Source organism: Podarcis vaucheri, assembly GCF_965113315.1.
Source record: "Podarcis vaucheri genome assembly, chromosome: 2".
Classification (NCBI taxonomy): Eukaryota; Metazoa; Chordata; class Lepidosauria; order Squamata; family Lacertidae; genus Podarcis; species Podarcis vaucheri.
In genome coordinates this window covers 130,345,494-130,462,947 of record NC_138760.1, presented here as the reverse complement: position 1 = coordinate 130,462,947, position 117,454 = coordinate 130,345,494, and the positions used below count along the sequence as shown (strand labels likewise).

Genomic DNA, 117,454 nt, shown 5'->3' with positions numbered 1-117,454 from the left:
GATAGCCATGTTCAAATATATAAAAGGATATCATATAGAGGAGGGAGAAAGGTTGTTTTCTGCTGCTCCAGAGAAGTGGACACGGAGCAATGGATCCAAACTACAAGAAAGAAGATTCCACCTAAACATTAGGAAGAACTTCCTGACAGTAAGAGCTGTTTGACAGTGGAATTTGCTACCAAGGAGTGTGGTGGAGTCTCCTACTTTGGAGGTCTTTAAGCAGAGGCTTGACAACCATATGTCAGGAGTGCTCTGATGGTGTTTCCTGCTTGGCAGGGGGTTGGACTCGATGGCCCTTGTGGTCTCTTCCAACTCTATGATTCTATGATTCAAAGTCATAAGCCAGGGCAGTGTTAATCCAATTCAGCCACCAGGCTCTGTTGGTAATTTACGCTGATGTGACCCCAATGAGGCAGAAATCTCAGATCAGAGACTTGTGGATTGAAAGGGAAATTTATACCACTGACCTTATTTTGCTTAACCAAAGGCATCTGTAGTTTTAGGAGGGGATCTCAATGCCAGATTGGGCCCTAATCATCATGCCCTTTATACACAGCACAAATGCTCTCCTCCCAACCGTGAAGCCAGTGGATTCCTCCTCACCCGTTGTTCCAAAGATCAGAAATCAAACTTTGCAGGCATCTGCTTGGCTCAAACAGCATTCAGGCTAAACCTCTACATCTTAAATGGTGCCCTTGAAAGTGACTATCCTCTCTGGCTCCAGAAGGAGAGCTATAGACCAGGGGTCAGCAACCTTTTTCAGCCGTGCGTCGGTCCACCGTCCCTCAGACCATGTGGTGAGCCGGACTATATTTTGAAGAGAGAGAAAAAGGAACAAATCCCTATGCCCCACAAATAACCCAGAGATGCATTTTAAATAAAAGGACATACAGTGGTACCTCGGGTTACATACGCTTGAAATAGTACCTCAGGTTAAGAACTTTGCTTCAGGATGAGAACAGAAATTGTGCTCTGGCGGCACGGCACCAGAGGGAGGCCACATTATTATTATTAGCTAAGGTGGTACCTCAGGTTAAGAACAGTTTCAGGTTAAGAATGGACCTCCGGAACGAATTTAGTACTTCACCCGAAGTACCACTGTATTCTACTCATGGAAAAACCACGCTGATTCCTGGACCGTCCGCGGTCCGGATTTAGAAGGCGATTGGGCCGCATCCGACCCCCGGGCCTCAGTTTGCCTAGCCCTGCTCCTGACAATGTACTCCAAACCTGCCTGGTGTTTTTACATGAGCAGAATGTGTGCTTTTATTGAAAATGCATCTCTGGGTTATTTGTGGGGCACAGTTCCCTAGACCAGATATAGTCTGCTATATAGTTTGGTATACAAAGTACGTCCTGGAGGCTGACATCCGTATAAATGACCAAACTGATTAAGGAACGAAAACAGCTGAGCTACGTTAGAAAAGCGATCCAGTCCTAAGAGATCTCGCTCCCCTCGCCCTGCTACAAATGTAGCGGTTTCTGCTTGGAGAAAAGACACAGTAGCGATGCTGGCCAAGAGGAAGAAGACCCTTCCTCCTCCTCCTCCTCCTCCTCCTCCTCCTCCTCCTCCTCCCCTCTTGATCGAGACTCCAGGGCTCTCTCTGCAGGCTCCCCCCTCCAAGACCCCCTCCCCCACGGGGCAGAGCCCTGGCCCCCTCGCCCCCTCCCTGCCTTGGCTTTGGGGAATGTCTGCCCCCCCCGGTTTGGCGCCCCCCAGGCACGATCTGGCCAGCCCCCCCCCGGCATCTTCCCCCGCAGCCCCTTCTCCCCATTGCACCCGACTCACCCCCAGGCAGCTCTTGCAAGAGAGAGAGGGAGACGGAAGCAGCCCCCCCTCCGCTTGCAGGCAGGCGGGAAGGGCGAGGGAGGGGCTTTTGCTCGGGAGGACCTTGCCCCCCCCCACGCCTCCACTTCCTGTCCTCTCTAGAAACCCAGCTCTGTGCCTTTTAACCCTTGGCAAGCCGAGCACAAGCGGAGCCCCGCTCTCTCCTCCTCCAAGGCAGGAGCCCCCCCCCCCATGCCTCATATGGGAGACCCCCTTGAGCTGCGACCCCCCCCAGGCCAGAAGCAGGAGGAGCAGCTGGCAGGGGCGAAGAAGACCCCAAGGAGCAGGAGACCCCTCACTAGAAGCATGGGAGCATCTGGAAGGGACCCCGGGGGTCATGAAGCAAGAAGAACTCCCAATCAAAGAAGAATGGTGGATTGAAATTGATGGACTGTGCAGAATTGGATAAATTAACTGGAAGGATCCGAAACCTGTAAATGGAAACATCTCTTTTGCTACACATAATGGGCGTTTGATGGGGGGCATGGGGAACCATGGGGCAGGGTCCAGGATGCTCAGATTACTGCCACCAGACCTCCCCTTTTATGATGTAACCGTGATGTATGAGTGATGTAGTTTGGGGGCGGGTGTAACATAGGGATTAGCAGCTAATAAAAGTTTGGGTTCTCTTTTGTTCGGGGCTTCCATCTTGTTCCACCTGGTGGCAGGTGGGAGTCCTGTGGCGACAGTCTTCAATAAAGACCAAGCCTCCTGGCTGCTGTTTTGCTCTGGTATTCCGCACTGGTGTCCTTGTTTTTTGTCCAAGGGAGCCCTCAGATTTCTCCGTTAACAAACAGGACACTGTACCTTAAACCGTACCTCAACGTTGCACCACTGACACCCCTTTTGCTATACTGTCCCTTTTCATCTCCTTATCCGAAGCGCACCCGTAGATAAGGGTAGATCACTTCCACCGACCTTTCCATTCATAAAACAGCTGGCCAATCACCAGGCACCATTCAAATCACTGTCAAACTAGAAGCCTATTTATTTAGTTAGTTAAATCAAATAAAAAAGAAATTAAAAACATCAAACTGATAGGTTGGCAGGAGCTGGGACAGAGCAATGGGAGCTTGCCACTGTCACATGCATTCAGACCGCCAGCCTTCCAACCAGCAAGCCCAAGAAGCTCAGTATGTTTCATCCTCATATCTTTAGCCACTATGCCTCTGGGTACCAGTAACTGAGAATCTCAAGTAGGGGAAGAGGTCTTGTGCTTCTCAGTTTTGCATGTGCATCTGGTTGGCCGCCTTGAGGATGCTGGAACAACAGATGAGCCCCTGGGCTGATTCTGCAGAATTTTTCTGGAAAATGAGGGTAGGAGAAGGGTGTCTTTCTGCCTTAGGTTTAATATACAAGGGGGAAATATCTACTTTCTCAAAGCGGAATTATGGTAGTGCTTTCTGGACCTTTGAATCACCGTCTTAGATCCCTTTTAATAATAATAATAATAATAATAATAATAATAATAATAATAATAATAATAATAATAAAAATTTATACCCCACCCATCTGGCTGGGTTTCCCCAGCCACTCTGGGCAGCTTCCAACAAAATATTAAAATACAGTGATCTGTAAAACATTAAAAGCTCAGTAGATCACAGTGCCCCCCATGTCCCTAGAGCAGGGGTCTGCAACCTTTAAGACAAAAAGAGCCACTTGGACCCGTTTCCGAAGTGGGAGCCGCAAAACAAGCCAAATGTAAATAACCACACATTCTTCCCCTTCCCCCATTCTCTCTTTTCCCTGAGTCTATTTCAGATAGCAAAGAGAGGTATGGTACCTCTCATATCCATTTTTTGCAAAGCACCATGTGCATAGAGGGCATTATACAAATTAATACATAGAAAAGTGTCTGTCCCTCCCTGCAGTTCAACTCCCTCTCTTTTTACTAACAGCACATATCCATTCCTTCTGCTGGTGCAACTTTCTCATCATTTCTACATAGCAGCATTTATAAACCAGTGCCAGAGAAACTGGGTGAAAGGAAGGTGAGAGGGAAGAGATATGAATATTTATGTGTGTATATGTATACATACATACACCTACACAATTACAGGTTTGAAGCCACCTTAAAAAGAGCTGGTAAGCAAAGGAATCTGTGGTGCTTTCCATGGGATCCGGGGACATGTCAGCTAATACTCTTCCCTTTCTTCTTCATTTGCTTGTCTCTGCAGCAAATCTCGAGGGGGAAGGGCAGGAATTGCATAGGCACGAGAGAACGGGGGAATCCCTCATGCAGGATTTTGGTGCCTAACAGCCCCCCCCCCTCTCTGCAATTGCTCTCGTGCTCCCCCACCTCTCTCTGAGGCCGAGATGCTGCATCACGACACCTGCTGGCTACCTCTGGATCCCCTCCTTGTCACTGACGTAATTCACCCCTTCCTCCTTGACAGGGAGGGCAGGTCCATTTTGTGGTTCACCTCAGGTGCTCTCCCTCAACTCGGCGGCCACGCGGCCACTCAGAAGCAAGGCACGGAAAAGGATCCCAAAGCACCACCGCCACCACACACACACACACACACACACACACACACACACACCGCCCTGCCATGACGGCGAAAGGGAGCGTGCCCTGGCACGCCTTCCTGCCACCGCCCTCCTCCTCTTCTTCCTCGTTTCCTGCACCATGAGGGAGGAGCCGCCGCCGTGAGCTGCTGGGCCGCTTCCTCACCGTCCTCCAGATGAGGCGTCCCCCTCGCCGCTGCCGCCGCCCGTCCTACCCCGGGGGAAGCTATGAGCCATGAAGCCACCTGGCAGAACTTCCCTCCGGCGGCAGAAGCAGCAGCAGCAGCAGCAGCCCTTCTCCGGCCGCCGCCGCTTCCTCCTCCATCCCAGCAGCCGCCACCTCTCGAGCTCCGCCGCCGCCACCGCCGCCTTGCTTTGCCCGGCTCGGCTGCCCAGCACCATCCCCCTCCTCTTTCTGGCGCTTCGGCTTTTCTGCTCAGGGTCCCCGAGGATCTGCGGAGCCGCGGCAAAGGTGCAAAAGAGCCGCATGCAGCTCCGGAGCCGCGGGTTGCCGACCCCTGCCCTAGAGCTGTGTGTAATGGGCATACTGGTGGGCCCTTCCTCCAAAACTCCTCAGGACCGCACCCCATGACTTCATATAGATTTTAAATAGCATATAAATCCTATATAGCGCTGGGGAGAGAATAGTACCTTGCAGCACCCCATAGCACAAATGCCGGGGTGGGGGGTGAGAAGCAGTCAGCGAGCGCTACTTTCTGGACATGACATTGAAGATATGGACAGAACCACTGTAATATGGTGCCTCTGACAGCCATCTCAGAGCCACCCAGAGTGGCTGGGGAAGCCCAGCCAGATGGGCGGGGCATAAATAACAAATTCTTATTCTTCTTATCATTATCATCATCTCACTACGTCAGTTCAGGAGGATACCATGACTGATGGCATCAAAATTTAAAAAAAGGGCAACCCAAACGATCACATGTCAGGGAATAATCTAAGGACGAGGACTGGGGAATGCATTCTATGGCAGACCAGTTTCCTCTCCGATGGAGAGAGGGAGGGGGAAAGTCAGCCCCCCACCTTGTTCAGAAGCAGAGAGAGAGAGACAGAAGCTGAACAGCTGAGGGAGGAGTTGCCCAGGTACGAGACAGTGACAAGGGAACCTGAAAGGAGGGGGCAGCTAGTTGAGATGTCACTTGAGAGTGTGGGGAACCCCCCTCACCACAGACTCGGAGGTCTGAACATATCAGAGAGCAAAGAAGCCAGAGGGAGGGAGGAACTTCCCATTGGCACCTAAAATGCTACGGAAGTCGGAAGGAGGATTTAGAGCAGCCAACTGCCCTCCTTGCAGAGAGCTGTGTATTTTTGCTTGCAACATGATCCTGTAATAAAAGGACTATAAATAGATCAACTGCTTGTTAATTCTAATCTGTGATGTTGCCAAAGGGAGAGGAGAACTCTCCACTCCTGACACAACATCCCCTTTCCCCTACTTCTCATGAAAACTCAAGGGATTTGTCCAAAGTTCTCCTTTGGGTCCATTAAAATGGACCCCATTTATGAGAGGAACGTGAGGCGACATCCTGCTTCTGATTCAGTCAATGAATCAGTCAACGAAAAAATAATGCTCTCCACCTGATTCAAGGCTTCTCCAGAGACCCTGCTGATTCAGCATTCATCCTGATTTACTTGATTATGTGGTGCGCTATGATGATGATAACAACAACAACAACAACAACAATATTTATTTATACCCTGCCCTCCCCAGCCAAGGCCGGGCTCAGGGCAGCTAAGAAGCAATAATAAAAACCAGTTGAATGAATACAACTTAAAAACAAGATTAAAATACAACATTAAAACATTAAAATGCAGCCTCATCACAGCAGGAGAAAGGAAAAAGAAAGAGGGGGAGGGAATCAAATTGACTCCAAGCCAAAAGCCAGGCGGAGCAACTCTGTCTTACAGGCCCTGAGGAAAGAAATCAGATCCTGCAGGGCCCTGGTCTCATGAGACAGAGCGTTCCACCAGGCAGGAGCCAGTGTTGAAAAAGCCCTGGCTCTGGTTGAGCCTAATCTAACTTCCTTAGGGCCCAGGACCTCTAGGGTGTTGCTATTTATGCACCTTAAGGTCCTCTGTGGGGCATACTGGGAGAGGCGGTCCCGTAGGTACGAGGGTCCTAGGCCGTGAAGGGCTTTAAAGGTCAAAACCAGCACCTTAAATCCTACCCTGTACTCCACCAGGAGCCAGTGCAGCTGGAAAAGCACTGGGTGAATATGCTTCCATGTCAAAGACCCCATGAGGAGCCTCACTGCAGCATTCTGCAGCCGCTGGAGTTTCTGGAACAGCTTCAAGGGCAGCCCCACGTAGAGCGAATTACAGTAGTCTAGCTTGGAGGTGGCCGTCGCATGGATCACTGTGGCCAGGTCGGGGCGGGAAAGGTAAGGGACCAACTGCTTGAATCCCTCCTGCTAAATATTGACTGTCTGGAGGCACACTCTGATTTCATAGGTTCCAGTTGCCCCCATATGCCAGGGCCATGAACTTAGGTGCTTCTCAGTTGAAGGTGCAGAAGCAGCCGATGCTGAAGTCCTGACTGAAAATGAGTCTGCTGCAACTGAGAATGTTATGACTGTGCAAAGTGGCATTTAAAAATCCAAACCTACAAGGGGGTAAATAATGCAGCTGACTGTAAACACAGCTGAAATGCAATCTCATGAAATGTTCATGATGGTGAAAGTTGTGGTCAGTTTCACTATGGTGTCAGTCCACCTTCAGTGAGGCTGACGGGCCTTTTCCTCTTTCCTACAGGCCACTAATGGAAGGTAGTTAAGCATCTCAGGGTGGACTCGTTTTATTTTCTGTGCTGGAAACAGCTGAGAGTTTAGATACAGAAAGAATTAGAAATGTTTTCATTCAATGTAGGGCACTTTTTCATTCCCGTGGCTATCGTGGGAAATTCTGGAATGTCCTGTCCTTCCTGGCTGCCATTCGTGAAATCAATCAGGATCCCAGGCTCTTACCCAATGTCACCCTCGGCTATGTCATCTATGACCATTATTCTGATGCAAGCATGACTTCTGATGCCCTGCTAGACCTGCTCTCTACTGGGCACGCAGACATTCCAAACTATGACTGTGGGAAGAGGGATAACCTGTCGGCTGTTCTTGAAGATGCCGAAGCTGATATTTCTAGACATATGTCACCTGTGTCTACAAGCATCTACAAAATCCCACAGGTATGGCTGGTTTGGTGTTAAGACGGACTTGTGCCTCTGCCATGGGCTTTTCATTCTTTCCTTTTTGGACTCTCCCAAAGGTGAGGGTGGGATGGAACCTGGAAGCAGGAACACTCAACACTGGTGTCACATGCCCTATGACACCCCACCACTGCTTAAAAAAAACCATGTTGCTTGTTTACAATGCATTCAAAACACAGTTTTTTGAGTAACGTAGCTGAGTCCCTAGGCTAATATTCTGGGATGTGAATCAGTCCCAGAAAATATTGAGAGACTGGAGGCATTCCTGGAAGACCTCCTCCCGTTCTACACGGTCAGCATTTTGTCTTGTTCTTTGTGTGTATGTGTGGGGGACTGTAGTTGGTCAACTGTCTGAGATTTGTCCTGGAACCACAGCAAAGCACTCACCTCTCCCTTTGCGTCCTGGGCAAGTTATGGATACACTTTTCCGACTATTCATGATAAAACCCAGTTCCCCTTTTTCTACCAGATGGCCACAAAAGTAGATCCCCAGAATCTGGGGATTGTCCAACTGCTCCTGAATTTCAGATGGATGTGGATTCCCATATTGCATGGGAAAGTCCTTAAAACAATAACAATAGCAATAGTTTATTTATACCCCATCCATCTGGCTGGGTTTCTCCAATAGTTCATCATATATTAAAAACTTCCCTAAACAGGGCTCCCTTGAGATTGTCTTCTCAAAGTCAGACAGTTGTTTATTTCTTTGACATCTGGTAGGAGGGCATTCCACAGGGCGGGTGCCACTACCGAGAAGGCCCTGTAACTTCATTCTCGCACTGAGGGAGCCAGCAGAAGACCCTGGGAGTTGGACCTCAGTGTACAGACATAGGGATGGGGGTGGAGACACTCCTTCAGGTATACTGGGCCAAGGCGGTTAAGGGCTTTAAAGATGAGCACCAACACTTTGAATTGTGTCCAGAAACGTACTGGGAGCCAACGTAGGTCTTTCAAGACCGGTGTTATGTGCTCTCTTCAAAGATAACCCCTTTCTGGATTAGTTGTAGTTTCCAGGTCACCTTCAAAGGTAGCCCCACATAGAATGTGTTGCAGTAGCCCAAGCAAGTTCTCAACACCAGCTCGCCCCCTGTCTTGTCAGGATTCAACCACAATCAGTTACCTGCCATCCGTCCTCCAACCGCCTCCAGACACTCACACAGGAACTTCACCGCTTTCACTGGTTCTGATTTAAAAGAGAGTTAGAACAGGGTATCATCCGCATACTGATGAACACCCAGCCCAAACCCCCTGATGATCTCTCCCAGGAGCTTCATGTAGATGCAAAAAGCATGGGGGAGAGGATGGAACCCTGAGGCACCCCACAAGTGAGAGCCCAGGGGTCTGAACACTCATCCCCCACCACCACTTTCTGAACACGGCCCAGGAGGAAGGAGCGGAACCACTGTATAACCCTCAGCTCCCAGCTCCTCTTGACGGTCCAGAAGGATGTCGTGGTCGATGGTGTCAAAGGCCACTGAGAGCTCGAGCAGAAGCAGGAAACACCTTTCACCTTTCTTCCTAGCGCGCCGGAGATCATCGACCAGCACAACCAAGGCAGTTTCAATCCCAATATGAGGCCTGATTCCCGATTGGAAGGGATCCAAATGCTCCCCATCCTCCAGGCATCCCTGGAGCTCTTCAGCAACCACCTGCTCAATCACATGAATTTCTTCATGGGAAGCTAGAAGCATCTTGGAAGAGAAGCTCTTTCCACATTTCTAATATGCTTCATGCCCTGTACAGTGGTACCTCAGGTTACAGACGCTTCAGGTTACAGACTCCGCTAACCCAGAAATAGTACATCGGGTTAAGAACTTTGCTTCAGGGTGAGAACAGAAATTGCGAGGGAGCAGTGTGGCAGCAGTGGGAGGCACCATTAGCTAAAGTGGTGCTTCAGGTTAAGAAGAGTTTCAGGTTGGAATTGACCAAGAAAGATGTTAATCTATTTTTGCATGCCACAACTGCGGCTTGTATTTTGTTAGCTAAAAAGTGGAAAACTCAAGAATTACCAATAGTAGAAGAATGGCAGATGAAGATGATGGATTTTATGGAGCTAGCTGTCCGCGACCAGAAGGAGGAGGAACACCACAAAGAATGGAAGAAATTTAATGATTTAGCTAAATTTGTTAAGCTAAAATAACTGGAAATAGCATCCAGATACTTAATGGGCTTAGGATTCTATTTATGTTAACTGATAAAATAATATGTTTAATACAAGAAGGAGAAGATTTAAAGATGTTAATGTTCAATTTGAAGGGTATTATAATTGGGATTTGGAAAACCGTTATAAGGATATGCAATGAAATTCAACTAAGGGGAAACGAGGAAGTCGTTTTAGAAAGTAAATTACTGTTATTTTCAATAAGGTTATGATTTATGTTTGTTATGCTTTGTTTGTTTTATGTTTTTGTTTGTCGTTGATATTATAAAAACTAATAAAATTTTTGAAAGAAATAAAAAGTTTCAGGTTAAGAATCGACCTCCAGAACTAATTAAGTTCTTAACCTAAGGTACCACTGTATGAGTATTTTGATGGCGGGTGAGACCTGTCCTCTTTCTGAAGCTCTTCCCACATTCCAAGCACTGGTAGGGTTTCTCCCCTGTATGAATTCTTTGATGGGAAGCGAGACTGCTCCTCTGACTGAAGCTCTTCCCACATTCCAAGCAGTGATAGGGTTTCTCCCCTGTATGAATTCTTTGATGGGAAGTGAGATCCCCACTCATACGAAAACTCTTTCCACATTCCAAGCACTGATGGGGTTTCACCCCTGTATGAATTCTTTGATGGGAAGTGAAAATGCTCCTCTGACTGAAGCTATTTCCACATTCCAAGCATTGATAGGGTTTCTCCCCTGTATGAATTCTTTGGTGGGAAGTGAGACTGTCCTTCTGACTGAAGCTCTTTCCACATTCCACGCACTGATAGGGTTTCTCCCCTGTATGAATTTTTTGATGGGAAGTGAGAACCCCACTCAGACGAAATCTCTTTCCACATTCCAAGCACTGATGGGGTTTCTCCCCTGTATGGATTCTTTGATGGGAAGCGAGACTGTGCCTGTGACTGAAGTTCTTTCCACATTCTAAGCACTGATGGGGTTTCACCCCTGTATGAATTATTTCATGGGAAATGAGATTGCTCCTCTGACTGAAGCTATTTCCACATTCCAAGCACTGATAGGGTTTCTCCCCTGTATGAATTCTTTGGTGGGAAGTGAGCCTGTGGCTGTGACTGAAGCTCTTTCCACATTCCAAGCACTGATAGGGTTTCTCTCCAGTATGAATTCTTTTGTGGGAAGTGAGACCCCCACTCTGATGAAACCTCTTTCCACATTCCAAGCACTGATAGGGTTTCTCTCCTGTATGAATTCTGTGATGAGAAGTGAGATGGGTGCTGAGACTAAAGCTCTTTCCACATTCCAAGCACTGATGGGGTTTCACCCCTGTATGAATTCTTTCATGGGAAGTGAGATTGCTCCTCTGACTGAAGTTATTTCCACATTCCAAGCACTGATAGGGTTTCTCCCCTGTATGAATTCTTTGGTGGGATGTGAGACTGTGGCTGTGACTGAAGCTCTTTCCACATTCCAAGCACTGATGGGGTTTCTCCCCTGTATGAATTCTTTGGTGGGAAGTGAGCCTGTGGCTGTGACTGAAGCTCTTTCCACATTCCAAGCACTGAAAAGATTTCTCCCCTGTATGAATTCTTTGATGGGAAGTGAGATGGGTGCTGAGACTAAAGCTCTTTCCACATTCCAAGCACTGATAGGGTTTCTCTCCAGTATGAATTCTTTTGTGGGAAGTGAGAGCCCCACTCTGACAAAACCTCTTTCCACATTCCAAGCACTGATAGGGTTTCTCTCCAGTATGAATTCTTTGATGCAAAGTAAGACTGCCCTTCCGACTGAAGCTCTTCCCACATTCTGAGCACTGATAGCCTTTCTTCCCACTGTGAGTTCTTTGATGGGAACGGGAACTCTGACTGGAGCTCTCTCCATACTTCCAATTTTGATATGGCTTCTCCACTGTGCGGATTTTGTCATGGTCTCCCCCATTCTTCATTTCCAATTCATCACCACCTACAACAAAGACAGAAACTAATTAGATCCTCAGGAAGAAATGGAGCCCCCAATCATGGAACAATGCTTTTTTTATAATCTTTTTATTGAATTTCCTTTGTCATTACACCAACAAAAATAGATACAAAGAAGAGATTTACAAAAAATAAAATAAAAAAGGAAAAAAGAAAATACACGAAACATAGTAAGATAAAGAAAGCGGAAAGCACAAAAAAAAACAAAAAAGCACCAGAAAGTTTACATACAACACTTAACATTCAGCATTCAGCTGCTCAATCATGGAACAATGCTAATGAACTTTTGTGAAAGAGGAAGAACAGAAGGTGTGAGGTCTTTCTACAGAGGTCATGGCCTTTGTCGACCAGCATTCACAGACGTATTTTTGAGAAGCAGAGGTTCAGAAAGTCTGGCTCTTTTCTAGGACGGATTTTTGTTGCCACAATCATGAAATCCACTCCAACTTAACATTGGTCTTCTCTTTAAAAAACGAGCAGAGGCTAAAACAGAAACCCAAACCGGACAGAAATTACCTCAACTTCCCTAACAACTGTGTGTGTGAATGTTGCCTCCAAGTTGCTATGGAAAGGGTGACTGTCACTCCAGAAGGCCGTTTTTTCATTTAGGTCTGTTCTCAACTGTCGAGTGAGAGAGAGGTTTTCTGTGAGAGCACCTGCTGCCTGTTTTATGCTGCTATGGGCCTCAGAAAAAGTCTGTAAAGTCTCATATGTCAGGAAAAAGCAGCAATGCAAAAGCAAGCTGCAGGTGTCTGGAATGCAAAGCACAATGTTGATGTCTGGGACTGTACTCTTGGAAAAAGGGGGCAGTCTATTCAGTGTTCTGAGCACCGGATGTTAGCTCAGAGTGTCATCTGACCTGTACTGGAAGTACATGGGTGGAGTCTGTGTAGTCTTCTGCTTGAGACTGGAGGGTACAGACATATTTCTCTGTACTGCTAGAGTGACAGAAATAAAAGGATGTAAATAGATTTCTGTCTGTCTCTTTTCTCCTCCCTGAGGGAAGCAGGGAGGAGGGAGGAGTGTGTGTGTCCCTCTCACGTTGAGTGGGACCGCCGATTTGTGACCTTGCCTGTATCCTGCCGGGGAAGCAGACGGGAAGGTCATCAAGGATCTCGAGCCGAATGCCTGGTGTGAGGCCAGTTCCCTCTGACTGACGGCTGAGAATCCTAACAAGAAGCACTTGTAATTCACTCTTCATACCTAATGTAGCAGTATTATTTGATGTTGAATTATTTTGGTTTTTTGAGTGTAGCTTATTGTCTTGAATAACGAATAGGATAAATGTAGAAATAATCTAAATCAGTAAAGAATAGATATATAGATCTATTAGATATAAGCACATGTAAACGTGTTTTAGTATATCAAGTAATGTAATGTGTTCTGTATAAACTCTAAACAGAGAATCTGGTGGTGTCTTTTCTAGAAGAAAAAAAAGCTGTCTTTCAAGGGTCAAGCAACCCAGGGCAACCTCCACATATATAAATACCACAGAAAATGGGTTTGGGGCCCACAAAATCCAGAAAACCATGAATAATCCAGAAAAACAGGTGCAGAGTTGTAAAGTGACACGTTTTACCTCAGAAACTGACATTAACATTTTGACCACTTTGCCAGTGTACTCTTAATTATTCTCTCAGAAACAATTTTTAAAGGCAGATTGAAAAGTAGAAAGAAATTTTTAGGATGCATAGAGGAAATTTTACACAGTGGAATAGGAGAATGAGAACAGTGTTATACAGATTTGAAGTGATACAATGTATTAAGGCAGATGTCTTACTGCCAGAGAAATTCTTCACAATTTAGAGAAAGTTTATAAATTTAGAAGATGTCATCGCAATTTAATAAGAAACTTTTTTGGTCTAAAAAATGAAGAAAAGAAAGATTGCCACAGTCATGTGACAGAATTTTAACAATCATTGAAAAGTTAAACCTGGCAGAATATTCCATGTCTGAAGAACAGAAAGGGAGCTATATTCTAGGATCTCTTGGGGGGGATTTGACGTTTTCATATCCACATTTAACACTCTGAATTAACAGAGGAACACATTGAAGTTACTGGGCAGTTCAGAGAAACCTGGTCATTGTTTAAAAAGGCATGACTAGACAAAGAACATTCATAGTTGATCTCCTTCTATTCAGGGTTCATGGTGGGGATGTTAGAATCCCAGATGCTGTTGGTCTCCATCAAAATAGTGGAGGTTCAGCACATAGAGGTGTGTATGGAATTTCAAAACTGATCTTATGATCCAACGGGGAGCTTTACCAAGAGGGTCCATGATCCCACAATTCTCCTCCTTGACTTCTTTATGCAGAGTTCGTTGCTTCTACTGCTGTGTGATGGAGCAGTAAGTTTTTTGACACTGGTAGGGCATTCAGGCCACGACACTGGTATTAGACATTTTGAGTGCTAATACATCGTGGTGGCCGGGGAGCTGTGATGTATTCCTAGCTCAAATTCCCTGCAGATGGCAAAGGCAGGCAGGCAGACAGGTGGTGGAGCACAAAGAGGTGCTCACCTTCTCAATCTCCACCCGCCTGCCTGCCTCCCCCCACCCCCAGGGTGAGCAAGCCCCAATACCTCTCTGGCTCCATCCCTCCATGTCCCCATCTCCCCTCCCCTGGAACTCACCAGATCTCTCTGAGAGCCCTAGAGAGGAACGCTCAGAGGTTGTGATGAGGGATGCAGGAGACAACCTGACCAGGTCAACCGTCCATCTTCCGCCTTCCATCCTCGCTAGCTTTGCAGGATCCATCTCTTTCATCCTTCCTGAGGAGTCAAGGAGCCAAAACAAGCTGCAGGGTCCTGGGAGACAGGAAGAAGCAAAGGGAGCCTCAGAGGCCCTGCAGGAAAGAAGAAGGAGAGAAAAAGAAGAGTTTGGATTTGATATCCCGCTTTATCACTACCCGAAGGAGTCTCAAAGTGGCCAACATTCTCCTTGCCTTCCTCCCCCACAACAAACACTCTGTGAGGTGAGTGGGGCTGAGAGACTTCAGAGAAGTGTGACTAGCCCAAGGTCACCTAGCAGCTGCATGTGGAGGAGCGGAGATGCGAACCCGGTTCACCAGATTACGAGTCTACCGCTTTTAACCACTGCGCCACACTGGCTCTCACTGGATTCTCCTGCCCCTGGAAAAGCACAAATGGGGCAGCCCCTTCCCAACAGAAACCCCATTTATAAACATTTCCAGTGGTTCCAATTTCCTCTGTTTACTCCTCTCCCCACTTCGTAAGACCGGCATGGTCTGCACAGTGGAGACCTGAGAATAGATCCCATTGAACTAAATGGGGCTTATGGACAGAACTTGGGGCAAAAAACAGGCACCATCTTGTCCCCAAGCCTGAAGACTGCAACACCAGGCATGCTTATCTATGGTATCATAAGGCAAAAGTTCATAAAAGTTTTCATAGTCATAAAGAGCTGTTAACAGAAAGTGACAACCAATTAAAATTAAAGGACTTTGAAGAAGTAAGAGAAAATGTAATAGACTGGTTGCAATATTTACAACTAAATGAAACTTTTAAAAATCATGAAAAGAAAGGATTTAGTTATCAAGTGTCAAGATTTCAGAGAGAAATAGTAGAAGGTAATACAAAACAGCTGTCAAAAATGATGGATCTGCTTTTGGAAGGGGACACTAAAGAGGACCAGGTAAATTGCGTTATGATAAAATGGGCGAAGGATGTGGGACATAATAAATTAAGGACGGACTGGGAAAGGCTTTGGAAGTTAGATTTGGAAGTTAGGCCACCGAGACCACATAACACCAGTCTTGAAAGATCTACACTGGCTCCCAGTACGTTTCCAAGCACAATTCAAAGTGTTGGTGCTGACTTTTAAAGCCCTAAACGGCCTCGGCTCAGTATACCTGAAGGAGCGTCTCCACCCCCATCATTCTGCCCAGACACTGAGATCCAGCTCCAAGGGCCTTCTGGCGGTTCCCTCCCTGTGAGAAGCCAAGTTACAGGGAACCAGGCATAGGGCCTTCTCGGTAGTGGCTCCTGCCCTGTGGAATGCTCTCCCACCAGATGTCAAAGAGAGAAACAACTACCAGACTTTTAGAAGACATCTGAAGGCAGCCCTGTTTAGGGAAGCTTTTGATGTTCTGTTGGAAGCCGCCCAGAAAGGATGGGAAAATAATAAATTATAATAAATAATAAAGACGCCCAGAGCGGGGTATAAATAATAAATTCTTCTTCTTCTTCTTCTTCTTCTTCTTCTTCTTCTTCTTCTTCTTCTTCTTGGTTTTAAATTTTCTGGTGTTTTGATGGTATTTGTCCCCGGTTAAATTAGCAAAAATGTACTTCTCACTCGCTGGATCAACACCTTGTTGTGGTGAGTGGGCTTGCACGTTCCTATGACCCTTGTGAGTGAAGTCATCGGGAATCTTGTAATCCCAACAGGATCGCCCTAGTACTTTACTAATAATAGTGGAAGTGATGCAGAGAGTGACTTTTCTGAATATTCCTTGTACTCCCAGTAGTATACAAGGAATCTTTACAACCCCAAGTAGCTGATTCCCCAAGCATCTGCCCTGCAAGGAAAAGAAACCTCTGACAAGCACTTGAAGAAGCCCAACCTGGAAATAGGGCCCCATGTGCTTCCCCATCTCAGAAGTCCCACCTGGCCCTGAGGGAACCGGATTCGCAGGAGAAACAGTTCCCCTCTCCTCTCCTCGGACAAGTGAAAGGAAGTCTCCCCTGCTGAAGAGATGACAGCCCTGCTTGCCTGGAATTCACATTTTACTGACCACGCTGCACTGATTCTCCCAGTCTCCTCGCTAGAACAGAGGAGCAGGAACATGATAGTACAGGACCTTTTCCCTCGTCACAGAAGGAGACACAGTTACAACCATCTCAAACCAATGCAAAGCTCTTGCTCCTGCAAAAATTACCCACAATGCAACTGCGTGACCTATCTTTTATCCTGGAATGTGGCCGGGTTGTCTGCATCAAGCAGAGATACTTGTTTTAAAGACTTTCTTTCCCACCACTGCGTCATAATGATCCTGGAAACATGGACAGCGGATGAGCTGTTACTCAACGGATTTCATTCATTCTCAACTAGGGCAGATCTAGGGGTAAAGCGTGGAAGAGCGAAAGGGGCCCTGGGGGTCTTAGTCTCCACTACCCTACGTGCCATTTCAAGCCCTCTCCCCTCATTCAAGTCATAAGTCAGGGCAGTGTTAATCCAATTCAGCCACCAGGCCCTCTTGGTAATTTACGCTGATGTGACCCCAATGAGGCAGAAATCTCAGATCAGAGACTTGTGGATTGAAAGGGAAATTTATACCACTGACCTTATTTTGCTTAACCCAAAGGCATCTGTAGTTTTAGGAGGGGATCTCAATGCCAGATTGGGCCCTAATCATCATGTCCTTTATGCACAGCACAAATGGTCTCCTCCCAACCGTGAAGCCAGTGGATTCCTCCTCACCCGTTGTTCCAAAGATCAGAAATCAAACTTTGCAGGCATCTGCTTGGCTCAAACAGCATTCAGGCTAAACTTCTACATCTTAAATGGTGCCCTTGAAAGTGACTATTCTCTCTGGCTCCAGAAGGAGAGCTATAGACCAGGGGTCAGCAACCTTTTCCAGCCGTGGGCTGGTCCACTGTCCCTTAGGCCATGTGGTGGGCCGGGCTATATTTTGAAGAGAGAAAAAAATGAACGAATTCCTATGCCCCACAAATAACCCAGAGATTCATTTTAAATAAAAGGACATACAGTGGTACCTCGGGTTGCATACGCTTCAGGTTACAGACTCCGCTACCCCAGAAATAGTACCTCAGGTTAAGAACTTTGCTTCAGGTGGCAGAGAGATATTTCGAAGTTTGTCTGGCAGGGCAAAAAGCCCAGAATTAAGTTTAAGATATTAACTGATGCGAAAGAAAGAGGGGGCTTTGCCCTGCCGGACTTAAAGTTGTATTATGAGGCCGCAGCTTTCTGCTGGCTGAAAGATTGGCTACTTCTTGAAGACACTGACGTGTTGGATTTGGAAGGGTTCAACAATGCTTTTGGATGGCATGCATACCTATGGTATGATAAGGTTAAAATCAATAAGGCCTTTAAGAACCATATTGTCAGAAAACCATTGTTTAATGTCTGGACTAAATATAAAGACTTGCTGGAAAACAAAACTCCAAGGGTGGCTTTCACCTTTGGAAGCAAAGGCCCGAAAAAGACTTAATATGGAGGCTAAGTGGCCAAAATACTGGGAAATATTAGAAAAAGATGGAGACAATTGGAAATTGCAGAGTTTGGAGAAAATGAAGGATAAAGTGCGTGACTGGTTACACTATGCCCAGATTAAAGAAGTTTTTAAAAATGATAAGAAACTAGGGTTCCAGGTGGAGAAATCGAAACTAGAAACAGAACTGTTAGAACCAATGACTAAGGTACTTTCTAGAATGTATAACTTGTTGTTAAAATGGAATACACAAGATGAAATGGTTAAATCGGCTATGATAAGGTGGGCACAACATTATGTTTGAAGACTGGGAAAGGCTGTGGAATAAAGGGATGAACTTTACTGCATGTAATGCTTTGAAAGAAAATGTAATGAAAATGATATATAGATGGTATATGACTCCAGTCAAACTTGCAAAAATATACCACCTGTCTGATAATAAGTGCTGGAAATGTAAAGAGAGTGAAGGAACATTCTTTCACCTCTGGTGGACATGCCCCAAAGTGAAGGCTTTCTGGGAAATGATTTATAATGAATTGAAAAAAGTATTTAAGTATACCTTCACTAAGGCCTTCCTTTTGGGTATTGTCGGCCAAGGGGTAGTAAAGAAGGACCGCACATTTTTTATGTATGCAACAACGGCAGCAAGGATACTCCTTGCGAAGCACTGGAAAACTCAAGATCTACCCACACTGGAAGAATGGCAGATGCAACTGATAGACTATATGGAACTGGCTGAGATGACCGGCAGAATCCGTGACCTGGGAGAAGAGAGGATGGAAGAGGACTGGAAGAAATTTAAGATTTATCTAGAAAAATATTGTAATTTGATTGAACGTTAAGCAGGATGCTAGATCATAAATAACTGAGCACCACTAAATTAGATGATATGGGATGACAAGTGAGATTGAGAGAATATAAATTTTATTAATTATTACATTATAAACAAATAGATGGGTTACAAGAATGCAAATAAGATGATGATTTTCTGGCAATAGCCTATAATGATGAAGGTGGGAGCGGGAGACGTGAGGAAGTCCAAGAAAGATATGAAAATATGTTATGACATATGTTATATTCTGTACTATATTTTATTTGTATTTTAAACTATAATAAACATTTATTTAAAAAAAAAAAGAACTTTGCTTCAGGATGAGAACAGAAATTGTGCTCCGGCGATGTGGCAGCAGCGGGAGGCCCCATTATTATTATTAGCTAATGTGGTACCTCAGGTTAAGAACAGTTTCAGGTTAAGAATGGACCTCCGGAACGAATTTAGTACTTCACCCGAAGTACCACTGTATTCTACTCATGGAAAAACCACGCTGATTCCTGGACCGTCCGCGGTCCGGATTTAGAAGGCGATTGGGCCGCATCCGGCCCCCGGGCCTCAGTTTGCCTAGCCCTGCTCCTGACAATGTACTCCAAACCTGCCTGGTGTTTTTACATGAGCAGAATGCGTGCTTTTATTGAAAATGCATCTCTGGGTTATTTGTGGGGCACAGTTCCCTAGACCAGATATAGTTTGCTATATAGTTTGGTATACAAAGTACATCAGTATAAATGACCAAACTGATTAAAGAAAGAAAAAAGCTGAGCTACGTTAGAAAAGCGATCCAATAATAAGAGATCTGGCTCTCATCGCCCTGCTAACAATGTAGCAGTTTCTGCTTGGAGAAAAGACACAGTAGCGCTGCTGGCCAAGAGGAAGAAGACCCTTCCTCCTCCTCCTCCTCCTCCTCCTCCTCCGCTCTTGATCGAGACTCCAGGGCTCTCTCTGCAGGCTCCCCCCTCCAAGACCCCCTCCCCCACGGGGCAGAGCCCTGGCCCCCTCGCCCCCTCCCTGCCTTGGCTTTGGGGAATGTCTGCCCCCCCCGGTTTGGCGCCCCCCAGGCACGATCTGGCCAGCCCCCCCCCGGCATCCTCCCCCGCAGCCCCTTCTCCCCATTGCACCAGACTCACCCCCAGGCAGCTCTTGCAAGAGAGAGAGGGAGACGGAAGCAGCCCCCCCTCCGCTTGCAGGCGGGAAGGGCGAGGGAGGGGCTTTGCTCGGGAGGACCTTGCCCCCCCACGCCTCCACTTCCTGTCCTCTCTAGAAACCCAGCTCTGTGCCTTTTAACCCTTGGCAAGCCGAGCACAAGCGGAGCACCGCTCTCTCCTCCTCCATGTCAGGAGCCCCCCCCCATGCCCCACTTGGGAGACCCCCTTGAGCTGCGCCCCCCCAGGCCAGAAGCAGGAGGAGCAGCAGCTGGCAGGGGCGAAGAAGGCCCCAAGGAGCAGGAGACCCCTCACTAAAAGCATGGGAGCATCTGGAAGGGACCCCGGGGGTCATGAAGCAAGAAGAACTCCCAATCAAAGAAGAATGGTGGATTGAAATTGATGGACTATGCAGAATTGGATAAATTAACTGGAAGGATCCGAAACCTGTAAATGTAAACATCTCTTTTGCTACACATAATGGGCGTTTGATGGGGGGCATGGGGAACCATGGGGCAGGGTCCAGGATGCTCAGATTACTGCCACCAGACCTCCCCTTTTATGATGTAACCGTGATGTATGAGTGATGTAGTTTGGGGGCGGGTGTAACATAGGGATTAGCAGCTAATAAAAGTTTGGGGGCTCTTTTGTTCGGGGCTTCCATCTTGTTCCACCTGGTGGCAGGTGGGAGTCCTGTGGCGACAGTCTTCAATAAAGACCAAGCCTCCTGGCTGCTGTTTTGCTCTGGTATTCCGCGCTGGTGTCCTTGTTTTTTGTCCAAGGGAGCCCTCAGATTTCTCCGTTAACAAACAGGACACTGTACCTTAAACCGTACCTCAACGTTGCACCACTGACACCCCTTTTGCTATACTGTCCCTTTTCATCTCCTTATCCGAAGCGCACCCGTAGATAAGGGTAGATCACTTCCACCGACCTTTCCATTCATAAAACAGCTGGCCAATCACCAGGCACCATTCAAATCACTGTCAAACTAGAAGCCTATTTATTTAGTTAGTTAAATCAAATAAAAAAGAAATTACAAACATCAAACTGATAGGTTGGCAGGAGCTGGGACAGAGCAATGGGAGCTTGCCACTGTCACATGCATTCAGACCGCCAGCCTTCCAACCAGCAAGCCCAAGAAGCTCAGTATGTTTCATCCTCATATCTTTAGCCACTATGCCTCTGGGTACCAGTAACTGAGAATCTCAAGTAGGGGAAGAGCTCTTGTGCTTCTCAGTTTTGCATGTGCATCTGGTTGGCCGCCTTGAGGATGCTGGAACAACAGATGAGCCCCTGGGCTGATTCTGCAGAATTTTTCTGGGAAATGAGGGTAGGAGAAGGGTGTCTTTTTGCCTTAGGTTTAATATACAAGGGGGAAATATCTACTTTCTCAAAGCGGAATTAGGATACTGCTTTCTGGACCTTTGAATCACTGTCTTAGATCCCTTTTAATAATAATAATAATAATAATAATAATAATAATAATAATAATAATAAAAAATTTATACCCCACCCATCTGGCTGGCTTTCCCCAGCCACTCTGGGCAGCTTCCAACAAAATATTAAAATACAGTGATCTGTTAAACATTAAAAGCTCAGTAGATCACAGTGCCCCCCATGTCCCTAGAGCAGGGGTCTGCAACCTTTAAGACAAAAAGAGCCACTTGGACCCGTTTCCGAAGAGAGAAAAAAACCGGGAGCCGCAAAACAAGCCAAATGTAAATAACCACACATTCTTCCCCTTCCCCCATTCTCTCTCTTTTCCCTGAGTCTATTTCAGATAGCAAAGAGGGGTATGGTACCTCTCATATCCATTTTTTGCAAAGCACCATGTGCATAGAGGGCATTATACAAATTAATACATAGAAAAGTGTCTGTCCCTCCCTGCAGTTCAACTCCCTCTCTTTTTACTAACAGCACATATCCATTCCTTCTGCTGGTGCAACTTTCTCATCATTTCTACATAGCAGCATTTATAAACCAGTGCCAGAGAAACTGGGTGAAAGGAAGGTGAGAGGGAAGAGATATGAATATTTATGTGTGTATATGTATACATACATACACCTACACAATTACAGGTTTGAAGCCACCTTAAAAAGAGCTGGTAAGCAAAGGAATCTGTGGTGCTTTCCATGGGATCCGGGGACATGTCAGCTAATACTCTTCCCTTTCTTCTTCATTTGCTTGTCTCTGCAGCAAATCTCGAGGGAGAAGGGCAGGAATTGCATAGGCACGAGAGAACCGGGGAAATCCCGCATGCAGGATTTTGGTGCCTAACAGCCCCCCCTCCCTCTGCAATTGCTCTCGTGCTCCCCCGCCTCTCTCTGAGGCCGAGATGCTGCATCACGACACCTGCTGGCTACCTCTGGATCCCCTCCTTGTCACTGACGTAATTCACCCCTTCCTCCTTGACAGGGAGGGCGGGTCCATTTTGTGGTTCACCTCAGGTGCTCTCCCTCAACTCGGCGGCCACGCGGCCACTCAGAAGCAAGGCACGGAAAAGGATCCCAAAGCACCACCGCCACCACACACACACACACACACACCGCCCTGCCATGACGGCGAAAGGGAGCGTGCCCTGGCACGCCTTCCTGCCACCGCCCTCCTCCTCTTCTTCCTCGTTTCCTGCACCATGAGGGAGGAGCCGCCGCCGTGAGCTGCTGGGCCGCTTCCTCACCGTCCTCCAGGCGAGGCGTATCCCTCACCGCCGCCGCCGCCCGTCCTACCTCGGGGGAAGCTATGAGCCATGAAGCCGCCTGGCAGAACTTCCCTCCGGCGGCAGAAGCAGCAGCAGCAGCAGCAGCAGCCCTTCTCCGGCCACCGCCGCTTCCTCCTCCATCCCAGCACCGCCGCCTCTCGAGCTCTGCTGCCGCCGCCACCGCCTTGCTTTGCCCGCCTTTGGCTGCCCAGCTCCATCCCCCCCCTCTTTCTGGCGCTTCTCCGAGGATCTGCGGAGCCGCGGCAAAAGTGTAAAAGAGCCGCATGTGGCTCCGGAGCCGCGGGTTGCCGACCCCTGCCCTAGAGCTGTGTGTTATGGGCATACTGGTGGCCCCTTGCTCCAAAACTCCTCAGGACCGCGCCCCATGACTTCAAATAGCATATAAATCCTATATAGCGCTGGGGAGAGAATAGTACCTTGCAGCACCCCATAGCCGGGGTGGGGGTGAGAAGCAGTCAGCGAGCGCTACTTTCTGGACATGACATTGAAGATATGAACAGAACCACTGTAATATGGTGCCTCTGACAGCCATCTCAGAGCCACCCAGAGTGGCTGGGGAAGCCCAGCCAGATGGGCGGGGCATAAATAACAAATTCTTATTCTTATTCTTCTTATTCTTATCATTATCATCATCTCACTACGTCAGTTCAGGAGGATACCATGACCGATGGCATCAAAATTTAAAAAAGGGCAACCCAAATGATCACATGTCAGGGAATAATCTAAGGACGAGGACTGGGGAATGCATTCTATGGCAGACCAGTTTCCTCTCCGATGGAGAGAGGGAGGGGGAAAGTCAGCCCCCCACCTTGTTCAGAAGCAGAGAGAGAGAGACAGAAGCTGAACGGCTGACGGAGGAGTAGCCCAGGTACGAGATAATGACAAGGGAACCCAAAAGGAGGGGGCAGCTAGTTGAGATGTCAATTGAGAGTGTGGGGAACCCCCCTCACCACAGACTCGGAGGTCTGAACATATCAGAGAGCAAAGAAGCCAGAGGGAGGGAGGAACTTCCCATTGGCACCTAAAATGCTACGAAAGTCGGAAGGAGGATTTAGAGCAGCCAACTGCCCTCCTTGCAGAGAGCTGTGTATTTTTGCTTGCAACATGATCCTGTAATAAAAGGACTATAAATAGATCAACTGCTTGTTAATTCTAATCTGTGATGTTGCCAAAGGGAGAGGAGAACTCTCCACTCCTGACACAACATCCCCTTTCCCCTACTTCTCATGAAAACTCAAGGGATTTGTCCAAAGTTCTCCTTTGGGTCCATTAAAATGGACCCCATTTCTGAGTATAACGTGAGGTGACATCCTGCTTCTGATTCAGTCAATGAATCAGTCAACGAAAAAATAATGCTCTCCACCTGATTCAAGGCTTCTCCAGAGAACCTGCTGATTCAGCATTCATCCTGATTTACTTGATTATGTGGTGCACTATGATAATAACAACAACAACAACAACAACAACAACAACAATAATATTTATTTATACCCTGCCCTCCCCAGCCAAGGCCGGGCTCAGGGCAGCTAACAAGCAATAATATAAACAAGTTGAATGAATACAACTTAAAAACAAGATTAAAATACAACATTAAAACATTAAAATGCAGCCTCATCACAGCAGGAGAAAGGAAAAAGAAAGAGGGGGAGGGAATCAAATTGACTCCAAGCCAAAAGCCAGGCGGAGCAACTCTGTCTTACAGGCCCTGAGGAAAGAAATCAGATCCTGCAGGGCCCTGGTCTCATGAGGCAGAGCGTTCCACCAGGCAGGAGCCAGTGTTGAAAAAGCCCTGGCTCTGGTTGAGCCTAATCTAACTTCCTTAGGGACCGGGACCTCTAGGGTGTTGCTATTTATGGACCTTAAGGTCCTCCGTGGGGCATATCTGGAGAGGCGGTCCTGTAGGTACGAGGGTCCTAGGCCGTGAAGGGCTTTAAAGGTCAAAACCAGCACCTTAAATCCGACCCTGTACTCCACCGGGAGCCAGTGCAGCTGGAAAAGCACTGGGTGAATATGCTCCCATGGCAGAGACCCCGTGAGGAGCCTCGCTGCAGCATTCTGCAGCCGCTGGAGTTTCTGAAACAGCTTCAAGGGCAGCCCCGCGTAGAGCGAATTACAGTAGTCAAGCTTGGAGGTGCCCGTCGCATGGATCACTGTGGCCAGGTCGGGGCGGGAAAGGTAAGGGACCAACTGCTTGAATCCTTCCTGCTAAATATTGACTGTCTGGAGGCACACTCTGATTTCATAGGTTTCAGTTGCCCCTATATGCCAGGACCATGAACTTGGGTGTTTCTCAGTTGAAGGTGCAGAAGCAGCCGATGCTGAAGTCCTGACTGAAAATGAGAATGCTGCAACTGAGAATGTTATGACTGTGCAAAGTGGAATTTAAAAATCCAAACCTACAAGGGGGTAAATAATGCAGCTGACTGTAAACACAGCTGAAACGCAATCTCATGAAATGTTCATGATGGTGAAAGTTGTGGTCAGTTTCACTATGGTGTCAGTCCACCTTCAGTGAGGCTGACGGGCCTTTGCTCTCTCATACAGGTCGGTCGCTAATGGAAGGTATTTAAGCATCTCAGGGTGGACTCATTTTATTTTCTGGAAACAGCTGAGAGTTTAGATGCAGAAAGAATTAGAAACGTTTTCATTCAATGTAGGGCACTTTTTCATTCCAGTGGCTATCGTGGGAAATTCTGGAATGTCCTGTCCTTCCTGGCTGCCATTCGTGAAATCAATCAGGACCCCAGGCTCTTACCCAATGTCACCCTCAGCTATGTCATCTATGACCATTATGCTAAAGCAAGGATGACTTCTGATGCCCTGCTAGACCTGCTCTCTACTGGGCACGCAGACATTCCAAACTATGACTGTGGGAAGAGGGATAACCTGTTGGCTGTTCTTGAAGATGCTGAAGCTAATATTTCTAGACATATGTCACCTGTGTCTACAAGCATCTACAAAATCCCACAGGTATGGCTGCTTTGGTGTTAAGACGGAGTTGTGCCTCTGCCATGGGCTTTCCTTTCTTTCCTTTTTGGACTCTCCCAAAGGTGGGGGTGGGATGGAACCTGGAAGCAGGTGCACTCAACATTGGTGTCAAATGCCCTATGCCACCCCACCACTGCTTTAAAAAACCATGTTGCTTGTTTACAATGCATTCAAAACACAGTTTTTTGAGTAATGTAGCCGAGTCCCTAGTCTAATATTCTGGGATGTGATTCAGTCCCACAAAATATTGAGAGTCTGGAGGCATTCCTGGAAGACCTCCTTCCATTCCACACAGTCAGCATTTTGTCTTGTTCTTTGTGTGCGTGTGTGTGGGACTGTAGCTGGTCAACTGTCTGAGATTTGTCCTGGAACCACAGCAAAGCACTCACCTCTTCCTTTGCTTCCTGGGCAAGTTGTGGATACACTGTTCCGACTCTTCATGAAAAAACCCAGTTCCCCTTTTTCTACCAGATGGCCCCAAATGTAGATGCCCAGAATCTGGGGATTGTCCAACTGCTCCTGAACTTCAGATGGATGTGGATTCCCATATTGCATGGGAAAGTCGTTAAAACAATAACAATAATTTATTTATACCCCGTCCGTCTGGCTGGGTTTCTCCAACCACTCTGGGTGACTTCCAGCAAAATATTAAACTACAATAATTCATCAGATATTAAAAGCTTCTCTAAACAGGGCTCCCTTGAGATGTCTTCTCAAAGTCAGACAGTTGTTTATTTCTTTGACATCTGGTGGGAGGGCATTCCACAGGGCGGGTGCCACTACCGAGAAGGCCCTGTATCTTCACTTCTCGCAGTGAGGGAGCCAGCAGAAGACCCTGGGAGTTGGACCTCAGAGTGCAGACAGAAGGATGGGGGTGGAGACACTCCTTCTGGTATACTGGGCCAAGGCTGTTAAGGGCTTTAAAGGTGAACTCCAACACTTTGAATTGTGGCCAGAAACGTACTGGGAGCCAATGTAGGTCTTTCAGGACCGGTGTTATGTGGTCTCGGCAGCTACTCCCAGTCATCAGTCTAGTAACCGCATTCTGGATTAGTTGTACTTTCCAGGTCACCTTCAAAGGTAGCCCCACATAGAATGTGTTGCAGTGGTCTAAGTGAGTCCTCAACACCAGCCCGCCCCGTCACCCAAGAACAGCACTTCTGCCTTGTCATGATTCAACCTCAATCAGTCACCTGCCATCCATCCTCCAACCGCCTCCAGACACTCACACAGGACCTTCACCGCTTTCACTGGTTCCGATTTAAAAGTTAGAGCTGGGTATCATCCGCATACTGATGAACACCCAGCCCAAACCCCCTGATGATCTCTCCCAGCAGCTTCATGTAGATGTTAAAAAGCATGGGGGAGAGGATGGAACCCTGAGGCACCCCACAAGTGAGAGCCCAGGGGTCTGTACACTAATCCCCCACCACCACTTTCTGAACACGGCCCAGGAGGAAGGAGGGGAAACACTTTATAACCCTCAGCTCCCAGCTCCTCTAGACGGTCCAGAATGATGTCGTGGTCAATGGTATCAAACGCCACTGAGAGCTCCGGCAGAAGCAGAAAACAGCTTTCACCTTTGTCCTTAGTGCGCCGGAGATCATGGACCAGCACAACCAAGACAGTTTCAGTCCCAATATGAGGCCTGATTCCCAATTGGAATGGATCCAAATGGTCCCCATCCTCCAGACTGGATTATTGTAACTCGCTCTACGTGGGGCTGCCATTGAGATTGACCCAGAAACTCCAGCGGGTGCAGAATGCCGCGGCGAGACTCCTTATGGGGTCTTTGCTGCAAGATCACATTCATCCGGTACTATACCAGCTGCACTAGCTCCCGGTGGAGTACAGGATCAGGTTTAAGGTGCTGGTTTTAACCTTTAAAGCCCTATACGGCCTAGGACCCTCGTACCTACGGGACCGCCTCTCCTGGTATGCCCCACAGAGAAACCTACGGTCTGCAAATAATAACATCCTCAAGGTCCCAGGCCTCAGAGAGGTTAGGCTGGCCTCAACTAGAGCCAGGGCCTTCTCGGCTGCGGCTCCAATCTGGTGGAATGCTCTGTCACAAGAGACTAGGGCCCTGCGGGACCTGACATCTTTCCGCAGGGCCTGCAAGACAGAGTTATTCCGCCAGGCCTTTGGTCGGGGCGCAGCCTGACTCCCTCCTCTGGCAACCTGCACAGAATTTTGCTTAATTGGTTGCCACCAATTTGATTTAATTAATTTTTATAATGAAATATTTTTTAGATTACATGACTATTTTACTGTTTGATTATTTGATTGTTGTTAGCCGCCCTGAGCCTGGCTTCAGCTGGGGAGGGCGGGATATAAATAAAATTTATTATTATGATTATTATTATTATTATTATTATTATTGATAGGGTTTCTCCCCTGTATGAATTCTTTGATGCAAAGTGAGTTTGTCCTTCCGACTGAAGTTCTTCTCACATTCCGAGCACTCATAGGGTTTCGCCCCTGTATGAATTGTGTGATGGGAAGTGAGATGGGCGCTCTTACTGAAGCTCTTTCCACATTCAAAGCACTGATAGGGTTTCTCCCCTGTATGAATTCTTTGATGCGAAGTGAGACTGTCCTTCCGACTGAAGCTCTTCCCACATTCCAAGCACTGATGGAGTTTCTCTCCAGTATGAATTCTTTGATGCAAAGTGAGTTTGTGCTTCTGACTGAAGCTCTTCCTACATTCCAAGCACTGATAGGGTTTCTCCTCTGTATGAATTCTTTGATGGGAAGTGAGACTGTAACTGTGACTGAAGCTCTTTCCACATTCAAAGCACTGATAGGGTTTCTCTCCTGTATGAATTCTTTGGTGGGAAGTGAGATGGGCGCTCTTACTGAAGCTCTTTCCACATTCCAAGCACTGATAGGGTTTCTCCCCTGTGTGAATTCTTTGATGGGAAGCGAGATGTGAGCTTCGACTGAAGCTCTTTCCACATTCCAAGCACTGATAGGGTTTCTCCTCTGTATGAATTCTTTGATGGGAAGTGAGACAGTCCTTCCAACTGAAGCTCTTTCCACATTCAAAGCACTGATAGGGTTTCTCTCCTGTATGAATTCTTTGGTGGGAAGTGAGACTGTAACTGTGACTGAAGCTCTTTCCACATTCAAAGCACTGATAGGGTTTCTCTCCTGTATGAATTCTTTGGTGGGAAGTGAGATGGGTGCTGTGACTGAAGCTCTTTCCACATTCCAAGCACTGGTAAGGTTTCTCTCCTGTATGTATTCTTTTGTGGGAAGTGAGATGCCCACTATGACGAAACCTCTTTCCACATTCCAGGCACTGATAGGGTTTCTCTCCAGTATGAATTCTTTGATGCAAAGTAAGACTGCCCTTCCGACTGAAGCTCTTCCCACATTCTGAGCACTGATAGCCTTCCTTCCCGCTTTGAGTTCTTTGGTGGGAACGGGAACTCTGACTGGAGCTCTCTCCATACTCCCAATTTTGATTTGGCTTCTCCACTGTGTGGATTTTGTCATGGTCTCCCCCATTCTTCATTTCCAATTCATCACCACCTACAACAAAGACAGAAACTAATTAGATCCTCAGGAAGAAACGGAGCCCCCAATTATTGAACAATGCTAATGAAAATTTGTCAAAGAGGAAGAACAGAAGATGTGAGGTCTTTATACAGAGGCCGTGGCCTTTGTCGACCAGCATTTGTCGACCTCTTTTCTAGGATGGATTTTTGTTGCCACAATCATGAAATCCACTCCAACTCTAACATTGGTCTTCTCTTTAAAAAACGGGCAGAGGCTAAAACAGAAACCCAAACCTGACAGAAATTACCTCAACTTCCCTAACAACTCTGTGTGTGAATGTTGCCTCCAAGTTGCAATGGAAAGGGTGACTGTCACTCCAGAAGGCCATTTTTTCAGTTAGGTCTGGTCTCAACTGTCGAGTGAGAGAGAGGTTTTCTGTGAGAGCACCTGCTGCCTGTTTTATGCTGCTATGTGCCTCAGAAAAAGTCTGTAAAGTCTCATATAGATAGAAGCACTTTTAATTCCCTGAATTTTTAATGCTGAAATTATTTTGGATTTCTGAGCTCATTGTCTTGAATAAAAAATGGAATAAATGTAGAAATAATCAAAATCAATACATAATAGATATAGATATATTAGATATAAGCACATGCAAACGTGTTTTAGTATATCAAGTAATGTAATGTGTTCTGTATAAACTCTAAACAGAGAATCTTGTGGTGTCTTTTCTAGAATTAAAAAAAGCTATGTTTTTCAAGGGTCAAACAACCCAGGGCAACCTCCACACATATAAATACCACAGAAAATAGGTTTGGGGCCCACAAAATCCAGAAAACCATGAACAATCCAGAAAGACAGGTGCAGAGTTGTAAAGTGACATGTTTTACCTCAGAAACTGACATTAACATTTTGACCTCTTTGCCAGTGTACTCTAAATTATCCTCTCAGAAACATTTTTTAAAGGCAGATTGAAAAGTAGAAAGAAATTTTTAGGATGCACATAGGAAGTTTTACACAGTGGAATAGGAGAATGAGAACAGTGTTATACAGATTTGAAATGATACAATGTATTGAGGCAGATGTCTTACTGCCAGAGAAATTCTTCACAATTTAGAGAAAGTTTATAAATTTAGAAGATGTCATCGCAATTTAATAAGAAACTTTTTTGGTCTAAGATATGAAGAAAAGAAAGATTGCCAGAGTCATGTGACAGAATTGTAACTATCATTGGAAAGTTAAAGCTGGCAGAATATTCTATGTCTGAAGAACAGAAAGGGAGCTATATTGTAAGATCTCCTGGGGGGGAATGTATGTATGGAATTTCAAAACTGATCTTATGATCCAACGGGGAGCTTTACCAAGAGCGTCCAGGATCCCACGATTCTCCTCCTTGACTTCCTCATGCAGAGTTCGTTGCTTCTACTGCTGTGTGATGGAGCAGTAACTTTTTTGACATTGGTAGGGCATTCAGGCCACAGCACTGGTATTAGACATTTTGAGCTGCCAATACATCGTGGTGGCCGGGGAGCTGTGATGTATTCCTAGCTCAAATTCCCTGCAGATGACAAAGGCGCAGGCAGGCAGGTGGTGGAGCCCAGAAAGGTGCTCACCTTCTCAATCTCCGCCTGCCTGTCTGCCTCCCCCCACCCCCAGGGTGAGCAAGCCCCAATACTTCTCTGGCTCCATCCCTCCATGTCCCCATCTCCCCTCCCCTGGAACTCACCAGATCTCTCTGAGAGCCCTAGAGAGGAACGCTCAGAGGTTGTGAGGAGGGATGCAGGAGACAACCTGACCAGGTCAACCGTCCATCTTCCCCCTTCCATCCCCGCTAGCTTTGCAGGATCCATCTCTTTCATCCTTCCTGAAGAGTCAAGGAGCCAAAACAAGCTGCAGGGTCCTGGGAGAGAGGAAGAAGCAAAGGGAGCCTCAAAGGCCCTGCAGGGAAGAAGAAGAGAAGAAGATGAAGCATTTGGATTTGATATCCCGCTTTATCACTACCCGAAGGAGTCTTAAAGCGGCTAACATTCTCCTTTCCCTTCCTCCCCCACAACAAACACTCTGTGAGGTGAGTGGGGCTGAGAAACTTCAGAGATGTGTGACTAGCCCAAGGTCACCTAGCAGCTGCATGTGGAGGAGCGGAGATGCGAACCCGGTTCGCCAGATTACGAGTCTACCGCTTTTAACCACTGCGCCACACTGGCTCTCACTGGATTCTCCTGCCCCTGGAAAAGCACAAATGGGGCAGCCCCTTCCCAACAGAAACCCCATTTATAAACATTTCCAGGGGTTCCAATTTCCTCTGTTTACTCCTCTCCCCTCTTCGTAAGACTGGCATGGTCTGCACAGTAGAGACCTGAGAATAGATCCCATTGAACTCAGTGGGGCTTATGGAAAGAATTTGGGGCAAAAACCAGTCACCATCTTGTCCCCAAGCCTGAAGACTGCAACGCCAGGTATGCTTATCTATGGTATCATAAGGCAAAAGTTCATAAAAGTTTTCATAGTCATAAAGAGCTGTTAACTGAAACTGACAACCAATTAAAATTAAAGGACTTTGAAGAAGTAAGAGAAAATGTAATAGACTGGTTACACTATTTACAACTAAATGAAACTTTTAAAAATCATGAAAAGAAAGGATTTAGTTATCAAATGTCAAGATTTCAGAGTGAAATAGTAGAAGGTAGTATAAAACAGCTGTAAAAAATGAACGATCTGCTTTTGGAAGGGGACACCAAAGAGGACCAGGTCAAATGTGTTATGATAAAATGGGCAAAGGATGTGGGACATAATAAATTAATGACGGACTGGCTTTGGAAGTTAGATTTGGAAGTTAGGCCATCAAGACCACATAACACCGGTCTTGAAAGACCTACACTGGCTCACAGTACGTTTCCAAGCACAATTCAAAGTGTCAATGCTGACTTTTAAAGCCCTAAACGGCCTCGGCCCAGTATACCTGAAGGAGCGTCTCCACCCCCATCGTTCTGCCCAGACACTGAGGTCCAGTGTCCTTCTGGTGGTTCCCTCCCTGTGAGAAGCCAAGTTACAGGGAACCAGACATAGGGCCTTCTCGGTAGTGGCTCCTGCCCTGTGGAATGCTCTCCCACCAGATGTCAAAGAGAGAAACAACTACCAGACTTTTAGAAGACACCTGAAGGCAGCCCTGTTTAGGGAAGCTTTTAATGTTTAATAGATTATTGCATTTTAATATTCTGTTGGAAGCCACCCAGAGTGGATGGGGAAACCCAGCCAGATGGGCGGGGTATAAATAATAAAATATGATTATGATTATTATTATTGGTTTTAAATTTTCTGGTGTTTTGATGGTATTTGTCCCCGGTTAAATTAGCAAAAATGTACTTCTCACTCGCTGGATCAACACCTTGTTGTGGTGAGTGGGTAATTATTATTATTGGTTTTAAATTTTCTGGTGTTTTGACGGTATTTGTCCCCGGTTCAATTAGCAAAAATGTACTTCTCACTCGCTGGATCAACACCTTGTTGTGGTGAGTGGGCTTGCACGTTCCTATGACCCTTGTGAGCGAAGCCATCGGGAATCTTGTACTCCCAGCGGGATCACCCTAGCACTTTACTAATAATAGTGGAAGTGATGCAGAGAGTGACTCTTCTGAATATTCCGTGGAATTCACATATTGCTGACCACGCTGCACGGATTCTCCCAGTCTCCTCGCTAGAACAGAGGAGCAGGAACATGATGGCACAGCACCTTCTCCCTCGTCACAGAAGGAGACGCAGTTACAACCATCTCAAACCAATGCGAAGCTCTTGCTCCTGCAAAAATTACCCATAATGCAACTGCATGACAATCAAGTGACCTAGCTTTTATCCTGGAATGCGGCCGGGTGGTCTGCATCCAGCAGAAATCCTTGTTTTAAAGACTTTCATTCCCACCATTGCATCATAATGATCCTGAAAACATGGACAGCGGATGAGCTGTTACTCAATGGATTTCATTCATTCTCAACTGGAGCAGATCTAGGGGTAAAGCGTGGAAGAGCGAAAGGGGGCCTGGGGGTCTTAGTCTCCACTACCCTACGTGCCATTTCAAGCCCTCTAGTGGGGTGCCACAGGGTTCTGTCTTGGGCCTGGTCTTATTCAACATCTTTATCAACGACTTGGATGATGGACTCAAGGGCATCCTGATCAAATTTGCAGATGACACCAAACTGGGAGGGGTGGCTAACACCCCAGAGGACAGGATCACACTTCAAAACAACCTTGACAGATTAGAGAACTGGGCCAAAACAAACAAGATGAATTTTAACAGGGAGAAATGTAAAGTATTGCACTTGGGCAAAAAAAATGAGAGGCACAAATACAAGATGGGTGACACCTGGCTTGAGAGCAGTACATGTGAAAAGGATCTAGGAGTCTTGGTTGACCACAAACTTGACATGAGCCAACAGTGTGACGCGGCAGCTAAAAAAGCCAATGCAATTCTGGGCTGCATCAATAGGAGTATAGCATCTAGATCAAGGGAAGTAATAGTGCCACTGTATTCTGCTCTGGTCAGACCTCACCTGGAGTACTGTGTCCAGTTCTGGGCACCACAGTTCAAGAAGGACACTGACAAACTGGAACGTGTCCAGAGGAGGGCAACCAAAATGGTCAAAGGCCTGGAAACGATGCCTTATGAGGAAGGGCTAAGGGAGCTGGGCATGTTTAGCCTGGAGAAGAGGAGGTTAAGGGGTGATATGATAGCCATGTTCAAATATATAAAAGGATATCATATAGAGGAGGGGGAAAGGTTGTTTTCTGCTGCTCCAGAGAAGCGGACACGGAGCAATGGATCCAAACTACAAGAAAGAAGATTCCACCTAAACATTAGGAAGAACTTCCTGACAGCAAGAGCTGTTTGACAGTGGAATTTTCTGCCAAGGAGTGTGGTGGAGTCTCCTACTTTGGAGGTCTTTAAGCAGAGGCTTGACAACCATATGTCACGAGTGCTCTGATAGTGTTTCCTGCTTGGCAGGGGGTTGGACTCGATGGCCCTTGGGGTCTCTTCCAACTCTATGATTCTATGATTCTAAGTCATAAGCCAGGGCAGTGTTAATCCAATTCAGCCACCAGGCCCTGTTGGTAATTTACGCTGATGTGACCCCAATGAGGCAGAAATCTCAGATCAGAGACTTGTGGATTGAAAGGGAAATTTATACCACTGACCTTATTTTGCTTAACCAACGGCATCTGTAGTTTTAGGAGGGGATCTCAATGACAGATTGGGCCCTAATGATCATGCCCTTTATGCACAGCACAAATGCTCTCCTCCCAACCGTGAAGCCAGTGGATTCCTCCTCACCCGTTGTTCCAAAGATCAGAAATCAAACTTTGCAGGCATCGGCTTGGCTCAAACAGCATTCAGGCTAAACCTCTACATCTTAAATGGTGCCCTTGAAAGTGACTATCCTCTCTGGCTCCAGAAGGAGAGCTATAGACCAGGGGTCAGCAACCTTTTTCAGCCGTGGGTCGGTCCACCGTCCCTCAGGCCATGTGGTGAGCCGGACTATATTTTGAAGAAAGAAAAAAATGAACAAATCCCTATGCCCCACAAATAACCCAGAGATGCATTTTAAATAAAAGGACATACAGTGGTACCTCGGGTTACATACGCTTCAGGTTACAGACTCCGCTAACCCAGAAATAGTACCTCAGGTTAAGAACTTTGCTTCAGGATGAGAACAGAAATTGTGCTCTGGCGGCACGGCACCAGAGGGAGGCCACATTATTATTATTAGCTAATGTGGTACCTCAGGTTAAGAACAGTTTCAGGTTAAGAATGGACCTCCGGAACGAATTTAGTACTTCACCCAAAGTACCACTGTATTCTAATCATGGAAAAACCACGCTGATTCCTGGACCGTCCGCGGATTTAGAAGGCGATTGGGCCGCATCCGGCCCCCGGGCCTCAGTTTGCCTAGCCCTGCTCCTGACAATGTACTCCAAACCTGCCTGGTGTTTTTACATGAGCAGAATGTGTGCTTTTATTGAAAATGCATCTCTGGGTTATGTGTGGGGCATAGTTCCCTAGACCAGATATAGTTTGCTATATAGTTTGGTATACAAAGTACGTCCTGGAGGCTGACATCCGTATAAACGACCAAACTGATTAAAGAAGGAAAACAGCTGAGCTACGTTAGAAAAGCGATCCAGTCCTAAGAGATCTCGCTCCCCTCGCCCTGCTACAAATGTAGCGGTTTCTGCTTGGAGAAAAGACACAGTAGCGATGCTGGCCAAGAGGAAGAAGACCCTTCCTCCTCCTCCTCCTCCTCCTCCTCCTCCTCCTCCTCCTCCCCTCTTGATCGAGACTCCAGGGCTCTCTCTGCAGGCTCCCCCCTCCAAGACCCCCTCCCCCCTCCCCCCCGGGGCCAAGCAAGAAGAGCGGGGCAGAGCCCTGGCCCCCCCCGCGACCCCCCCCCGACTTGGCGCCCCCCAGGCACGATCTGACCAGCCCCCCCCGGCATCCTCCCCCGCAGCCCCTTCTCCCCATTGCACCCGACTCACCCCCAGGCAGCTCTTGCAAGAGAGAGAGGGAGACGGAAGCAGCCCCCCCTCCGCTTGCAGGCAGGCGGGAAGGGCGAGGGAGGGGCTTTTGCTCGGGAGGACCTTGCCCCCCCCCCACGCCTCCACTTCCTGTCCTCTCTAGAAACCCAGCTCTGTGCCTTTTAACCCTTGGCAAGCCCAGCACAAGCGGAGCAATGCAGGCAGGAGCCCAGGAGGAGCCGCTAACCCAGAAATATTACCTCGGGTTAAGAACTTTGCTTCGGGATGAGAACAGAAGTCGCGCGGCGGCAGCAGCGGGAGGCCCCATTAGTGGTGTCTCAGGTTAAGAACAGTTTCAAGTGAAGAACGGACCTCTGGAACGAATTCAGCTCTTAACCCGAGGTCCCAGTGTACCTGCAACCTGAGCATAGGTAGCAGGGCTTCACCGCATTAATACTCCACGGAGCATCAGCACTGCATTAGTCACTGCTTTGAATCCAGCACAGAGCATGTATGTCTTTGTGCGTCCAACTTCCATCCTGCTTCCAGCTTCACCCACTCAGACAACTCTGGCTTTTGTTCTCCTACCTGGCGACTAGGTGGAGGCAGGGAGGCCCACTCATATGTTCTACGGCACAGGGCAACTTCTTTGGTTGTGCCAGCCATGGCACCGCTCAAAATCAGTCTCATTCACACATTAGCATGACTTAAAAGGTAAAATAAAATACTCAGGATTCCGACTGGTACAGAAAAAGGGTTCTTTACTTACAATTAATTCATTTTCACAATAATGGCCTTGGATCCTAAGCCTATGTAGCAAATGCATAGTTTGGGGGTACGCTTGGATACGCCTTTGTCACTAGAGACCCACGTGTCCTCTATGGCTGTTTGTGAACAGGAATAGCCTGACCACTGGAGCATTGGAAAACATGGAGCTGGGCTACTGCAATGCACTCTTTCTGGGGCTGCCCTTGGGTCTGGTCCAGAATCTCTAGTTGGTGAAACATGATGTGGCCAGATTGTCCTTGCGAGCTTTTGGCCAAGAACATCTGGCACCACAGCCCCCCATTTGGAGGAACTATCCACTTAATACTATTTTCTGCTTCCTGCAACTTCCATTCCTGATCCACAAGAGGACCTCTTCTCTTATTCCAGGGCTACTAAGCTTACCCAGGAGGCACCTTGATGAAAGTGTCAGGATGCATTGTCTCTCCCCCACACAACATGACTCCAGCAGTTAATTGTGGTGGTCAGGTGGGATTGCTATGAGGAATTATGGGAAATGTAGCAAGCCATTGTGTCAGCAATGAACGCATTGCTTTGACCGGATTTGAGCCATTTGACATGATTTCTGATCGAATCCCACAAGCCTCTGCACCTCTGCCATTTTCTCACTGCCTGACAGTCATGTATAGCATTCTAAAACACAGACCAGTTGCTGCTTCACCGGGCGTCCTCGGTACATAAAGACAGAAAGTAGCTTTGATGTAGATTTTGTTAATCTTTAGGTAAATCTTTTTTTTTTAATAATTTTTATTAAATTTTCCTTTTACAAATTCGCCATCTCAAACAATTTTCACAAATTTCAGCTTTTTGGACTTCCACCAGCTTCTCCGCCAATCATCCAAATTTTCCATTTTTACACATTCTCTATATTTTATATTGCCATTTAATATTATCCTTACACTTCTATTTCTTTTTTACAATACACCTTTAACTTCACAAAGCCTCTTTAAATCCCACTAGCGTTGTTTGTTCGTCACATATGCTTTTCAGATAATCTGTAAACTTTCCCCAGTCCTCGATGAAATTGTGATCCCGTTGATATCTGATCTTCCCAGTCAATTTGTCCAGTTCTGCATAGTCCATAAGTTTCATTCTCCACTCTTCAAGGGTCGGTAACTCCTCTTGTTTCCATTTTTGGGCCATTAATATTCTTGTTGCTGTTACTGCGTATTGAAAAAGTTTGTAGTCCCTTCTGTTTATCTCTCTTCTTGTTATTCCTAACAAAAAGGCTTCTGGTTTCTTTACAAATGTATATTTAAACTCATTGTATATCATTTCCCAGAAACCCTTCACCTTCTTACATTCCCACCACATATGAAAAAACGATCCTTCTTTTTCTTTACATTTCCAACACTTGTTACATGTTTTAAACATTTTTGCTAACTTAACCGGTGTAATGTACCATCTATATACCATTTTCATAAATATTCTCCTTTAACGCAGTACATGCAGTAAATTTCATATTTTCATTCCACACTTTTCCCCAGTCATCCAATTGTATATTATAACCAAAATCTCTGGTAAATCTTAAGGGCCAGGAAGAGAGTTCACAAGGAGATGGTAAATACTATCTTTTTTTCCTATGGGTTTATGACCTCTGGGTTTCCTAAATGCATTCCTCCTTGGTTCCTGTTTATTTAGCTTAACCACATATGCATGCTCAAGTAGGAAATAGTTTCTTTGTAGTTAAAAGGATTACTCTGATCTGACTTTGTCCCACGTGGGGGATTTTTTGAAATGCTCAGAGGAAATCTGATTGAACGCCCCCTGCCGACACGGGAAACAGCTCCCGCTCACAACTCCTCCCCTCTGTAAGGAGGAGAGGCTTTCATAAATTGTGGTGCCCAGAACTGGACACAATATTCTAGGTGTGGTCTGACCAAGGCTGAATAGTACTGCTCTATTTAGCCTCGGTCAGCAGACACATGGAATACTGTGTCCAGTTCTGGGCACTACAATTGAAGAAGATTGTATGTGCAGAGAAGGGTGACCAAGATGATGAAGGGTATGGAAACAAGTCTCAGGAACGGTTAATAATAATAATAATAATAATAATAATAATATTTTTTTTATTTATACCCTGCCCTCCCCAGCCAAGGCTGGGCTCAGAGCGGCTTATAAGCAATAATAAAAACAAGATGAATGATTACAAGTTAAAAACAAAAATAAAATACAACATTAAAATAATGGAACATTAAAATATTAAAATGTAGCCTCATCGCAGGAGGAGAAGGAAAAGAAAAAAGAAAGAGAGGGAGGGAGGGAATCAAACTGGCTCCAAGCCAAAGGCCAGGTGGAACAACTCTGTCTTACAGGCCCTGTGGAAAGAAATCAGATCCTGCAGGGCCCTGGTCTCATGAGGCAGAGCGTTCCACCAAGTTGGGGCCAGAGTTGAAAAGGCCCTGGCTCTGGTTGAAGCCAATCTAACTTCCTTAGGGCCTGGGACCACTAGGGTGTTGTTATTTATGGACCTTGAGGCTCTCCGTGGGGCATACCAGGAGAGGCGGTCCCGTAGGGACGAGGGTCCTAGGAAATAAGCTAATGAAAGATAAGGATATGAAAATATGGGGGGGTTGTATGTTTGTTTGTTCTCTTTTGGGTTTTTTTTTAAAATGCTTTTGTTTTCTTTTGTTTTCTTCTTTTTGTATCGTCGATGCTTTGTACTGAGGCTTTGTAACTGCTTATTGTTTATATTTCTCTTTTGTCTTTCTTTTCTTTTTTGTAATGCTTAAACTTCAATAAATATTTTATAAAAAAAGAGGGTCCTAGGCCGTGAAGGGCTTTAAAGGTCAAAAGCAGCACCTTAAATCTGACCCTGTACTCCACCGGGAGCCAGTGTAGCTTGAAAAGCACTGGGTGAATATGCTCCCATTGCAGAGACCCCGTGAGGAGCCTCGCTGCAGCATTCTGCACCCGCTGGAGTTTCTGGGACAGCTTCAAGGGCAGCCCCACGTAGAGTGAATTACAGTAGTCAAGCCTGGAGATGACCGTTGCATGGATCACTGTGGCCAGGTCGGGGCAGGAAAGGTAAGGGACCAACTGCTTGATGCGGCGAAGGTGGAAAAAATGTCACCTTGGCTGTTGCTGTAACTTGCGCCTCCATGGAAAGGGAGGCATCAAGGATTACACCCAAACTCTTAACGGAAGGCAATGGCACTAATTGGGCCCCCGCAAGAGAAGGGAGTTGGTCCCTCATCCCCATGCCATCCTGACCTAGCCATAGGACCTCTGTCTTTGAAGGATTTAGTTTCAATCGGCTCCCACGAAACCATCCAGCCACAACTTCCAAGCATCTGGTCAGTGTGTTCGGAGCCGAGTCGGTGTGGCCATCCATCAGCAGATAGAGCTGAGTGTCATCAGCATATTGGTGACAACCCAGCCCAAAGCTCCAGATAATCTGGGCAAGGAGGCGCATAAAGATGTTAAAAAGCATTGGGGAGAGAATTGCGCCCTGCGGCACTCCACACACCAAGGAGTGGCGCGACGACATTTCCCTCCCTAGTGCCACCCTCTGTCCCCGACCAGAGATAAGAGAGCACAACCAGTTACGGGCTATGCCCTGTATCCCCACGTCTGCGAGGTGGTGGTCCAGAAGATCATGATCGACCATGTCAAAGGCTGCTGACAAATCTAAAAGGATCAGCAGTCCTGACCCGCCTCGATCCAGTTGTCTACGGAGATCATCTGTTAGGGCAACCAGAGCTGTCTCCGTCCCAAAACCAGGACGGAAACCGGACTGAAATGGATCTAATGCTGATGTTTCCTCCAGAAACCTACCAAGCTGTTCAGCAACCGTTCTCTCAATTACCTTACCCAGGTATGGAAGATTTGAAACTGGGCGGTAATTGGATTGGTCTAAGGGAACTGATGAAGTTTTCTTTAAGAGTGGACACACCACTGCTTCCTTCAGTTCCCCTGGGAATGTCCCCGTGTCAAGGGACAAATTGATAATTTCAACCAGGGGGGTCCACGCAACATCTGGACACTCCCTAATCAGCCAAGACAGGCACGGATCAAGGAGGCAGGTGGTGGGCCTACCAACTTGGAGGAATATATCCACATCAGTAGGGAGTATCCGATCAAAATGGTCCAACCCTGGACCTGAAGTCAGTTGAGGGGCCTCCAGTTCAGTCACTATATCTAAATTGGCAGGGAGGTCACGGCGGAGCAACAGGACTTTCTCTGCAAAAAAGCTCGCGAATGCCTCACAGCTGTGGGTCGAATTTGTGCTTACATTTGGTTGTCCTCCTAAGGACGTTATTGACCTAATTAGTCTAAAAAGTTGTGCCGGGCGAGAGCTAGTGGATGCAATGGAAGCTGCAAAGTAAGATTTCTTAGCAGCTTTCATAGCCATCTCATAGGCCAGGGGTCAGCAACCTGCGGCTCCGGAGCCGCATGTGGCTCTTTTACACCTTTGCCACGGCTCCGGGGTGGATACTAGCGAGGGGAGGAGGCGCATTGTGTGCCCCGACACTCCCCACTGTGGCGGGCGCTGTACTGGCTGTGACGTCGCATGGGGGCGGTGAGTGCGTTAGTCCCGCCCGCCCGCTACATTTTAAGGGGCATGTACGCTGGTCACTGTTTTGAAGGGTAGTGAAGAACACACACACACAAAAAAGGTAACTTGTTAATTTAACGTTTATTTCTATGAGGAGGAGTAATTCTGAGGGGTCAAAGAAATAATAAAAAAGTGACAAAAAAAGTTATTTTTATAATGACGAGTTTTGTGGCTCCCAGTTTTTTTTTTCTTCGGAAACGGGTCCAAGTGGCTCTTTTTGTCTTAAAGGTTGCAGACCCCTGTCATAGGCTTTCATAGGTTGAAGGAGTTGGGTATGGTTTAGCCTGGAAAAGAGGAAACTGAGAGGAGATGTGATAGAGCACCTTAAATATGTAAAAGTCTGTCCCATGGAAGATGGAGCAAGCTTGTTTTCTCCTGCTCTGGAAGGTAGGATCAGATCCAATGGATTCAAGTTCCAAGGCAGGAGATTCTTAGTAAATGTCAGGAAGAACTTTCCAGCAGTAAGAGCTGTTTGACAGTGGAACCGACTCCCTCACCTCAGAAGATTGTGGACTCTCCTTCCTTGGCGTGTTGGACAGCCACCTGTCATGAATGCTTTAGTTAAGATGCTTCCATTGCAGGCGCTTGGACTAGATTACCATCCAGGCCCTTCCAACTCTATGATTCCCTGAACGAACGAAGCCCACGAAGGATGGAAAAAACTTTCAGTGATAAACAGAAATCCTACTAGAGAGGAAGAAATCTTCAGCAGGATGTTAGCGTAGAAAATGATTCTTCAGGTAGAAAGCTCATCATAGGGACATCAGTGTAGATAGGAAAGATGCCTTACTTATACATAATTTTTAATAATAATGATAATAATAATAATAATAATAATAATAATAATAATAATAATAATAATAATTTATTTATACCGCGCCCATCTGGCTGAGTTTACCCAGCCACTCTGGGCGGCTTCCAATCGAGTGTTAAAAACAATACAGCATTATATATTAAAAACTTCCCTAAACAGGGCTGCCTTCAGATGTCTTTTAAAGATAAGATAGCATGCACCACTACCAAGAAGGCCCTCTGTCTGGTTCCCTGTAACCTCACTTCTCGCAATGAGGGAATATTTAAAGTTGTAATTTAAATAATCATCATTGATTCCTCTCCCCCTCCTTTTCCTTCCAAGCTGTTGCCGTTAGAGATGCATTATATGTTACTGCTGTATGGGAGATAAGCAGGACATAACTTACGTTATGAAATTCATTATTTTAGCAAGGAATTTTTCTTATGGAGGTGGAAACCATCGTGCGAGCGATAGATTGATGTTCGTGTGCAACCCACACGTCATTTTCGGACCCAGAAGACAAGGGGGAGGCAAAATGGGCTTTTGTATGACTGCTGCTGTGCAATGACCCAGAATGCAACCCCTGTGCAAATGACGAGTTGCTTGTACTTAAGTTGTGTTGTATTGGAAAAATAAAGTTCTGTTTGGTGGGGATGACTGAAAATCCTTGGAGTTCTTTGTAAACCTCAGAGAATGCACAAGGAGACAAAGCTTTTGTGATAATTCAGATGGTGCGGAAGGTTCAGTTAGTGGAGAATGTGTCTGGTAAGGGGGAAGATGGCCTTGGGGATGTGGAGATCCAGGCATGTCAGCGTGATCTCAGGACTGTAATACCTCAAGGACCGCCTCTTCCCATATAAACCTACCGGGACCCTGAGGTCATCTTCTGAGGCCCTCCTTCGTGTGCCGCCTCCTTGAGAGGTCCGTAGGGCGGCAACACGAAAACAGGGCCTTCTCTGCAGTGGCTCCCTGTCTGTGGAATGCTCTCCCCAGGGAGGTTCACCTGGCGCCTTCATTATACACCTTTAGGCACCGGGCAAAAACCTTCCTCTTTAACCAGGCCTTTGGCTGACCTGACTGACATCCTATACCCTTTTAAAATGCGGCTCCTTTCGGGGGGTGGGTGTTATTGGGTTGTTGTTTTTATTCTGGTTATATATGTTGTGATCTTTTCTGTGAACTCCGCTGAGAACTCTATGTATACAACGGTAAATAAACTCAATAAAGAATAAAGAATAAGAATCTTCTTGTAAAGGGAGTGTGTTTCATGAGTTCACAGTGTTCAGATGTAGGTACTCTATGTAGAGTGTGTATATATTTGCATACTTCCTAAAAGAATATATTGGTCCTGACCCCAAGGAAGGTGCATTGCTATCTAAAGTCCAAGCTGACCTTTCCACCCTTTGCTGGCCCATGTCAAAACAGGGCAGCTGCTTCTTTGTGTTCTTGCAAACATGTTTTCTCCAGCTCTGCATCTGCTCCTCAAGCCACAGAGAGACTCCAGAAGGTTGCCAGGGCGATGCCTCCCCGCCTCATAAATATTCTTATTTTTCCCAGGGATTTCTCCAGAGATTCATAATTTCTCGCACTGAGTCTGAAAAGTCTGGTGCCTAAAATATCCCCTGTCTTGTCAATTCCCTAAACAGCTGCAGACGGTGAGAGGGATAGAGCAAAAAGCCTACATCACAAATGAAAAGTGGCTGTGCTCTTCCTTCTTTCCCTCGTGCTTTTAGGACACCCCAAACGGGCTAGTTTTAAATGTCACCACAAACATATTTTTGAGGTTGGCAGGTTGTGCACAACCATCTCATGGCCCTGCAATCCCAAGGGATGTGTTAGAGCGCCCCAACCTTCCAGGTGGCCCCTGAAAGCCTATTTTGGTTTAAGAGAGGGATGAAGCTAATATTGTTTTCAGGGGGGGTTGCTTGAACCCCCTATGTGAATCTCCTGTTGCCCTTGGTCACAAGGAATGGGTTTCAAGTCCCCCTGACCTATGTGGCCCCTTCAGCCCCCATTTTGGATTAAGGGCCCAATGAACCTGAATGTTTTGCTTGGGATGGGCTGTGAGGACTCAACACAACCAACTCATCAATTCTTTTTTTTTAATCATTTTTATTTGATTTTACAAGTATAAGATTATAACAATACAGCCATACATATCTATATTTAAAGATCTCTCCAAATCTTTGGACTTCTCACCTTCCCCTCCATGGGTTTTCAACTGCATACTGTTCAATAGTCCATATTTTACATCACTCCGTCTTCTCCATAGCAGTTGCTACATTACAAGTGTTATTGCAATCCTGCTAATGTTTTCATCTGCTTACAGTGGTCATCAACTCATCAGTTCTGATCAGGAGAAATGGGTTTTGATTTCCCCCGATCTTCCACAGGCTCCATGAAACTCCCCCCTTTTCTAAAGTTAAGGGCCCAGTGGAGGTAACCATTTTTGTGGGTTTCATGCTCTCTATAAGCGTGGTCTGTTGCATGTCCCCACAGCCATCTATGGGTCCCAGACACACAAGGGTCCTGAACACAAGGACCATAAAGTTCCCGCATCACTTTGATTGCGCAACGCACCCTGATTGCTTCTTGGTGTCTGGAGTACAGATGGCTCCCGCCTCCCGTGATTCTCCAATACAGTTTTCGGAAGTTCCAGGCAGCTGTAAAAGTTCCAAACAGTTCCATAAAGTTTTAAAAAGTGCTAATACTTATGAGTAGTAATGTTACAGATACAGTGATTCCAACTTTACAATTCAGGGTGACCTTTTTTCACAACTGAGAAGAATTATTCCCCTTTTCAGTTTGTTTGTTTGTTTATTTGTTTGTTTGTTTGTTTGTTTGTTTGTTTTTGAAATCAAAAAGTTATAACTCTAGTGCATACTCTATTTTTCTTGGTTATATGCAGGAACAAGGGCAGCTCCCACTCTTCTTCCTGGCTAGCCCTCCCTTCCCTATTTTGGCCTAACTGCAGCAAAGGCCATTTTCTTTGCTTTCCGGTCCACCTAAGCAACAGTTGCCCAGGCTGCCCAGAACTGCCTTGTCCTTCACTCTTTTATCTACCCCGCCTCCCCAACCAACAAGCCTTCACCCTCTCCTTTCCTCCTCCTCCTCTGTTTCATTGTCATTCGCTTTCCCACAACATTCCCACCGCTGGAGAGACCTGTCAGGAGTAAGCATGGACCAATGGTACCAAATAGTATGGGAAACAGCCTACTAGAAAAATTAACCAATAAACTGAAACTTAACATGGGGACAAATAGAAGAAGACATCTTCACCCCTGTATGGCTCCCCTTTGTCACATACACATCCCATCAAGACAATGACAGAAATTCAGCAACAGCATACAAATCAATATGGCTAACCTGATCCAAAACACTCACCCACCCCACTCACACACAAAAACAAAGACCACCACAGCCAGCCACAAATGAACAACCACACCCTAGGCCAACCCCAACCTCTCTCACCACCAAAGGAACACAAGTGAACAGCAAAGAACCTCCACAAGCAATGCTGACACCAAACCCTACATATAGTAATTAAAATAGAAACATCACCGCCCGACCCCCCCATCTCCCCCTCACCTCTTTCCCCCTTCTCTTCCTAATGTCTCAAAAAATGAAACTGAATTGTAAAAATGTTACATGGGGGGAAAATACGAGAGAGAGAGACATTGCACACTTTTGTAAATCATCAAATTTTTAATAAAAAAAACCGCCAAAACATTCCCACCACTGTGGAAATGTCTGCCAGGAGCTCCCCCCTCCATAATAGGCTCCCTTCTTACTACATTCAGTGGAAACATTTGAGGATTTTTCTCAGGAAGGGAAATGAAACGGGGGCATGGGGGGAATTGAAATATTTTTTGGGGGTGGGGGTTAGAGATGACAGTTGAGCGGGTAGGATTCTGGCCAAATGTGGACCTAGGTCCCTGTGAATATGGTCTGAAGGCGCAAAATGTTAACAACACCTTTGCTGAGGCTGAAGAGAATAAGCAGAGGCCTAAATATAGGACAATTGGCTTATTACACCAGAAGCTTAACATGAGTCAACAGTGGGATGCAGCAACTTTTTTTATATTAAATAATAATATTGATGACCCTCCATCACTGTAAGGTCCCTGCATGGCTCACAACATTTTAAAATACAGCATTGAAAGGTTTGTTTTTTAATTATACAATTAGGGGGGAAAGATAACAAATTTTAATTCTAATAAAAATAATGTTGAAATCTTAGTCTGCTTCAACAGAAGTATAGTGTCCAGATCAAGGGAAGTAATAGTCCCACTCTATTCCGCCTTGGTCAGACCACACCCGGAATACTGTGTCCAGTTCTGGGCACCATAAATTAAGGAAGATATTGATGAGTTGGCAGGTATGGGGTGGAGGGTGACCAAGATGACCAAGGGCCAGGGAGGAATGGGGGAGACCACCTCTCCATCCTCACCCTCCCAGGGAGGAGGAAGAGGAAGAAAGTATAAAGGGAAGTCACAGTTCAGAGGCAGATGAGGGGGAAAGTTGGGAAATCATGAGAGAGGCAGAGCAACATCTGGCTGACATGTCATTAGAAACCATTTTAGACCCACCATGTCCCAGAACCCAGTGAGCCTTAAAAGTAGGAGAGCAAAGAGCTCAAAGACAGAGGGTACTTAGCAGCACCCGCAGAGGAGGTGATGATGAATGAGGAAGTGAGAGAGCCCGGGGCTGGAGATTCACTTGGAAAAATAACAGGAGTGACAGTGGACATCCTTGTTCCGTTCCAAGAATAATTATAAAATTTTGGAAATGTGAATTCCCTGTGATTTATGTGATCTATATCTTCCAAAGCATTAACAAATTTTCAGCCAAATCCAAATTTCATAACTACTTCCATTAAGTTGGTTGGTTCTACATGATCAAATGAGGGTAACGATTTTTAAAATTGAAACATTATTTTTCAAGAACATCACTTCTCTACCTTCTTGAAAAATAGTATTTTAAGAATCAGATGCTATCTTTAGCTTTTGCTGTCAGGTGCTCCTTTGTGTTCAGATCAGGTCTCAGCAACATAATGTAGCTTTTGGGAATGAAGATGCAGCCCAGGAGCCCAGCACTAGAGGCCAAGATGGAGAAAACCTGCACAGCAACCATGAACTTCCCTTTTGTGCTCAGGTAGGTGGGCACAAAGGACACCCAAACACTGCAGAAGACCAGCATGCTGAAGGTGATCAGCTTGGCTTCATTGAAGGCCCCAGGCAGCTTCCTGGCTAGGAAAGCCACTGTGAAGCAGATGGCAGCCAGGAAGCCCATGTAGCCAAGAGCACCATAAAACATGGCCACAGACCCTTCGTTGCATTGCAGGATGATCTCCCCAGGCTGGGAGTGCATGTCAGAGTCTGGGAATGGTGGCGAGATCCCCAGCCAGATCATGCAGATGACAACTTGGACACAGGAACAGGAAATGACAATGGAGTTGGCCAGACTCTTCCCCAGCCATCTCCTCACCTTGTTCCCTGGCTTGGTGGCCAGGAAGGCCAGAACTACAGTGATGGTTTTTGCCAACACAGAAGTAACAGCAACAGAGAAGATGATGCTGAAGGCTGTTTGTTGGAGAAGGCAAGTCCCTTTCCTTGGCCTCCCAATGAACAGGAAGGAGGACAAAAAGGAAAGCAGGAGGGAGACAAGGAGGATGTAGGAGAGGTCCCGGTTGTTGGCTTTGACTATGGGAGTTTCGTTGTATTTAATAAAGATTCCTAAAACAAAGCTTGTGGCTAAGGACCACAGTAGGGCAAGGGAAAGTAGGACAACCCCCAGAGATTCTTCATAGGCTAGGAAGGTGATATGCTTGAACACACATTGATCTCGGTTCATGTTTGGATGCTGTTTTTCTGGGCATGTTTTGCAATGGTCTGCATCTGCAAAAGAGAGCGAGAAAGAGTAATGTCTACTACTCTGGATTCAGCCAAGCCCTGAGCAATATCCAGCCTCTTGGGAGAGATTCAGTTGTAGACCAAGTCAGTCTGGGACAGCCACAGATCACTACAGGTATTTAATTAGGTTTTTCTGAACATTAGCTCTACCCCGAAGAAATTTGGAACAGATTCCAGGGCTGGAGATCCCCAGCTTGCCCTCTGGCAGGTTGGGCTTCTTGGAGCCCCCTATACCAGGGCCAAAAGGAGGATCAGGGGTCTGTGCAGAAGTCTAATATCTATCCTAGTTCCACAACAATGTCCCTCCTTAAGGACCCCGGGACAGTTAAGTCTAGTCAAAGACAACTATGGGGTGCAGCGTTCATCTTGCTTCAGGCCAAGGGAGCTGGTGTTTGTCCACAGCTTTCTAGGTCATGTGCCCAGCATGACTAAACCGCTTCTGGTGCAAAAGGACACCATGACGGATGCCAGAGCTCAGAGAGAAACGGGACCTCAGCCCGTCGCGTAGTGGTTTAGACCTCCCTCCTTCACATTTGATCATATTTGTATATATATGATGTTGTTGATGATGATGATACATTTTAGAACAATATCGTAAACTAATCATAAAAAGAGATTGATGATGATGATGATTTGAACCACCCAGTTCTCTCCCATACATGAAGCATACCAGCCTTGTCCTGCCCAGAAATGGTTTTGAGAGATTCCTGACTGAACCCTTCTCTCTTCCCCAAGGCCAGCCTTTCCCTTGGAGTCACCCACCTTCCTGAGTGGAGACGGTCCCTTCTGCACAGGGAAGACATTCATAACAGCAAAGAGGCTTCCCTTCCTGAATCACCTTGACGGATCCAGGGCGACAGCTTTCCACACACCTGGAAGTAGGAAGGGTCTAGGCACAAAAACGAAGAACGTCAATGAGAATTGTTCTTTGAGGGATAGTATCTGCTGTAGCATCTAGACTATAGCTTGAAACTAAGCATTTCCCATCACTGTCCATTACATGAATTATTCATGATTAAATTCAGGAAAAAACATAGGACCTCCATTAAATAAAGTTCTGTATATGGGCCATGAGCTATTCACTACTAATAAAATTCATGTAACAACCGAAAAGCAAGGAACCCCCCTTTCCCCAGACACACAGTTTAACAGGAAGCCTCCTTTGGCACCCAGCTGAGCAGAGGAGCTGTAGGAACTATCTGGAACAACAGCCCAGTGCTGGAGTTGACAGGCAAGTGAGGGCAGCAGCACACTGAACAGGGAGCACTTATTAGAGCTCATAGAAAAGACAGCAAAATGACAGGCATCATTCCCACTCCCCGTCACCTGATTGAGCCACTTGGGCCACACAATGGCCTCCTGGTCGATGGAGCACTTCAGGTCTGGGGATCCCTGTCTGTCGATACTTCCAAACTTCACTCTGAGGACGGATTTATTGGGGAACACCACCCAGTTCACAATGTCCAAGTCGGCTGCCAGCTCCCCGTTCTCATCCAAATACACTCTGTCCATGGAAGAATTGTAGAACTGGGTGTTTCCTAGGAAAGGGTGGAGCTGGAACAGAAGCAAAGATGAGAGCATTTCGAATAAAGGGAAGCATAGGCCCCTGTTTTGCTGGCCCAGAAATGGAAGTCAGCGAGGTCCCAGCTAAGAGAGCAAGAAGAAGATACATTGAAAGAAGTTTGGAAAGCATTTATTGAATATATGGAAAATAACAGTATACAGCTGAAAACGGTGGCAGCATTAAGATAAATTCAACCACGTAAATAATGTTTGATGGATGTAAATAATGTTTGAATGGTTATAGCAAAATATACAGGGGTGTATAAGATGTAAAATGAACCATGGAAAGAGAAGAAGGGAAGTCATCAGATATTTTAGAGTTTCTAAAATGTTTATTTGGAATTGTTCGATTGAAAATTTAATAAAAATTATATAATAATATTAATAATATGGAAGCATACTGACAATCCACTTCCCCTTTGCTTAGAACTGGTTGCAAACTCAAATAGTAATGGAGGGATCTTGTCACTTTTGGTTCATACTGTTTTCTCTCTCACACACACCCCAATCTTAAATTCCGTTCTTCACATTTCTGAAGCATTTTTTAAATAATACTAATAGAAACTCATCAGAATTCTTCAGCATTTCTGTGTGATTTTCTCCTAGTAAGCATGTTTTTGAAGGATCCTGCCCCCTTGGATTGTTTCAGAAAGAGTGTATTGCGTTCGTTTTTCCTTTCAAGGCAACCTGAATGAAATCTCCAATATGGGCTTCAGCAGGGAAAGGCAGGAGCTTGGTGGAGGGAGCAGAGAGCCAGAACAGAGTCAAGCGGGTGTGAAAGGAATAGAGATTAGAGACAGCCTGATCAATGTCTTCTCCCCTGCCCAAAATAATTCCAACTTGCGGGGAAAGGAGAATTGGGCGCATGATGGGAGCAGTTGCTCGGGGAGCTGTGCAAGGAGGCAAGAATAAGAATAGCAAACAGAAATGAAAAATGTATATGTATTAAGGAAAGTTTATTTTTTATATATAAATATTTTTATTGATTTTTAGCATACAAAATTATAAAACCTACCACACAGTTTATCACAAATACATTCTTCTTGGACTTCCATCAGCACCTCTGATAATCCTCCGTCTGAATCACTTCTTATGCCTTTCTTAACTTAATATTGTCTTTACATCTCTTAAGTATAGAGAAGTATTAAGGAAGGTTTAACATGGAAAATGGGTAATGTGTTTTGCAAACTTTGGGTTTTTTCCATTGTAGTTTTTTTCTAAAGGGCTCTGGGCTCTTGCTGAGATTAAGATTAACTAACTGGTTGCTGGTTGTCATGCTCAGTTGAGATGTCTGTGAAGGGAAAGAAAATACCTGCCATGGCTGTAGCCTTTGAAGTCCCATTCTCTCAGTTCCCCTCTGCTTAGATCTAGATGAATATGCAGCATTTAAGGCACGAGCCACGGCTTGCAGAGTGTTGTAGATCCTGTAGCTGTCTAGAGAGAGGATTCTTTCCAGATCATCTTGGGGAAGCCTCTCCAGTTTCCCTCTCTCTCTGCATCTTGTCCGGCCTTTCACTGAGAATGCATGCTTTAAATAAAAACAATTAAAAGCATCCTCCCAAAACTTCTTAATACCAAAGAAAAAGGGTAGAAAATCACCATATTTTGCCCCTTTACTTGTCTCAGTGAAGAAGGAAAATATACCATGGATGTGTTGGAAAGATATGTCATTATACATCAGCTCCAGGGCGACATCCCACAAAACTGTTGTGATGAAGATTTTCCCATCAATGGATTTCATCCCTATGTCAAAAAACTGTTGTATAATGAGTAGTCCATCTAAGAAATAAGCAATTTCCCCGTAGTAAACAAATACATGCACTTGCCTCCACTTGTGGAATGGAAGACGAGGAATGTATACTGCATTTGTATTCAGTCCTTGGATGCTTAGTGAGATGACAACACAGACACCGCTCTTGATGAGCACGGGTGTCAAGCTCTTCAGGAACCTCTCTCCATTGTCGGTGTCTGGTGCAAGGAGGCCAATCAACGTCCATCGGAAGTGCTGGAGCAGCTTGACAATCCCTCGGTACAGGGCTTCTTCTTTGGGGACCATCCGGTAGAAAAAAGGGAAATGCCTCTTATCATTCAGAACATGAGAGACAAAAGCATAAGTGACCTGGGAAGAGAACGGAAGATTTGGATCTTGTTTGATTTCAGTTCAAAGCCTAAATATTTCTAAGCCCAACATGAGATTGGGAAGGTCTTAGGAAGGAGGAAGGTCTATTGCAAGGACCCTTTGGTGGGAACAGTGATTTCCTTGAAGGTTGTGGCAGCCGTAAAGAAGGCAAATTTGATGCTAGGGATCAACAGGAGGGTAGTTGAAAATAAAACAGCCGATATCATAATGCTATTATACCTCTCTCCATTCCTACCTGTGGGATTTTATAGATGCCCAACATGTTTGAAATCTGGATGGAGTTTTGAGAGTCGGACCCTTCGAGAACAGCCAGTAAGTTAGTCTGTTTACCACAGCTGTAGTTTGGAAAGTTCAGCTGCCCAACGGACAGCATGTCTAGCAAAGCATCATAGGTCACCCTTCCATCAAAAAAGTTCTCATGGATGCTGTAGCCCAGGGTGATGTTGGGTAACAGCTTTTGATTCTGGTTGATCGCTTGAATAGCATACAAGAAGGAAAGGAGCTGCCAGTACTTTGTGGGTCCTTTCCTGTGGGGAGAAATTATATACATGCCAGCACTGTCCAAGTAATATTTCTGTTCTACTGCTAATATTCAGCTCTACCTCTCTTTCAAATCAGAACCAGTGAAGGCAGTGAAGGTCCTGTGTGAGTGTCTGGAGGCGGATGGAGGTTGGATGGCGGCTAACAGATTGAGGCTGAATCCTGACAAGACAGAAGTACTGTTTTGGGGGGACAGGAGGCAGGCAGGTGTGGAGGACTCCCTGGTCCTGAATGGGGTACCTGTGTCCCTGAAGGACCAGATGTGCAGCCTGGGAGTCATTTTGGACTCACAGCTGTCCATGGAGGCGCAGGTCAATTCTGTGTCCAGGGCAGCTGCTTACCAGCTCCCTCTGGTACGCAGGCTGAGACCCTACCTGCCCGCAGACTGTCTCGCCAGAGTGGTGCATGCTTTAGTTATCTCTCGCTTGGATTACTGCAATGCGCTCTATGTGGGGCTACCTTTAAAGGTGACCCGGAATCTACAAGTAATCCAGAATGAGGCAGCCAGACTGGTGATTGGGAGCAGCCGCCGAGACCAAATAACACCAGTCTTGAAAGATCTACATTGGCTCCCAGTACGTTTCCAAGCACAATTCATAGTGTTGGTGCTGACGTTTAAAGCCCTAAACGGCCTTGGTCCAATATACCTGAAGGAGCGTCCCCACCCCCATTGTTCTGTCCGGACACTGAGGTCCAGCGCCATAGGCCAGGGGTCTGCAACCTTTAAGTCAAAAAGAGCCACTTGGACCCGTTTCCGAAGGGGAAAACAAACTGGGAGCCGCAAAACAAGCCAAATGTAAATAACCACACATTCTTCCCCTTCCCCCATTCTCTCTCTTTTCCCTGAGTCTATTTCAGATAGCAAAGAGGGGTATGGTACCTCTCATATCCATTTTTTGCAAAGCACCATGTGCATAGAGGGCATTATACAAATTAGTACATAGAAAAGTGTCTGTCCCTCCCTGCAGTTCAACTCCCTGTCTTTTTACTAACAGCACATATCCATTCCTTCTGCTGGTGCAACTTTCTCATCATTTCTACATAGCAGCATTTATAAACCAGTGCCAGAGAAACTGGGTGAAAGGAAGGTGAGAGGGAAGAGATATGAATATTTATGTGTGTGTATATGTATGTATACATACATACACCTACACAATTACAGGTTTGAAGCCAACTTAAAAAGAGCTGGTAAGCAAAGGAATCTGTGGTGCTTTCCATGGGATCCGGGGACATGTCAGCCAATACTCTTCCCTTTCTTCTTCATTTGCTTGTCTCTGCAGCAAATCTCGAGGGGGAAGGGCAGGAATTGCATAGGCACGAGAGAACAGGGGAAATCCCGCATGCAGGATTTTGGTGCCTAACAGCCCCCCTCCCTCTGCAATTGCTCTCGCGCTCCCCCGCCTCTCTCTGAGGCCGAGATGCTGCATCACGGCACCTGCTGGCTACCTCTGGACCCCCTCCTCATCACTGACGTAATTCACCCCTTCCTCCCTGACAGGGAGGGCGGGCCCATTTTGTGGTTCACCTCAGGTGCTCCCCCTCAACTCGGCGGCCACTGAGAAGCAAGGCACGGAAAAGGATCCCGAAGCACCACCGCCACCACACACACACACACACACACCCCGCCCCGCCATTTCCCTCGAGCACGCGCGCTCTCTTCCTCGCCTCAGGTGCCTCGCGCGCGGGGCTGAGGAGAGCGTGGCCTGGTTGGGCGGCTCTCGACGTCACGCGGCGCGCGGGGCCTGAGGGCGGGCTGGCTGCCGCGACGGCGAAAGGGAGCGCGCCCTGACGCGCCTTCCTGCCACCGCCCTCCTCCTCTTCTTCCTCGCTCCCTGCACCACGAGGGAAGAGGCGCCACGACCGCCGCCGCCGTGAGCTGCTGGGCCGCTTCCTCACCGTCCTCCAGGCGAGGCGTACCCCTCGCCGCCGCTGCCGCCCGTCCTACCTCGGGGGAAGCTATGAGCCATGAAGCCGCCTGGCAGAACTTCCCTCCGGCGGCAGAAGCAGCAGCAGCAGCCTTTCTCCGGCCGCCGCCGCTTCCTCCTCCATCCCAGCACCGCCGCCTCTCGAGCTCTGCTGCCGCCACCACCGCCTTGCTTTGCCCAGCTCCATCCCCCCCCTCTTTCTGGCGCTTCTCCGAGGATCTGCGGAGCCGCGGCAAAAGTGTAAAAGAGCCGCATGTGGCTCCGGAACCGCGGGTTGCCGACCCCTGCCCTAGAGCTGTGTGTTATGGGCATACTGGTGGCCCCTTGCTCCAAAACTCCTCAGGACCGCGCCCCATGACTTCAAATAGCATATAAATCCTATATAGCGCTGGGGAGAGAATAGTACCTTGCAGCACCCCATAGCACAAATGCCGGGGTGGGGGTGAGAAGCAGTCAGCGAGCGCTACTTTCTGGACATGACATTGAAGATATGAACAGAACCACTGTAATATGGTGCCTCTGACAGCCATCTCAGAGCCACCCAGAGTGGCTGGGGAAGCCCAGCCAGATGGGCGGGGCATAAATAACAAATTCTTATTCTTATTCTTATTCTTCTTATCATTATCATCATCTCACTACGTCAGTTCAGGAGGATACCATGACCGATGGCATCAAAATTTAAAAAAGGGCAACCCAAATGATCACATGTCAGGGAATAATCTAAGGACGAGGACTGGGGAATGCATTCTATGGCAGACCAGTTTCCTCTCCGATGGAGAGAGGGAGGGGGAAAGTCAGCCCCCCACCTTGTTCAGAAGCAGAGAGAGAGAGACAGAAGCTGAACGGCTGACGGAGGAGTAGCCCAGGTACGAGATAATGACAAGGGAACCCAAAAGGAAGGGGCAGCTAGTTGAGATGTCAATTGAGAGTGTGGGGAACCCCCCTCACCACAGACTCGGAGGTCTGAACATATCAGAGAGCAAAGAAGCCAGAGGGAGGGAGGAACTTCCCATTGGCACCTAAAATGCTACGGAAGTCGGAAGGAGGATTTAGAGCAGCCAACTGCCCTCCTTGCAGAGAGCTGTGTATTTTTGCTTGCAACATGATCCTGTAATAAAAGGACTATAAATAGATCAACTGCTTGTTAATTCTAATCTGTGATGTTGCCAAAGGGAGAGGAGAACTCTCCACTCCTGACACAACATCCCCTTTCCCCTACTTCTCATGAAAACTCAAGGGATTTGTCCAAAGTTCTCCTTTGGGTCCATTTCTGAGTATAACGTGAGGTGACATCCTGCTTCTGATTCAGTCAATGAATCAGTCAACGAAAAAATAATGCTCTCCACCTGATTCAAGGCTTCTCCAGAGAACCTGCTGATTCAGCATTCATCCTGATTTACTTGATTATGTGGTGCACTATGATGATAATAATAATAATAATAATAATAATAATAATAACAACAACAACAACAACAACAACAACAACAACAACAATATTTATTTATACCCTGCCCTCCCCAGCCAAGGCCGGGCTCAGGGCAGCTAACAAGCAATAATATAAACAAGTTGAATGAATACAACTTAAAAACAAGATTAAAATACAACATTAAAACATTAAAATGCAGCCTCATCACAGCAGGAGAAAGGAAAAAGAAAGAGGGGGAGGGAATCAAATTGACTCCAAGCCAAAAGCCAGGCGGAGCAACTCTGTCTTACAGGCCCTGAGGAAAGAAATCAGATCCTGCAGGGCCCTGGTCTCATGAGGCAGAGCGTTCCACCAGGCAGGAGCCAGTGTTGAAAAAGCCCTGGCTCTGGTTGAGCCTAATCTAACTTCCTTAGGGACCGGGACCTCTAGGGTGTTGCTATTTATGGACCTTAAGGTCCTCCGTGGGGCATATCTGGAGAGGCGGTCCTGTAGGTACGAGGGTCCTAGGCCGTGAAGGGCTTTAAAGGTCAAAACCAGCACCTTAAATCCGACCCTGTACTCCACCAGGAGCCAGTGCAGCTGGAAAAGCACTGGGTGAATATGCTTCCATGTCAGAGACCCCGTGAGGAGCCTCGCTGCAGCATTCTGCAGCCGCTGGAGTTTCTGAAACAGCTTCAAGGGCAGCCCCGCGTAGAGCGAATTACAGTAGTCAAGCTTGGAGGTGGCCGTCGCATGGATCACTGTGGCCAGGTCGGGGCGGGAAAGGTAAGGGACCAACTGCTTGAATCCTTCCTGCTAAATATTGACTGTCTGGAGGCACACTCTGATTTCATAGGTTTCAGTTGCCCCTATATGCCAGGACCATGAACTTGGGTGTTTCTCAGTTGAAGGTGCAGAAGCAGCCGATGCTGAAGTCCTGACTGAAAATGAGAATGCTGCAACTGAGAATGTTATGACTGTGCAAAGTGGAATTTAAAAATCCAAACCTACAAGGGGGTAAATAATGCAGCTGACTGTAAACACAGCTGAAACGCAATCTCATGAAATGTTCATGATGGTGAAAGTTGTGGTCAGTTTCACTATGGTGTCAGTCCACCTTCAGTGAGGCTGACGGGCCTTTGCTCTCTCCTACAGGCCACTAATGGAAGGTATTTAAGCATCTCAGTTGACTCATTTTATTTTCTGTGCTGGAAACAGCTGAGAGTTTAGATACAGAAAGAATTAGAAATGTTTTCATTCAATGTAGGACACTTTTTCATTCCAGTGGCTATCATGGGAAATTCTGGAATGTCCTGTCCGTCCTGGCTGCCATTCGTGAAATCAATCAGGACCCCAGGCTCTTACCCAACATCACCCTCGGCTATGTCATCTATGACCATTATGCTAAAGCAAGCATGACTTCTGATGCCCTGCTAGACCTGCTCTCTACTGGGCACGCAGACATTCCAAACTATGACTGTGGGAAGAGGAATAACCTGTTGGCTGTTCTTGAAGATGCAGATGCTGATATTTCTAGACATATGTCACCTGTGTCTACAAGCATCTACAAAATCCCACAGGTATGGCTGGTTTGGTGTTAAGACGGAGTTGTGCCTCTGCCATGGGCTTTTCATTCTTTCCTTTTTGGACTCTCCCAAAGGTGAGGGTGGGATGGAACCTGGAAGCAGGAGCACTCAACACTGGTGTCAAATGTCCTATGCCACCCCACCACTGCTTTAAAAAACCATGTTGCTTGTTTACAATGCATTCAAAACACAGTTTTTTGAGTAATGTAGCTGAGTCCCTAGTCTAATATTCTGGGATGTGATTCAGTCCCACAAAATATTGAGAGTCTGGAGGCATTCCTGGAAGATCTCCTCCCATTCTACACGGTCAGCATTTTGTCTTGTTCTTTGTGTGCCTGTGTGTGGGACTGTAGCTGGTCAACTGTCTGAGATTTGTCCTGGAACCACAGCAAAGCACTCACCTCTTCCTTTGCTTCCTGGACAAGTTGTGGATACACTGTTCCGACTCTTCATGAAAAAACCCAGTTCCCCTTTTTCTACCAGATGGTCCCAAATGTAGATGCCCAGAATCTGGGGATTGTCCAACTGCTCCTGAACTTCAGATGGATGTGGATTCCCATATTGCATGGGAAAGTCGTTAAAACAATAACAATAATTTATTTATACACCGTCCGTCTGGCTGGGTTTCTCCAACCACTCTGGGTGACTTCCAGCAAAATATTAAAATACAATAATTCATCACATATTAAAAGCTTCTCTAAACAGGGCTCCCTTGAGATGTCTTCTCAAAGTCAGACAGTTGTTTATTTCTTTGACATCTGGTGGGAGGGCATTCCACAGGGCGGATGCCACTACCGAGAAGGCCCTGTATCTTCACTTCCTGCAGTGAGGGAGCCAGCATAAGACCCTGGGAGTTGGACCTCAGAGTGCAGACAGAAGGATGGGGGTGGAGACACTCCTTCTGGTATACTGGGCCAAGGCTGTTAAGGGCTTTAAAGGTGAACCCCAACACTTTGAATTGTGGCCAGAAACGTACTGGGAGCCAATGTAGGTCTTTCAGGACCGGTGTTATGTGGTCTCGGCAGCTACTCCCAGTCATCAGTCTAGCAACCGCATTCTGGATTAGTTGTACTTTCCAGGTCACCTTCAAAGGTAGCCCCACATAGAATGTGTTGCAGTGGTCTAAGTGAGTCCTCAACACCAGCCCGCCCCGTCACCCAAGAACAGCACTTCTGTCTTGTCATGATTCAACCTCAATCAGTCACCTGCCATCCATCCTCCAACCGCCTCCAGACACTCACACAGGACCTTCACCGTTTTCACTGGTTCCGATTTAAAAGAGTTAGAGCTGGGTATCATCCGCATACTGATGAACACCCAGCCCAAACCCCCTGATGATCTCTCCCAGCAGCTTCATGTAGATGTTAAAAAGCATGGGGGAGAGGATGGAACCCTGAGGCACCCCACAAGTGAGAGCCCAGGGGTCTGTACACTAATCCCCCCCACCACTTTCTGAACACTGCCCAGGAGGAAGGAGGGGAACCACTGTATAACCCTCAGCTCCCAGCTCCTCTAGACGGTCCAGAATGATGTCGTGGTCAATGGTATCAAAGGCCACTGAGAGCTCCGGCAGAAGCAGGAAACAGCTTTCACCTTTGTCCTTAGTGCGCCGGAGATCATGGACCAGCACAACCAAGACAGTTTCAGTCCCAATATGAGGCCTGATTCCCAATTGGAATGGATCCAAATGGTCCCCATCCTCTAGACTGGATTATTGTAACTCGCTCTACGTGGGGCTGCCCTTGAGACTGACCCAGAAACTCCAGCGGGTGCAGAATGTCGCGGCGAGACTCCTTATGGGGTCTTCGCTGCGAGATCACATTCATCCGGTACTATACCAGCTGCACTAGCTCCCGGTGGAGTACAGGATCAGGTTTAAGGTGCTGGTTTTAACCTTTAAAGCCCTATACGGCCTAGGACCCTCGTACCTACGGGACCGCCTCTCCTGGTATGCCCCACAGAGAAACCTACGGTTTGCAAATAATAACATCCTCAAGGTCCCAGGCCTCAGAGAGGTTAGGCTGGCCTCAACTAGAGCCAGGGCCTTCTCGGCTGCGGCTCCAATCTGGTGGAATGCTCTGTCACAAGAGACTAGGGCCCTGCGGGACCTGACATCTTTCCGCAGGGCCTGCAAGACAGAGTTGTTCCACCAGGCCTTTGGTCGGGGCGCAGCCTGACTCCCTCCTCTGGCAACCTGCACAGAATTTTGCTTAATTGGTTGCCACCAATTTGATTTAATTAATTTTTATAATGAAATATTTTTTAGATTGTATGACTATTTTACTTTTTGATTATTTGATTGTTGTTAGCCGCCGTGAGCCCGGCTTCGGCTGGGGAGGGCGGGATATAAATAAAATTATTATTATTATTATTATTATTATTATTATTATTATTATTATTGATAGGGTTTCTCCCCTGTATGAATTCTTTGATGCAAAGTGAGTTTGTCCTTCCGACTGAAGTTCTTCTCACATTCCGAGCACTGATAGGGTTTCTCCCCTGTATGAATTCTTTGATGCAAAGTGAGTTTGTCCTTCCGACTGAAGTTCTTCTCACATTCCGAGCACTGATAGGGTTTCTCCCCTGTATGAATTGTGTGATGGGAAGTGAGATGGGCGCTCTTACTGAAGCTCTTTCCACATTCAAAGCACTGATAGGGTTTCTCCCCTGTATGAATTCTTTGATGGGAAGTGAGTTGGGTGCTCTGACTGAAGCTCTTCCCACATTCCAAGCACTGATAGGGTTTCTCCCCTGTATGAATTATTTGATGCGAAGTGAGACTGTCCTTCCGACTGAAGCTCTTCCCACATTCTGAGCACTGATAGGGTTTCTCCTCTGTATGAATTCTTTGATGGGAAGTGAGATGGGTTCTCTGACTGAAGCTCTTCCCACATTCCAAGCACTGATGGAGTTTCTCTCCAGAATGAATTCTTTGATGCAAAGTGAGTTTGTCCTTCCGACTGAAGCTCTTCCTACATTCCAAGCACTGATAGGGTTTCTCCTCTGTATGAATTCTTTGATGGGAAGTGAGACTGTAACTGTGACTGAAGCTCTCTCCACATTCAAAGCACTGAAAGGGTTTCTCTTCAGTATGAATTCTTTGATGGGAAGTGAGAGTGTAACTGTGACTGAAGCTCTTTCCACATTCAAAGCACTGATAGGGTTTCTCCCCTGTATGAATTCTTTGATGGGAAGCGAGACTGCTGCTCTGAGTGAAGTTCTTTCCACATTCAAAGCACTGAAAGGGTTTCTCCCCTGTATGAATTCTTTGGTGGGAAGTGAGACTGTCCTTCCGACTGAAGCTCTTTCCACATTCAAAGCACTGATAGGGTTTCTCTCCTGTATGAATTCTTTGGTGGGAAGTGAGATGGGCGCTGTGACTGAAGCTCTTTCCACATTCAAAGCACTGATAGGGTTTCTCTCCTGTATGAATTCTTTGGTGGGAAGTGAGATTGTAACTGTGACTGAAGCTCTTTCCACATTCAAAGCACTGATAGGGTTTCTCTCCTGTATGAATTCTTTGGTGGGAAGTGAGATGGGTGCTGTGACTGAAGCTCTTTCCACATTCCAAGCACTGGTAAGGTTTCTCTCCTGTATGTATTCTTTTGTGGGAAGTGAGATCCCCACTCTGACGAAACCTCTTTCCACATTCCAAGCACTGATAGGGTTTCTCTCCAGTATGAATTCTTTGATGTGAAGTGAGACTGCCCTTCTGACTGAAGCTCTTCCCACATTCTGAGCACTGATAGCCTTCCTTCCCGCTTTGAGTTCTTTGGTGGGAACGGGAACTCTGACTGGAGCTCTCTCCATACTCCCAATTTTGATTTGGCTTCTCCACTGTGTGGATTTTGTCATGGTCTCCCCCATTCTTCATTTCCAATTCATCACCACCTACAACAAAGACAGAAACTAATTAGATCCTCAGGAAGAAACGGAGCCCCCAATTATTGAACAATGCTAATGAAAATTTGTCAAAGAGGAAGAACAGAAGATGTGAGGTCTTTCTACAGAGGCCGTGGCCTTTGTCGACCAGCATCTGTCGACCTCTTTTCTAGGACGGATTTTTGTTGCCACAATCATGAAATCCACTCCAACTCTAACATTGGTCTTCTCTTTAAAAAACGAGCAGAGGCTAAAACAGAAACCCAAACCTGACAGAAATTACCTCAACTTCCCTAACAACTCTGTGTGTGAATGTTGCCTCCAAGGTGCTATGGAAAGGGTGACTGTCACTCCAGAAGGCCGTTTTTTCAGTTAGGTCTGGTCTCAACTGTCGAGTGAGAGAGAGGTTTTCTGTGAGAGCACCTGCTGCCTGTTTTATGCTGCTATGTGCCTCAGAAAAAGTCTGTAAAGTCTCATATAGATAGAAGCACTTGTAATTCCTTCTTCATACCTAATGTAGCAGCATTATTTGATGTTGAATTATTTTGGATTTCTGAGCTTATTGTCTTGAATAAAAAATGGAATAAATGTAGAAATAATCAAAATCAATACATAATAGATGTCATGGGATGATGAGCTGCTTGTGCGTAAAATCGTAGTCCCTCAGAGTTTGTGCAAATCCACAAACCTCTGTCTGTGACGGAGCTCCTCAGACATGTCTGCTCTAGTCACTTGCAGATTCCGACAGTGGTTGTTTTCGGAATCGTTTCCAGCATAAAAGCTCCTTAATGGAAACACGTCTTCTGGACTCGCGTCGTAACAGCTTCCGGCGAGGAATGGGTCTCCCTATGGGAGCTTCAGACACCTCCACACTGTTCTCGCTGGACGTGTCCCTGAGCCCTCCCCCTTGCTCGCTTTCTCTCAGAGATCCACCTCTTTCCCTGCTGGTTCCTGCTTTAGCTGCTGAGTCTCTCTCAGCCTCCGTGAGACCTTCCCCCAAAGACTCACCTCTCCCCCTGCTGGTCCCTGCTTCCGATGGCAGTTCCCTGACATCCACCTCCCCTCCAGGGCCCCCTTCACCCCCTCCCGTTCCCTCTCCTCTGGGCGGTGAAGAGGTAAAACCCCAAAAAGAATCCTCTTCATCTTCAGACGTCTCGAACATTTCCCTCCATCGGTCGTCGTTCCGGCTCGCTGAATCCTCCTCCTCCTCGGAATCTGTGAACCCCTCCAACTCCTCTTCTTCGTCGGTGGTGGCAAAGTATTCCCTCCGGAACCTCGCCACAGGCTGAGGTTTATGTGGGAACCTCTGATGAAAAGTTTCTATTAAAACCTCGTCATTGACATCCTCTGCCATGACCCAGGTGTTTTCCGACTCCGGCTCCCCTTCCCACATTACCAAATACTCTACTTGATCTCCCTTCCACCTGGAATCGAGGATCTCCGCTACATGGTAGCTGTGTTCCCTTTCCTCCATTGCTGGCCCCCGAGTGACCCTCCCTTCTCTGTCCCCGTTATACGGTGACAGCAACGACCTGTGGAAAACTGGGTGCAGCTTCATGTGGTTCGGTAACCGGAGTCTGAAAGCCACTGGGTTGACCTGTTGCGTGACTTCAAAGGGACCCAATCTTTTGGGTCTTAACTTCTTACAACCCCCTTTGAATGGTAACCCTTGGGTTGACAGCCACACCTGGTCCCCCACCCTAATGGTTTCACCTTCCCTTCTGTTTTTGTCTGCCTGCCTCTTATATTCCTCCTTGGCCTTATCTAAGTTGAGTTGGAGCTGGCGATGGATCGCTTCCATTTCTTCTACGAACTGTTCGGCAGCTGGAACGCTCCAGTTCTCCCCTTCCCCCCCTGGGAAAGCCCGGGGATGGCACCCGTAATTAGCCAAAAAGGGGCTCATCCCCGTGGACACGTTCTCTGCATTGTTGTAGGCAAATTCCGCCAACGCCAGCTTCTCCACCCAATCATTCTCTCTGTCATTCACATAACACCTCAAATATTGCTGGAGGATGCCATTGGCTCTTTCCGCCTGCCCGTTGGTTTCAGGATGCCGGGCAGTCGAAAAATTGACCTCTGCATGCAGTAAGCTCATGAGCTTCCTCCAGAACCTGGAAGTAAATTGTTTCCCTCGGTCTGAAACCACCCTCAAGGGGGCGCCATGCAACCTAAACACATTTTCTACAAACAATTTAGCTGTTTCTTCTGCCGTGACAGCATGTGAGCAGGCTATAAAGTGGGCCATTTTGGTTAACAGGTCGACCACAACCATGATGGCTGTCTTCCCTCTGGATTTTGGCAGATCAGTCATGAAATCTATTGCCACTGCTTCCCATGGTCTTTCAGGTGTGGGTAGCGGTTCTAATAACCCTGCCGGTGCCCGCCTCTCCCCTTTGGCTCGCTGGCATTGGTCACACCCTCTCACATACTCCCGCACATCTTCCCTGACCTTGGGCCACCAAAATTCCCTGGTAACCAGCCACATGGTTTTGTGTTGCCCAAAATGCCCTGCTGTGGGGCTATCGTGCAGCTGCTTGAGTACCTTTCCCCTCAAATCTCCTTCTGGTATATATAACACTCCCTTGTAATACAACGCCCCGTTTCTCTCCTCAAAACCTCCGGGTTTATCTCCCTCCCTCCTGAGACCCCTGAGTTTGTCCTGGGCGTATTCATCATTCACCGTTCCCTCTACCAGTTCTCTTTGCCCCACCAATGCCGCCCCACACACCCAGCGGTCCTCTGGAATGACATGTCTTTCTTCAGGTGCTCCCTCCCCCTCCAAATATTCAGGTTTGCGTGAGAGAGCGTCCGCCCTAACGTTCTCTGGGCCTGGCACGTAACAAATCTCAAAGTTAAATTTGGAGAACTCCTGGGCCCATCTCAACTGCCGTTGGTTGAGCACTCGTGCCGTTCTCCAATACTCTAGGTTCTTGTGGTCAGTGCACACTTGCACCTTATGTTGTGCGCCAATTAGCAGGTGCCTCCACTTCCGGAAAGCCTCATGAATGGCAAGTAGTTCTCGGTCATACACCGTGTAATTCCTCTCGGATTTGTTCAGCTTTCGCGAAAAAAAGGCACACGGTCTCCATTCTGACTCCTCCTTCCCTGGCTGCAGAAGAAGCACCGCCCCTATGGCTCTGTCTGATGCGTCTGTTTCGACTCTCAGTTTTTTTTGTAAATCCACATGTAGAAGTTGTTCTTCAGAGGCGAAGGCCCTTTTCAGCTCCTCAAATGCTCGCTCCGCCTCCTCAGTCCAAGCGAATTTCTTCTTACTGCTGAGACAGTCTGTAATGGGCGCCGTCAGGTGAGCAAAGTTTCGGATGAACTTACGATAAAAGTTCCCAAACCCTAGAAACCTCTGCACATCCTTCTTTGTTTTGGGTGTTTTCCATTCCAGCACTGCCTGGACCTTCCCGGGATCCATAGCCAATCCCTTGTCTGACAGGCGGTACCCCAGGAACTCCACCTCCTTGGTATGAAACTGACACTTCTCCAGTTTCACCCACAGCCGGTTGGCTCGCAGCCTGCTTAACACTTCTCTGACGTCTCTCACATGCTGCTCCTCATTCTCAGAATACACCAACACGTCATCTAGGAAGGCCACGCAATTCTTGTAAAGCAAAGACCCCAGTACATGGTTCATAAAAGATTGGAAGCACGCCGAGCCTGCTTGTAGGCCGAAAGGCATCACTAAATATTCAAAGGCCCCCAAAGGGGTGAACATGGTGGTTTTCCATTCATCCCCCTTCCTTATGCGTATCAGGTTGTACACCCCCCTGAGGTCCAGCTTTGTAAAAATCTTTCCCTTCCGCACCCTGTCCAAAATGTCGTCAATCCTGGGCATAGGGAAGGCCGCTGGTTCTGACACTGCGTTTAAAGCCCTGAAGTCACACACAAGTCTCGGCTTGTCCGTGTTTTTCTTATCCACAAAAAACACTGGGCTGCCTCCCACCGCTCTGGACTCTCTGATGAAACCTCGCTTCAGGTTCTTGTCAATAAACTCTCTTAACAACTGCATCTCTCTGTCTGACATGGCGTACAGCTTGCCTACAGGGAGCTGTGCCCCAGGGAGTAAATTGATTTGACAGTCAAAGGGTCTATGCGGGGGTAGTTGGTCAGCTTCCCTTTCGCTGAACACGTCGCTGAGATCTGCGTATTGTCGTGGTACCTTCACCTGCTCCGTTACTTCCGTCCCTGCTAGGGTAGCTTGGGCCCCTGCTGAACCCTTTCCTCCCCTGCAGTGTTCTAAGCAATGTGCGGAACCAAAGGAAACCACTCTCTGATGCCAGCCCACCAGCGGATCATGTAACGCCAGCCAGCTCATCCCCAAGATAATAGGAGCCCCTCCCAAGGTGGCCACATTAAACGCTATCAGTTTGGTGTGCCTTGCCACCTTCATGATCATTGGGACGGTCTGCAAGCTGACTTCTCCTCCCAACAGCTCCCTGCCATCAATCGTGGTCACCTGCAGGGGGTTGCTTAAAGGGATTGTCTGTATCTGGTGTTCAGCTGCAAACTCTTTGCTCATAAAATTGCAGGAGCTGCCTGAGTCCAACAGAGCCTTTATCTTTAGAGGGTAGCCGTTTTGCAGCTCTAGTGACACTTCTATCACTAAGGCAGGTTTAGGAGGTTCTGGCTTGGGCACTTTCACTGCTCTTTGGCCTGGCTGCTGTGCCCCGACGGTGGCAGCCAGGCGTTGGCTTTTACTGGCTCCGGTATTTCCTCCACTCCTCCCTCCACAGCTCCCACCATCCCTTGCCATTCCTTCCTCTGGGGGCAGACTCTGGCAAAGTGACCTGGCTGTTGGCAGAGATAGCATTTCCGGGCGCCTTTTCCATCCTTCTTTCCCCCCTCACTGGGTTTTGAAACTGCGCGCGCGCTGTTCCGATTTCCATTGGCTCCGCCGGCGGGAAAGTTGGCTCTGGAATGTCTGGAATGCGGAACTCCTTCCACCATTCCCCTTTCCCTTCCCGCCTCTCCAAGGCTCTCGCCTCTTGGCGCGCCCCTATGGTCAGCGCAGATTTGGTCAGCTGATCCATAGAAGCCGCCCTGGGACTCCGGGAAAGTTCGTCTTTCACAGCCGAAGCAAGCCCTTCTTCAAATAGCATTTGAATGGGTTCCGCCGATAAATCCCACCCCAATCTATGAACCAGCATGGTGAACTCGGTCCAATACTCACGAACAGATCGGCTCCCCTGTTTGCAAGCCATTAACTGTCTGCGGACCACGCCCTGCTCAATATCGCTGGAAAACATCAAATCCATCGCACGAAAGAACTTCATTGTGTCCTTTAGGACGTCATTATTCGTTGCCATCAGGGGTCTAACCCAGTCCCTCGCCCCCCTTTCAAGATGCCCAATCACGATAGCCACTCGTGATTCCTCATCAGGGAATTCATCAAACTGCACATTGAGGGCATATTGCATCTCTGTCCTAAAGGCATGGTAGTCCTTGGGGTCCCCCCCAAACTTCTGCACCAATCCTGGTACCTTTCTGGTGAACTGGGTGGCTTTCCCCTTCTTGTCTGCATCCTGAGCCCTTCTCTCCTCAAGCCTCGCCGTCTGCAGCGCCAGTTGGATTTCCAACGCTCGGTACCTTTCTTCCAAGCTTGGACCTGCTCCAACTCCGGCTTCTCCGGTTCCGGCTGGGTCGCTCATGATGCCTTCTCCTGCACAGACAGCTTACAAAGACTGTCGGAATGCTGTCATGGGATGATGAGCTGCTTGTGCGTAAAATCGTAGTCCCTCAGAGTTTGTGCAAATCCACAAACCTCTGTCTGTGACGGAGCTCCTCAGACATGTCTGCTCTAGTCACTTGCAGATTCCGACAGTGGTTGTATTCGGAATCGTTTCCAGCATAAAAGCTCCTTAACGGAAACACGTCTTCTGGACTCGCGTCGTGACAGCTTCCGGCGAGGAATGGGTCTCCCTATGGGAGCTTCAGACACCTCCACACTGTTCTCGCTGGACGTGTCCCTGAGCCCTCCCCCTTGCTCGCTTTCTCTCAGAGATCCACCTCTTTCCCTGCTGGTTCCTGCTTTAGCTGCTGAGTCTCTCTCAGCCTCCGTGAGACCTTCCCCCAAAGACTCACCTCTCCCCCTGCTGGTCCCTGCTTCCGATGGCAGTTCCCTGACAATAGATATAGATATATTAGATATAAGCACATGCAAACGTGTTTTAGTATATCAAGTAATGTAATGTGTTCTGTATAAACTCTAAACAGAGAATCTTGTGGTGTCTTTTCTAGAAGAAAAAAAAGCTATGTTTTTCAAGGGTCAAACAACCCAGGGCAACCTCCACACATATAAATACCACAGAAAATGGGTTTGGGGCCCACAAAATCCAGAAAACCATGAATAATCCAGAAAGACAGGTGCAGAGTTGTAAAGTGACATGTTTTACCTCAGAAACTGACATTAACATTTTGACCTCTTTGCCAGTGTACTCTTAATTATCCTCTCAGAAGCATTTTTTAAAGGCAGATCGAAAAGTAGAAAGAAATTTTTAGGATGCAGATAGGAAGTTTTACACAGTGGAATAGGAGAATGAGAACAGTGTTATACAGATTTGAAATGATACAATGTATTGAGGCAGATGTCTTACTGCCAGAGAAATTCTTCACAATTTAGGGAAAGTTTATAAATTTAGAAGATGTCATCGCAATTTAATAAGAAACTTTTTTGGTCTAAGACATGAAGAAAAGAAAGATTGCCAGAGTCATGTGACAGAATTGTAACTATAATTGAAAAGTTAAAGCTGGCAGAATATTCTATGTCTGAAGAACAGAAAGGGAGCTATATTGTAGGATCTCCTGGGGGGGGGACTATATGTATGGAATTTCAAAACTGATCTTATGATCCAACGGGGAGCTTTACCAAGAGCGTCCAGGATCCCACGATTCTCCTCCTTGACTTCCTCATGCAGAGTTCGTTGCTTCTACTGCTGTGTGATGGAGCAGTAACTTTTTTGACATTGGTAGGGCATTCAGGTCACGGCACTGGTATTAGACCTTTTGAGCTGCCAATACATCGTGGTGGCCGGGGAGCTGTGATGTATTCCTAGCTCAAATTCCCTGCAGATGACAAAGGCGCAGGCAGGCAGGTGGTGGAGCCCAGAAAGGTGCTCACCTTCTCAATCTCCGCCTGCCTGTCTGCCTCCCCCAACCCCCAGGCTGAGCAAGCCCCAATACCTCTCTGGCTCCATCCCTCCATGTGCCCATCTCCCCTCCCCTGGAACTCACCAGATCTCTCTGAGAGCCCTAGAGAGGAACGCTCAGAGGTTGTGAGGAGGGATGCAGGAGACAACCTGACCAGGTCAACCGTCCATCTTCCCCCTTCCATCCTTATGAGCTTTGCAGGATCCATCTCTTTCATCCTTCCTGAAGAGTCAAGGAGCCAAAACAAGCTGCAAGGTCCTGGGAGAGAGGAAGAAGCAAAGGGAGCCTCAAAGGCCCTGCAGGGAAGAAGAAGAGAAGAAGATGAAGCGTTTGGATTTGATATCCCGCTTTATCACTACATAAAGGAGTCTCAAAGCGGCTAACATTCTCCTTTCCCTTCCTCCCCCACAACAAACACTCTGTGAGGTGAGTGGGGCTGAGAGACTTCAGAGAACTGTGACTAGCCCAAGGTCACCCAGCAGCTGCATGTGGAGGAACGGAGATGCGAACCCGGTTCACCAGATTACGAGTCTACCGCTCTTAACCACTACACCACACTGGCTCTCACTGGATTCTCCTGCCCCTGGAAAAGCACAAATGGGGCAGCCCCTTCCCAACAGAAACCCCATTTATAAACATTTCCAGTGGTTCCAATTTCCTCTGTTTACTCCTCTCCCCTCTTCGTAAGACTGGCATGGTCTGCAGAGTAGAGACCTGAGAATAGATCCCATTGAACTCAGTGGGGCTTATGGAAAGAACTTGGGGCAAAAACCAGTCACCATCTTGTCCCCAAGCCTGAAGACTGCAACCCCAGGCATGCTTATCTATGGTATCATAAGGCAAAAGTTCCAAGCACAATTCAAAGTGTCGATGCTGACTTTTAAAGCCCTAAACGGCCTCGGCCCAGTATACCTGAAGGAGCGTCTCCACCCCCATCGTTCTGCCCAGACACTGAGGTCCAGTGTCCTTCTGGTGGTTCCCTCCCTGTGAGAAGCCAAGTTACAGGGAACCAGGCATAGGGCCTTCTCGGTAGTGGCTCCTGCCCTGTGGAATGCTCTCCCACCAGATGTCAAAGAGAGAAACAACTACCAGACTTTTAGAAGACACCTGAAAGCAGCCCTGTTTAGGGAAGCTTTTAATGTTTAATAAATTATTGCATTTTAATATTCTGTTGGAAGCCACCCAGAGTGGATGGGGAAACCCAGCCAGATGGGCGGGGTATAAATAATAAATTATGATGATGATGATGATGATGATGATTATTATTATTATTATTATTATTGGTTTTAAATTTTCTGGTGTTTTGATGGTATTTGTCCCCGGTTCAATTAGCAAAAATGTACTTCTCACTCGCTGGATCAACACCTTGTTGTGGTGAGTGGGCTTGCACGTTCCTATGACCCTTGTGAGCGAAGCCATCGGGAATCTTGTACTCCCTGCAGGATCGCCCTAGTACTTTACTAATAATAGTGGAAGTGATGCAGAGAGTGACTTTTCTGAATATTCCTTGTATACCAGTAGTATACCAGGAATCTTTACAACCCCAAGTAGCTGATTCCCCAAAGCATCTGCCCTGCAAGCAAAAGAAACCTCTGACAAGCACTTGAAGAAGCCCAACCTGGAAATAGAGGCCCATGTGCTTCCCCATCTCAGAAGTCCCACCTGGCCCTGAGGGAACCGGATTCGCAGGAGAAACAGTTCCCCTCTCCTCTCCTCGGACAAGTGAAAGGAAGTCTCCCCTGCTGAAGAGATGGCAGCCCTGCTTGCCTGGAATTCACATATTGCTGACCACGCTGCACTGATTCTCCCAGTCTCCTTGCTAGAACAGAGGAGCAGGAACATGGTGGCACAGCACCTTCTCCCTCGTCACAGAAGGAGACGCAGTTACAACCATCTCAAACCAATGCGAAGCTCTTGCTCCTGCAAAAATTACCCATAATGCAACTGCATGACAATCAAGTGACCTAGCTTTTATCCTCGAATGCGGCCGGGTGATCCGCATCCAGCAGAGATCCTTGTTTTAAAGACTTTCATTCCCACCATTGCATCATAATGATCCTGAAAACATGGACAGCGGATGAGCTGTTACTTAATGGATTTCATTCATTCTCAACCGGGGCAGATCTAGGGGTAAAGCGTGGAAGAGCGAAAGGGGGCCTGGGGGTCTTAGTCTCCACTACCCTACGTGCCATTTCAAGCCCTCTAGTGGGGTGCCACAGGGTTCTGTCTTGGGCCCGGTCTTATTCAACATCTTTATCAACGACTTGGATGATGGACTCAAGGGCATCCTGATCAAATTTGCAGATGACACCAAACTGGGAGGGGTGACTAACACCCCAGAGGACAGGATCACACTTCAAAACGACCTTGACAGATTAGAGAACTGGGCCAAAACAAACAAGATGAATTTTAACAGGGAGAAATGTAAAGTATTGCACTTGGGCAAAAAAAAATGAGAGGCACAAATACAAGATGGGGGACACCTGGCTTGAGAGCAGTACATGTGAAAAGGATCTAGGAGTCTTGGTTGACCACAAACTTGACATGAGCCAACAGTGTGACGCGGCAGCTAAAAAAGCCGATGCAATTCTGGGCTGCATCAATAGGAGTATAGCATCTAGATCAAGGGAAGTAATAGTGCCACTGTATTCTGCTCTGGTCAGACCTCACCTGGAGTACTGTGTCCAGTTCTGGGCACCACAGTTCAAGAAGGACACTGACAAACTGGAACGTGTCCAGAGGAGGGCAACCAAAATGGTCAAAGGCCTGGAAACGATGCCTTATGAGGAAGGGCTAAGGGAGCTGGGCATGTTTAGCCTGGAGAAGAGGAGGTTAAGGGGTGATATGATAGCCATGTTCAAATATATAAAAGGATATCATATAGAGGAGGGAGAAAGGTTGTTTTCTGCTGCTCCAGAGAAGCGGACACGGAGCAATGGATCCAAACTACAAGAAAGAAGATTCCACCTAAACATTAGGAAGAACTTCCTGACAGTAAGAGCTGTTTGACAGTGGAATTTTCTGCCAAGGAGTGTGGTGGAGTCTCCTACTTTGGAGGTCTTTAAGCAGAGGCTTGACAACCATATGTCAGGAGTGCTCTGATGGTGTTTCCTGCTTGGCAGGGGGTTGGACTCGATGGCCCTTGTGGTCTCTTCCAACTCTATTATTCTATGATTCTAAGTCATAAGACAGGGCAGTGTTAATCCAATTCAGCCACCAGGCCCTGTTGGTAATTTACGCTGATGTGACCCCGATGAGGCAGAAATCTCAGATCAGAGACTTGTGGATTGAAAGGGAAATTTATACCACTGACCTTATTTTGCTTAACCAAAGGCATCTGTAGTTTTAGGAGGGGATCTCAATGCCAGATTGGGCCCTAATCATCATGCCCTTTATGCACAGCACAAATGCTCTCCTCCCAACCGTGAAGCCAGTGGATTCCTCCTCACCCGTTGTTCCAAAGATCAGAAATCAAACTTTGCAGGCATCTGCTTGGCTCAAACAGCATTCAGGCTAAACCTCTACATCTTAAATGGTGCCCTTGAAAGTGACTATCCTCTCTGGCTCCAGAAGGAGAGCTATAGACCAGGGGTCAGCAACCTTTTTCAGCTGTGGGTCGGTCCACCGTCCCTCAGACCATGTGGTGAGCCGGACTATATTTTGAAGAAAGAAAAAAATGAACAAATCCCTATGCCCCACAAATAACCCAGAGATGCATTTTAAATAAAAGGACATACAGTGGTACCTCGGGTTACATACGCTTCAGGTTACAGACTCCGCTAACCCAGAAATAGTACCTCGGGTTAAGAACTTTGCTTCAGAATGAGAACAGAAATTGTGCTCTGGCGGTACGGCACCAGAGGGAGGCCACATTATTATTATTAGCTAATGTGGTACCTCAGGTTAAGAACAGTTTCAGGTTAAGAATGGACCTCCGGAACGAATTCAGTACTTAACCCGAAGTACCACTGTATTCTACTCATGGAAAAACCACGCTGATTCCTGGACCGTCCCTGGGCCGGATTTAGAAGGCGACTGGTCCGCATCCGGCCCCCGGGCCTCAGTTTGCCTAGCCCTGCTCCTGACAATGTACTCCAAACCTCCCTGGTGTTTTTACATGAGCAGAATGTGTGCTTTTATTGAAAATGCATCTCTGGGTTATTTGTGGGGCATAGTTCCCTAGACCAGATATAGTTTGCTATATAGTTTGGTATACAAAGTACGTCCTGGAGGCTGACATCCGTATAAATGACCACACTGATTAAAGAAGGAAAACAGCTGAGCTACGTTAGAAAAGCGATCCAGTCCTAAGAGATCTCGCTCCCACCGCCCTGCTACAAATGTAGCGGTTTCTGCTTGGAGAAGAAGAAGAAGAAGAAGAAGAAGAGTTTGGATTTGATATCCCGCCTTTCACTCCCCTTCAGGAGTCTCAAAGCGGCTAACATTCTCCTTTCCCTTCCTCCCCCACAACAAACACTCTGTGAGGTGAGTGGGGCTGAGAGACTTCACAGAAGTGTGACTGGCCCAAGGTCACCCAGCAGCTGCATGTGGAGGAGCGGAGACACAGTAGCGATGCTGGCCAAGAGGAAGAAGACCCTTCCTCCTCCTCCTCCTCCTCCTCCTCCGCTCTTGATCGAGACTCCAGGGCTCTCTCTGCAGGCTCCCCCCTCCAAGACCCCCCTCCCCCTCCCCCCCCCGGGGCCAAGCAAGAAGAGCGGGGCAGAGCCCTGGCCCCCCCCCTCGCCCCCCCCCGACTTGGCGCCCCCCAGGCACGATCTGGCCAGCCCCCCCCGCATCCTCCCCCCGCAGCCCCTTCTCCCCATTGCACCAGACTCACCCCCAGGCAGCTCTGGCCAGAGAGAGAGGGAGACGGAAGCCGCCCCTCCGCTTGCAGGCGGGAAGGGCGAGGGAGGGGCTTTGGCTCGGGAGGACCTTGCCCCCCCCCACGCCTCCACTTCCTGTCCTCTCTAGAAACCCAGCTCTGTGCCTTTTAACCCTTGGCAAGCCGAGCAACGCAGGCAGGAGCCCAGGAGGAGCCGCTAACCCAGAAATATTACCTCCTGTTAAGAACTTTGCTTCAGGATGAGAACAGAAATGGCCTGGAGGTATGGCAGCGGCAATGACAAACCTAGACAGCATCTTAAAAAGCAGAGACATCACCTTGGCAACAAAGGTCCGTATAGTTAAAGCTCTGGTTTTCCCAGTAGTGATTTTTGGAAGCGAGAGCTGGACCATCAAGAAGGCTGACTGCCGAAAAATTGATGCTTTTGAATTCTGGTGCTGGAGGAGACTCTTGAGAGTCCCATGGACTGCAAGAAGATCAAACCTCTCCATTCTGAAGGAAATCAGCCCTGAGGGCTCACTGGAAGGACAGATCCTGAAGCTGAGGCTTCAATACTTTGGCCACCTCATGAGAAGAGAAGACTCCCTGGAAAAGACCCTGATGCTGGGAAAGATGGAGAGCACAAGGAGAAGGGGACGACAGAGGACGAGATGGTTGGACAGTGTTCTCGAAGCTACCAGCATGAGCTTGAGCAAACTGCGGGGGGCAGTGGAAGACAGGAGTGCCTGGCATGCTCTGGTCCATGGGGTCAAGAAGAGTCCTAAACGACTAAACAACAACAACACGGTGGCGGCAGCAGTGGGAGAAGAAGAAGAGTTTAGGTTTGATATCCCGCCTTTCACTCCCTTTAAGGGGTCTCAAAGCGGCTAACATTCTCCTTTCCCTTCCTCCCCCACAACAAACACTCTGTGAGGTGAGTGGGGCTGAGAGACTTCAGAGAAGTGTGATTAGCCCAAGGTCACCCAGCAGCTGCATGTGGAGGAGCGGAGATGCGAACCCGGTTCACCAGATTAGGAGACTACTGCTCTTAACCACTATACCACACTGGCTCCATTCGTGGTGTCTCAGGTGTCTCAGGTTAAGAACAGTTTCAGATGAAAAATGGACCTACGGAACGAATTAAGCTCTTAACCCGAGGTCCCAGTGTACATGCAACCTGAGCATAGATAGCAGGGCTTCACCGCGTTAATACTCCACGGAGCATCAGCACTGCATTAGTCACTGCTTTGAATCCAGCCAGTGGCGTAGCGTGGGTTGTCAGCACCCGGGGCAAGGCAAGTAATTTGTGCCCCCTAACCCGTGGATTTTGCGCCCCCTAACCCATGGAGCGCGGCCCCCCAGATGTTGCGCCCGGTGTGGCCGGCCCAGCCTGCACCCCCCACGCTACGCCACTGTAGCACAGAACACCATCCCTAATCCTGCAACTGCAAAAAGTTCTGCAACACAGCACAACAGACCGTGCAAAAGGATCGTTGTTGATGCTTTTATTAAAAAAATGTAAACAACAGCCATCTTTATTTACACTATGAGCTAACTGTCTGAGATGGGTAAAACCAATCCCAAAGGGCCCTTACAAACAGTAGATTATGCTACATTTTCCTTGTTTAAATCCACAATGTTTTGGTTTTTTTAAATGCACTCTACCTCCCCACCCTTATACCCTTTCCACCCAAGACGTACACCTGATGCCTTTGTCACACATTACATGCACCCAACCCCTTCCCTGCAGTCAGTTAGATTTCCCTCACAATAAACGTGGGTGGGTAGGTACCGGAGAAGGGAAACCTGAAAAGAGGAAGTGGCTGCTTTCCTGCATTCTGCCTCAGGGTCTTACTGCCCACCCTCCTCTGTTTCGTTGCTGTGTTTGCTCAAACGGAACAAAGAGCAGGGAAAGCCCCTCCCCTCCAGGCAGAGAGAGAGAGAGAGGCGCCCTCCACGAGTTGTCGAGCTTGGGCTACGGCTGCGCGGCCGACGGCGAGGCACTAAGGCGCCAGCTCCCCAGGCTGCAGCGCTTGGCCATGCGCTGCGCTTGCATGCCTGGCCGCGCCCAGCTCGCCTCAGCACAGCGGAAAACAGAAGCAGTGGCGGAGACGACGACCCCCCACCCCAACCAAACCTCGATTGCTTGTCCCTTCCCTCTGGACCCGCGCCCCCCCAGGTGTTGCGCCCGGTGCGGCTGGCACCCCTGGCACCCCCCACGCTACGCCACTGAATCCAGCACAGAGCATGTATGTCTTTGTGCGTCCAACTTCCATCCTGCTTCCAGCTTCACCCACTCAGACAACTCTGGCTTTTCTTCTCCTACCTGGCGGCTAGGTGGAGGCAGGGAGGCCCACTCATATGTTCTACGGCACAGGGCAACTTCTTTGGTTGTGCCAGCCATGGCACCGCTCAAAATCGGTCTCATTCACACATTAGCATGACTAAAAAGGTAAAATAAAATACTCAGGATTCCGACTGGTATAGAAAAAGGGTTCTTTACTTACAATTAATTCATTTTCACAACAATGGCCTTGGATCCTAAGCCTATGTAGCAAATGCATAGTTTGCGGGTACTCTTGGATACGCCTTTGTCACTAGAGACCCACGTGTCCTCTAGGGCTGTTTGTGAACAGGAATAGGCTGACCACTGGAGCATTGGAAAACTTGGAGCTGGGCTACTGCAATGCACTCTTTCTGGGGCTGCCCTTGGGTCTGGTCCAGAATCTTGTTGGTGCCAAATGATGTGGCCAGATTGTCCTTGCGAGCTTTTGGCCAAGAACACCTGGCACCACAGCCCCCCATTTGGAGGAACTATCCACTTAATACTATTTTCTGCTTCCTGAAACTTCCATTCCTGATCCACAAGAGGACCTCTTCTCTTATTCCATGGCTACTAAGCTTACTCAGGAGGCACCTTGATGAAAGTGTCAGGATGCGGTGTCTCTCCCCCACACAACATGACTCCAGCAGTTAATTGTGGTGGTCAGGTGGGATTGCTATGAGGAATTATGGGAAATGTAGCAAGCCATTGTGTCAGCAATGAACACATTGCTTTGACCGGATTTGAGCCATTTGACATGATTTCTGATCGAATCCCACAAGCCTCTGCACCTCTGCCATTTTCTCACTGCCTGACAGTCATGTATAGCATTCTAAAACACAGACCAGTTGCTTCACCGGGCGTCCTCAGTACATAAAGACAGAAAGTAGCTTTGATGTAGATTTTGTTAATCTTTAGGTCGATCTTAAGGGCCAGGAAGAGAGTCCACAAGGAGATGGTAAATACTGTCTTTCTTTCCGATGGGTTTATGACCTCTGAGTTTCCTAAATGCATTCCTCCTTGGTTCCTGTTTATTTAGCTCAACCACGTATGCATGCTCAAGTAGGAACTAGTTTCTTTGTAGTTAAAAGGATTTCTCTGATCTGACTTTGTTCCACGTGGGAGATTTTTTGAAATGCATAGAGGAAATCTGATTGGTTCTTACAAACGCTGTATTAAGAGTTCTTTTGTTAATACAGTGGCACCTCAGGTTACATACGCTTCAGGTTACAGATACTTCAGGTTAGACTCCGCTAACCCTGAAATAGTACCTCAGGTTAAGAACTTTGCTTCAGGATAAGAACAGAAATCCTTCTCTGGCGGCGCGGCAGCAGCAGGAGGCCCCATTAGCTAAAGTGGTGCTTCAGGTTAAGAACAGTTTCAGGTTAAGAACGCACCTCCAGAACGAATTAAGTACTTAACGCGAGGTACCACTGTTAAAGGGACCTGGGCCAGGGTGTGGCAGATTATTATTGGCACTTCCTCCCAGAGTCTTGCTGGCCAAGCCTCGTGTGTATTTTATTAATCAGGGCCCAATCCTTTCCTTCACCTTATTAGGTTAATGGAATAAAAAAGGCCACAACTTTATTGATTACAGCATGTGAGAGGAATTGGCTTAGGCAGTGGATAAAACAACAGGAAGGGGTGAGTCTAACAAGGGTTACCCACCAGTAGGAGGAGCCTGTTGATGCAAATACAACTGTAAGCTCCCCCTGATGTCACCGGGGATCATTCCATGGCCCCAGCCACCACAAGGGCGTCGGACAGGATCCACGACCGCCAGATTCCTTTACCGGATTACCCATAAAGTGCAGAGGTAGGCGATGGCCACACCCTGCCCTCCAATACGCAAACATATTCCAATGCCTACCCGCCAATACCCAAAAAGTTGTGGCGATTTGCTACGAGGTAGGCGAAAAACCAAGTGGCTGGTGCCAATTTGCCAGTTGGATGAAAATTCCTACCAGGCCCCCTGGGCAACCAAGGCGACCAACCACAGGTCCATAGCAAGGTCAAGAACCAAGCAGTGAACTAAAGGGAGGGTGGATGGGTGAAAACCAGCAGCGCAATGAAAGGGAAGTGCTGCTGCTCCCGCTCACAACTCCTCCCCTCTGTAAGGAGGAGAGGCTTTCTTCAATTGTGGTGCCGAGAACTGGACACAATATTCTAGGTGTGGTCTGACCAAGGCTGAATAGTACTGCTCTATTTAGCCTCAGTCAGCAGACACATGGAATACTGTGTCCAGTTCTGGGCACCACAATTGAAGAAGATTGTATGTGCAGAGAAGGGTGACCAAGATGATGAAGGGTCTGGAAACAAGTCTCAGGAACGGTTGAAGGAGTTGGGTATGTGTAGCCTGGAAAAGAGGAAACTGAGAGGAGATGTGATAGAGCACCTGAAATATCTAAAAGTCTGTCCCATGGAAGATGGAGCAAGCTTGTTTTCTCCTGCTCTGGAAGGTAGGATGAGATCCAATGGATTCAAGTTCCAAGGAAGGAGATTCTGAGTAAATGGCAGGAAGAACTTTCCGACAGTAAGAGCTGTTTGACAGTGAAACGGACTCCCTCACCTCAGAAGACTGTGGACTCTCCTTCCTTGGAGTGTTGGACAGCCACCTAACATGAATGCTTTAGTTAAGATTCTCCCATTGCAGGGGTTTGGTCTAGATTACCATCCAGACCCTTCCGACTCTATGATTCCCTGAATGAACTAAGCCCACAAAGGATGGAAAAAAGTTTCAGTGATAAACAGAAATCCTACTGGAGAAGAAGAAATCTTCAGAAGGATGTTAGCGTAGAAAATGTGGAAGATTGTTCAGGTAGAAAGCTCATCATAGGGACACCAGTGTAGATAGAAAAGATGCCTTATTTATACATTGTTGTTAATAATAATAATAATAATAATAATAATAATAATAATTTATCATTTATACCCCGCCCATCTGACTGAGTTTCCCCAGCCACTCTGGGCGGCTTCCAATCGAGTGTTAAGAACAAGACAGCGTTAAATATTAAAAGCTTCCCTAAACAGGGCTGCCTTCAGATGTCTTTTAAAGATAAGATAGCTACTTATTTCCTTCACATCAGAAGGGAGGGCATTCCACAGGGCAGGCACCACTACCGAGAAGGCCCTCTGTCTGGTTCCCTGTAACCTCACTTCTCGCAATGAGGGAATATTTAAAGATGTAATTTAAATACTTCATCATTGATTCCCCCCCCCTCCTTTTCCTTCCAAGCTGTCGCTGTCAGAGATGCATTATATGTTACGGCTGTATGGGAGATAAGCAGGTCATAACTTACGCTATGAAATTCATTATTTTAGCAAGGAATTTTTCTTATGGAGGTGGAAACCATCGTGCAAGCGATGGATTGACGTGCGTGTGCAACCCACACGTCATTTTCGGACCCAGAAGACAAGGGGGAGGCAAAATGGGCTTTTGTATGACTGCTACTGTGCGATGACCCAGAATGCAATCCCTGTGCAAATGACAAGTTGCCTGTACTTAAGTTGTGTTGTATTGGAGAAATAAAGTTCTGTTTGGTGGGGATGACTGAAAATCCTTGGAGTTCTTTGTAAACCTCAGAGAATGCACAAGGAGACAAAGCTTTTGTGATAATTCAGATGGTGCGGAAGGTTCAGTTAGTGGAGAATGTGTCTGGTAAGGGGGAAGATGGCCTTGGGGATGTGGAGATCCAGGCATGTCAGCGTGATCTCAGGACTGTAATACCTCAAGGACCGCCTCTTCCCATATAAACCTAACCGGACCCTGAGGTCATCTTCTGAGGCTCTCCTTCGTGTGCCTCCTCCTTGAGAGGTCCGTAGGGCAGCAACACGAGAACGGGGCCTTCTCTGCAGTGGCTCCCTGTCTGTGGAATGCTCTTCCCAGGGAAGTTTGCCTGGCGCCTTCATTATACACCTTTAGGCACCGGGCAAAAACCTTCCTCTTTAACAAGGCCTTTGGTTGAGCTGATTGACATCCTATATCCTTTAAAAATGTGACTCTTTTCGGAGGGTGGGTGTTATTCGGTTGTTGTTTTTATTCTGGTTATATATGTTGTGATCTTTTCTGTGAACTCCCCTGAAACCTCTATGTATACAACAGTATATAAACTCAATAAATAAAAAATATTAAGAATAAGAATCTCCTTGTAAAGGGAATGGGTTTCATGAGTTCACAGGGCTCAGATGTAGGTACTCTATGTAGAGCATGTATATATTTGCATACTTCCTAAAAGAATATATTGGCCCTGACCCCAACGAAGGTGCATTGCTATTTAAAGTCCAAGCTGACCTTTCCACCCTTTGCTGGCCCATGTCAAAACAGGGCAGCTGCTTCTCTCTGTTCTTGCAAACATGTTTTCTCCAGCTCTGCATCTGCTCCTCAAGCCACAGAGAGACTCCAGAAGGTTGCCAGGGTGATGCTTCCCTGCCTCATAAATATTCTTATTTTTCCCAGGGATTTCTCCAGAGACTCATAATTTCTCGCACTGAGTCTGAAAAGTCTGGTGCATAAAATATCCCCTGTCTTGTCAATTCCCTAAACAGCTGCAGACGGTGAGAGGGATAGAGCAAAAAGCCTACATCACAAATGAAAAGTGGCTGTGCTCGTCCTTCTTTCCCTCGTGCTTTTAGGACACCCCAAATGGGCTAGTTTTAAATGTCACCACAAACATATTTTTGAGGGTGGCAGGTTGTACACAACCATCTCATCCCCCTGCAATCCCAAGGGATGTGTTAGAGCGCCCCAACCTTCCAGGTGGCCCCTGAAAGCCTATTTTGGTTTAAGAGAGGGATGAAGCTAATATTGTTTTCAGGGTGGGTTGCTTGGACCCCCTATGTGAATTTCCTGTTGTTCTTGATGACAAGGAATGGGTTTCAAGTCCCCCTGCCCTATGTGGCCCCTTCAGCCCCCATTTTGGTTTAAAGGCCCAATGAACCTGAATGTTTTGCTTGGGATGGGCTGTGAGGACTCAACACAACCAACTCATCAATTCTTTTCTTGTAATAGTTTTTATTTGATTTTACAAGTATAAGATTATAACAATACAGCCATACATATCTATATTTAAAGATCTCTCCAAATCTTTGGACTTCTCACCTTCCCCTCCATGGGTTTTCAACTGCATACTGCTCAATAGTCCATATTTTACATCACTCCATTTTCTCCATAGCAATTGCTACATTACAAGTGTTATTGCAATCCTGCTAATGTTTTCATCTGCTTACAGTGGTCATCAACTCATTAGTTCAGATCAGGAGAAATGGGTTTTGATTTCCCCCAATCTTCCACAGGCTCCCTGAAACTCCCCCCTTTTCTAAACTTAAGGGTCCAATGGAGCTAAACATTTTTATGGGTTTCATGCAAACTCTCTATAAGTGTGGTCTGTTGCATGTCCCCACAGCCATCTATGGGTCCCAGAAACACAAGGGTCCTGAACACAAGAATCATAAAGTTCCACACCACTTTGATTGCGCTACGCACCCTGATTGCTTCCTGGTGTCTGGAGTACGGATGGCTCCCACCTCCCGTGATTCTCCAATAGAGTTTGTGGAAATTCCAGGCAGCTGTAAAATTTCTAAACAGTTCTATAAAGTTTATAAAAGTGAAATCTTAGTCTGCTTCAACAGAAGTATAGTGTCCAGATCAAGGGACGTAATAGTCCCACTCTATTCTGCCTTGGTCAGACCACACCTGGAATACGGTGTCCAGTTCTGGGCACCATAAATTAAGGAAGATATTGATGAGTTGGCAGGTATGGGGTGGAGGGTGACCAAGATGACCAAGGGCCAGGGAGGAATGGGGGAGACCACCTCTCCATCCTGACCCTCCCAGGGAGGAGGAAGAGGAAGAAAGTATAAAGGGAAGTCACAGTTCAGAGGCAGATGAGGGGGAAAGTTGGGAAATCATGAGAAAGCCAGAGCAACACCTGGCTGACACGTCATTAGAAACCATTCTAGACCCACCATGTCTCAGAACCCAGCGAGCCTTAAAAGTAGGAGAGCAAAGAGCTCAAAGACAGAGGGTACTTAGCAGCACCCGTAGAGGAGGTGATGATGAATGAGGAAGTGAGAGAGCCCGGGGGCTGGAGATTCACTTGGAAAAAAGAGAGGGGTGACAGTGGACATCCTTGTTCTGTTCCAAGAATAATTACAAAATTTTGGTAATGGGAATTCCCTGTGATCTATGTGAACTATATCTTCCAAAGTTTTAACAAATTTTCAGCCAAATCCAAATTTCATAACTACTTCCATTAAGTTGGTTGCTTCTACATGATCAAATGAGGGTAATGATTTTTTAAATTGAAACATTATTTTTCAAGAACATCACTTCTCTATCTTCTTGAAAAATAATATTTTTAGAATCAGATGCTATCTTTAGTTTTTGCTGTCAGGTGCTCCTTTGTGTTCAAATCAGGCCTCAATATAATAATGTAGCATTTGGGAATGAAGATACAGCCCAGGAGCCCAGCACTGGAGGCCAAGATGGAGAAAACCTGAACGGCTACCATGTATTTCCCTTTGGTGCTTAGGTAGGTGGGCACAAAGGACACCCAAACACTGCAGAAGACCAGCATGCTGAAGGTGATCAGCTTGGCTTCATTGAAGGCCCCAGGCAGCTTCCTGGCTAGGAAAGCTACCGTGAAGCAGATGGCAGCCAGGAAGCCCATGTAGCCGAGGGCACCATAGAACATGGCCACAGACCCTTCGTTGCATTGCAGGATGATCTCCCCAGGCTGGGAGTGCATGTCAGAGTCTGGGAATGGTGGCGAGATCCCCAGCCAGATCATGCAGATGACAACTTGGACACAAGAACAGGAAATGACAATGGAGTTGGCCAGACTCTTCCCCAGCCATCTCCTCACCTTGTTCCCTGGCTTGGTGGCCAGGAAGGCCAGAACCACAGTGATGGTTTTTGCCAACACAGAAGAAACAGCAATAGAGAAGATGATGCTGAAGGCTGTTTGTTGGAGAAGGCAGGTCCCTTTCCTTGGCCTCCCAATGAACAGGAAGGAGGACAAAAAGGAAAGCAGGAGGGAGACGAGGAGGATGTAGGAGAGGTCCCGGTTGTTGGCTTTGACTATGGGAGTTTCGTTGTATTTAATAAAGATTCCTAAAACAAAGCTTGTGGCTATGGACCCCAGTAGGGCAAGGGAAAGTAGGACAACCCCCAGAGATTCTTCATAGGCTAGGAAGGTGATATGCTTGAACACACATTGATCTCGGTTCATGTTTGGATGCTGATTTTCTGGGCATTTTTTGCAAAGGTCTGCATCTGCAAAAGAGAGAGAGAAAGAGTAATGTCTACTACTCTGGATTCAGCCAAGCCCTGAGCAATATCCAGCCTCTTGGGAGAGATTCAGTTGTAGACCAAGTCAGTCTGGGGCAGCCACAGATCACTTACAGGTGTTTCATTAGGTTTTTCTAAACATTAGCTCTACCCCGAAGAAATTTGGAACAGATTCTAGGGCTAGAAATCCCCAGCTTGGCCTCTGGCAGGTTGGGCTGCTTGGAGCCCCCTATACCAGGGCCAAAAGGAGGATCAGGAGTCTGTGCAGAAGTCTAATATCTACCCTAGGTCCATAACAATCTCCCTCCTTAAGGACCCCGGGACAGTTAAGTCTAGTCAAAGACAACTATGGGATGCAGCATTCATCTCCCTTCAGGCCAAGGGAGATGGTGTTTGTCCACAAACAGCTTTCTGGGCCATGTGGGCAGCATGACTAAACCGCTTCTGGTGCAAAGGGACACCATGACGAATGCAAGAGGGCATGGAAACATTTTTTACCTTCCCGCTGCAGTGATACCTATCCATCTACTTGCACTGGTGTGCTTTCGAACTGCTAGGATGGAAGAAGCTGAGACAGAGAAACGGGACCTCAGCCCGTTGCGTGGTTTCAAACTGCTGAACTTCCGATCAGCAAGACGAAGAGGCTTTGTGGTTTAGACCTCCCTCCTTCACATTTGATCATACTTGTATATATATATGATGATGATGATGATACATTTTAGAACAATATCATAAACTATAATCATAAAAAGAGATTGATGATGATGATGATTTGAACCACCCAGTTCTCTCCCACACATGAAGCATACCAGACTGATCCTGCCCAGAAATGGTTTTGAGAGATTCCTGACTGAACCCTTCTCTCTTCCCCAAGGCCAGCCTTTCCCTTGGAGTCACCCACCTTCCTGAGTGGAGATGGTCCCTTCTGCACAGGGAAGACATTCATAACAGCAAAGAGGCTTCCCTTCCTGAATCACCTTGACGGATCCAGGGCGACAGCTTTCCACACACCTGGAAGTAGGAATGGTCTAGGCACAAAGACAAAGAGCGTCAATGAGAATTGTTCTTTGAGGGATAGTATCTGCTGTAGCATCTAGACTATAGCTTGAAATTAAGCATTTATACATGAATTATTCATGATTAAATTCAGGAAAAAACCAAAGGACCTCCATTAAATAAAGTTCTGTATATGGGCCATGAGCTATTCACTACCGATAAAATACATGCAACAAGAGAAAAGCAAGGAACCCCCCCTTCCCCATACACACAGTTTAGCAAGAAGCCTCCTTTGGCACCCAGCTGAGCAGAGGAGCTGTAGGAACTATCTGGAACAACAGCCCAGTGCTGGAGTTGACAGGCAACTGAGGGCAGCAGCCCAAAGAACAGGGAGCACTTATTAGAGCTCAGAGAAAAGACAGCAAAATGACAGGCATCATTCCCACTCCCTGTCACCTGATTGAGCCACTTGGGCCACACAATGGCCTCCTGGTCGATGGAGCACTTCAGGTCTGGGGATCCCTGTCTGTCGATACTCCCAAACTTCACTCTGAGGACGGATTTATTGGGGAACACGACCCAGTTCACAATGTCCAAGTCAGCTGCCAGCTCCCCGTTCTCATCCAAATACATTCTGTCCATGGAAGAATTGTAGAACTGGGTGTTTCCTAGGAAAGGGTGGAGCTGGAACAGAAGCAAAGATGAGAGCATTTAGAATAAAGGGAAGCATAGGCCCCTGTTTTGCTAGCCCAGAAATGGAAAGTCAGCAAGGTCCCAGCTAAAGAGGATTGGCAACTTAAGTGGACAGAATATGCACAAATTGGAGATTTAACATGCAGAATAAGAGAGCAAGAAGAACATACATTGAAAGAAGAGTGGAAAGCATTTATTGAATATATGGAAAAAGCAGTATACAGCTGAAAATGGTGGCAGCATTAAGAAGAAGAAGAAGAAGAGTTTGGATTTGATATCCCGCCTTTCACTTCCTTTAAGGAGTCTCAAAGCGGCTCACATTCTCCTTTCCCTTCCTCCCCCACAACAAACACTCTGTGAGGTGAGTGGGGCTGAGAGACTTCAAAGAAGTGTGACTGGCCCAAGGTCACCCAGCAGCTGCATGTGGAGGAGCGGAGACGCGAACCCGGTTCCCCAGATTACGAGACTACCGCTCTTAACCACTACACCACACTGGCTCTCTCAAGATTAAGATAAACTCAACCACATAAATAATGTTTGATGGATGTAAAAGTAGAAAACTGATTTGAATGGTTATAGCAAAATATACAGGGATGTATAAATGAACCATGGAAAGAGAAGAAGGGAAGTCATCGGATATTTCAGAGTTTGTAAAATGTTCATTTGGAATTCTTAGATTGAAAATTTAATAAAAATTATCTAATAATAATAATAATAATAATAATAATGGAATCATACTGACAATCCACTTCCCCTTTGCTTAGGGCTGGTTGCAGACTCAAATAGTAATGGAGGGATCTTGTCACTTTTGGTTCATACTGTTTTCTCTCTCACACACAAACCCCAATCTTACATTCAGTTCTCCACATTTCTGAAGCATTTTTTAAATAATAATAATAATAATAGAAACTCATTAGAATTCTTCAGCATTTCTGTGTGATTTTCTCCTAGTAAGCATGTTTTTTGAAGGAAGCTGCCCCCTTGGATTCTTTCAGAAAGAGTGAGTTAGGTTCGTTTTTCCTTTCAAGGCAACCTGAATGAAATCTCCAATATGGGCTTCAGCAGGGAAAGGCAGGAGCTTGGTGGAGGGAGCAGAGAGCCAGAACAGAGTCAAGTGGGTGTCAAAGGAATAGAGATTAGAGACAGCCTGATCAATGTCATCTCCCCTACCCAAAATAATTCCAACTTGCGGGATAAGGAGAATTGGGCACATGATGGGAGCAGTTGCTCGGGGAGCTGTGCAATGAGGCAAGAATAAGAATAGGAAACAGAAATGAAAAATGTATATGTATTAAGGAAAGTTTATTTTTTATATATAAATATTTTTATTGATACAAAATTATAAAACGTACCACATAGTTTATCACAAATACATTCTTCTTGGACTTCCATCAGCACCTCTGATAATCCTCCGTCTGAATCACTTCTTATGCCTTTCTTAACTTAATATTGCCTTTACATCTCTTAAGTATAGAGATGTATTAAGGAAGGTTTAAAATGGAAAATGGGTAATGTGTTTTGCAAACTTTGGGTTTTTTCCAAGATTAAAGAGATAGATAGATAGATAGATAGATAGATAGATAGATAGATAGATAGATAGATAGAGAGATAGAGAGATCCTGAGCCTGTGTTGGACAGAATGATGTTCTCATTCTGTTATAAAGAGTTCTGTGAGTAAAGAGTGAATAATATTTCTATGCGCCTGGACAATAATTCATTTCCAAAACACACGAAAGCTCATACCAAGAACTAACTTAGTTGGTCTTTAAGGTGCTACTGGAAGGAATTTTTTTATTCATTTCCAAAAGGAAATGAATGCTTCCAGTTCTTATGCTTCCAATCATTTCAAACAGCACAATATTCAATATCTGCAACACTACAATCGATTGTCATGCTCAGTTGAGATGTCTATGAAGGGAAAGAAAATACCTGCCATGGCTGTAGCCTTTGAAGTCCCATTCTCTCAGTTCCCCTCTGCTTAGATCTAGATGAATATGCAGCATTTAAGGCACGAGCCACGGCTTGCAGAGTGTTGTAGATCCTGTAGCTGTCTAGAGAGAGGATTCTTTCCAGATCATCTTGGGGAAGCCTCTCCAGTTTCTCTTTCTCTCTGCATCTTGTCCGCCCTTTCACTGAGAATGCATGCTTTAAATAAAAACAATTAAAAGCATCCTCCCAAAACTTCTTAATACCAAAGAAAAAGGGTAGAAAATCACCATATTTTGCCCCTTTACTTGTCTCAGTGAAGAAGGAAAATATACCATGGATGTATTGGAAAGATATCCCATTATACATCAGCTCCAAGGCAACATCCCAGAAAACTGTTGTGATGAAGATTTTCCCAACAATGGATTTCATCACTTTGTCAAAAATATATTGTATAATGAGTAGTCCATTTAAGAAAAATGTCATTTCCCCATAGTAAACAAATACATGCACTTGCCTCCACTTGAGGAATGGAAGAAGAGGCATGTCTACTGCATTTGTATTCAGTCGTTGGATGCTTAGTGAGATGACAACACAGACACCGCTCTTGATGAGCACGGGTGTCAAGCTCTTCAGGAACCTCTCTCCATTGTCGGTGTCTGGTGCAAGGAGGCCAATCAACGTCCATCGGAAGTGCTGGAGCAGCTTGACAATCCCTGGGTACAGGGCTTCTTCTTTGGGGACCATCCGGTAGAAAAAAGGGAAATGCCTCTTATCATCCAGAACATGAGAGACAAAAGCATAAGTGACCTGGGAAGAGAACGGAAGATTTGGATCTTGTTTGATTTCAGATCAAAGCCTAAATATTTCTAAGGCCAACATGAGATTGGGAAGGTCTTAGGAAGGAGGAAGGTCTATTGCAAGGACCCTTTGGTGGGAACAGTGATTTCCTTGAAGGTTGTGGCAGCCATAAAGAAGGCAAATTTGATGCTAGGGATCAACAGGAGGGTAGTTGAAAATAAAACAGCCGATATCATAATGCTATTATACCTCTCTCCATTCCTACCTGTGGGATTTTATAGATGCCCAACACGTTTGAAATCTGGATGGAGTTTTGAGAGTCGGACCCTTCGAGAACAGCCAGTAAGTTAGTCTGTTTACCACAGCTGTAGTTTGGAAAGTTCAGCTGCCCAACGGACAGCATGTCTAGCAAAGCATCATAGGTCACCCTTCCATCAAAAAAGTTCTCATGGATGCTGTAGCCCAGGGTGATGTTGGGTAACAGCTTTTGATTCTGGTTGATCGCTTGAATGGCATACAAGAAGGAGAGGAGCTGCCTGTACTTTGTGGGTCCTTTCCTGGGGGGAGAAATTATATACATGCCAGTACTGTCCAAGTAATATTATTGTTCTACCGCTAATATTCAGCTCTACCTCTCTTTCAAATCAGAACCAGTGAAGGCAGTATAGGTCCTGTGTGAGTGTCTGGAGGCGGATGGAGGATGGATGGTGGCTAACAGATTGAGGCTGAATCGTGACAAGACAGAAGTACTGTTTTCGGGGGACAGGAGGCAGGCAGGTGTGGAGGACTCCCTGGTCCTGAATGGGGCAACTGTGTCCCTGAAGGACCAGGTGCGCAGCCTGGGAGTCATTTTGGACTCACAGCTGTCCATGGAGGCGCAGGTCAATTCTGTGTCCAGGGCAGCTGCTTACCAGCTCCATCTGGTACGCAGGCGGAAACGCTACCTGCCCGCAGACTGTCTCGCCAGAGTGGTGCATGCTCTAGTTATCTCTCGCTTGGATTACTGCAATGCGCTCTATGTGAGGCTACCTTTGAAGGTGACCCAGAAACTACAACTAATCCAGAATGCGGCAGCTAGACTGGTGACTGGGAGCGGCTGCCGAGACCACATAACACCAGTCTTGAAAGATCTACATTGGCTCTCAGTACGTTTCCAAGCTTTTGGAATGGGGCACTAAAGAGGACCAGGTAAATTGCGTTATGATAAAATGGGCGAAGGATGTGGGACATAATATATTCAAAGTGTTGGTGCTGACCTTTAAAGCCCTAAACGGCCTTGGTCCAATATACCTGAAGGAGCGTCCCCACCCCCATCGTTCTGTCCGGACACTGAGGTCCAGCGCCATAGGCCATCTGGTGGTTCGCTCACTCCAAGAAGCCAAGTTACAGGGAACCAGGCAGAGGGCCTTCTCGATAGTGGCACCCGCCCTGTGGAACGCCCTCCCACCAGATGCCAAAGAGAAGAACAACTACAAGACTTTTAGAAGACATCTGAAGGCAGCCCTGTTTAGGGAAGCTTTTAATGTTTAACAAACCACTGTAGTTTAATATTTTGTTGGAAGCTGCCCAGAATGGCTGGGGAAAGCCAGCCAGATGGGTGGGGTATAAAATTATTATTATTATTATTATTATTATTATTATTATTATTAGGGATCTAAGACAGTGATTAAAAGATCCAGTAGATATTTCCCCCTTGTATATTAAACCTAAGGCAGAAAGAGACCCTTCTCCTACCATCATTTTCCAGGAAAATTCCTGCAGAATCAGCCCAGAGGCTCATCTGTTGTTCCAGCATCCTCAAGGCAGCCAACCAGATGCACATGCAAAACTGAGAAGCACAAGAAGTCTTCCCCTACTTGAGATTCTCAGTTACTGGTACCCAGAGGCATAGTGCCTGTGACAGTGAATGGAGAACATAGCCATTGTGACTGGTTGCCGCTGAGAGCCTCATCACCCCCCAAATTTATCTGCCATTGGGATCTCTTTATGTTCTTAAATGCAGGTACCAGACAATGAGAAAGGCCCCAGAAAGTAACTGGAAATGAATTGGATCTCATGGAAATGGTAGCAAGTGGAACACCAGGAATTCCATCCCCACAAATGTTCTTACCAGTAAAAGCTGGTGGAAGGACATTGGCTAAAGATATGAGGATGAAACATAGTGTTTGTGGCAGAGATGACCCCACTGATGAGGTGGTCTCCTGGCCTGAAATAATTAGGTGAATCTATCTCATCCCTTTCCAAAGACAAGAGGCATTTTGTCTTCAGTTTCCCACAGTCCCCATAAGGCAGTAGAAACAGGAGAATGAGGACCATCTTTTTCCTCCCAGGAACAACCACCTCTCTTACAAAGAATTAGAAGTCTTTTGTTGTGGTCCTTGCAAGATGCAGTAACTTTCTTCTCACTAACGGAGCCCTGCAGAGGGGTCACATCTGAAGTGGAGAGAAGTCAAGCCAACCTCATTCTGGTGCAGTTATCATCTGTCCTAAATCTCAGCCCACCCAAGTTTTAGGTGGCTCAGGAGGCATATATCTGCCAGACCTTTCTGCCTCAGATCCATGACATCACGTTTAGTGGACTCAAATGAGATCTTTGGAAGCAAAAAAACAACACACACTATCATTTTGATAATTATATGGAGAAGAAGTACCACCTCTGCAAGTTCCTAAACACTTTATGCAGCTCCACCTGCAACTGTAGGGCTGAAGAAAAACATGTTTGCGAAAACTCCAAGATCTGCCTCCAAACTGTGAGATGCAAATGCCAAAGATTGGTGGAAAATACCAAGATTAAGAGTTAGAAGTTACCTGAACTATTCTACATGAGCCCTGGCAGAATCCCACCCCCCCCCACCTCCCGTGATGCTAACACAGGATAGGGCTATTCTGATGAATTTGAGAGGTGAAAAAGGGAACTGAAATTTCACGTAAAGACAGAGGCGATTCAGCAGATTTTTTTTGTAGGCTTTTTGTTTTTATTATATACTTTTTGGTCTTATCCTGTATTTTTATGCTGTGAACCACCCTAAGATCATTGGGTGAAGGGCGGTGTATAAATTTAATAAAGAAACAGACAAACCAACACTTGGACTTCCAAAAAAAAGCTGCCAAAAAGGTGCCTCCTGGGTAAGCTTAGTAGTCGTGGAATAAGAGAAGAGGTCCTCTGGTGGATCAGGAATGGAAGTTGCAGGAAGCAGAAAATAGGTTTAAGTGGATAGTCCTTCAATTGGGGGGGGGGGTGCCAGATGTTCTTGACCAAAATCTCGCAAGGACAATCTGGCCACATCATTTGGCACCAACTAGAGATTCTGCACCAGACCCAAGGGCAGCCCCAGAAAGAGTGCATTGCAGTAGTCCAGCTCCAAGTTTTCCAATGCTCCAGTGGTCACGCTATTCCTGTTCACAAACAGCCATAGAGGACACATGGGTGTCTGGTGACAAAGGTGTATCCAAGAGTACCCCCAAACTATGCACTTGCTCCTTTAGAAGTGGGAATCAGCCAAAGAGCCTACAAATTATGTGTCAAGCTCCTGTGTTCCTGTCACTCCCTAAGTGATGTAAAACCAGACAAGACAACAGCATAACATTGGGTCCAAATGAGCCACAACTCTATTGATTACAGATCTGAATGGTTTGGAATCGGCATTGTGTATAGCCATTTATTCCACCCCAGTCCATCTGCTGGGGGTGCATCTAAGGGTAATCCACACCTGCCCCCCATGACCTACATCAAGTAGGGTTAACCACCGGAGGGTCCCTGTTGGAGGAGTGCTATGGCCCTAGCCCCCGCCTGGGCATCCGGACAGAAGCTACTCCTCACAGATCCCTTTAACAGGATACCCTTAACCAAGGAGGGGTGGACAGAGGCTGTAACCTCCCCTCCAGCCAGAACTAAGGCTTACCCAATGCCTAACCTCACAAAGATGTGAGGATTGCTATGAGGAAGGTGAAAATCAAATGGCCAGGGCCAAGTTGCCAAATGGAAAAATTTCTGCCAGGTGTTAGATTTCTGTTTATGCCACTGTGCAGTTTTTGGAGTCACAAGACTCTGTTTACATTCTAGACTGTTGGAAGTCTCATGGGAGACGGATGTTGTTCTTACTCATTTCCTGTTTCTTTGTTCCAGTTGGTTCTCTGCCTTCACAGAGAGCAGATGTGTATTCTTTTCTGTCCTGCGTAGTTAGAAATAAAACATAGCAATGTAGCTCATATATTTCTCATCCTTCTGCTGATGTTTGCATACTCAGCGGAATGGGGACATTCTTAGAGCCTCATCAAAGTCTTAGGTCGTTAATCACCGTCGGAGATGAGGAAGAGCGTCCGAGGAGGAGTAGCTCGGTAGTGCAGAATTCCGACACCAGGCCCCAAATATGGCAGCTGACAATGTTCATAGGAAGGTCTTAGTATGAAAATAAAACATATTAAAAAGGGGACGGAGGGTGGGAGATCCAAGGACAAACTGGGGAGGAGGCCTGGGCAGGCCCCAACTTATCCCTCCAGGGAGCGGGGCCAAGCAATGCCTATTGGATGTTTGGGTCCACCCCCTGCGGAATGCCTGCACCTAAGCCTGGCACAATTGGTCAATCCGCAGGCAGGCTGCAACCCTCCCCAGCAGGGCACCAAATTGCGGGTGTGGACTTGGTTGGCCGCAACGCCGCCTGACCATTAAAGGTAAGTGGACTTTCCAGGATTTGAACACAGTTTATTGGACCTTACGGAGTCCACTGCTGCATCCAGACACTGGTCACAAGCCTTCACAGACTCTCCTGTTATGGAGAAATAGAGTTGTGTGTTAATGTGAAGACCCCTGGGTGGTTCAGTCTCGTCAAATGCATCTATGGGGAGTGGTGCTCATCTCGCTATGAGGCTGAGGGATCAGGTGTCCACAGACAACTTTCCGGGTCATGTGGCCAACATGACTAAACTGCTTCTGGCGCAACGGGACACTGTGATGGAAGCCAGAGCTTGGGACTTGGGACACAATATACAAATGGCAGATTGGGAGAGGTTATGGAAAACAGATTTGAAATTTATGGCACGTTGTTCACTGACATAAAATTATATGAAAATGATGCACTGGTGGTATTTGGCTCCAAATCGAACGAGTTCAAATACCTGCTGGAAGTGTAAAGAAAAAGAAGGTACCTTTTATCATATGTGGTGGATGTGTAAAGTAACTAAAAAAATATGGGATATGATATATAAAGAATTGGAAAAAATGTTTAAAACAAAATTTGTTTAAAAAACCAGAATCCTTCTTATTAGGAATTACAGGTACCGAGATACCAAAGGACCAGAAAAGATTGTTTATGTATGCGACAACAGCCGCACGGATGCTACGAGCCCAGAGGTGGAAGGAGGAAACAACCCTGACCAGAGAAGAATGGCAAACCAAGTTGATGGACTATGCTGAAATGGCAAAATTAACTGGGAAGCTCAGAAAGCAAGACAATTGTAAGCAGGTTAAAAACATTAGCAGGATTTTAACCACATTTGTAAATTAATGGAAAGTATGGAGAATTGGGAAAGACTAAATTTGGACAGTTTAGATATGCAGATGTAAATATAAACACTAGTACCCATGGAAGAGATGGGGGGAAGTCAGGAGATTCCGCATAATTTTGGCATGTGAATCTTGTATTGCTTTTTGTTGTATGTTGTATATTTATTTTAATCAATTTTTTTTAAAAAAACAACAACATCAAACTGCTAGGTTGGCAGGAGCTGGGATTGACCAATGGGAGCTTGCCACTGTCACATGGATTCAAACCGCCAACCTTCCAACCAGCAAGCCCAAGAAGCTCAGTAGGTCACACTGCCACCCATGTCCCTGTGTGTTATCGGCATACTGGTGGCCCTTCCTCCAAAACTCCTCTGGACCGCACCCCATGACTTCATATAATTTTATATAGCGTATAGATCTTAAATAGCGCTGGGGAGAGAATAGTACCTTGCAGAACTCCATAGCACAAATGCCGGGGTGGGGGTGAAGAGCAGTCACCGAGCGCTACTTTCTGGACATGACATTGAAGATATGAACAGAACCACTGTAATGTAGTGCCTCTGACACCCATCTCACTAAGTCAGTTCAGGAGGATACCGTGATTGACGGCATCAAAATTAAAAAAGGGCAACCCAAATGATCACAACATGTCAGGGAATAGTCTAAGGATGAGGACTGGGGAATGCATTCCAGAGATTCCATACTGTTGGAAGTCTCATGGAAGACAGGAGACGGATGTAATGTTTGCTGGTTTCCTGTTCCTTTGTTGTTCAGTTGCTCTTGGCTTTCACAGAGAGAGCATGTATATTTCTTTTCTGTCTGCATAGTTAGAAATAAAACGCTCTTAGCAATGTAGCTCATACTATCTCAGCTCCTTCCCAGCGTGCTGGATATTTTGCACAATGGGGGAACGTGCTTGGAACCTCATCAAAGGCTCAGGTTGTTAATCACAGACTCAACCAAAAGAGAAGCTCAGTCGAATGCAAGTCTGACAGTCCACAGCGCGCTCAGAAGCAGAGAGAGAGACAGAAGCTGAACAACTGAGGGAGGAGTTGCCCAGGTACGAGACAATGACAAGGGAACCCGAAAGGAGGGGGCAGCTACTTGAGATGTCACTTGAGAGTGTGGGGAACCCCCCTCACCACATACTCAGAGGACTGAACATATCAGAGAGCAAAGAAGTCAGAGGGAGGGAGGGACTTCCCATTGGCACCTAAAATGCTACAGAAGTTGGAAGGAGGTTTTAGAGCAGCCAACTGCCCTCCTTGCAGAGAGCTGTGTATTTCTGCTTGCAACATGATGCTGTAATAAAAGGACTATAAATAGATCAACTGCTTGTTAATTCTTATCTGTGATGTTACCAAAGGGAGAGAACTCTTCATGCCTGACACAACATCACTCTTCCCACTTCCCCTTTCCTTTACTTCTCATGAAAACTCAAAGGATTTGTCCAAGGTTCTCCTTTGAGTCCACCAGAATGGACCCCATTTTTGAGAGAAACGTGAGATGACATTCTGCTTCTGATTCAGTCAATGAATCAGTCAATCAAAAAAAAATGCTCTCCACCTGATTCAAGGCTTCTCCAGAGACCCTGCTGATTCAGTATTCATCCTGATTTACTTGATTATGTGGTGTGCTATGATAATACTAATAATAATAATAATAATAATAATAATAAATTTTATTTATACCCCACCCTCCCCAGCCAAGGCGGGCTCAGGGCATCTAACAAGCAATAATAAAAACAAGTTGAATGAATACAACTTAAAAACAAGATTAAAATACAACAAATGCAGCCTCATCACAGGAGAAAGGAAAAAGAGAGGGAGGGAATCAAATTGACTCAAAGCCAAAGGCCGGGTGGAACACTCTGTCTTACATGCCCTGTGGAAAGAAATCAGATCCTGCAGGGCCCTGGTCTCATGAGACAGAGCGTTCCACCAGGCCGGGGCCAGTGTTGAAAAGGCCCCGGCTCAGGTTGAGCCTAATCTAACTTCCTTAGGGCCTGGGACCTCTAGGGTGTTGCTATTTATGGACCTTATGGTCCTCCGTGGGGCATACCGGGAGAGGCGGTCCCATAGGTACGTGGGTCCTAGGCCGTGAAGGGCTTTAACAGTCAAAACCAGCACCACTGTACTCCACCGGGAGCCAGTGCAGCTAGAAAAGTACTGAGTGAATATGCTCCCATGGCAGTGACCCCTTGAGGAGCCTCACTGCAGCACTCTGCACCTGCTGGAATTTCTGGAACAGCTTCAAGGGCAGCCCCACATAGAGCGAATTACAGTAGTCAACCCTGGAGGTGGCCGTCGCATGGATCACTGTGGCCAGGTCGGGGCGGGAAAGGTAAGGGACCATGGTGAAGGTGGAAAAATGGAACATTTGTTGTGGTTTGTGGGCAGGGAGATTATACAACAGTGAATATTCCTTGGAATATCCACCCAGACTTGCATAAGAGGGGTTCGCATGCCTTCCTCCTAATCATTTAATCATTCTACACTTTTCTGTGCATTTTTGTGTAACTTTCAAAATTGCAAACCATTTTTAAAAGGGGCCTTTCTTGCACTATGGCAGAAATCTTTAACTGCAGGAAAACAAAGTTCTGCCATGCGCTGGAATCCCTCCTGCAAAATATTGACTGTCTGGAGGCACACTCTGATTTCATAGGTTCCAGCTGCCCCCATATGCCAGGACCGACCATGAACTTAGGTGCTTCTCAGTTGAAGGTGCAGCAGCAGCTGATGCTGAAGTCCTGACTGAAAATGAGAATGCTGCAACTGAGAATGTTATGATTGTGCAAAGTGGCAATTAAAAACCCAAACCTACAAGGGCGTAAATGATGCAGCTCACTGCAAACACAGCTGAAACGCAATCTCATAAAATGTTCATAATGGTGAAAGTTGTGGTCAGTTTCACTATGGTGTCAGTCCACCTTCAGTGAGGCTAACGGGCCTTTTCCTCTTTCCTACAGGCCACTAATGGAAGGTAGTTAAGCATCTCAGGGTGGACTCGTTTTATTTTCTGTGCTGGAAACAGCTGAGAGTTTAGATACAGAAAGAATTAGAAATGTTTTCATTCAATGTAGGGCACTTTTTCATTCCCGTGGCTATCGTGGGAAATTCTGGAATGTCCTGTCCTTCCTGGCTGCCGTTCGCAAAATCAATCAGGACCCCAGGCTCTTACCCAACGTCACCCTCGGCTATGTCATCTATGACCATTATTCTGATGCAAGCATGACTTCTGATGCCCTGCTAGACCTGCTCTCTACTGGGCACGCAGACATTCCAAACTATGACTGTGGGAAGAGGGATAACCTGTTGGCTGTTCTTGAAGATGCCGAAGCTGATATTTCTAGACATATGTCACCTGTGTCAAGCATCTACAAAATCCCACAGGTATGGCTGGTTTGGTGTTAAGACGGACTTGTGCCTCTGCCATGGGCTTTTCATTCTTTCCTTTTTGGACTCTCCCAAAGGTGAGGGTGGGATGGAACCTGGAAGCAGGAACACTCAACACTGGTGTCACATGCCCTATGACACCCCACCACTGCTTTAAAAAAACCATGTTGCTTGTTTACAATGCATTCAAAACACAGTTTTTTGAGTAACGTAGCTGAGTCCCTAGGCTAATATTCTGGGATGTGAATCAGTCCCAGAAAATATTGAGAGACTGGAGGCATTCCTGGAAGACCTCCTCCCGTTCTACACGGTCAGCATTTTGTCTTGTTCTTTGTGTGTATGTGTTGGGGACTGTAGTTGGTCAACTGTCTGAGATTTGTCCTGGAACCACAGCAAAGCACTCACCTCTCCCTTTGCGTCCTGGGCAAGTTATGGATACACTTTTCCGACTATTCATGATAAAACCCAGTTCCCCTTTTTCTACCAGATGGCCACAAAAGTAGATCCCCAGAATCTGGGGATTGTCCAACTGCTCCTGAATTTCAGATGGATGTGGATTCCCATATTGCATGGGAAAGTCCTTAAAACAATAACAATAGCAATAGTTTATTTATACCCCATCCATCTGGCTGGGTTTCTCCAATAGTTCATAATATATTAAAAACTTCCCTAAACAGGGCTCCCTTGAGATTGTCTTCTCAAAGTCAGACAGTTGTTTATTTCTTTGACATCTGGTAGGAGGGCATTCCACAGGGCGGGTGCCACTACCGAGAAGGCCCTGTAACTTCATTCTCGCACTGAGGGAGCCAGCAGAAGACCCTGGGAGTTGGACCTCAGTGTACAGACATAGGGATGGGGGTGGAGACACTCCTTCAGGTATACTGGGCCAAGGCGGTTAAGGGCTTTAAAGATGAGCACCAACACTTTGAATTGTGTCCAGAAACGTACTGGGAGCCAACGTAGGTCTTTCAAGACCGGTGTTATGTGCTCTCTTCAAAGATAACCCCTTTCTGGATTAGTTGTAGTTTCCAGGTCACCTTCAAAGGTAGCCCCACATAGAATGTGTTGCAGTAGCCCAAGCAAGTTCTCAACACCAGCTCGCCCCCTGTCTTGTCAGGATTCAACCACAATCAGTTACCTGCCATCCGTCCTCCAACCGCCTCCAGACACTCACACAGGAACTTCACCGCTTTCACTGGTTCTGATTTAAAAGAGAGTTAGAACAGGGTATCATCCGCATACTGATGAACACCCAGCCCAAACCCCCTGATGATCTCTCCCAGGAGCTTCATGTAGATGCAAAAAGCATGGGGGAGAGGATGGAACCCTGAGGCACCCCACAAGTGAGAGCCCAGGGGTCTGAACACTCATCCCCCACCACCACTTTCTGAACACGGCCCAGGAGGAAGGAGCGGAACCACTGTATAACCCTCAGCTCCCAGCTCCTCTTGACGGTCCAGAAGGATGTCGTGGTCGATGGTGTCAAAGGCCACTGAGAGCTCGAGCAGAAGCAGGAAACACCTTTCACCTTTCTTCCTAGCGCGCCGGAGATCATCGACCAGCACAACCAAGGCAGTTTCAGTCCCAATATGAGGCCTGATTCCCGATTGGAAGGGATCCAAATGCTCCCCATCCTCCAGGCATCCCTGGAGCTCTTCAGCAACCACCTGCTCAATCACATGAATTTCTTCATGGGAAGCTAGAAGCATCTTGGAAGAGAAGCTCTTTCCACATTTCTAATATGCTTCATGCCCTGTACAGTGGTACCTCAGGTTACAGACGCTTCAGGTTACAGACTCCGCTAACCCAGAAATAGTACATCGGGTTAAGAACTTTGCTTCAGGGTGAGAACAGAAATTGCGAGGGAGCAGTGTGGCAGCAGTGGGAGGCACCATTAGCTAAAGTGGTGCTTCAGGTTAAGAAGAGTTTCAGGTTGGAATTGACCAAGAAAGATGTTAATCTATTTTTGCATGCCACAACTGCGGCTTGTATTTTGTTAGCTAAAAAGTGGAAAACTCAAGAATTACCAATAGTAGAAGAATGGCAGATGAAGATGATGGATTTTATGGAGCTAGCTGTCCGCGACCAGAAGGAGGAGGAACACCACAAAGAATGGAAGAAATTTAATGATTTAGCTAAATTTGTTAAGCTAAAATAACTGGAAATAGCATCCAGATACTTAATGGGCTTAGGATTCTATTTATGTTAACTGATAAAATAATATGTTTAATACAAGAAGGAGAAGATTTAAAGATGTTAATGTTCAATTTGAAGGGTATTATAATTGGGATTTGGAAAACCGTTATAAGGATATGCAATGAAATTCAACTAAGGGGAAACGAGGAAGTCGTTTTAGAAAGTAAATTACTGTTATTTTCAATAAGGTTATGATTTATGTTTGTTATGCTTTGTTTGTTTTATGTTTTTGTTTGTCGTTGATATTATAAAAACTAATAAAATTTTTGAAAGAAATAAAAAGTTTCAGGTTAAGAATCGACCTCCAGAACTAATTAAGTTCTTAACCTAAGGTACCACTGTATGAGTATTTTGATGGCGGGTGAGACCTGTCCTCTTTCTGAAGCTCTTCCCACATTCCAAGCACTGGTAGGGTTTCTCCCCTGTATGAATTCTTTGATGGGAAGCGAGACTGCTCCTCTGACTGAAGCTCTTCCCACATTCCAAGCAGTGATAGGGTTTCTCCCCTGTATGAATTCTTTGATGGGAAGTGAGATCCCCACTCATACGAAAACTCTTTCCACATTCCAAGCACTGATGGGGTTTCACCCCTGTATGAATTCTTTGATGGGAAGTGAAAATGCTCCTCTGACTGAAGCTATTTCCACATTCCAAGCATTGATAGGGTTTCTCCCCTGTATGAATTCTTTGGTGGGAAGTGAGACTGTCCTTCTGACTGAAGCTCTTTCCACATTCCACGCACTGATAGGGTTTCTCTCCAGTATGAATTCTTTTGTGGGAAGTGAGAACCCCACTCTTTAAAAAGCTCTTTCCACATTCCAAGCACTGGTAGGGTTTCTCCCCTGTATGAATTATTTGATGGGACATGAGATGGGTGCTCTGACTGAAGCTCTTTCCACATTCAAAGCACTGATAGGGTTTCTCTCCTGAATGAATTCTTTGATGAGAAGTGAGATTGCTGCTCTTACTGAAGCTCTTTCCACATTCAAAGCACTGATAGGGTTTCTCCCCTGTATGAATTCTGTGATGGGAAGCGAGACTGTCCTTCCGACTGAAGCTCTTCCCACATTCAAAGCACTGATAGGGTTTCTCCCCTGTATGAATTTTTTGATGGGAAGTGAGAACCCCACTCAGACGAAATCTCTTTCCACATTCCAAGCACTGATGGGGTTTCTCCCCTGTATGGATTCTTTGATGGGAAGCGAGACTGTGCCTGTGACTGAAGTTCTTTCCACATTCTAAGCACTGATGGGGTTTCACCCCTGTATGAATTATTTCATGGGAAATGAGATTGCTCCTCTGACTGAAGCTATTTCCACATTCCAAGCACTGATAGGGTTTCTCCCCTGTATGAATTCTTTGGTGGGAAGTGAGCCTGTGGCTGTGACTGAAGCTCTTTCCACATTCCAAGCACTGATAGGGTTTCTCTCCAGTATGAATTCTTTTGTGGGAAGTGAGACCCCCACTCTGATGAAACCTCTTTCCACATTCCAAGCACTGATAGGGTTTCTCTCCTGTATGAATTCTGTGATGAGAAGTGAGATGGGTGCTGAGACTAAAGCTCTTTCCACATTCCAAGCACTGATGGGGTTTCACCCCTGTATGAATTCTTTCATGGGAAGTGAGATTGCTCCTCTGACTGAAGTTATTTCCACATTCCAAGCACTGATAGGGTTTCTCCCCTGTATGAATTCTTTGGTGGGATGTGAGACTGTGGCTGTGACTGAAGCTCTTTCCACATTCCAAGCACTGATGGGGTTTCTCCCCTGTATGAATTCTTTGGTGGGAAGTGAGCCTGTGGCTGTGACTGAAGCTCTTTCCACATTCCAAGCACTGAAAAGATTTCTCCCCTGTATGAATTCTTTGATGGGAAGTGAGATGGGTGCTGAGACTAAAGCTCTTTCCACATTCCAAGCACTGATAGGGTTTCTCTCCAGTATGAATTCTTTTGTGGGAAGTGAGAGCCCCACTCTGACAAAACCTCTTTCCACATTCCAAGCACTGATAGGGTTTCTCTCCAGTATGAATTCTTTGATGCAAAGTAAGACTGCCCTTCCGACTGAAGCTCTTCCCACATTCTGAGCACTGATAGCCTTTCTTCCCACTGTGAGTTCTTTGATGGGAACGGGAACTCTGACTGGAGCTCTCTCCATACTTCCAATTTTGATATGGCTTCTCCACTGTGCGGATTTTGTCATGGTCTCCCCCATTCTTCATTTCCAATTCATCACCACCTACAACAAAGACAGAAACTAATTAGATCCTCAGGAAGAAATGGAGCCCCCAATCATGGAACAATGCTTTTTTTTATAATCTTTTTATTGAATTTCCTTTGTCATTACACCAACAAAAATAGATACAAAGAAGAGATTTACAAAAAATAAAATAAAAAAGGAAAAAAGAAAATACACGAAACATAGTAAGATAAAGAAAGCGGAAAGCACAAAAAGAACAAAAAAGCACCAGAAAGTTTACATACAACACTTAACATTCAGCATTCAGCTGCTCAATCATGGAACAATGCTAATGAACTTTTGTGAAAGAGGAAGAACAGAAGGTGTGAGGTCTTTCTACAGAGGTCATGGCCTTTGTCGACCAGCATTCACAGACGTATTTTTGAGAAGCAGAGGTTCAGAAAGTCTGGCTCTTTTCTAGGACGGATTTTTGTTGCCACAATCATGAAATCCACTCCAACTTAACATTGGTCTTCTCTTTAAAAAACGAGCAGAGGCTAAAACAGAAACCCAAACCGGACAGAAATTACCTCAACTTCCCTAACAACTGTGTGTGTGAATGTTGCCTCCAAGTTGCTATGGAAAGGGTGACTGTCACTCCAGAAGGCCGTTTTTTCATTTAGGTCTGTTCTCAACTGTCGAGTGAGAGAGAGGTTTTCTGTGAGAGCACCTGCTGCCTGTTTTATGCTGCTATGGGCCTCAGAAAAAGTCTGTAAAGTCTCATATGTCAGGAAAAAGCAGCAATGCAAAAGCAAGCTGCAGGTGTCTGGAATGCAAAGCACAATGTTGATGTCTGGGACTGTACTCTTGGAAAAAGGGGGCAGTCTATTCAGTGTTCTGAGCACCGGATGTTAGCTCAGAGTGTCATCTGACCTGTACTGGAAGTACATGGGTGGAGTCTGTGTAGTCTTCTGCTTGAGACTGGAGGGTACAGACATATTTCTCTGTACTGCTAGAGTGACAGAAATAAAAGGATGTAAATAGATTTCTGTCTGTCTCTTTTCTCCTCCCTGAGGGAAGCAGGGAGGAGGGAGGAGTGTGTGTGTCCCTCTCACGTTGAGTGGGACCGCCGATTTGTGACCTTGCCTGTATCCTGCCGGGGAAGCAGACGGGAAGGTCATCAAGGATCTCGAGCCGAATGCCTGGTGTGAGGCCAGTTCCCTCTGACTGACGGCTGAGAATCCTAACAAGAAGCACTTGTAATTCACTCTTCATACCTAATGTAGCAGTATTATTTGATGTTGAATTATTTTGGTTTTTTGAGTGTAGCTTATTGTCTTGAATAACGAATAGGATAAATGTAGAAATAATCTAAATCAGTAAAGAATAGATATATAGATCTATTAGATATAAGCACATGTAAACGTGTTTTAGTATATCAAGTAATGTAATGTGTTCTGTATAAACTCTAAACAGAGAATCTGGTGGTGTCTTTTCTAGAAGAAAAAAAAGCTGTCTTTCAAGGGTCAAGCAACCCAGGGCAACCTCCACACATATAAATACCACAGAAAATGGGTTTGGGGCCCACAAAATCCAGAAAACCATGAATAATCCAGAAAAACAGGTGCAGAGTTGTAAAGTGACACGTTTTACCTCAGAAACTGACATTAACATTTTGACCACTTTGCCAGTGTACTCTTAATTATTCTCTCAGAAACAATTTTTAAAGGCAGATTGAAAAGTAGAAAGAAATTTTTAGGATGCATAGAGGAAATTTTACACAGTGGAATAGGAGAATGAGAACAGTGTTATACAGATTTGAAGTGATACAATGTATTAAGGCAGATGTCTTACTGCCAGAGAAATTCTTCACAATTTAGAGAAAGTTTATAAATTTAGAAGATGTCATCGCAATTTAATAAGAAACTTTTTTGGTCTAAAAAATGAAGAAAAGAAAGATTGCCACAGTCATGTGACAGAATTTTAACAATCATTGAAAAGTTAAACCTGGCAGAATATTCCATGTCTGAAGAACAGAAAGGGAGCTATATTCTAGGATCTCTTGGGGGGGATTTGACGTTTTCATATCCACATTTAACACTCTGAATTAACAGAGGAACACATTGAAGTTACTGGGCAGTTCAGAGAAACCTGGTCATTGTTTAAAAAGGCATGACTAGACAAAGAACATTCATAGTTGATCTCCTTCTATTCAGGGTTCATGGTGGGGATGTTAGAATCCCAGATGCTGTTGGTCTCCATCAAAATAGTGGAGGTTCAGCACATAGAGGTGTGTATGGAATTTCAAAACTGATCTTATGATCCAACGGGGAGCTTTACCAAGAGGGTCCATGATCCCACAATTCTCCTCCTTGACTTCTTTATGCAGAGTTCGTTGCTTCTACTGCTGTGTGATGGAGCAGTAAGTTTTTTGACACTGGTAGGGCATTCAGGCCACGACACTGGTATTAGACATTTTGAGTGCTAATACATCGTGGTGGCCGGGGAGCTGTGATGTATTCCTAGCTCAAATTCCCTGCAGATGGCAAAGGCAGGCAGGCAGACAGGTGGTGGAGCACAAAGAGGTGCTCACCTTCTCAATCTCCACCCGCCTGCCTGCCTCCCCCCACCCCCAGGGTGAGCAAGCCCCAATACCTCTCTGGCTCCATCCCTCCATGTCCCCATCTCCCCTCCCCTGGAACTCACCAGATCTCTCTGAGAGCCCTAGAGAGGAACGCTCAGAGGTTGTGATGAGGGATGCAGGAGACAACCTGACCAGGTCAACCGTCCATCTTCCGCCTTCCATCCTCGCTAGCTTTGCAGGATCCATCTCTTTCATCCTTCCTGAGGAGTCAAGGAGCCAAAACAAGCTGCAGGGTCCTGGGAGACAGGAAGAAGCAAAGGGAGCCTCAGAGGCCCTGCAGGAAAGAAGAAGGAGAGAAAAAGAAGAGTTTGGATTTGATATCCCGCTTTATCACTACCCGAAGGAGTCTCAAAGTGGCCAACATTCTCCTTGCCTTCCTCCCCCACAACAAACACTCTGTGAGGTGAGTGGGGCTGAGAGACTTCAGAGAAGTGTGACTAGCCCAAGGTCACCTAGCAGCTGCATGTGGAGGAGCGGAGATGCGAACCCGGTTCACCAGATTACGAGTCTACCGCTTTTAACCACTGCGCCACACTGGCTCTCACTGGATTCTCCTGCCCCTGGAAAAGCACAAATGGGGCAGCCCCTTCCCAACAGAAACCCCATTTATAAACATTTCCAGTGGTTCCAATTTCCTCTGTTTACTCCTCTCCCCACTTCGTAAGACCGGCATAGTCTGCACAGTGGAGACCTGAGAATAGATCCCATTGAACTAAATGGGGCTTATGGACAGAACTTGGGGCAAAAAACAGGCACCATCTTGTCCCCAAGCCTGAAGACTGCAACACCAGGCATGCTTATCTATGGTATCATAAGGCAAAAGTTCATAAAAGTTTTCATAGTCATAAAGAGCTGTTAACAGAAAGTGACAACCAATTAAAATTAAAGGACTTTGAAGAAGTAAGAGAAAATGTAATAGACTGGTTGCAATATTTACAACTAAATGAAACTTTTAAAAATCATGAAAAGAAAGGATTTAGTTATCAAGTGTCAAGATTTCAGAGAGAAATAGTAGAAGGTAATACAAAACAGCTGTCAAAAATGATGGATCTGCTTTTGGAAGGGGACACTAAAGAGGACCAGGTAAATTGCGTTATGATAAAATGGGCGAAGGATGTGGGACATAATAAATTAAGGACGGACTGGGAAAGGCTTTGGAAGTTAGATTTGGAAGTTAGGCCACCGAGACCACATAACACCAGTCTTGAAAGATCTACACTGGCTCCCAGTACGTTTCCAAGCACAATTCAAAGTGTTGGTGCTGACTTTTAAAGCCCTAAACGGCCTCGGCTCAGTATACCTGAAGGAGCGTCTCCACCCCCATCATTCTGCCCAGACACTGAGATCCAGCTCCAAGGGCCTTCTGGCGGTTCCCTCCCTGTGAGAAGCCAAGTTACAGGGAACCAGGCATAGGGCCTTCTCGGTAGTGGCTCCTGCCCTGTGGAATGCTCTCCCACCAGATGTCAAAGAGAGAAACAACTACCAGACTTTTAGAAGACATCTGAAGGCAGCCCTGTTTAGGGAAGCTTTTGATGTTCTGTTGGAAGCCGCCCAGAAAGGATGGGAAAATAATAAATTATAATAAATAATAAAGACGCCCAGAGCGGGGTATAAATAATAAATTCTTCTTCTTCTTCTTCTTCTTCTTCTTCTTGGTTTTAAATTTTCTGGTGTTTTGATGGTATTTGTCCCCGGTTAAATTAGCAAAAATGTACTTCTCACTCGCTGGATCAACACCTTGTTGTGGTGAGTGGGCTTGCACGTTCCTATGACCCTTGTAAGTGAAGTCATCGGGAATCTTGTAATCCCAACAGGATCGCCCTAGTACTTTACTAATAATAGTGGAAGTGATGCAGAGAGTGACTTTTCTGAATATTCCTTGTACTCCCAGTAGTATACAAGGAATCTTTACAACCCCAAGTAGCTGATTCCCCAAGCATCTGCCCTGCAAGGAAAAGAAACCTCTGACAAGCACTTGAAGAAGCCCAACCTGGAAATAGGGCCCCATGTGCTTCCCCATCTCAGAAGTCCCACCTGGCCCTGAGGGAACCGGATTCTCAGGAGAAACAGTTCCCCTCTCCTCTCCTCGGACAAGTGAAAGGAAGTCTCCCCTGCTGAAGAGATGACAGCCCTGCTTGCCTGGAATTCACATTTTACTGACCACGCTGCACTGATTCTCCCAGTCTCCTCGCTAGAACAGAGGAGCAGGAACATGATAGTACAGGACCTTTTCCCTCGTCACAGAAGGAGACACAGTTACAACCATCTCAAACCAATGCAAAGCTCTTGCTCCTGCAAAAATTACCCACAATGCAACTGCGTGACCTATCTTTTATCCTGGAATGTGGCCGGGTTGTCTGCATCAAGCAGAGATACTTGTTTTAAAGACTTTCTTTCCCACCACTGCGTCATAATGATCCTGGAAACATGGACAGCGGATGAGCTGTTACTCAACGGATTTCATTCATTCTCAACTAGGGCAGATCTAGGGGTAAAGCGTGGAAGAGCGAAAGGGGCCCTGGGGGTCTTAGTCTCCACTACCCTACGTGCCATTTCAAGCCCTCTCCCCTCATTCAAGTCATAAGTCAGGGCAGTGTTAATCCAATTCAGCCACCAGGCCCTCTTGGTAATTTACGCTGATGTGACCCCAATGAGGCAGAAATCTCAGATCAGAGACTTGTGGATTGAAAGGGAAATTTATACCACTGACCTTATTTTGCTTAACCCAAAGGCATCTGTAGTTTTAGGAGGGGATCTCAATGCCAGATTGGGCCCTAATCATCATGTCCTTTATGCACAGCACAAATGGTCTCCTCCCAACCGTGAAGCCAGTGGATTCCTCCTCACCCGTTGTTCCAAAGATCAGAAATCAAACTTTGCAGGCATCTGCTTGGCTCAAACAGCATTCAGGCTAAACTTCTACATCTTAAATGGTGCCCTTGAAAGTGACTATTCTCTCTGGCTCCAGAAGGAGAGCTATAGACCAGGGGTCAGCAACCTTTTCCAGCCGTGGGCTGGTCCACTGTCCCTTAGGCCATGTGGTGGGCCGGGCTATATTTTGAAGAGAGAAAAAAATGAACGAATTCCTATGCCCCACAAATAACCCAGAGATTCATTTTAAATAAAAGGACATACAGTGGTACCTCGGGTTGCATACGCTTCAGGTTACAGACTCCGCTACCCCAGAAATAGTACCTCAGGTTAAGAACTTTGCTTCAGGTGGCAGAGAGATATTTCGAAGTTTGTCTGGCAGGGCAAAAAGCCCAGAATTAAGTTTAAGATATTAACTGATGCGAAAGAAAGAGGGGGCTTTGCCCTGCCGGACTTAAAGTTGTATTATGAGGCCGCAGCTTTCTGCTGGCTGAAAGATTGGCTACTTCTTGAAGACACTGACGTGTTGGATTTGGAAGGGTTCAACAATGCTTTTGGATGGCATGCATACCTATGGTATGATAAGGTTAAAATCAATAAGGCCTTTAAGAACCATATTGTCAGAAAACCATTGTTTAATGTCTGGACTAAATATAAAGACTTGCTGGAAAACAAAACTCCAAGGGTGGCTTTCACCTTTGGAAGCAAAGGCCCGAAAAAGACTTAATATGGAGGCTAAGTGGCCAAAATACTGGGAAATATTAGAAAAAGATGGAGACAATTGGAAATTGCAGAGTTTGGAGAAAATGAAGGATAAAGTGCGTGACTGGTTACACTATGCCCAGATTAAAGAAGTTTTTAAAAATGATAAGAAACTAGGGTTCCAGGTGGAGAAATCGAAACTAGAAACAGAACTGTTAGAACCAATGACTAAGGTACTTTCTAGAATGTATAACTTGTTGTTAAAATGGAATACACAAGATGAAATGGTTAAATCGGCTATGATAAGGTGGGCGCAAGATATTGGGCACAACATTATGTTTGAAGACTGGGAAAGGCTGTGGAATAAAGGGATGAACTTTACTGCATGTAATGCTTTGAAAGAAAATGTAATGAAAATGATATATAGATGGTATATGACTCCAGTCAAACTTGCAAAAATATACCACCTGTCTGATAATAAGTGCTGGAAATGTAAAGAGAGTGAAGGAACATTCTTTCACCTCTGGTGGACATGCCCCAAAGTGAAGGCTTTCTGGGAAATGATTTATAATGAATTGAAAAAAGTATTTAAGTATACCTTCACTAAGGCCTTCCTTTTGGGTATTGTCGGCCAAGGGGTAGTAAAGAAGGACCGCACATTTTTTATGTATGCAACAACGGCAGCAAGGATACTCCTTGCGAAGCACTGGAAAACTCAAGATCTACCCACACTGGAAGAATGGCAGATGCAACTGATAGACTATATGGAACTGGCTGAGATGACCGGCAGAATCCGTGACCTGGGAGAAGAGAGGATGGAAGAGGACTGGAAGAAATTTAAGATTTATCTAGAAAAATATTGTAATTTGATTGAACGTTAAGCAGGATGCTAGATCATAAATAACTGAGCACCACTAAATTAGATGATATGGGATGACAAGTGAGATTGAGAGAATATAAATTTTATTAATTATTACATTATAAACAAATAGATGGGTTACAAGAATGCAAATAAGATGATGATTTTCTGGCAATAGCCTATAATGATGAAGGTGGGAGCGGGAGACGTGAGGAAGTCCAAGAAAGATATGAAAATATGTTATGACATATGTTATATTCTGTACTATATTTTATTTGTATTTTAAACTATAATAAACATTTATTTAAAAAAAAAAAGAACTTTGCTTCAGGATGAGAACAGAAATTGTGCTCCGGCGATGTGGCAGCAGCGGGAGGCCCCATTATTATTATTAGCTAATGTGGTCCTTCAGATTAAGAGCAGTTTCAGGTTAAGAATGGACCTCCGGAACGAATTTAGCACTTCACCCGAAGTACCACTGTATTCTACTCATGGAAAAACCACGCTGATTCCTGGACCGTCCGCGGGCCGGATTTAGAAGGCGATTGGGCCGCATCCGACCCCCGGGCCTCAGTTTGCCTAGCCCTGCTCCTGACAATGTACTCCAAACCTGCCTGGTGTTTTTACATGAGCAGAATGTGTGCTTTTATTGAAAATGCATCTCTGGGTTATTTGTGGGGCATAGTTCCCTAGACCAGATATAGTTTGCTATATAGTTTGGTATACAAAGTACGTCCTGGAGGCTGACATCCGTATAAATGACCAAACTGATTAAAGAACGAAAACAGCTGAGCTACGTTAGAAAAGCGATCCAGTCATAAGAGATCTCGCTCTAATCGCCCTGCTACAAATGTAGCGGTTTCTGCTTGGAGAAAAGACACAGTAGCGATGCTGGCCAAGAGGAAGAAGACCCCTCCTCCTCCTCCTCCTCCTCCTCCTCCTCCTCCTCCTCCCCTCTTGATCGAGACTCCAGGGCTCTCTCTGCAGGCTCCCCCCTCCAAGACCCCCTCCCCCACGGGGCAGAGCCCTGGCCCCCTCGCCCCCTCCCTGCCTTGGCTTTGGGGAATGTCTGCCCCCCCCCGGTTTGGCGCCCCCCAGGCACGATCTGACCAGCCCCCCCCCGGCATCCTCCCCCGCAGCCCCTTCTCCCCATTGCACCCGGAGGGAGAGGGAGGCGAGACTCACCCCCAGGCAGCTCTTGCAAGAGAGAGAGGGAGACGGAAGCAGCCCCCCCTCCGCTTGCAGGCGGGAATGGCGAGGGAGGGGCTTTGCTCGGGAGGACCTTGCCCCCCCCACGCCTCCACTTCCTGTCCTCTCTAGAAACCCAGCTCTGTGCCTTTTAACCCTTGGCAAGCCGAGCACAAGCGGAGCCCCGCTCTCTCCTCCCCCAAGGCAGGAGCCCCCCCCCCATGCCCCACTTGGGAGACCCCCTTGAGCTGCGCCCCCCCCCGCCCCCAGGCCAGAAGCAGGAGGAGCCGCTAACCCAGAAATATTACCTCGTGTTAAGAACTTTGCTTCAGGATGAGAACAGAAATGACCTGGTGGTACGACGGCAGCAATGACAAACCTAGACAGCATCTTAAAAAGCAGAGACATCACCTTGCCATCAAAGGTCCGTATAGCTAAAGCTCTGGTTTTCCCAGTAGTGATTTTTGGAAGTGAGAGCTGGACCATAAAGAAGGCTGATCGCCGAAGAATTGATGCTTTTGAATTATGGTGCTGGAGGAGACTCTTGAGAGTCCCGTGGACTGCAAGAAGATCAAATGTATCCATTCTTAAGGAAATCAGCCCTGAGCGCTCACTGGAAGGACAGATCCTGAAGTTGAGGCTCCAATACTTTGGCCACCTCATGAGAAGAGAAAAGACCTTGATGCTGGGAAAGATGGAGGGCACAAGGAGAAGGGGACAACAGAGCACCAAATGGCCTCGAAGCTACCAGCATGACTTTGACCAAACTGCAGGAGGCAGTGGAAAACAGGAGTGCCTGGCATGCTCTGGTCCATGGGGTCAAGAAGAGTCCTAAACGACTAAACAACAACAACAACACGGTGGCGGCAGCAGTGGGAGAAGAAGAAGAAGAGTTTGGGTTTGATATCCCGCTTTATCACTACCCTAAGGAGTCTCAAAGCGGCTGACATTCTCCTTTCCCTTCCTCCCCCACAACTCACCCTCTGTGAGGTGAGTGGGGCTGAGAGACTTCAGAGAAGTGTGACTAGCCCAAGGTCACCCAGCAGCTGCATGTGGAGGAGTGGAGACGCGAACCCGGTTCACCAGAGTACGAGTCTATCGCTCTTAACCACTACACCATACTGGTTCCATTAGTGGTGTCTCAGGTGTCTCAGGTTAAGAACAGTTTCAGGTGAAGAACGGACCTCCGGAACGAATTAAGCTCTTAACCCGAGGTCCCACTGTATATGCAACCTGAGCATAGGTAGCAGGGCTTCACTGCTTTAATACTCCACGGAGCATTAGCACTGCATTAGTCACAGCTTTGAATCCAGCACAGAACATGTATGTCTTTGTGCGTCCAACTTCCATCCTGCTTCCAAGTCCACCCACTCAGACAACTCTGGCTTTTGTTCTCCTACCTGGCGGCTGGGTGGAGGCAGGGAGGCCCACTCATATGTTCTACGGCACAGGGCAACTTCTTTGGTTGTGTGCCAGCCATGGCACCGCTCAAAATCGGTCTCATTCACACATTAGCATGACTAAAAAGGTAAAATAAAATACTTTGTCACTAGAGACCCACGTGTCCTCTATGGCTGTTTGTGAACAGGAATAGCCTGACCATTGGAGCACTGGAAAACGTGGAGCTGGACTGCTGCAATGCACTCTTTCTGGGGCTGCCCTTGGGTCTGGTCCAGAATCTTGTTGGTGCCAAATGATGTGGCCAGATTGTCCTTGTGAGCTTTTGGCCAAGAACATCTGGCACCACAGCCCCCCATTTGAAGGAACTATCCACTTAATACTATTTTCTGCTTCCTGCAACTTCCATTCCTGATCCACAAGAGGACCTCTTCTCTTATTCCATGGCTACTAAGCTTACTCAGGAGGCACCTTGATGAAAGTGTCAGGATGCGGTGTCTCTCCCCCACACAACATGACTCCAGCAGTTAATTATGGTGGTCAGGTGGGATTGCTATGAGGAATTATGGGAAATGTAGCAAGCCATTGTGTCAGCAATGAACGCATTGCTTTGACTGGGTTTGAGCCATTTGACATGATTTCTGATCGAATCCCACAACCCTCTGCACCTCTGCCATTTTCTCACTGCCTGACAGTCATGTATAGCGGAATGAATGAATGAATGAATGAATGAATGTATAGCATTCTAAAACACAGACCAGTTGCTTCAGCGGGCGTCCTCAGTACATAAAGACAGAAAGTAGCTTTGATGTAGATTTTGTTAATCTTTAGGTCGATCTTAAGGGCCAGGAAGAGAGTTCACAAGGAGATGGTAAATACTGTCTTTCTTTCCTATGGGTTTATGACCTCTGGGTTTCCTAAATGCATTCCTCCTTGGTTCCTGTTTATTTAGCTTAACCACGTATTCATGCTCAAGTAGGAAATAGTCTCTTTGTAGTTAAAAGGATTACTCTGATCTGACTTTGTCCCACGTGGGAGATTTTTTGAAATGCTCAGAGGAAATCTGACTGGTTCTTACAATAGCTGTGTTAAGAGTTCTTTTGTTAATAAAAGGGACCAGGGCCGGGGTGTGGCAGATTATTATTGGCACTTCCTCCCAGAGTCTTGCTGGCCAAGCCTCGTGTGTATTTTATTAATCAGGGCCCAATCCTTTCCTTCACCTTATTAGGTTAATGGAATAAAAAAGGCCACAACTTTATTGATTACAGCATGTGAGAGGAATTGGCTTAGGCAGTGGATAAAACAACAGGAAGGGGTGAGTCTAACAAGGGTTAACCACCAGTAGGAGGAGCCTGTTGATGCAAATACAACTGTAAGCTCCCCCTAATGTCACCAGGGATCATTCCATGGCCCCAGCCACCACAAGGGCGTCGGACAGGATCCACGACCGCCAGATTCCTTTACCGGACTACCCATAAAGTGGAGGGGTAGGCGATGGCCCTCCAATACGCAAACATATTCCAATGCCTAACCGCCAATACCCAAAAAGTTGTGACGATTTGCTACAAGGTAGGCGAAAAACCAAGTGGCTGGTGCCAATTTGCCAGTTGGATGAAAATTCCTACCAGGCCCCTTGGGCAACCAATGCGACCAACCACAGGTCCATAGCAAGGTCAAGAACCAAGCAGTGAACTAAAGGGAGGGTGGGTGGGTGATCTGATGAAAACCAGCAGCGCAATGAAAGGGAAGTGCTGCTGCTCCCGCTCACAACTCCTCCCCTCTGTAAGGAGGAGAGGCTTTCTTAAATTGTGGTGCCCAGAACTGGACACAGTATTCTAGGTGTGGTCTGACCAAGGCTGAATAGTACTGCTCTATTTAGCCTCAGTCAGCAGACACATGGAATACTGTGTCCAGTTCTGGGCACCACAATTGAAGAAGATTGTATGTGCAGAGAAGGGTGACCAAGATGATGAAGGGTCTGGAAACAAGTCTCAGGAACGGTTGAAGGAGTTGGGTATGTGTAGCCTGGAAAAGAGGAAACTGAGAGGAGATGTGATAGAGCACCTGAAATATCTAAAAGTCTGTTCCATGGAAGATGGAGCGAGCTTGTTTTCTCCTGCTCTGGAAGGTAGGATGAGATCCAATGGATTCAGGTTCCAAGGCAGGAGATTCTGAGTAAATGTCAGAAAGAACTTTCCGACAGTAAGAGCTGTTTGACAGTGGAACGGACTCCCTCACCTCAGAAGATTGTGGACTCTCCTTCCTTGGAGTGTTGGACAGCCACCTAACATGAATGCTTTAGTTAAGATTGTCCCATTGCAGGGGTTTGGACTAGATTACCATCCAGACCCTTCCGACTCTATGATTCCCTGAATGAACTAAGCCCACGGAGGATGGAAAAAAGTTTCAGTGATAAACAGAAATCCTACTAGAGAAGAAGAAATCTTCAGAAGGATGTTAGCGTAGAAAATGTGGAAGATTGTTCAGGTAGAAAGCTCATCATAGGGACATCAGTGTAGATAGAAAAGATACCTTACTTATACATAATTTTGAATAATAATAATAATAATTTATCATTTATACCCCGCCCATCTGACTGAGTTTCCCCAGCCACTCTGGGCGGCTTCCAATCGAGTGTTAAAAACAATACAGTGTTAAATATTAAAAACTTCCCTAAACAGAGCTGCCTTCAGATGTCTTTTAAAGATAAGATAGCTACTTATTTCCTTCACATCTGAAGGGAGGGCATTCCACAAGGCAGGCACCACTACCGAGAAGGCCCTCTGTCTGGTTCCCTGTAACCTCACTTCTCGCAATGAGGGAATATTTAAAGATGTAATTTAAATACTTCATCATTGATTTCCCCCCCCTCCTTTTCCTTCCAAGCTGTCACTATCAGAGATGCATTATATGTTACGGCTGTATGGGAGATAAGCAGGTCATAACTTACGCTATGAAATTCATTATTTTAGCAAGGAATTTTTCTTATGGAGGTGGAAACCATCGTGCAAGCGATAGATTGACGTGCGTGTGCAACCCACACGTCATTTTCGGACCCAGAAGACAATGGGGAGGCAAAATGGGCTTTTATATGACTGCTACTGTGCGATGACCCAGAATGCAATCCCTGTGCAAATGACAAGTTGCCTGTACTTAAGTTGTGTTGTATTGGAGAAATAAAGTTCTGTTTGGTGGGGATGACTGAAAATCCTTGGAGTTCTTTGTAAACCTCAGAATGTGCAAGTAGGCAAAGTTTCTGTGATAATTCAGATGGTGCGGAAGGTTGTTAGTGGAGAATGTGTCTGGTAAGGGGGAAGATGGCCTTGGGGATGTGGAGATCCAAGCATGTCAGTGTGATCTCAGGACTGCAATACCTCAAGGACCGCCTCTTCCCATATAAACCTACCCGGACCCTGAGATCATCTTCTGAGGCTCTCCTTCGTGTGCCTCCTCCTTGAGAGGTCCGTAGGGCAGCAACACGAGAACGGGGCCTTCTCTGCAGTGGCTCCCTGTCTGTGGAATGCTCTTCCCAGGGAAGTTTGCCTGGCGCCTTCATTATACACCTTTAGGCACCGGGCAAAAACCTTCCTCTTTAACAAGGCCTTTGGTTGAGCTGATTGACATCCTATATCCTTTAAAAATGTGACTCTTTTCGGAGGGTGGGTGTTATTCGGTTGTTGTTTTTATTCTGGTTATATATGTTGTGATCTTTTCTGTGAACTCCCCTGAAACCTATATGTATACAACAGTATATAAACTCAATAAATAAAAAATATTAAGAATAAGAATCTCCTTGTAAAGGGAATGGGTTTCATGAGTTCACAGGGCTCAGATGTAGGTACTCTATGTAGAGCATGTATATATTTGCATACTTCCTAAAAGAATATATTGGCCCTGACCCCAACGAAGGTGCATTGCTATTTAAAGTCCAAGCTGACCTTTCCACCCTTTGCTGGCCCATGTCAAAACAGGGCAGCTGCTTCTCTCTGTTCTTGCAAACATGTTTTCTCCAGCTCTGCATCTGCTCCTCAAGCCACAGAGAGACTCCAGAAGGTTGCCAGGGCGATGCCTCCCCGCCTCATAAATATTCTTATTTTTCCCGGGGATTTCTCCAGAGATTCATAATTTCTCACACTGAGTCTGAAAAGTCTGGTGCATAAAATATCCCCTGTCTTGTCAATTCCCTAAACAGCTGCAGACGGTGAGAGGGATAGAGCAAAAAGCCTACATCACAAATGAAAAGTGGCTGTGCTCATCCTTCTTTCCCTCGTGCTTTTAGGACACCCCAAACGGGCTAGTTTTAAATGTCACCACAAACATATTTTTGAGGGTGGCAGGTTGTACACAACCATCTCATGGCCCTGCAATCCCAAGGGATGTGTTAGAGCGCCCCAACCTTCCAGGTGGCCCCTGAAAGCCTATTTTGGTTTAAGAGAGGGATGAACCTAAATATTGTTTTCAGGGTGGGTTGCTTGGACCCCCTATGTGAATTTCCTCTTGTTCTTGATGACAAGGAATGGGTTTCAAGTCCCCCTGCCCTATGTGGCCCCTTCAGCCCCCATTTTGGTTTAAGGGCCCAATGAACCTGAACGTTTTGCTTGGGATGGGCTGTGAGGACTCAACACAACCAACTCATCAATTCTTTTCTTTTAATCATTTTTATTTGATTTTGCAAGTATAAGATTATAACAATACAACCATACATATCTATATATAAAGATCTCTCCAAATCTTTGGACTTCTCACCTTCCCCTCCATGGGTTTTCAACTGCATACTGTTCAATAGTCCATATTTTACATCACTCCGTCTTCTCCCTAGCAATTGCTACAATACAAGTATTATTGCAATCCTGCTAATGTTTTCATCTGCTTACAGTGGTCATCAACTCATCAGTTCTGATCAGGAGGAATGGGTTTAGATTTCCCCCGATCTTCCACAGGCTCCATGAAACTCCCCCCTTTTCTAAACTTAAGGGCCCAGTGGAGGTAACCATTTTTGTGGATTTCATGCTCTCTATAAGCGTGGTCTGTTGCATGTCCCCACAGCCATCTATGGGTCCCAGAAACACAAGGGTCCTGAACACAAGGACCATAAAGTTCCCGCATCACTTTGATTGCGCAACGCACCCTGATTGCTTCTTGGTGTCTGCAGTACGGATGGCTCCGCCTCCCGTGATTCTCCAATACAGTTTTGGAAGTTCCAGGCAGCTGTAAAAGTTCCAAACAGTTCCATAAAGTTTTAAAAAGTGCTAATACTTATGAGTAGCAATGTTACAGATACAGTGATTCCAACTTTACATTTCGGGGTGACCTTTTTTCACAACTGAGAAGAATTAGTCCCCTTTTCAGTTTGTTTGTTTGTTTGTTTGTTTGTTTGTTTGTTTGTTTGTTTGTTTTTGAAGTCAAAAAGTTATAACCCTAGTGCATGCTCTATTTTTCTTGGTTATATGCAGCAACAAGGGCAGCTCCCACTCTTCTTCCTGGCTAGCCCTCCCTTCCCTATTTTGGCCTAACTGCAGCAAAGGCCATTTTCTTTGCTTTCTGGTCCACCTAAGCAACAGTTGCCCAGGCAGCCCAGAACTGCCTTGTCCTTCACTCTTTTATCTACCCCGCCTCCCCAACCTACAAGCCTTCACCCTCTCCTTTCCTCCTCCTCCTCTGTTTCATTGTCATTCGCTTTCCCACAACATTCCCACTGCTGGAGAGACCTGTCAGGAGTAAGCATGGACCAATGGTACCAAATAGTATGGGAAACAGCCTACTAGAAAAATTAACTAATAAACTGAAACTGACATGGGGACAAATAGAAGAAGACACATAGAATCATAGAATCATAGAATCATAGAGTTGGAAGAGACCACAAGGGCCATCGAGTCCAACCCCCTGCCAAGCAGGAAACACCATCAGAGCACTCCTGACATATGGTTGTCAAGCCTCTGCTTAAAGACCTCTAAAGAAGGAGACTCCACCACACTCCTTGGCAGCAAATTCCACTGCCGAACAGCTCTTACTGTCAGGAAGTTCTTCCTAATGTTTAGGTGGAATCTTCTTTCTTGTAGTTTGGATCCATTGCTCCGTGTCCGCTTCTCTGGAGCAGCAGAAAACAACCTTTCTCCCTCCTCTATGTGACATCCTTTTATATATTTGAACATGGCTATCATATCACCCCTTAACCTCCTCTTCTGCAGGCTAAACATGCCCAGCTCCCTTAGCCGTTCCTCATAAGGCATCGTTTCCAGGCCTTTGACCATTTTGGTTGCCCTCCTCTGGACACATTCCAGTTTGTCAGTGTCCCTCTTGAATTGTGGTGCCCAGAACTGGACACAGTACTCCAGGTGTGGTCTGACCAGAGCAGAATACAGTGGCACTATTACTTCCCTTGATCTAGATGCTATACTCCTATTGATGCAGCCCAGAATTGCATTGGCTTTTTTAGCTGCCGCGTCACACTGTTGGCTCATGTCAAGTTTATGGTCAACCAAGACTCCTAGACACCTTCACTCCTGTATGGCTCCCCTTTATCACACACACAGCCCAACAAGACAATGACAGAAATCCACCAACAGCATACAAATCAATATGGCTAACCTGATCCAAAACACCCACCCACCCCACTCACACACAAAAACAAAGACCACCACAGCCAGCCACAAATGAACAACCACACCCTAGGCCAACCCCAACCTCTCTCACCACCAAAGGGACACAAGTGAACAGCAAAGAACCTGCAGAAGCAACGCTAACACCAAACCCTACATATAGTAAGTAAAATAGAAACATCGCCGCCCAACCCCCCCATCTCCCCCTCACCTCTTTCCCCCTTTTCTTCCTAATGCCTCAAAAAATGAAAATGAATTGTAAAAATGTTACATGGGGGGAAAATACGAGAGAGAGACATTGCACACTTCTGTAAATCATCAATTTTTTAATAAAAAAAAAACCCCAAAACATTCCCACCACTGTGGGAATGTCCGCCAGGAGCTCCCCCCTCCATAATAGGCTCCCTTCTTACTACATTCAGTGGAAACATTTGAGGATTTTTCTCAGGAAGTGAAATGAAATGGGGGCATGGGAGAAAAAGAAATATTTGGGGGTGGGGGTTAGAGATGACAGTTGAGCGGGTAGGATTCTGGCCAAATGTGGACCTAGGTCCCTGTGTATATGGTCTGAAGGCGCAAAATGTTAACAACACCTTTGCTGAGGCTGAAGAGAATAAGCAGAGGCCTAAATATAGGACAACTGGCTTATTACACCAGAAGCTTAACATGATTCAACAGTGGGATGCAGCAACTTTTTAATATATTAAATAATAATATTGATGACCCTCCCTCACTGTAAGGTCCCTGCATGGCTCACATTTTAAAATACAGCATTGAATGGTGTGCTTTCTTAATTATACAATTAGGGGGAAAAGATAACAAATTTTAATTCTAATAAAAATAATGTTGAAATCTTAGTCTGCTTCAACAGAAGTATAGTGTCCAGATCAAGGGAAGTAATAGTCCCACTCTATTCTGCCTTTGTCAGGCCACACCTGGAATACTGTGTCCAGTTCTGGGCACCATAAATTAAGGCAGATATTGATGAGTTGACAGGTATGGGGTGGAGGGTGACCAAGATGACCAAGGGCCAGGGAGGAATGGGGGAGACCACCTCTCCATCCTCACCCTCCCAGGGAGGAGGAAGAGGAAGAGGAAGAAAGTATAAAGGGAAGTCACAGTTCAGAGGCAGATGAGGGGGAAAGTTGGGAAATCATGGGACAGCCAGAGCAACATCTGGCTGACACGTCATTAGAAACCATTCTAGACCCACCATGTCCCAGAACCCAGCAAGCCTTAAAAGTAGGAGAGCAAAGAGCTCAAAGACAGAGGGTACTTAGCAGCACCCGTAGAGGAGGTGATGATGA

General features: G+C 46.5%; 7 protein-coding genes and 1 long non-coding RNA gene across 23 annotated transcripts in view; all 8 read right to left on the bottom strand.

Annotated features, from left to right (window-relative positions):
- Positions 1 to 17,075, bottom strand: part of LOC309527390 (uncharacterized protein) — a 22,762-nt gene extending 5,687 nt beyond the window's left edge. For 3 of the 13 annotated variants that reach the window (XM_082214225.1, XM_082214227.1, XM_082214216.1), the window contains exon 1: positions 16,269 to 16,525. Coding sequence is in view for 1 of the 13 variants with exons in the window: in XM_082214215.1 (XP_082070341.1) it covers positions 604 to 662 (59 nt within the window). In the remaining 12 variants the exon portion in view is untranslated. Of the gene's footprint in view, positions 1 to 467; positions 537 to 577; positions 808 to 1,789; positions 1,855 to 14,162; positions 14,227 to 16,268; positions 16,526 to 16,944 lie in introns of those variants that run through there. The other 10 variants (XM_082214229.1, XM_082214217.1, XM_082214223.1 and 7 more) reach the window with 8 other exon arrangements.
- LOC309527394 (uncharacterized protein) lies at positions 7,876 to 19,838 on the bottom strand. Its single transcript, XM_082214233.1, has 5 exons — positions 19,795 to 19,838; positions 17,082 to 17,285; positions 14,276 to 14,487; positions 11,377 to 11,629; positions 7,876 to 10,944 (listed from the first exon to the last, which is right to left on the bottom strand). Exons 2-5 carry the CDS (start codon positions 17,138 to 17,140, stop codon positions 10,059 to 10,061), a joined length of 1,410 nt encoding a protein of 469 aa, XP_082070359.1. The 5' UTR covers positions 17,141 to 17,285; positions 19,795 to 19,838; the 3' UTR covers positions 7,876 to 10,058.
- An 8,043-nt stretch (positions 19,839 to 27,881) lies between these two features.
- Positions 27,882 to 35,594, bottom strand: LOC309527389 (uncharacterized protein). 4 transcript variants are annotated; one of them, XM_082214211.1, is made up of 4 exons: positions 35,546 to 35,594; positions 34,344 to 34,547; positions 30,747 to 30,958; positions 27,882 to 29,056 (listed from the first exon to the last, which is right to left on the bottom strand). In XM_082214211.1, exons 2-4 carry the CDS (start codon positions 34,400 to 34,402, stop codon positions 27,897 to 27,899), a joined length of 1,431 nt encoding a protein of 476 aa, XP_082070337.1. In that variant the 5' UTR covers positions 34,403 to 34,547; positions 35,546 to 35,594; the 3' UTR covers positions 27,882 to 27,896. The 4 variants fall into 4 exon arrangements, with proteins under 4 accessions (XP_082070337.1, XP_082070338.1, XP_082070339.1 ...); XM_082214212.1 differs by lacking the exons at positions 34,344 to 34,547; positions 35,546 to 35,594 and adding an exon at positions 32,506 to 32,605; XM_082214213.1 differs by lacking the exons at positions 34,344 to 34,547; positions 35,546 to 35,594 and adding an exon at positions 32,521 to 32,603.
- An 11,053-nt stretch (positions 35,595 to 46,647) lies between these two features.
- On the bottom strand, positions 46,648 to 50,887 carry LOC309527356 (vomeronasal type-2 receptor 26-like; the record flags this gene model as incomplete). The annotated part of the gene is made up of 4 exons (XM_082214139.1): positions 50,449 to 50,887; positions 48,900 to 49,127; positions 48,336 to 48,462; positions 46,648 to 47,558 (listed from the first exon to the last, which is right to left on the bottom strand). The coding sequence occupies exons 1-4, from the start codon at positions 50,875 to 50,877 to the stop codon at positions 46,648 to 46,650; spliced, it is 1,695 nt and encodes a 564-aa protein (XP_082070265.1). The 5' UTR covers positions 50,878 to 50,887.
- Positions 50,888 to 59,127: 8,240 nt separating this feature from the next.
- On the bottom strand, positions 59,128 to 108,217 carry LOC309527566 (uncharacterized protein; the record flags this gene model as incomplete). Its single annotated transcript, XM_082214393.1, has 4 exons — positions 108,148 to 108,217; positions 69,432 to 69,588; positions 67,854 to 68,065; positions 59,128 to 60,623 (listed from the first exon to the last, which is right to left on the bottom strand). The coding sequence occupies exons 3-4, from the start codon at positions 67,984 to 67,986 to the stop codon at positions 59,128 to 59,130; spliced, it is 1,629 nt and encodes a 542-aa protein (XP_082070519.1). The 5' UTR covers positions 67,987 to 68,065; positions 69,432 to 69,588; positions 108,148 to 108,217.
- LOC309527565 (vomeronasal type-2 receptor 26-like) lies at positions 81,200 to 86,564 on the bottom strand (the record flags this gene model as incomplete). The annotated part of the gene is made up of 4 exons (XM_082214392.1): positions 81,200 to 82,187; positions 83,104 to 83,230; positions 83,655 to 83,882; positions 85,821 to 86,564. 4 exons carry the CDS (start codon positions 86,562 to 86,564, stop codon positions 81,277 to 81,279), a joined length of 2,010 nt encoding a protein of 669 aa, XP_082070518.1. The 3' UTR covers positions 81,200 to 81,276.
- LOC309527468 lies at positions 95,117 to 96,150 on the bottom strand. Its single transcript, XR_014217248.1, has 2 exons — positions 95,922 to 96,150; positions 95,117 to 95,154 (listed from the first exon to the last, which is right to left on the bottom strand). It is a non-coding gene; the product is annotated as an uncharacterized lncRNA (long non-coding RNA).
- On the bottom strand, positions 96,215 to 102,449 carry LOC309527383 (uncharacterized protein). The gene is made up of 3 exons (XM_082214202.1): positions 102,227 to 102,449; positions 99,694 to 99,946; positions 96,215 to 99,261 (listed from the first exon to the last, which is right to left on the bottom strand). The coding sequence occupies exons 1-3, from the start codon at positions 102,237 to 102,239 to the stop codon at positions 98,040 to 98,042; spliced, it is 1,488 nt and encodes a 495-aa protein (XP_082070328.1). The 5' UTR covers positions 102,240 to 102,449; the 3' UTR covers positions 96,215 to 98,039.
- Positions 108,218 to 117,454: the final 9,237 nt, after the last annotated feature.

Coding starts and splice junctions, on each gene's coding strand:
- LOC309527394 (XM_082214233.1), bottom strand. CDS start 17,140: ATGCTGTTTGAGCCAAGCAGATGCCTGCAAAGTTTGATTTCTGATCTT. Junction 14,488..17,081: donor TCTGATCTTTGGAACAACGG/GTGAGGAGGAAT, acceptor TCTTTCCTGCAG/GGCCTCTGAGGCTCCCTTTG. Junction 10,945..11,376: donor TGCTTGGAATGTGGAAAGAG/GTTTTGTCAGAG, acceptor CTTTAGTCTCAG/CACCCATCTCACTTCTCATC.
- LOC309527383 (XM_082214202.1), bottom strand. Junction 99,262..99,693: donor TGCTTGGAATGTGGAAAGAG/GTTTTGTCAGAG, acceptor CTTTAGTCTCAG/CACCCATCTCACTTCTCATC.
- LOC309527389 (XM_082214211.1), bottom strand. CDS start 34,402: ATGCTGTTTGAGCCAAGCCGATGCCTGCAAAGTTTGATTTCTGATCTT. Junction 30,959..34,343: donor TCTGATCTTTGGAACAACGG/GTGAGGAGGAAT, acceptor TCTTCCCTGCAG/GGCCTTTGAGGCTCCCTTTG. Junction 29,057..30,746: donor AGGGCTCTCAGAGAGATCTG/GTGAGTTCCAGG, acceptor TCTTTGTTGTAG/GTGGTGATGAATTGGAAATG.